The sequence below is a fragment of the Xiphophorus couchianus genome, chromosome 23 (assembly GCF_001444195.1).
Source record: "Xiphophorus couchianus chromosome 23, X_couchianus-1.0, whole genome shotgun sequence".
Classification (NCBI taxonomy): Eukaryota; Metazoa; Chordata; class Actinopteri; order Cyprinodontiformes; family Poeciliidae; genus Xiphophorus; species Xiphophorus couchianus.
This window is the reverse complement of record NC_040250.1, coordinates 20,218,885-20,333,572: the sequence shown is the minus strand read 5'-3', so window position 1 is coordinate 20,333,572 and position 114,688 is coordinate 20,218,885. Positions and strand designations below refer to the sequence as shown.

General features: G+C 38.8%; 4 protein-coding genes and 1 long non-coding RNA gene across 7 annotated transcripts; 4 read left to right on the top strand and 1 right to left on the bottom strand.

Annotated features, from left to right (window-relative positions):
• The first annotated feature begins 4,632 nt into the window (after window positions 1-4,632).
• On the top strand, window positions 4,633-10,337 carry trim105 (tripartite motif containing 105). Its single transcript, XM_028009459.1, has 7 exons — window positions 4,633-4,753; window positions 5,183-5,497; window positions 6,392-6,487; window positions 8,000-8,218; window positions 8,393-8,406; window positions 8,543-8,658; window positions 9,306-10,337. The coding sequence occupies exons 2-7, from the start codon at window positions 5,207-5,209 to the stop codon at window positions 9,854-9,856; spliced, it is 1,287 nt and encodes a 428-aa protein (XP_027865260.1). The 5' UTR covers window positions 4,633-4,753; window positions 5,183-5,206; the 3' UTR covers window positions 9,857-10,337.
• A 1,921-nt stretch (window positions 10,338-12,258) lies between these two features.
• LOC114139524 (uncharacterized) lies at window positions 12,259-13,685 on the top strand. Of its 2 annotated transcripts, none has more exons than XR_003594468.1 (2): window positions 12,259-12,684; window positions 13,077-13,685. It is a non-coding gene; the product is annotated as an uncharacterized LOC114139524 (long non-coding RNA). The 2 variants fall into 2 exon arrangements; XR_003594467.1 differs by having other exon boundaries at window positions 13,074-13,685.
• Window positions 13,686-15,563: 1,878 nt separating this feature from the next.
• On the top strand, window positions 15,564-69,101 carry flt4 (fms related receptor tyrosine kinase 4). The gene is made up of 30 exons (XM_028008776.1): window positions 15,564-15,987; window positions 37,605-37,701; window positions 39,351-39,625; window positions 45,074-45,207; window positions 45,303-45,465; window positions 46,907-47,046; window positions 47,129-47,300; window positions 48,873-48,990; window positions 49,163-49,347; window positions 50,338-50,503; window positions 52,790-52,925; window positions 53,474-53,582; window positions 54,151-54,510; window positions 55,035-55,181; window positions 56,048-56,179; window positions 56,631-56,737; window positions 58,806-58,935; window positions 59,363-59,467; window positions 60,124-60,237; window positions 61,659-61,747; window positions 62,071-62,230; window positions 62,336-62,430; window positions 63,864-63,986; window positions 64,140-64,251; window positions 64,387-64,486; window positions 64,704-64,809; window positions 64,910-65,034; window positions 66,558-66,678; window positions 66,837-66,922; window positions 68,603-69,101. Exons 1-30 carry the CDS (start codon window positions 15,930-15,932, stop codon window positions 68,814-68,816), a joined length of 4,179 nt encoding a protein of 1,392 aa, XP_027864577.1. The 5' UTR covers window positions 15,564-15,929; the 3' UTR covers window positions 68,817-69,101.
• Window positions 69,102-70,727: 1,626 nt separating this feature from the next.
• On the bottom strand, window positions 70,728-94,788 carry ergic1 (endoplasmic reticulum-golgi intermediate compartment 1). Of its 2 annotated transcripts, XM_028008778.1 has the most exons (11): window positions 94,630-94,788; window positions 86,917-86,978; window positions 81,015-81,087; window positions 80,588-80,682; window positions 77,426-77,550; window positions 75,182-75,286; window positions 75,020-75,080; window positions 74,680-74,780; window positions 73,710-73,832; window positions 71,642-71,774; window positions 70,728-71,573 (listed from the first exon to the last, which is right to left on the bottom strand). In XM_028008778.1, exons 1-10 carry the CDS (start codon window positions 94,647-94,649, stop codon window positions 71,667-71,669), a joined length of 873 nt encoding a protein of 290 aa, XP_027864579.1. In that variant the 5' UTR covers window positions 94,650-94,788; the 3' UTR covers window positions 70,728-71,573; window positions 71,642-71,666. The 2 variants fall into 2 exon arrangements, with proteins under 2 accessions (XP_027864579.1, XP_027864578.1); XM_028008777.1 differs by having other exon boundaries at window positions 70,728-71,774; window positions 94,630-94,787.
• A 5,907-nt stretch (window positions 94,789-100,695) lies between these two features.
• Window positions 100,696-103,939, top strand: dusp1 (dual specificity phosphatase 1). Its single transcript, XM_028009267.1, has 4 exons — window positions 100,696-101,390; window positions 101,580-101,725; window positions 101,829-102,048; window positions 102,700-103,939. The coding sequence occupies exons 1-4, from the start codon at window positions 100,982-100,984 to the stop codon at window positions 103,053-103,055; spliced, it is 1,131 nt and encodes a 376-aa protein (XP_027865068.1). The 5' UTR covers window positions 100,696-100,981; the 3' UTR covers window positions 103,056-103,939.
• The last annotated feature ends 10,749 nt before the right edge of the window (window positions 103,940-114,688 follow it).

Here is a 114,688-nt window from a genome sequence, read left to right as displayed (position 1 = left end):
AAAGGAACGGCTTGGAACCAAGGCCAGAGAAGATTGATTTCCCCTGGAAATAATCACGTACTGTGAGCTCCATGACAACCTGGAAAAGATGAAAGCTGTTGGACATCGCACCGTTGTTTTTAGTTTAAACTGCAGACATAAACATGTAGAGACTTCATCAAGGCGGCAGGTCAATAAAAGAACATTTGAGGCCCAGAGCTGCAGATATACTTTTCGAATGCAGTTTTATTAATCTGAAGGATTGTAAATGCATTTTGAATGGGTGTCTCAGTCTCCAGAGGACAATTTCTTTGTCATTTCAGTGTGACATACAATGTCTTCCAAAAGCCTTCATACACTTGAAATGATTTCGCAGTTGGTTACATTACAACCACAAATTTCAATGTATTTCATTGGGAGATTTTGTGATGGAACTTCATCAAATGGACCAAAAGTGCAAAGTGCAAAGAAAAACTTTGACTTATTTCTTGTCCAACTAAAAAGGTGAAAAGTTTGGCATTCATTTATACTCAGCCCGCTTTACTCTGATATCCTAAATATGATTAATTGAAAATCCTGTGTGTTGTGTATTCTCAGTATAAATACAGTTGTTCTGAATGCTTGTGACATCATCATGGTGTTGGTATGCTTTTCTTCAGGTTGGACAGGGAAGCTGTTCAGAGTTCATGTGAAGATAAAATGTACCTAAATACAGGGCAAACAAAGAAAACCTGTTTGAAACTACAGAAGCTTTGAGACAGGGCAGAAGGCATCTTGCTGTAACTGAAGTCGAAGATGATTCAAGCCAATATTGACTCAACTACTCCAGCTTCCCCACACAGTCCAAAAACATGACTGTCAGGTTAATTGGTTTCTCTAAATTCTGCTTAGGTGTGAGTGTGTGTGTGTGTGGTTGTTTGTCCTGTCTGTCTGTTGTTTGTCCTGGTGACCTGTCCAGAGTGTACTCTGCCTCTCACCCAAAATGTCTCGCTGGAGATAGGCACCAGCACCCCTCCCAACACCACCAGGGACAAGGGTGTAAGAAAATGGATGGACAAATGGAAAACCAGCTATGATTTTCCTTTCACTTCACTATTTTGATCTACTTTGTGTATATTCATCTCATCCAATTCATTACACCTTGTAGGATGAATACCCATCCTGAGGTCTAACTTGTGGTCACATGACTATGGTTCAGAGTTATTATTTTTTCAGAACTACAGAGAAAACAAGAGCCTACAAGCTGAAGAACATTTTTACTAAACTATAAGAGGATGTTTTGTATATTTGGTCTCTAGAGACTAATTTATCCACCTTCCTGGAGCTGTTTAGGAGCCACATTAAGTAACTGTTTGGGTTCAGGGGATTTGAAGATGCGCCCAGTCCTCTCCTTTTCTTTGTTCTTAGAGTGCTGATCAGCCTTATTGATTTGGTAAGGCAGCCATTTGGTCTTAGCTTGTTGTCTTAACAATGAGATTCACCCACAACCTCCACATGTAAATGAAGTCGTTTGATTCTGGAGACCGTCAAACAGGAGGGCTTGAGTTGTGGCACTGAGGAAAGTTTTGGGTTGTCATTGGACCTTCTGCGTGTGACTGCAGCAATCTTTTGAATACAATCATGCATCAAGCTAGTAAATATTAAGGCTTTTTTGCAGAAAATATGTTAAAACAGGATTAATTTTTTTGAAAATAAAATCTAAATATTAAAACAAAGCCGACTTGAACACTTACTTTCTTTTTAATTTAATCTTTTTTTTCATTTCTTATGTGTGATGTTGGTGTGTTTTCCTCTGATGAACAGTTCTCTCATAGATCCATCTACAACATTTATATCTGAGAAAGGTCAGTACTTTTACTTGGTCATCTCAAATCGATAACTTTATTCTTAGCAACCTTTTAAAAATGGTTGCTAAAGACTTTTTGAAAGTAGTTTTATTGCTGAAAAATTACACTTTCTTGGATTTAGTTCACAGACAGATGTTCTGACATTTTCTTTTGTCACACAGTAATGCTTTAAATCTGAACCTATTATTTCCATCGGCCATCTTGCTTATGTAATCTTTAGCATTCTGGACAAAGGCAGCTATCCATGGTCACTACTGCCTCTAGTTGCTGTTTTTACTTCTAATACTTCTAAAACTTCTTTTTTTACAAGCTATGCTGCTAGGATGACCGTTGTTTGACGACCTCTCCTGGGGAAGGTGACAATGGTCTTAAATGTTTGGAACTTTCAATCACTTTTTGTAACCTTTCCAAACCTGATGATTACCAACATATTTTTACTGAGGTCCTCTGAAAGCTTTACGGCAGCCACAATAAACTTCCACAAAGCATTATGAAGGTCAGACATTTATAAGTCCCCGTTCTTTAATGTGACCATCCAGAGTGTATTATCACATTCACCTGGAAACCTTTTACTTTAGTTTCACCTTCAAATGATCCACCAATCCCAACTGTTGCCTTTTTATATTATGCACAATATAGCTAATAATTTTTCCCCATAAAAAAAAACACCAAATGCACTGCTTTTTTTCCCTGTTGTTTTTAATGACTTGTAAAAGCATTTACATCCACTCAGCTTTTCCACTGTTGTTTTAGTGAAAGGCTTGTTATGGATTTCTTTCAACAATGTAAAGAAATCTGCCACAGACTCAAAAGACTTACAGTCCTTTTAACATATTCTTTAAGTTTCTGCTTCTCAAATAAAGCTATGTTTAGGTGGACTTCCTTGTATAAGTAAAAACGTTATGCTACTATATATATTTTTACAAGCAAATGGGAATGGGTCATCGTGTAACTTCTGCACATGAAATCTGATCATGTTTACAGAGAATGGGTGGGTTCTCCATGTTTCTTTAAGCTAAAAGACAGATTTATAGTTCTCTTTCTGTGCCAAAGCTATTCCTCCTTTTGCTGTTGGTGTTATTCATGAAGGTTACTCTGACGGCTAAACACTTTCTAATGCAGACAGATGAAAGTCTTTAAGTCACAGGTGATTGAACATATTGATTCAGAGGGATGGATAGTCTGTGAAGTTTGCAAATTGGATTCCTGAGGTAAATGTTTGTGTGGGAAGTCTCTGTTATGCCTCGGGACTCAATCCAAGAAGTAAAACTGATCTTGTATTTTTTCCTCTCTTCCGTCTTTGTCCAATTGAATTCACTTTTAATGGCAATAACCTTGTAGCTTCATGAAGAACCCCAGGGTCATCTCACTTTCAGTTAATTTGCAGGCGTTGGGAGGGAGAGAGGTTAAATTATACAATTAGTGGATATAAGACAGTATCTTCATTAAATGTGCTTTACAGGTGTCGAGCCCACTTTTAAAATCCATTCAACCATTCATAAAACTGGAAAATCACTCCAAGTAGGGCTTTTTTTTAACACAGAAAGGAATTACGAAAAGGCTGTGTTCTAATTTGGAGATTTTTCTAAGACAGGTAGCTCACTCAGGTCTTCATAATGAGCAAACCAACAGACTTACAGTACTGACAATGCCTGAAAGCTATGGGGGTTTCTGTTTTATGCTCAACTTGGAGTTTGGGAAACAATGAAAAAAAAATCTGCAATAAAAAAGAGGAGATATTTAGATTAAGCATTAGAGGAATAAACAGTGATTAGTTACTTTTCCAGGAGACTTCATGCTTGTTAACAATTGTGAGTTTTCTTTTTGGTCAAGCTCAAATTATTCTGACCAAATTTGCTTTTACAATAAAGCTTTATTAAAACAGTTATGTTATTTGTGGTAAATTGGCAAGATCAGTTCCAATTGAACAATTCCAACAGTGTGTTTTGGGTATTATTTAAACCTTGACATCCTTCCTGCTACATATGGTGGCAACAAAATGGACATGCATCCTTGTTCAGACCTGTTTCTAACGCCATGCAGTTGTTTTAGACCTTTTAATTCTGTGTGTATTAGGAAGGCACGTTTTAGCAAGTACCTATTTCCTTGGGCATTACTCAGCTTACCTTTAAAAAGGCTTGTTCCCATGGTCCCAATAGCTAACGTATCCTGTAAAGCAAGATGTCATGGGTTCCTGATAAAAGATTATACATACCATGTAAAAAATAAAAAGATAAAGAAAAGGCACAATAAAAATTACTTTGGCTATATTTATAGGTAAAAACAAAACAAGCAAGAAAAACGTATTTTAATAGATTTTTTTCTAATCTATTACAAGCTATTCTTTTTAGCCTTCCTGTCATTATATGGTAGGATGGGTAGATAAAATATATTGTGACATTATATATTTTAATGGCATATAAATAGTGTTATTTTTCTTCTTTTTGTTTTTTTTATACAAAAGAAACACATTTAAAAAAAAATCATTTCAGCATTACTAATATTTTACCGTTTTCCTTTTTGCTTATTCGTTTGGATATAAAACATTTATGGTCAAGGCAACACTTCACATTTTGTTATATCGACTTTCTATCAGCTTCGGCTTTCATAAAAACCCTAAATAAAAAAATAAAATATAACTCTAAGCATACAGCGTGTTTTTGCTCTTTGCAACTTATCATTTCGTGTGAGCGAAGCAAAACAATAAACAGACAAGAAAGACAATAAACTGTGGCTGACCACTCTCTGACTGCCATGCTTCCGGGGTTCAATGAACCAATCAAACGTCGGCCCTTCATCCTGCGCATGCTCATTTATGACAGCGGTGGTCCCCCGAACACAACAGGAAGGAACAGCGCAGGATCAAGGAGCAAAGAAGGAGGGACTTTGAAGTGTTTGGACACGCATTTCACTTAACAGCAGACGCAGTAAGTTCATTAAAGTGTTTAATATCCGCTTATATCGTAGTGACATCATAGTTTTGATAAGGTTTTTAGTCCGTTGAACTTCTCGTGGACGGCTATGTGGTTGTAAATGCTAACAGTCTCTCGGCAAATTCAACAGTGTAAGCAAATGATTTTTACAGTACGAATCATGTGATCGGTCGCTTGCTATCCAGTCCTAATCACTTTGATTTGAGTTTACACTGGAAATTGTTTTTTTTTTACACATACTCTGGGAGTCTATTTTACAATAAATAACTGATAGCTGTAGTCGAACCTTTTTGCCACGAGTGCATGACAGGACAATGTAATGTCTTTAGTTTACCATCAGAGTTTTTCTGCTGACGGAACAAAAGCCAGATATCCACCCCGAGTTTCTTCTAGTTTTCTAATCTTTTGCTTTCACTTCCTCAGTTTGGAGAGAAAAGACATCTCGGCATGGCTGCTGCTCCTGCTGCTCCTCCTCCCTCATCCAAACTCAGCCTGAGGGAGGACCTGACCTGCGCCATTTGCTGCGACCTGTTCCAGGAGCCTGTCATGCTATCCTGCATGCACCACTTTTGCAAGGCGTGCATCTCAAGGTACTGGAGGGGAACACTGGGTCCTGTAACCTGCCCGCAATGCCGCAAAGAGTTCAGGTCCAAGCAGTTTCAGACCAACTACCTGGTGGCAGCGATGGTGGACAAGGTTCGGTCCTCCTCTTCAGACACCTACATCAGGAATCTGGAGGTGACTTCATCGCTTTTGCTTTCTCCTCCCCTTGTGTGTTTTATCATCTGGCTGCCTCACGTTTATTTTTAGATTGGTGTGTGTTATATCTTATGCAGATAATAAAATGTCCCAAAGTAAACCTAGCAATGATCAAACATTTCCATTTGAGTTGTAAAAGTTTAATATAACTGTGTTCCATTTTTCAGTCCACATCTGTGTCTTAATGACATGTTGTGCTTGACTCGATCAGGCCAAAGTCCACTTCCACTCCCTTTAATATCACTTGGTATGGCAGTGATATTAAATAAGGATCATTGAGTAAAACAACACCAAAAAACTACCACTGATGATTTACAAATGTCTCGCCTGGCTTACAGTGACCTTGTAAATAGATTTAACTGCCTGGGTTGAAAAATTTACATTTTTCTTTTCTTCATTTTTATGCATTATGTTGATTCATGTTGAAATCCCAGTAAAATATATTAAAGTCTATGACTATAACCTAAAAACATGTAAAAAGTTAATTTACAATTGTTTAAACCAAAATTCCTGATTTTTGTTTTCAAACTGCAGCTGTGCGATATTTGTTTATGTTTTTATGTGCACAGCTGGTGCACTCTTATCATCTTGGGAGCTGATAGCAACATTGATTTCTCTTCCAAATCCACAGCACTTGGACTTTGTAGTAGTGCTGTGGTAGACTTTGTTGCATTGGGTTAAGATAAAATACAAGCATATAGCTTCCTCTAAAATTCATAGTCATGCAGCGCCAGCAGAAAGTATAGCTTTAAAGGAGTTTAATAGGTAGTGGTGAGGGTTCTGATTACTCTGGCTTTCCTATCCCACTACATTGTACCGATTTACATTTTATAAATTAGCTTCTCCAGACATTATTTGCATATTGCTTTGCAGAAAAAGCTGAGTGTGGCGTTGCAGAGCCATAACTCAAGGAAGGAGGATCTCCTCTGCACCATTCGCAAAGACAAAGACAAGATGGATACCATAAAGGTAGGCTCGACCGAACAGAACCTAATATTTCATTATGCACATTCAGTTGTGTTTTCAGCTGCGTTCATAGTCTCTTGTTGTGTTCCTCGAATGTCTAAGCACAATTCTGCTTCTCACATTTAACGGAATATCAATTGCGAATAAGATTCAAGTGTTGATAAGCAGATGGGAGCTTGCTGTGTGCTCTGAGTAGATGAAAAGAAAACCATCAGTGCAAACTTCCTGTGGCTGTTTCAGGCATTTCTTAGAATTTCAACCCCTTTCCAACTGCTTTACAACATTTGAACACCTCTTCATCCAAAATATGTTGGAGTGCAACTGCTGGACTGGTGTTAAAACCTTGAGGCTTTCTGATAAATCATTCTGCAGCAGTCTAACAAGGTCGGACCTCATCAAACACACTTAGTTCAGTGGCACCCAGCTAATTCAGACAGTTGTTCAGACAGCTCATCTGATAAATTACCACGTGTGCTGGTCAAATCTTCATCCATGATTCTGCTGCAAGATCTAGTTGCTGCATTGAGTCTTGTGAATTTGGCATTCCTCTTTGCTCGTAGATTAAGGTTTGTTATAATGTGTGAAATAGGTTTAAATATTGCTTCACTACTTTTTTGCTTGTACCTCTTCAGATGCAAGCAAAGAAAGTGTTCATTCCCCATTAAGCTTAGACACAGATTTCAATGTATTTTATTGGATAAATATGTGGTAGAGCAGCATGAAGTGGTTATGTTCCACTTCATAACCGTGAAGTGGAACAAAAAGGATATGTGGTTTTCTGATGAGCATAATGTGCATTTGTGTTTAGCTCCCTGTAATGCAAACCCTCCAAATAAAATTCAGCGCAACAAATGGCCTCCAGAAATCAATAAATTAGTAATTATAATCCACATTAAGGCTGCATGTTTAAAATGCTATGGGGCAGAAAACACCGAACACATGAACGGTGCTTTAGCAGCAACAAGTTAGCTAATCAGAACTTTAACTGCAAGAAGGATGGAGCTAAGTACGTATAGTTCTACCTCTAAACTTGTTTGGTGCTTTAAAAGACTTGGTTTAGAATGGCCTAGTCAAGGTCCCACAATAATTCCAATTGAAAAATGTTTTACATGACTTGGAAAACAAATGTTCATTGAAGTTCTCCAGCCAATCGGACTAAGCCTGACTTATTTTACAAAGAAGAAAAGGAAAAAACATTATCTAGATGTATAAACGTCATTCCCCTAAAGTCGTGCAGCAGAAACTGCAGTGGAAGGAGATTCATTCTGCATTTGCACGGTTCTACAAAGCATTGACCTCGTGGAATTGAATAGAAATCCTGCCACACTTTTCTTTTTAAAGCAGTTATAAAGCCATGGATCACTTTCCTTCAACTTGTCAATCATTTGTGCTTTGTATTGGTATTTTAATGTGGAATTTAAAATGAAATACTGTAAGGGCACTGGATTTTGACGTATCCATGTCACTAGGCAATGTCAATGTTCCTGACGTACCAGTACTTTCTCACTTCTCCAGAGGGTTGGAGCAGATCTGCAGGGGTGTGTCAAAAGTGAGTTCAGAGCTCTGCATCAGATCCTGCAGGAGGAGGAGAATCATATGTTGGATCAGCTGAAGAGAGAGGAAGCAGAGGAACTGGAGAAGGTCCAACGTCACCTGGAGGCCGCAGAGCTGGCTATTAGGGAGCTGGAAAATAACGTAAAGCTGCTGCAGGAGTCGAACATCACACTGACTGAGGTGGAGCTTTCTCAGTCCAAGTCTATTAATTTTGTAAAGTTTTTCTTTTTTTGTATCTAACCATAATTTAAAATATTATGGTGGAATAAAAACTTGAGCTTCATCTAATTTATAACTTTTCTGCCAGTGTGTAACATGCAGTTAATGAGATTTCTTTGGTTTCCTTCCTGACAGTTTCCACAGTTGAGGTAAGCATTTACTGCTGTAGAGCGACACAGTAATTGCTCCAGGCCTTTTAACACCAGTCATGTACATATTAGCATTTGACATGTAGTTAATGTTATTTGATCTTAGACACCCTAATAAAATGTGTTTAATCCACAGGCCCTGTGTGGAGGTGAACGTGGCGCCCGATTTTGATATCAGTGCCTTCAGCAGCAAATACTTAGCTCCGTTACAATACATCACATGGAGAAGGATGTTCAAGGCCCTGAAGCCAGGTAACTTTCCATCTGATGAGCATCATTAAACACAGACTGATACTGCAACTTTCAGAGGCATTTTAGAGAAATGACAGTGCAGAAATATTCATGCCTTGTCAACCTTTTCCCATGGTCACATCATGACCATAATTATGTTGTAGAAAGAAATGGCAGATGGGGTTTTTAATGTTTTGAATAACTAAAGGTCAGAAATGTTTGGGGTTCATGTGTCTTTAGGCCCATTTACTTTGTTAGTCCTGAATAAAATCCATTTAAACCAACTCTGTGTAGCTCTAATTAGTAAATAAATTCCAGCTTTGCGTAAATGAATTAATCTTACATTGCTTTCACACCAGCATCGACTAAAGATGTAACAAATATTGGAATTTTGGTCCCCAGTCGAACAGAGTCGGACTACCATTCACACTGTCAACATTAAACACTGCAGAGTGCATCTCAGGCTTTAAATGCAGTATTTTTCTTTCCTCACAATGATGTATGTTGTTGTTTTGGTCTATCACATAAAATCTCCTCATAAATACACTGAATATTGTAGCTGTAATGTGACAAAAACTGAAAAACACAAAGAGGTGTGAATTCATGTCAAATTGTTATTGCACAAACAATATTTGTGCCAACGCCTGATAAATCTTTTCAACCCAAAGGTCCTGCTGCCTTAACGTTTGACGTAGAGACGGCACATCCCAGCATCCACGTATCCCGGGACAAAACCGAGGCTGTCGAGTGCGATGTCATGGCACCGCACATGAGCAACAGCAAGCGCTTCGTCCAGTGCGTCAACATCCTGGCTGCGCAGGCCTTCCAGTCAGGGCGACATTACTGGGAAGTTGAAGTGGGCTCCAGCCAAAAATGGGACCTGGGCGTTGCCTCCGAGACCGTGGACAAACACGCCCGGATCAAACTCAGCCCCGAGAACGGCTACTGGACCCTACGGCTGCGGAACAGGAGCGAATACTGGGCCGGGACGCAGCCATGGACGAGGCTGCAGCTCGGGTCGCCTCCGCAGAGGATCGGGGTGTACTTGGACTGCGATGAGAGGAAGGTGGCCTTCTACAACGCCGACGATATGAACCTGCTGTGGTTGTTCAGCAAGGGGCCGAGAGGAAAAGTGTTCCCCTTCTTCAGCCCATGCATCAGTGATAACGGACAGAAACCCCACGCTATGAAACTCCTCCATGGGGCTCTGTACAACTAACTGAAGTCGGTCGATACTGCTCAGCATTAAAAACCTGTTCTGTTATTCACCAAAGACTTTGAAAGGCACCCCTGCCATTACTTCACTTTTGGATAATTTCTAAGCTGTAATTGTTGCATTATATAGAAATAGATATAGCATTTTCTCATAAAAAATGATCAGGGTTGTTTTCTTTAGTGTCTTGAGGAAGAGGTTTTCTTTTCATTTTGTTTTTAATCAGCATGAATGATCTGTGCACTTTACTTTGAGATGTTATATTTGATTAAATGGCTTCCTCATGTTTTATGCATGAGTTTGAAATAAGTCGGTGCAGTCTGTAAGCTTTCCAGTTTCACAGAATTGAACTGTAAACATTAATTCGTAGTGATTGTATGTACCTAAATTCAAACACAAATGCATGCATTGTGTTTCATTGTATACATGGATGTAAGATGTAAACCTGCTGATATGGACAATAAACCAAGTCGAAATTTCTTTTTAAGCTGACTGCCTTTGATTCTTTTCAGCAGCTGCAACTTTGCACGGATTCGTCACCTCTGAAGGGTTAAAGTCCTCACTACTTGAACCTATGAAGGATGTTATAAGGCATCATCAAAGCAGGCTGCACAATTGCATACTCCGCGGTTGATGGCAGTCCAAAACCATTTAAACCCCGAGACAGTGGAAGCTTGTTGACTCTGCTGCACCTGGACTGGAATTTGTGAACGTGTGAGCCATCTCTGACACTAGAGCAGCAACAACAGGCGGGCTTTTGGTTATCTCCACAAACACACTAGAGCACCGACGTCCTGTTTCCTCCCGTCAGGTGAAAGGTCAGGCAAACAGAGTGACAGTGTGGTTGTTTCTGAGGTTCTGTTTTTTGACAGCCCTCAAGGGCACGAGAAGCAGGATGCTGCTGCCTGCTCCTCTGAACGGAGGAGTGGCACATTGAACCACACCAAACGGGGATTTGTGCTTTTCCTGTGAACTGTTTTGTTAATTGGCAAAAGCGCAAACAAAATTTGAACTTTTATTCTGTGGATCCTGTGAGGCTGAGATGTTGTGCATGTATGCTTCTTTTGAACAAAACTAGCACTCCAGTGTTATCTTTAGAGTCTTCTACCAGAATTACTGATCAAATGCAGATTTCTAAATGTGCATTTCAAGTTAGACTTGGTTACAATACAGTATTAAAAATGAAATGACATCATTTGAAAGCAGTTGGGTGATCTGCTTGTACTCATTTAAAAACTCAAAAACGATACTTGAGTTTTTATATTCACTAGGTTTGTTGGGGTGGGTTATTTTCCAACTTTTTATGATATGAGCAAAACATTTTACATCCTGTTTAGCTTTACCTGTCACTGACATGCATATTTGCTGCATATTAATCAGATTGCCACTGTTATTAATAAATAGTACAAAACATTGTCACTTCAGCAACTCTGACTACTTGGAAAAAAAGGATTTTCAAGAAAAACTACAGACCAAAGGACGCCTGGAGTTTACATAGAGACAATGGAAATGCTGCATCAAGAACAGCCAAGGCTCTTTTAATATTGTTCATTCCTTACAAAAATAATGTACCCACTGTAAACAAGACAAACCTTTTGTTCCTCTAAAAAAGTTTAAAAATGTAATGATTTGTTATTCTGTGGGATTAATTTGCTGTTTCTTGTACTGCATGGATTTTTAGTTCAGAATTAAAGTAATCAGTAATCATCTGCATAGTTAAAGCCAAAGTATAACTGAGACTTTTAGCACTACTCTGACAAACTAAAAATGTGACCCATTGTTGATTTTTTTAATATTGTCTATTTTAGAGTAACACCCGATTATTACCAATTTATAGCACCTTACAGAAATTAGGAAAAATATGTACTTCCAGCTCAAATATTTAGCCTAATTTCCCTTTATCATCTTTTAATATGTGTGTTTTGCTTATTTATGACCCAGATTTTCACATAAATTTATTAGTGTAAAATTTAGCAGTAGTCTGAAATTAAAATAATGAAAGCCATCTGTTCAAATGTGACAACAGACAGTAGCTCTACAAAATCTCCCATTAAATAGGAGATTTAATGTTATAGTTTGATGTTAATTTGCTGCCTTTTGTACTACTATATAGACTTCAGTTAACATTTGTTGAAAGAGTTTAAATATTATATTTGATTGGTAATATTTTGAATTGGGACACTTTGTATGAAAAGGTTTCGGACCTACTTCTCAAGCCATGGGTATGTTTTTAAATCTTGTCAGTAGTTGGGAGGGGATTTAAAACATGCAATGAGGGGTTCAAAACATGCATTTCTAAAAGTTTTTAAAAAAAATAATAGGCAACATAAGTCTGTTATGTTGACTTATGTTGATATTTACAGAGTAAATATGTACGATTTACTCTGTATGATTGATTTTATGGCTGCTGATTTTGTGAATGAAAAACTGAGCTCCTGCATTACAAACATGAACGACTATATGGCTGACGTGAAATTTTGGCTGATGTTCTCAAACCAAACCAAAACAAAACATTTACTGAGCACCGTATACCACTTCAAAGAAGTTCAGCGAAGTGGCGTTTGGCCCAAAGGTATGTGGATGTGAACTTCGCTGAGCTAGAGAGAGCTTTACTTGCTCCACATCCTTCCTATGGTAGTTGCTGTGCGGAGCTGTGGTCTGTTTCCTGACCTGAGGATGGGCCGGATGGAGTGCTGGCACTTCAAGGACGGGTCCTTGAGTTCTTGGATGTCTCTATGGAGCCAGCGAGATTATTTAACTCCAACCTTTTCATCTGACACAGCAGAGACATCCGAGCCATCCTTCATGAGGGGCATTGTTGCCGTTGTCTGGATGTAAGCAGTGTCTTATTAATGAGACAATTCGAGTCTTCTTACGTCAGCATTATCTGTTTTAAATCCATAATGAGATTTGGCAAGTCCCTGGCCTAAGCTTTGCGCCACTATCAGCACAATTTGGGGTGTTTATTTTCCTCTGAATCCAACGTCGCTCCAGGGCTGAAGCCAGGGAAAACATTTTAATTGCAACCAGTCAATCACAACATTGTGTTTTATGAACAGAGGTGGATTGCCTTAAAGGGTCTAGAGGGAAACACATGCCCACAATAACATGCCATGATCCTCTGGCTCAGTGTTATTCCACATGCTTCATGTTCGTCATAGCTGAGAATGACAACATATTCACATCTCTGAAAATATTTTGTTCTCTTTTGTCTCATTGTCAGCAGCAGTATGATGGATGTACAAGGGCTCCCCCGGCTCTGAGGGCAGAGCTAGCAAAGAATCTGGGGTCACTGGTGGTTTTATTTTTGTTGTAACAGTCTCCAGTCTTTAAGTGGAGATAGAGCACCTTGTTGATTTGCACCATACCCCTGGCTCTGGATAGTAAAGATGTGTGGGATCGATTACACTGGCCTGAACCTGCATTCTGTTTCTTCTCCACCAGAAGTTGATCGTCCCTCAGAGCTTATGCAAGATCTGGCTGTTAATGAACAAGCTGCACCTGACACTCCATCTCCAAAGTGCACAACCCTACTACCCTTTTTTGTACTCTTGAGTTTACACTGGTTTTCAATTTGCAAAGATCCCTGCCCGTGAAATAAAACAGAGCTGACAGCAGCTCACCGCGGGGCCCGTCTGTTACACTCTCGGTTGAAGATATCCCTTTACACTCTGAAGACTCCCCTGAGGTGATGGATGTATGGGTGGAGTGGGGTTATCGGGATCTGGACGAGCCTGGAAGATCTCCATGCAATTCATTGGAGACACCTTTATATCTCACTCTCTGAATGAATAACTGCAGGCTCTTAATAAAATAAGACACTCCCAAAACTCAGGAAGAATTTGTGTTCATCTTGTCTGAACATTAAGTAATTGCTAAAATTTGATCTGAACTGATAAGTGATTTTTTTTTAGATGTAATTCACAAAATACCATGTAACTATGGAAGAACAGCTTCTCATTTTGTACAAGGAAAGCTGTGTTATGCATGTAATTAGTCTTCTCTATAGTGATACACCTAAATACAGTAAAACCCAGTGCAGAAACTGTTTAGTATACAGAGTCTACATGTGAGTAGTTTGATGTCTGAATAAAAACATCTGATTTGTGAAGGTCTCAGGTTGGACAGAAAATCAGCATCATTAGGATCAAGGAACTCAAAAGACAGGTCAAAGGGGAAGTTATTTAAAGCAGTTTTTAATAATAAAAAAACATCAAAATGTTTGGGCATCTGGCAAAGCACTGCTCAAACCACGGCTCTAAACTGGAAAAGTATGACATATCTACAAACCAAGACATGTCTACTAAAGTCTCAGGTTAGGCAATGACAGCATTAATCCAAGAAGCCAATGGTAGCTCTGAAAGAGTCTTGAAAGGAGACTTGAAACAATTGTCGTTTTACTCAAACAAATCTGATCTTTATGTATGGGAGACTGGCAAGGAGAAAGTTATTGCTTGAATAAAAGCCATAAAAAGTCCAAGCACAACAAACATGTGGAAGAAGGCAATTTGGTCAGATGAGACCAAAACTGGACTCTCTAGCTTACAAGCAAAACATTGTGTGTGAAGGAAACCTAACACTGCACATCACATTGAACACAACGTCCCAAACTTTGAAAAGTGGTAGTGGCAGCATCATGTAGTGAGGATGATGTTGTTATGAAAGACAAGGAGGCTGGCCAAAGGTAATTGGAAGATAGATGAAACTAAAGACAAAAACATGCTCTTTAGCAAAATTATGCTTTAATTTAGGTCAAACCTGTATAAAAAAGAAGTTTATACTATACCTGCCTACGTGCCGAGTAACACTTTGAGTGTTACTTGCCTGACACTTGGAGTGGTGTGTTTTGCTTCCATCTATATTGGGGCATTTGTTGGCACTTCCTGTGGTGACTTTGACTGCAATTCCCACAGCATCAGGATAACCTGCTGAGCTATTCAGGTGCCAGGACTCCTCCACATAACTTAAACCTGAAAATAAAATCTACACCAGCGGTTCTATACAGCTCTCAATGTGCTCTCAATTTCAGAGTGCATTTTAAGATTCTTTTATTTGTATTTAAATCTTTAAATGGCCTTGCTCCCTCCTATCTCTCTGAGCTGCTACATATACACTGTCCTCCTCGAGCTCTTAGATCAGCGAGCCAAATGAACCTGGAGGTGCCGAGGACTTCCAGGAGGCAGAGAGGAGACAGGGCGTTTGCTGTTGCAGCTCCCAAACTTTGGAATTCTTTACCTATGTTGGTAAAACAGGCCCCCTCTTTAGCAATTTTTAAATCTGCTCTTAAGACTTACCTTTTTCGGTTGGCCTTTGATTTGGTTTGAGATGCTGCTTTTCTGTATTTATCTGGGTATGTTTATGTATTATATAGAGTGTTTTACGTCACTGCATTGTTGGTTTTGATGTGTTTTAATTTTGTTTTTATTTGTTTAATTTTGTGATTGTACAGCACTTTGGTCAGTGGTACTGTTTTAAAGTGCTATATAAATAAACTTGCCTTGCCTTGCCTTGCCTTGCCTTGCCTTAATGAGACCTTTACTTTCTTCACAGTGCTGCAACCGCTGCAGGTCTTTCACACACAGAGGATGAGACGGATGGGATTTAGCAGGAAGGAAATTTGTCATGGATGTTAGTGTGAACTCCCCTCCGTCCCCTACCCCCAGTCTCTCTTTACACACCTCCTCTCTCCCACACTCCTCCAAATCAGCTTGTTTTATGAACTGAGTGGGTGGGTGCGCTCCAGTCACGAGCAAAGGAAAGGGAAATCATTGTAAATCTCATTCAGTACCTTGTGCATCCTTTTGACAAAAGAGGAAAAGGTTGTTTTTTTTTAAATAAGTTTTTTCCATGTCCTTTCTTTCTCTCAGCACTTCGATTTTCCGACACAGAAGCAGTCCGCTTACACGCACAGACTGACCGAGGTTCACCTGAGCGCACCCCGCCTCCCTCCTCTCGCTATTACGGATTTGTAATTTGTCATCCATTAAAATCACTTTCAAACACTTTCTAGCTGCATTAACAGCAAAAAAAGAGAGAAAATCCTACCAAGCTTGGGACATTCTGGACCGGAGATCTGGAGATGAAGACAGATTTCACGCTTTTCTGCCGGACTTGGATTGGAATAGCATACGCCTCAGGTGAGCAACACCACCAGAAACACTGAAAGTTTGGAATATTTGAGCTAATAATGTAACTTTGTGGAGCAATACGCAGTAAATCATTATGTTTTGTTTTAATAACCATGGGATGTAAACGTTTCCTTATTTAGTCAGACTGCACTTAAAATAAGGATTTCTTTGGGTTGAATATTAGTCATTAAAATTATATATTTGATTAAAGGGTACTGTTTTGTAAATTTAATGTTCATGAATTATAAAATTAAATTAGACTATTAAGTAAATCTTTCCGAAACATTCTGAACAGGAAAAGCTAACAGACAACCCTCACGTCTAGAAAAGTACAGCAAGGCTCACATTTATTACTTTTTTTCTTTGTATTTTTTTTTCCTAATTGAGAAAAAACTGTCAAAAACTGAAATTATGAAGCTTTTGCGTTAGAACAAAAATTCAAGTTTTCACTCAACTTTATCTAGTTTAGCAACAGAGCTAATGCTAAAGTTGAGCTTGCTAGCAAGCTTTAGCTAAACCCCGAGTTTAGCTAAAGTTCTTTTAAAGTTCTTTTAAAGTTCTGTTCAGGGAAACAGTTTACACACCACATTCTTAAAGTAGGTTTAAAAAGTTTAATGCTGTCTCAGTAAAAATAAGTGAAAGTGTTCAAAGTCAAATGGAGTTTGTTCACCCTAAAAAGCAGGACATTTACAATTTACATGTCACCTTACAACTATTTCATTATCACACCAGCATAAGATTAAAAAAATGTTTCTTTGTAATATGGATGGACAAACCAGCTAAGAAAAAAGGATTTGATAATTACTAACATATGAATTAACTTAGTAGACAGGTTTTAAAGTGTGGTTGAAATTTATCTGATTTAAAGTGCCTTTTAGCTGTCTAACTTATGGAATTCCTGCTCAGAAATATTTATTATAATCCATCATGTTTGATGGTATATAGATTGTTACAAGGATTTGTCATTAATTAAGCTTGTTTTATCAGTGTAATTTTCAAGCTAGTGCAATTATTTAAATAAAATTATTTGCAATAACAATGAACAATAATCTTTTTCGGGAACCACTAAGACAGGCTTTATAAATTATGTATGGAGTTCCTCTCAGAAACTCAATAAACAAATGTCACAAGTCTGCATGAAGATAGGCACTAGGGGGAGGTATGCTGTTGTTGTGTTTATTAGAAATGAAGCTGATACTGATGTTACAAAGAAGTCAGAGGGGTAAATTATAGCGGGGTTTGTTGTGGGACTTTTAAGAGATTGTGTGTTTCGCAGGGGCCCCGTTTTTAGAGGCACATTTAGTGGGAGGGGAGACCACTGATCTGGACCAGACCCATTTAGGGGAGAGGGAGGTGGGCTGAGGGTTCAGATCTGTTCATATCCTCCAGAAGTAGGAGTTTGATTTGCATTCATGTGGGCATTGTTGTGCTCGAGTGGAAAAGGCATGTAAGGCTGTGTAATGTAAAACACATTCCTTCTCCTTACCCCTTTGACTTGTTTCCCTGCTTTACGTTATGGGTGTCTGCAGTTTTGCTGAATGTCTTTGTTGACTTGTACATTTGTGATTGCTGTTTAGCAGCTGTTCATAACGAACAGGAGAAGGCTCTGTGAGGGGGGAAGTCAATATATGGCTGTTCAGATCATAACTCCAGCTCCTTTATAATATCTCGAAGCTGCCATGCTGACCGGGATTTATGCAGTCAGAACATAAATAAATGAGCCGAGGCCTTATGTACAGTAGATGCTATGACTCTGATCGTTTTATAATGCAGATTTGTTTTTCAGTATGAGAAACAAAATAAAGATTCATAACATATTCTATTAATAATCACAGCTGACCAGACTATAACTTAGGAATAAAAACATCTAGAAGGAAAGAACATAATGTATGTCACAGTTACAGTGTGCCACAAAAGTACTACTATTATATTATATATTCCTTGTCCCTGCTGAAGAAAAGCATCTCCACAGCATCACACTGCCACCACCATGTTTCACTGTGGGAATGTGCTCACGGTGAGGTGACGTGTTCATTTTTCACCACACATAGAATTTTGCATAAAAGTCAAAAGGTTCAGTTCTGGTCTCTTCTGACTAGAAGACATCATACCACATGTTGACTTTGCGACCTACATAGCACAAATAGGACTTCTTGTGAATTGTGTCTTATTTCTATTCTCTTTGTCACAGTTTCATTATTCCCAGATTTTTGCAGGACATGATAAATAGTTGTCCAGTTTATCATGTTGTCCAGTCAACAATTTCTCCCTCTTGATCTGTGAATCTCTGCAGCCCCTCCAGAGGTACAATGGGCATCTTTGCTGCTTCTCTGATGAATCCCTGATCCCTGATCTTCCCTGCCCATCCTGTCATTTTAGGCAGGCCGTCATGTCTTGATAGTTTAGTTGTTGCGAAATACTCCTTCCATTTTTGGATGAAACAAAGCTCTGAGAGCTGCTTAAAGCATGTTGTTGTTCACTCTTCATGAGCCTGTTTGTTTTTTAATCTTCTCTGAAGGCTTCCCAGAACAGCTGTATTTATACTGAGTTTAAATTACACACAGGTGGGCTCTTTTTACTAATTAGAAGACATGTGAAAACAATTATTTGCTCTGGTTTTTACTCAGCGATAATGCAAAGAGGACTGACAGCAGGTACAAAACACACTTTTCAGATTATTAAATCCTTCCAGTTCACAATACTATTGCGCTTTGTGTTGGTTTATCAAATAAAATCCCAATGAATTTCATTGAAGTTTGTGGTTTAATGCAACAAAATGTGGAAGTGTATCCTGGAGGCAAAGCACTCCATGTAACAGAGGAACATTTTTCTAATAAAGCCTCACAGGAAGTCACTGAGGGGAATAAATGGCCCACCAGAGGTTAGAGAAATAGGACATGTTGTTATCTAAATCAGAGGGGAAGACTGAGAGAAAGTATACTGCAGACCTGCCAGATCAGACGTCATTATCATGTAAGGTGTAGAGGGGATATCATTTACACATCAGCTACAAAGTTTTGGGCTTCAAGATGCATCTAGAAACATTTTCTACCATCTTCATATCAAACTTAGTCTTTGCTTTAAATTATGTGGGTTTTCGAACTGTTATAGAAATTACGTTTTGATTAAATGATGACGAGATGGAGCAAGCTGTTGCTGGAAATTGGTTCATTAATCTTCTTATAGTTGTTTTACAGCTAAATTGGCCATTTAGAGAGCAAACGGAGCAAACCCCCCCCCCCAAAAAAAAACGTACCAAGATGATGAAAATTTCTGACTAAGATGAAGGACCAGATGATGTTTAGCTCAGGCTTTGCTTCCTACTGTTGATTTTTTCTCTTAAAGCAGAGTGTTTTCTGTACGCATACCACCGCTTGATCAGATCATCCCAGAAATCTGACTCTCAACTCTTGGTGTTATTAAAGCTGTCAAGTCATGGAGGTTGAGTTTTTACTGGCCAACATTACCCCCTCCCGATATTCTCAGTGCTGATCTCAGAATTCAACCTCAGGACTCAGAGGAGCAAACTCATGATGTCTGACCTTCAATATTTTCTTCTATCAGCTGGAGAGCAGCTCAGACAAGGCTAGGAATGCTGCTGCTGCACCCTGTGGGAAGGTTTCGGCAGGAAAGCCCAAATAAACAAGGTCTCTGGTGCCTCCATTATCACTGCCAGAGTATTTCGAGGGTCCTTGGGCCTTTGGATGCTTGGTCATCATGTTAAAGCACCAAAAACACCAACTATGACTGGAGAAGAGTGATAAGCCCTCTCAGCATTAGGAATTTGCAGGGGAAAGCCAAAAATGTGTCAAAGTAGGTGTTGGACAGTAGATGAAAACCGCCTGTGGTGTTTTTAGCTTCATATTTCTGATTCCTCCTCGATTTCAGTTTAAATTTTTTAAGTCACGTAAATCAGGGCACAGCACAATGAGTAAGTCCAGGTGCTTGTGGATGAAAATATGCAATCAGCTGTGTTTCAGCAAATGGAGCAAGCCCCTTTTTACTTATAAATATTAACACCATTAAAAAAGGTTGAGGGAGTTTGAATATTATAAATGGTTGTTTTCAGTGTTAAACATGGCTGAGAAAATTGTGGTGACCAAAAGTATGAAAATGAAGATATTGGGAACTGGGTTTCTCTGAGCAGAACAATCTAAAAGTAAAAGGGAAATAATAACAAAACCATTTAAAGGACATTAACTTGAGACTGATTGGCTTGACAACTCAAGCAAAAATATTATTGTATGTGAGGAGAAGGATTCAAGATGTAATTTTTTTTGACATTGAGGGAAAGCAGAAATTAAGAACAAAGTAGATCTGAAAGCCAAAATTCATGACGGAAGAATAGTTACAGAATAAAACATGACAGATCTTTTATACTGAACTCACTATGAATATTAATAAAGAAGTGTTTCTGACATTAATTTTGCTAAAGTGAAACATCTGATACTGGATGAGTTAACAGTTTTGCAGGAGACTCATTTTACTGTTTTCATACATATTACCGACTTTATCGCACATTTTTATTAACATTTTTGTATTTTTCTTATTTTATGTCATTTATTTTTGATTCTATCTTTGCTTTTTTCTTTGTATTGTATTTGTACCATTACATCAGAACAATTGCCTAGAGAACTTGTTTACTGGCTGTGGCAGTAAAATTATCATAACGTATAATAATCATAATGTTTTATACAAATCTAATTGTATAAAACAATTAGATTTGATTCTCTAAACCAACAATCAACATAAACAACTCCACTGACAGGTGCTTAAAGGATATTTAACTATCGCTTTCTCAAACACTTCTCGACCTAAATAATGATAAAACCAAATGGATTTAGTTTGATGCTTCCAGCATGTTACGTAACGTTTCATCCAGTCTAGGTCTTTTTGGGGGGTAAAACTTGACAAACCAGTTGTTTTGAAAAAGGACTTTTTTCAGTTTTGTCTGTTGTCCAAAGTAAAGCCATTCTTTACATGCACCCAGAAAAGGCAATCCATGATTTTGTTATCTCTAGGCCTGATGTCAGTATCAGCCAGTTTACCAACTCCTGTTAGCAGCTTGTACAAAACTCTGCTGCTCACTTATTGACTTAACTCACAAAAACATGAACACATCACTCCTTTTATCTCTGCTGTGGCTCTGGGTTCAGGCTAGGTAAGGATACAGTTTACACTGTTGCTGTTTGTTTTAAAGCACTGGGCGTCCTTGCACCACCCTAAGTTTCTGAAATCTTGAAAACCCACCAGCCCAGCAGAAATTGCTGGTCTGCTGGTCAATATCTGCCATCTCCGACCTGGTTCTGTTCAAAGCCAAACTTAAGATCCATTTATTTATGCTGTTTGACTTTTAGTATTTTTATATTTTCTTTATTTATTATATGGTTGTATTTTTTAGCTTTTTAATTAGCACTCTTTCTGTTTTATTGTATTTTGTATTTACTTGTTTCATTTTGTGAAGCACTTTGGTAAGTTCAAGATGCAATTAGACACAATATAAATTGATATGAGTGAATATGTCAAATTAAGGTCCAACATTTAGCATTGTTATTACCAACAGGGTCTATGTCTTAAATAAATAACTATTTTGTGCTCAGTGGTGGTGCTTTCAAGATCACCACCCTTTGACAAACAGCAATCCTTTTATGAAGTAACTTCATAAAAGTATCAAATTTGGTAGGTAAATTATTTAAAAAAAAATATTAACATGTTATATTTAGCACATTAACAAGGTTTGTTTTTAATTAATCACTTACTAGTGCAGAGTAATCCATATTTCTCTGCTTATGCAAACAAAACAACCCAAAGAAATAGCCCTTTAGTTTAAGATAACTCTGTAAACCAATTTCTGGAGTGCTGCAAGTTCAAAAGGTATGAATACTTTTGAAATGCAATTAATATAAATTATTTTTACTCTCAAATCTCAGAGAGGTAGAGTTCCTGATACCCTTCTTATCTGCTTGCGATACTGATCTGCATATGAATCTTCTCTCAGAATGTGTTTTTCAGTTCCCAGAAAAGCAAAATAATTGGCCAGCTAGTCTCAGTCATTTTAGTTATGTTCTACACAAAATGTTTTTGGTTTCATGCAGTGTAACTGCAGTCGAGCTGTAGATGGTTTTAAGTTGATTATGACCAGTACATTCCGGTGGTTTTTCTATGTATACGGACTGTTTACCTGTATTCAATCAAGCCGCTTTCAACATGATTTGCCATTACAACTTGGATTAGCAACAGACCTCCTGTGCCAGAGAGAAAGCTTCCAGCAGCAGAATAAGCCGAGTTACAGTGTTGCAAACTCGTTAAAGATATGCGTTTGCTCTTAGCAACATGAGAAATGACCTCATGTCGCTTCCTGCTGAATGAATTCACACAAACACATCTCCTGGATACAAAGTTGTTGATGCTGACATTTTGTGTCTTGACTCTAAAACCTGCAGGGGAACTTTTGCACCAAACTTGATAGAGTATTTTGGTGTACAGCAGATAACAGAATTGTTATAAAACTTGAATTTGGGATCCAAAACAAGAGGCTAACTTCTTGCAGTTTCATGATGCAAGGTGTGAAACACAATTCCAAAAAAATCTGCCCCAAAACATCACTCTTTTGTTGTAGAAGTTGTCTATTCTCCAATGTGCAGTAAATAAATTACATGGCCAGACTTTTAAGTGTTGATGCATTTTTCACCCCTGCTGCTTGACTTTATACTGCTTCAGGTCTGTCTTCCAATCTGAAGACAAGCCTATTCCCAGGAGCAGGGTTCTGGATCAATGTAGAAAAACTTAGAAAAAAACGTAGAAAAAAATAAGTTGTAGAAGTTTGTTTCTGTACGAAAGGTGAAATAACAGTCAGACTTCCCAGAAGTGGTCTGTACATTCTGCTTAGCCTTATCATGCGGGTAATTGAAATTCAGAAAGCAATCTAACACGGCAGAGGGAGGGTGACAGAAACAGTTGACGTCTTACACCTGTACTTCTTGTTGTCCATAAAATAATACAAATCAATTGTACAGCTAATAGCTTTGCTGTTCTCTCAGAATCAAACACAGTTCCTTCTCTCTAATTATATCTGTCAGCGTCTGTAACTTATGACGGAGAGAGATTATTTCAAGTTCATTCAGAAACATTTCTGTATTGACAACCTGTGTCCCTCTGTTGCAAACTAAATGTCCTTTATTAGGTCTCAGTTTTGCTTTCTCTTCTTTACCTTCTATAAAGGCACCGCCATTCTCAGAGCAATTACCATGCAGGAAAGGTTTAACCTATTGATTTCTTCCCCTCTTGTGACTCCTGCTCTTTTGGTCCTTTTAAATCCTTCTGGAGTTTCATATTGTAGTGTGCATAAGCATAATGTTTTCAAAGTGTTTTTTATTGCAGGGTTCTTAAAACCTCCCATCAAGGGAAATGATGATGCATTTTATACATAAATCTTTTGTACTCTGGGTCTTAATGAGAAGTACACAAGCTGATTGACTGCATAGACGGCAACTTGAAACTACAAATGTGTTGCGTGAATTGATTTTTCTTTTTTGCATTCTGTTTTTCACCAATATGAGTCAATAATGGGACATTTATCGCAATTAGTGTAGTTAGACTGTTGAGGAACGTTTTACGGAGGACTGATCTCTCTACTCATAATATGAAACTGAATACAGTCAAGCTGACACTCTAAAGTGACTTTGTTGCTTGGAAACTGGAATCATTTAGAGTATTTATTAATAGACCCAACCTCAAAAACCCTTTAAAATCCAGCTCAGTCTCAGCTGGGTACTTGGTGTATATATTCACTCTCTATGTGTAGCTGGGCTGTTGAGCTTGGTTCAAATGTATGGGAAAAAGTTTATTGGCAAAGCCTGAGGAAATTGCCAGCTTTCCTCCCTTTAGGCATTCAGTACTATAATAGTTGACCCTGCACTCCCTAGTTTGCCTTGTTTTCTTCAGCATCTTAAGCTTCCGCAGTGATTTACCTCACCATGAGATCTGGCATGGCAGCAGAGGCTTATTTTATAGCTTCTGAATCGCTGGGAGTTGAGCAACAAACACAATGATTTATCCTCCAAGACAGTAGAGTTAGAAGGGAGGGAGAACCAAGGCTATCTTTCATAGGCTGAGATATAAACAGTATGGTTTATCTTAAAAAAATCACTGAATTAAAAAAACAGAATCTCCTCTCTTTTCCTGTTAATTAGCTTACACAATGGGCTAGCATTAGCTAACTAATGCTGTTCTGCAGCACAGCTTCCTGATTCAGGAATCAAGGAGTAAGTTCAAAAGCTACCCAGCAACAAGGCATGATGTTGAAAACTCTGAAAATTTTGAAGCTGATATGGTTGATATATGCATCTTTGATAGATGCATCTGGAATAACGATGGAGAACTGGAATAACACCTGTGGAGTAGCGGACAGGGAGGCTAGTCTCATCCTTTAAGACATAGGACCAGACAGCGTTTCCAACAATCAAGTCATCCAACAACTTGAGAGAGTCCCTAGCTGATATGGAGAGCTGTTGTACTTTTAGGAGGAGCATTGTGGCTTTCACCCTGACATAAGGACTATGTCAAAACCCTTGCTGAATTGCCAAGGGAGTAACAGGAGCTTGGTTTTCTGATCCTATTTGTGGTGCTCATGAACGGGATCTTAGGGCTTAGTCGTTGAGAGAGGATGTCTGGTTTGAGAAGCTCAAAGTGTCAGTTTTTGTTTTGGCGGATGATGCGGCTCTGTTGGCATCATGACAATTAGTGTGCACTGGAGTGATTCATTGCCTATTGTAAAGAGACAGGGAAGAGAGTGAGCTGCATCAAGTCTGAGGCCATATTTCTCAACGAAAACAAAGTAGACAGCTTTTTCAGGGTTAGAAGCAGGCATCTTGGTGTTTTGTTTATGAGTGATGGCATATAGACAGACTGGGGATTCGTCTGCTGTAATGTGAGACCTGCTCAAGTCTATCTTGGTAGAAAGAGTTTAGTCAAAAAGCAAAGTTTTGATTTATTAGTCTGTTTATACTGACCAATGGTCAACATATTTTATAATGATTCATATTTCCTGACCATAGGTGAGGGCTTTGTCTAAAGTAGACTTCCTCTGTTGGGTGGCTGGACTTTGCAGTAGAGATAGAGTGAGGAGTTTACACAAATGAGTTTGTATTTCTTAAAGAAAGTCGGAAACCTTTCAATATGGGTTTTGTAGAGATTATTGCTCTTACATTGGATATTTATAGTCCCCAATTTAGGAGCTTCTGATGTAATTCAAGTCAAATGGGTTGTGAGTTTTTGGAAAGCTACAGCGCTTTCAGATTGTCAAAATATGCCACAACTTTTGGTGTTGAAGAGGACGAGTTGCCTCCATATACTCTGAAGAATTGAAGTATGAACTTTGGAAGGGGATAGTCAGTCCCCTTCCAAAGTGAAAGCCTGGAAAGGCACTGTTTTTACACATTAGTTGTAAAAAACTATCTCATGTTTAGTTTTCCAAGTGAAATGTCATTACCAGTTCAGACAGGTTGAATTGTTTACCAGAATGTTCAAGGGAAGCAATTTCTCAGTTATGAAAATGATGACAAGCTAAAATGTTCCGGCACAGAGGAAGTGACTGAGCTGTCCTGTGTGCCTGCGAGGAAGATACAGGAAGTTTTGGTCAGGGACAGAGGTTCTAAAACATAGGAAGCTAGCCCAGATGGCTTGTTGCCGCATCCTTAATTTTACACCCCTCCTCTGACAGGATGTTGGAGAAGCCTGTCCCCGTCACTACTGGTGGAGAGGACAGGGACGTGGTGGGTGTCATTCCCCTCTGTTGTAACAATGAAATCAAAGCTGGGCTGCCAGTCAGGCCGTCGCCCGGCTTAGCCTTGGCCTTGTATCTAGATGACAGAGGAAGTGGACTATTTTATTTATTCTTTTTTGAGAAAGCGGGTGTGTTTCAGAGCCTGAGGCAAGATGGCTCCATGTGCAGAGCACTGCATCCCATTTCACTGCAGATGCTCAGAGATTTTTCAAAAAGTTGCAGCCTTCACCTTTTTCAGATATTGTGTTGCTGAAGTAAACATGTAGGCATGGCTGTGCCCTCCAAATCTGAATAAGTATTATTCAGCCTGTTTTATTTTTAAATTTGATGCAGAGACTTTCATATGTTGAAGATTTATAGCAACAAAACATGCTGTTTTGTCACTATTTTATTCCCTTGTCACATCTACATGCGTTTCTGTATGTAGCCTGATATGTTTATTCAAGGTTTCTCTTTTCCTGTCACACGATCTGTCAGAAGCACAAACTACTGATGAGTGATACAAACTGATGCCAAATCTTTTTCGCTGTACATGAAAACGGGAAGTGTGGGAGAATCATCACTGTGATAAAGAACACAGGAAATTTGCTCGCTGATTTTCTTTCATACAGGATCTAATGTGCCCCCGTGTCGCATCCACGAAGAAAGGAGCTTTCCGCTTGCCGCCTTACCTTCTGCACTTGCAGCACTCACCCGCTTTCAAAATGCTGTTAGAGAAGCTTTACATTTTGAAATGACTCAAAGGGCTTCATTGGCGCTGACATTTAATTCTTTCCCACTTTCTATGTTCCTGATTTATCATATCAGCAGGTGTTCTCCGTAGGTTAGAAAGGCTCCTTTCAAAGCTGTCTGAATGTGAAAGAATGATGAGTGTGAGCCCACATAGGAGAATAATCCGAATGCAAATGCATCAAAATTCAAAAAGGTTTAGATTTCTGATGAAGGTTTTATATTAATCTGGTTCCAACAGATGTTATTTAATTTAAGGGTGCATTCAGACCGGATAGTCCGGTAGACTCGGTTCGATTGGGGATTAAAATTGCAACATTTGTTGCATTTTCAGAACTCCAGTTTACATTCACACTGCACTGTGTCAAACGACTTAAACTAACTGAAAAACCTGTTCCCCCCGTCGCCTGTGGGGGCGCTGCACCAAGAACTACTGAAGGAATCGACACAAAACCTCTGGAGAAGGCCAGCACGACTTTCTTCGTCACAAAAAGCAAACAAAAACGGAGCAGTGTCAGATTTTAGCCGTTGTTTGATTTCTTCATTCACATACATTACTGGTTTGGACATGGCCTGTTAGCCGCTAACGCCGTTCCTACACGGAGAGTCTGTCCACTAAACCAGGCTGTTCCAATGCGGGATGAGCAGGAATCACAAAAATTATCGCAGCGCCTTTATTTCTTACCCGATTTCTATAAACATGGTTTAAATTAAAGCTGAGAAAATTGCTAATGTTTGTAAGTATTCTCTCTTGATATAAATCTATAAACAGTTTGGTTTCTATCAAAATGCAAGAAAGGACTAAGCAAATTCCTCCATCCTATTTGATGATTAAATGTTCAAACAAAGGAGGCAATTAGTTCAGTTTTTGTTATGTACTAAAGGTTTAAAAATTACAGCAGCTGCAGAGAGTCACAGCAATGGGACAATAAGCCGATAAAAAGTTGTAGAACAACTTCAGACCATTTATATTCTGCTTTTCCTTGCTTAGTGTTGGCATGCAAACCCGTTGATATGACAGCCGACACAACATCTTTGTTAACCCACAGAGCAGAGAGTAATATTTTGGCCAGAATGTTCTGCACTGTAGCTAACTTCCTGCTTTTGAAACGGTCTCTAGTCAGGTTGCATTCAGACAGGTTTTCTACCGTTTTAGAGTCCACTTCAACTTGACCGAGACCTAGGTTTTTAGGCGGATCAGAGTTCAGTTTTTAAGTCTGTTTTGGAATTCAAATTTGCATTCAGACCTCCCCAAAAACGTTCTAAACAAACGGATTAGAGTCTGATTCAGAAATCTAATCCTGGGTTGGTCTGAATACACCCAAAGTTTATTTGATAGGGACAAACACACTTCGACATAGACAGATTGAACAGAACAGCAGTCCCATGATTGCATCATAGTGCTTTTTAAATTGTACAACTAAACACTTCAAGAAACCTTTTCCTTTTGGATTTCTTGGTAAAGAGTTGAATTTATGTTTATGTGGACGATGGCCAAGTATTCCAGCATGAAGCTCTTTTTCTGAAATACTCTGTTTGCTTTATACCAGATATAACTGGATCCACACCTTCCAAAGAATTTCTGTTTGTTGTGTTCACACAATATTTTCCAAAAAGTCACAAAGTTCATAAAGTCTTTTTTTTTTCCACTAAAGTGAGACAGACCTTTGTGTTCAGTTTGGTCAGCAGACGTTGTCACCCCAGAACTCTTATTTTAGAGATGACTTTCTCAGTTTTGTTCTTATTGTTAATTCAATAAAAAAAGCTCTTGGCCTGTAGATGGGCCAAGAGCTCTGTATATACTTAGATATTCTGTTTTTTGTGTCCTCCTGGAGGAGTTGTCAATGTGCTCTTGGAATAATTTTGGTAGACTCACACCTCCTGTGAAAGTTCACTGCTGCTCCATGTTTTCTCTGTTTGTGTTTTATGGTTTCACTGCAGATCACTGAAGTGCCAAAGCTTCAGTAAGAACTTTGTAACCCTTTTTAGTCAAATAGATGTCTCTGACTTTGCTTCACATTTGTTCTTAAATTTGTTTAGATAATTTTATATTTTTATTATTTTTCATCCTACTTCATGCTTCTTCTGTTTAACTGATTTATTTATCAATAATCAAGCCTGGATGTGAATGGTTAAATTTAATTAAGCTTTCCAAAAAACAACAACAATGTCGTCAACCACAGATAATTTAACATTTAACCACAAGAAGAATACAGTTCTCCCTAAAAATCTGACTGATTTGCAGAGTTTTTCCTCTAACTTTAATTTATTCATAAAATTCATTTGATCTGGAAGATTAAAGTGTGACCAAAATAATTGCTGAACTCAAAGAAACCTGTAAAAAGCAAAAAACTTTTTTAGCATCATTGTAAACTAGGAACACATCTACATTATTGTATCTCACAAAATAACATCTTTTAGTTGTTTTGTGGGTATTCCTGTGCTACACATCGGTGTAGATGATTTTAAGTATGAATGCTTGGATGAAATTTGAAAAGTCTAAACATTCGTGGAGCATTCTTATCCATTCCACTTTCATCTTTTTAAGTTTTGAAACTTAAAAAAAACCATCTGGAATTTAAGGACTCTGTTGAACATCTTATCAAATAGTTCTGAGTAGGAAAAAGGTTGGACCAAACATTTACATGTCAGTAGATAAACTCCTTGCAACTCTGCAAGCCCCGTGACGTGGTGCACGCTTTGCAGCAGCTGTGGATGCACCAGTGGGAACGAGGAATTGAAACATGGATTTAGGGATTCCTGCTGCTATTTAGTAGCCACGGAGAACGTAGATTGGACAGTCTTCCCTTCCATGACTTTTGAGGAATTTATGTATATGAGGAGACGGCACGAAGCAGGCAGGACAGGGGAAGACAGAGACGGATAAAATGTCATCCAGCAAAGATTGGGTTTTACAAGGGAAACTGGTATTCACCCAGGAATGTTAATTATTCTGTGGTTGTTATTTGAACCAGGAGGATGATAGGAAACCGACACCATCCTGCATCTGCACAGCTGATATATGACATGTTTACACTTTACATAATCATTCTTGCAAAACACTTGGATATGACTTTGCTTTTCATACTTCTTGGTAATCTGACTTATTGAGCAGAAATCATGGAGCAGACTGAATATGTTCCTCTGGAGAACATTTTATACCGGTCGTGCATTTTTTCTCCTCTCCCTGTCAGCCAGGTAAGGGAGGGTTGACACATCAAAGTGCCGCCTGACACACATGCTGAGCGAACAGGCACAATTGTCCTTATAATACAGGCTTCTGGCTCACAGCTCACATTTGGCCCTTCCATCAGCACAGAGGCATGCAGCCCAGCAAAGTGTGTCTAATTCAACCATCTCTGCGTGATCCCGGCCATGTCCTCTGCATGTTTGAGAACACCAAGCAAACTCTTTGCACCGTCTTGTCCTTATCTTTGCAACATTTTTTTTCCTATCAAAGAGCATTTCATTTCCTCTTTCCTTACTAATGCTTCAGGCTAATGTTTTTCATTTCTTCATGTTTGCTTGGCACAGCCAGCTGGACGTAGCGCACTGTCCACACATTCCTCACCACAGTGAAAGAAGCTTTTCACAACGACAAAGAGAAATCACTTTTCCTGAGAGCTGTGTCAGTTTTTTGTTAGATAACAAAGATGTGTTCCGTGACCTGTCGGTCTGATGTGAGAAAGGTTGTCATTGAAGAAGTTTTTGATAATTGTTGATGTCAGAATTTAATCATCTGTGACACTCCCTGCTGTTCAGAGTGTCACATCGTGGGAGAGAAGCTTTAATGAAGTCATTGGAGTCATTTAGAGCTCTTAAAAATGCTAATAAATGACATTTTGATACCAGTTACTGTTAATGTAGCATTTCTTCCTCTCAAACCTTAAAAATCAAACTTCTGTAAATAATAATAAAAAAAAGACATGGGAGAAATCAGTGTGAAAGTGCATTGTGTTATCTTTGCTGGTTAAAGTGTGCTGATTGTAGTTGGGGGCTAATCTCTCAAAGCTGGGGCTTATCTCTGCACCAACAGCTGGAATGCATGGGAAATGAGGAAAACCAAGCTCAAATATGTTTTTGGCTCACAGCCATGTATTACATTTGTAAGGTGGTTGCCAGCAATTCAATCATTTGGGAACCAGAGATATATCAGAAGACTTCATAATTTACATTTAACCATACTACAACCACAAACTGCAAAGTTGATTGGGATTTCATGTGAGACAACAAAAAGAGACAGATACATTGCCTTTTTTAAAAAAAAATTAAAACCTAAAAAGCATGGAGCACACATGTAAACATCCCCCTCTTATACAGGAAGACAAATCAGGTCAGTTTCACTAGAAATATTCATACTCTTGTCTGACCAAAACAGACCCAGACGTTTTTAGCAATGGCCAAACATTTTCATTTATGATGTGGAACAGAAACGTGCTTAGCAACCAGCTGCACAGTGTCCATCTGTGTCTCATTACATTTATAACCAGTGGAAACAGGAGCTATTGTACTACAAAGTAAAAGTTTGTGGGCACTCTCATCAAATTAAAAAGTAAAGCTTCAGGTTCAGTTTATAGAAATTGATAGGGGTGCTTGTAATAATGGTGCCTAAGATTAAAAACCATTCCATAATTTGTTTCAGGAAATTTAGCCCTTTATTCATCTTTTTATATGTTAAATATACAATTTAATGTGTATGAAACTTTATATTTTAGATTTCACTTCTGTAATTTATCTTAAAGCTCCTTAAATGTTATTACCAAGGGTAATTAGTAATGACAAAAGGGAACACTGTAATTAGAATGGGGACAAAAATCTGAGATGGATAGAAAATTAAGATTTGCTCACTATAGACTGAACTTTAAAAACCTTTAGTAGAGACTCATTAAATTAAGGAGTTTCAAAGCATAAAAATAACAGACATAAAGTACAACACCTGCTCAACTAAAACTGCTGAAAATGTCACTGAACTTGAAGGTCTTGGATAAAACGGCCCAGCAAACAGAAACTGAACATCTTCAGCCTGTTAGATAAAAGTAACTTTTTCCAAGCTCTGACATGGCTGTGCAGGGGGCCATGACTGAAACACCTTTTCTCTTTGTTCTGGTTTTTAGGCTGATGCTATAAAAAAATTTTCTCCCTCAAAATCCTTCAATTTGCTGTGTATAAATGTAATGTCTTTTAGGGGTCAGGTCAGTTTTGCCTCTTCTTTGAACTACTTAGTTCAGAGTGTCTGGCTGAAACTAATTTTCAGAAACAAAACCTCCACAATACCTTGGGCCTGTGAACCTTTCTGAGGTCTTTAGTATAAATTAACTCAGAGATAGCAGTCCTAACCATCCGCCCTGCTGGAGAAATGTGTTTATTATCCTAATAAGACATGTTATCAGCAGTGAAACTCTGGACATGGATGTGTTTGGTTTTCTTTGGCATTCCTTTCACATTTCTGTATGTTAAACTGTATATTTTAGTGAGTCTGACAGAATGCCAACAATTACTAATGGGATCGTCATTATTTTTGTTTTCTCAGACCATTTACAGAGCTGACAGATGGGCAGGCGGCAGTGTCTGGTGTTTCACAGTTTGGAAATATAATGTATACATAGTGCGGCACTCAGACATCTGTCCCTCAAGCAGCAAAGGGAGAATGTTCTCCGAGCTCTTTAGTAACTATGCTGAAGAGCCGCCTATAAGAAGAAGAAGAATGTTCTTCTCTTCTTTCATCAATCTCAAGTGTCCAAACAATAAAAAGGTGGCTGGACTTTTTCACACCACTCAAGAAGCTATGACTTTATGCAGCTTTCTTCCAGCATTTAAGAGTGGAGGCACTTAATATGACAAGTAATACAAGCGACACAAAGCCTTGACAAGTGCAGTGGCACATATCATCCTCAAACTAACCCTGGTAGCAGGCCACTTCAGAGGTGCTAAGAGTTCAGAACCCCACATACAAGGAGGTTACCAGTTTGAATGATCCGTGGAAATTTTTCTTCACTTTCTTCCACTCTGTAAAGCCTCCTGTGATAGCCACAGATACTCAACGTCGTAGCACTTCCAGGGGCCAAAGCCGAGATCTCCCGCTTGTCTATTCCCACTTCCTCTTCTCTCTAAATGCACCTCCAGCATCTTGACTGTTGATCTCTCAGGGCTCACTACTCAGCGCTGACATTTGAAAAGATTTACAATTCGCATCCCGTCTGTCAGAGCGTGATCTCTCAACAGATTGTGAGGGAGACATCCATCACCGGGAGCCAGCTACAATAGGTATTTGGCTTGCAGTTCGCCGCTCACTCTGCACACCCCAAAGGCAGAAATAATGTCGCTGCACATAATTAGGTCCGTCCTTGGGTTATAAACCTGATTTCATGATGTGCAAATTATATTATTAGATGTAATTACAATAATTCAAAAGTCATCTGAGAGTGTTTGTTGCAAAACCGAATAAAAATGTCACAGCACATTATGCTGGATCTGGGCAGATGGGGGTGCTTTAGTGTTTTTGGCATCATCAAGGCGGCCTTTAGAGAGGATTTGAAGGAAATGGTTCTTGCTGCCAACAGTCATGACTGATAATGTGGAGTTTGACAAAAATGTTATCTAACAAACTTTACAGCATGATGTTAGTTTTATATTTTGTTGGTTTTTATGGTATACGGAAGTTCAAAGATCAACCTTAAGCTTTAAAGGCTTTAGTGGAGAAATATTTCAAATATATGTAAAGTGTCAATAGGTTATTGATGGAATTAAGATCTGTGTGTTTTGGACCATGGATCCCAAATTTCAATGGTTTGATGCTCTAGTCCCTTGGCTCTTAAAGGATGCTTTGATCTCATTCTTCATCTGAGGGACTCAACCAGCGACCTGGTCTAAAGACGCTTCACTATCAGCTTGTGAAAAAAAAAACATCTGCAGAGGGGAGAAAGGGCGTTGTGAGAAAAATAACTACATCTCACTTTTCAGCAGATCAATCCTTATACTTCATGCAAAACAACATCTTGTCTTCTCCTGAGAAAAGTTCCTTCTTTGCTGCATTTCCTGACAGTACACCACTGTTCAAAAGTCTCAGTCTCACTGAGCTCTGCACTGGTGGTGTCTCTGCAAAAAACAATCCTCTTAACGAAAGCACTTTATGCTTGCTGGACCTTTTTTTTGGCACTCTGGAGCTTTCTTCAAACCAGAAAGCTCTGGAGTCTTTCTATAAAGTTTTTGATGATTTGATAAGCATTTTGGGCCAACATAGGTAATCTAATGCAAATGCAGTTTCCTTGATGGTAACTGTGGGTAAACAAATAATTATAAGATTTTCTCCCTTTTTAAATGTTATTTTATGTTCATCAGAGTGATAACATCCCTGTCCTCCATCACACTTGCCCCTGAGCTAACCATTACAACAATGTAACTATGCTAACAGGTCACCACAGTGGAATTTGGGCTACTGTGATTCTTTCAATTTCCCTTAGTTTTGTAGTCTATTGCATGTCTTCTGATCAGTCTTCATAGGAATAAACCCCTTGATGCCAATTCCCTCCTCAAAAAGATTTTGTGAACTACTTACTGTGTGTTTGCATCAGTTTAATATTTAGTACATGTTTAATAGTTAGTACATTTAGTATATGTTTAGTAATGGATCTTCAACTTTTGAAGATCCATTCTGACCTCTTTTCTGACAATGCAGGCTTTGGTTCTGCAGGAACTACATGCACAGGTTAGATGCGTGTTCCATCTATAAAAGCTTTTATCATTAAAACAGTGTGTTTGCTATGACTTTAAAATTGCAGATTGTTTATACACAGCACACCTTAACTTTCAGCTTCTCAGTCCCTGATGCTGAGTCTGGATACACATACTGCAGCAAATTCCGGCTATGCAGATTTGTCTCTGTCTAGTCTAGCAAATTGGCAGACTTGCAATGTAAAGCGTTACATTTTTATTACGTTGTAGTTTGGCATTTTCATGAAATAATGAATTGATTCTTCATTAAGGAAAAACATCTCAGGTTCAGGCAAACATTTGCTTTCATATGCGTTTTTACAAATATGAACTCAGGCTGAAAGCAGCAGTTTTCCTTCTGCAACAGATTTCTTCTTAAATTCGCCATAATCACGATGTTGCATCTCAAACCAGTAAACTGCAGTCACCTCCGGAGAGCTTTCAGCTGAGTTTAATGGCCTATTTCAAACACTAATGATCTCTTGTTTAGATCTGACTATTCTTTGATTGTGGAAAATTATCGGCACAAGAATCAGAGCAATCCTCCAAATCCTCTGAGTTAGGAGGGAGAACTGGCTTTAAGGAGGTACATATATAGCTCAGAATAAAATCAGCATGTTAGCTATAGGAAACCACACAATGAGTTAGCAAAGTTGAAAATCTCCAGGAAGCTTAAAGGCCCTGCAAAGTTATATAATTAGTCTCTACTTGAAGCAGGACTAAACATTTATTTTGTGTGCTCTTTTATAATATTTGTTTTTTATCAGCCTTTTTGGCCCACTGCGTCTCTCTGTGGGCAACCAAACTAATTTATCCTCCAACTGTGCTTCTGAAGTTCTTTTTATTGATCAGATCATTGAAAGTCACACAAACACAGACTGAGATATTCGCTTTGATGTTTGTTGTACCTTGTACGAAAAGAAAGAAAGCTGTGCGATCTTTAGAAGTGAAGGTGCAGGAGGTCTAGAGCTCACTGGTTTGCTGAAGGACATTTGTTTTTCTGAAAATAGTGACAAAAAATGTTTTGATCCTTTGTGCTTTTGAGATGACTCTGTGTAGGTTGACAGCTTTCTGAGGTGTGAAGGAAGAGGGAACAGAGCTGTGTTGAGTTGGATGCGGGTGGAGATGGGACTGAGGGTGGCTGCAGGTTCACATCAGATGTGAGACAATGTGTTGGGGAAACTAATTCTTATTTAAACCCAAGTTAAGAATGTCTGAGGCTGCGGGGGAAGGAATGTCCTGCTGGGCACCAAGCAGGGAGCATTCCATGCACTGGCAGCATTTCTTACTTTTACTTTCAAAATGTTTATTTTAGTGAGCAATATGTTTTACCTTATTGTCTGTTTTTGGTGTGCATAAACACTCAGACTGTGAAATAGCTTTTACTTCAGTTGAAAATATACTTCCTGATGTTTTTACTCTTAAAACTCAACTCCAAATATATGTATTTGTTATGAAAAGCGAATCAAGGATGATCATGACCACAAAGACATAAATAAATACAAGCTGAAAGGATTCCAGTTTGCTTTCTGGACAAGAAAATAACTATTTTATTTTCTCGTATCCCAATCTAAGGATATTGTTATTGATTAACATGTACAAGTTAATCAATTATCTATCAAAGCATCAGACAGGAAAATTAAACTCATTATAGAGTGCTGTGAAAAAGTACTTGATCACTCCTATTTTGGCTTTTTTGTCATGCTTAAATGTTTCAGGTTGTTACAGCAAATTTTAGTATAACAGATGTGGGATTTTCTGTCAGTTTTTAATGGAAAGAAAAAAATCTAAACCAACCTTCCACAAAGTGTGATTTTAGACAGTTTCTTTCTTACTGTTGAATCATGAACATCAACCTTAATGAGGTAAGTGAGGCCTGCAGAGCTTTAGATTCAATTATTTTTAGCTTGATTTGTTTCTTCAGATATTCTGAAACATTTAAGTGTGACAGAAAGCTAAAAGAGTAGAAATTTGTGATTGGAGGAAAATGCTTTCTCATTGCACTGCAATTAAGAAGACACACCAAAACTAAAACAATTGTCACCTTAGTTCTCTATATAATAAAGACTATATAGTCCAGATAAAAATGTGTTATTTAGAATAGTTTGACAGTGGCCAAGGATATTGTTATTGTAGTTTAGTCACTGATTTAGCTTGGAATAATTCATCTCTATTTTTAAATGGTGTTGAGAATCGACAGCCAATGCTTTTACATTCTATTTCATTCACAAGTGAGACACATTTCTCAAAGTGTATGCCTAAATTTGTATTGTTGCTGTAGATTTTGTACTCCATTCGGCGGTGACCTCTCCAAGCCGAGGGGTATTTTTGCGATTTTGTTGACTTGGAAGGACCTCAGGCTGATCAGTCTTCTTCCAGTGGGATCAGTCGTCACTGTAAACATGTTAGGGAAAATATTTGCACAAGAATAACTTTGCTCCATTGTGCTCCCCGACCAGCAGGATGTGTTGGAGGATTTGGGTTTGTGTACAAGATAAGCAGCTATCCAGGTTTTGATTGGCAGCGTGTGATTGCAGAGTGTTGAGAAACCGTCCGTACCCCTTCCTGCTGCCGGTGCCTCGTCCGTCATCTATGTTGCAGATTTTTCAAGATGAATAACTAAATTGTGCAAAAATGTGCTGATTCTACTATTTGACCTACACGTATAACCTAAGTATTGAGAATACATTAGATGTTGGCTTTGAGGTAATGAGGATTCTGCTTCTAGTGTCCTTTTGAAAGTTAAATAAAGCTGGGAAAAGCGCCAATGTGCAGTACATCAGTGTCTGCAACCATTTTCAAATAAAAATAGATTCCTTTGTGGGGAGAAATGCCATCATTTACTGTAAAGAAAATCTCCCTCCGCACAACCACAGGACCTCTCAATCTCTGTTATTGCTCTGTGTTTGTTTTCATCTCTAATGATATCCAGGTGGGGCATAAGTCATGGTGACACATTTATACATGATATACTCTAGGTGCAGAGTCTTGCTAAATGCTAATACGACCCTGTAGGGGCTCTGGGATGGTAATGACATTCTTGAAAGCCCACATTAACCAAGCACAAGCCTGAGTAGACGTAACAATAATGAATCAAGGCCAAATAGACTTTTGCGGCTGTTTTAGAGGCTATCCACAGAGCTGAAAGCAGCATTGTTTCATCATGAGTGAGTGGGTCAGGATTTCTCTGTCTGAGTGTTATTCAGCACGAGGGACTGAATGACTTGCTGCAAAATCCCTCGCAGCTTGTAAATGTTGAGAACAGCGTGTCTGATTTCAGATTCCCGATGCGTCTCGGAGACTTGGTGGCCCACCAGCAGCAGCAGCTCTCCATCAAAACCCCTCAGTTCAGACTGACCCGTGTAACGTGAATCTAACGCAGCTGCTTTGTTTGTTCCCACAGGTCTGGTGATTGGTTTATCTATGACTCCGCCCACGATTGACAGCTCCAAAGGCGATCGTGTAATTTCTGTCAATGAAACACTTTCTCTTACATGCAGGTACTTTTTGTGAAGGTACACTCAAAACGAATTTTAGAATATAATATGTATAGCTTATAAATCTACATTACTTAGTAGCAATAAAAGTCTAAAAACTCATGAATAATTATGATTTTTTTCAAATCAAGAAGCTGAAAATGATACCATACTCTCACATATGGTAAATGAACTGAACTTACATAGTGCTTTTTCCAATAATTTTGACCACTCAAAACACTTCACACTACAATCACATTCACACACTGATATGCAGGCTTGTCCACATCAACATGTGGCAGGAGGAAGCTGGTATTGAACCTACAACCTTTTGATCACAGGAAGGCTACTCTACCCACAGAGCCATGCTGAGATAATATTTGGTAAAATGCCCTATAGCAGGGTAATTCTGGCTGCATACTAAACCTGCCTGAAAGAAATTATTGAACTTATTTAAACTGTTTGGTTTCCTGGACAGAAAATTGGCTCTTGAGCATAAACCATACATTTTCTTTTGGATTTAGGCTTGAGCCTTTCCAGAAACTCAGTGCTAGTCTGATTGGTTTATTGCATGTTCTTGCAATAGCCTCACTTAACTCCAAGTATTCATCTTTAAAGTTCCCAGAAGAAAATTTGCATTATGCAAATGACATGTGACACTGCCAGATTAGGGATTTAGTCGTCATTTAATATTGGTATTAATGTAAGCTGAAGTATTTCTACAATTTTTTCTAAAATACAATTTTGAATAACCAAATAAAAAGTAATGACTTTAAAGCTCATTTAGTTACTAAATGTTCCTTGAAAGCATCTTAACTTGGCAGTGATTACTGAAGGTGCTCACTGTTTTTCCAAACCTGCAGTTCTTGTTTTATGAATACGTATATTGTTGTTTTTGTGAAGCTGGTTATATCCTTCTGATGCATGGATTTAAATTCCCTCATGTAAATTTGCTTGTAGCAACAATCATTTATCCTCATAAAATCTCAGATTTGCTTTCTGCAGCCAAGCTGTCACTCCATTAACCATTTTATTCGAATGAAGAAAAGAAATTACTGTCTTTGGAAAGCTGGTGATACTTTTGGACCTTTCCCAAAGCATGCCTTAAATACTTGTTTATATGTAAACCTCTAATGGCACTACCACTGAGAGTCCTCTAAGGCAGGGTATAGATTTCAATTTTGACCATTTATACTCTGCGGTGTGCAGTTTTCTTGTATTTAGATAGATGGGCGTTATTCGCACAGGTCTAGAAAATTACCCTCAGGGTATTTTCACAGAGCTCCATCATTTTCAATGTTTCATCCAGTCATCACATTTTGGCCCTACCCATAGATTTTGGCCATTTGCGTTTGATGTGGGCAGGTGATGAAAGCAGAGCTATCAGTTTTCAGGGAGCCATTATGATCCCATGCAGCCCGGCTCACAATGCCTGCAGGTTAAGATAACAAAATCTATGTGACAGAGAGCAAAGTGAACAGTGGTGTGCAGATGTATGTGAGGATTTCTTTTGGAAAAACAAACAACATGCACTTCACTTACTGGACACTAACTGTGACTATTACAAAAGTTTAATTCTAATCAGTTTGTTCTCATATTAAAGCAATGATAATTTGCCCTGTTTGAAAATAGTTATATCCTAAAAGTTATGTTTTGGATGCTCTTTTTCTCAGGGGACAGCGCACTCTGGCCTGGACTTGGCCGGACGAAACGCTGATTGGACAGGAGCTCACAGATCGCCAGCAACAGTTTCAGACCACCAGGTCACTCGGTCAGAGGACGATCTTCATCAGCGAATGTCCCGGGCAGAATGGGCAGCAGTACTGCAAGAGGCTGGTCCTGCATGGCGCGCAGGGCAAAGACACGGGCTACTATCGCTGTCATTACAAAGACATTAATGCCATCATTGATGGCACCACTGCTGTCAGGATTTACACTTTTGTCAGAGGTGAGCCACACTAACCCAGCACAGGTACACAACCTGTGCCTGTGTGTACCTGTGCTGAGGTACACACAGGCACAGAAAGAAAGTTTAAAAACTTCAGAAAGTTTTTAAATGCCTCTCCACAAGGGGTGTAACGAGTCCTGACATGAGGTCTTGCAATATCAAAATGTCCAAATATTTCTCATGAAAGTGAAATCTAGCGGTATCTAGTGGTAATTTAAGTATGACAGGAAGTAATCAAAGAATCAGAGAGTAAATGTGGTGCTGGCTGTTAACTGGCTGTATTATTAAAGGAATTCCCAACACCTTGCCATCAGACTGCTGAACTCTTAACTGGACTGCACTTAAAATCTGGTCTCCACTTTATACCTTGCACATGTACAGAGCTAAATAACTTATATTTTACTGTCATTCCTGCACTTTATATTCTATATTTATATTTATATTCATATTTTATACTGTATTTTATTTTATTCTGGAGTAACCTCACAACATTGGAAGCTCAAAACATTGTCCTGAGCCGTATGCAACGAAATTTCGTTCTGTATACACCCTGTGCATGCAAAATGACAATAAAGTCAGTCTAAGTCTAAGTCAAAGTTTACATCTCTTTGTCAGTCAGGATTGTATAACTGGTAGAAAAATTGTTGACAGATGCAAAATACATTTTCTGTAAAAAAAAATATATATATATATATACAGTATATATATATGTCTTGGTTTCACTGTATCTAGATATATATCTAGGCTATATATCTTTGCACAGTTTGTTATGGTTTGGTTGTAACTTTTTACAATCCAGTATTCCTTCTCTTAAATTTATCTTCCTAAAACCAATCCGTGAATTTATAGCAATGGGTATACAACACAGATGCTCCAAGGTTTCTCTGTGGTTAAACCACTATTAAACCTAATGCTGATTCCTACTAGATGGTAATAAAAATAAGAATGTGATTTTTGGGTTCAATGTGTAATACTCATGTTTCTCTCTCATGTAATTCAAAGGTAATTTTATGAGCAAAATGCAAGATAATTATGACAATTACATCTTCTGTTTTGACATCTTATTTCAAGTAATTTTTCTTTTCTATTCAGAAACAATAATCCTTTTTTTTTTAAAGGATGTAATTTTCCCTCCATGATTGAGCAGAACGTCCAACTATTTGCTCCTGTTATCTTTGGGTGGTCCATAGGAAAACTGGGGCTTCATTGAAGCATAATCTCTGTTTGAATATTACTTATATATTACAATATCAAAGTCCCTTCTGTATTATTAAAACTGGAAGTTGTTGAGTTAGGCTCTGTAACATCCTGGATGCTGGCAGTATTAAAGTTTAGGAAATTAGAGATTTGAAGCCTTTGATAAAAACAATAATAATCCGTCTATTCAGGTTTTTTCCCCCCACAATGAATCATTGTGTCTTATGAATTTCAAAGTAATCAAACCGATAACTGCTCCACATTTTTCTGCCAACAGCTTTTTATTTTTTTTCTGCTGCTTTCACATCGTATCACACAGATGATTCACAGCCAAGATTTTAGACTAGAAGTCCGGCTTTTGGGGCTTATCTCTTTATTTTGCTTTGCTCTGCGTGCTGTGGCAGAGATGTGCGAGGTCCATCAGAAAAAAAAAAAAAAAAAAAACAGATGATTGTTATGCAGGGATGCCCCGCTGTCCAGACAGCTCATGTGAAGCGCCTGTTTATCCCCACCGACAAGGTGCCAAAACAGCTGCCACAGATCTAACGAGCATGCTGATCAGAAACAGATGTAATGGCAGCAATAAATTAAACCCAGCGGGTGATGGGATGAGAGGCAGCACACATTGACTCAATTACACTGGCAGATGTCCACCATACAAGCTGTCTGCACTGTCTACTGTCCACCAAACTCTCACACAATAGCAAACTCAGAAGGAAGCTGATTCCTACCTAACGCAATCATTTTTATGCTTTATAACATTAAACTAACGTTAGAAATTATTTACACTAATCTATGATATTTAATAAGTAAGCTCGTAAATCCTATTGTTCAGATTGTCATACATAAACTAAATTCAAACGTTTGTTTTGAATTGACATGTTTGAGTTGATTCAGCAGTTCTACAAACACCCACAGACGACCTATCGGATTTCACCAAGGTGACATTCTTGGTCAGACCAAAGTTTTAAATGATTCTCCTTTTGAAACTTGTATGTGATTTCAGCTGTGTGCCTTCAAACATTTATGTGCTGAAATATTCATCATCTGCCAAGCTCTAGGCCTGGGAGTGATTTTGTTTAGTGGGTGTTTTTGTATTATATGCAGGCAATTATGGTGCCATCAATAAAATGTAATCTCCCAGTGTGCTTTAACTCATGCGGCTTGTGGAGATGATGGAGTCAGCTTTAGTTTGGCCCTCCAAAGCAAGTGCCAAACAAGAGTTTGTTCATAAACAGTGTCTTGTTAGAGTTCTCAAACTCCCTGGACATTTTTTTCTCACAAACTTTGATGCATTTTATTGAGATTTGATGTGATAGACCAAAACATCAGAAAACTATTCCATCCATTTGTAGTCCATAGTCACCAGTCCATCACAGAGATCTGTATTCACCACTCTTTAATTTAATGCAACTTTACCTAATGAGTAAGCAGAGTTCACCGGTGTGCGATTCATTTATTAAGAATTTTTGGTGCATATCATATATTTAAAATGTGAAGAGCAAGAAGTGGGATGACAAGCAGCTAAGATCCTGAGGTCAGAAGTTGAAACCCAAAGCTGCACCAAGGACCTACTGGCCTCTGTTCATGGGGCTGGTACTCCACTAATATGCCACACTTCCCCAGCTGGGGTATAAGAAGATCATCTGTGAGGATGAATGAAAGATGCTCTCCATTCAGTTTGACTGAGCTGATCCACCAGCCAAAAGGTGGTTCATTGAGGTGTTAACACTTAGGAGTTAAATGAAAATCCTCACCACACTTTCCAGATTATTTGTAAAAATTTCACCCACCATGTATAATTTTACTTTCTAATGTGTTTGGAATCCCGATTTTTAAAAAAAATAATACAAGTACATTTCTGTGTATATAACAAGAATCTTATCTTAGTTGCTCCCTTCTGTTAGAGAAAACATACAATGTTTATACATGCCTTCAGGCCTATTACTGAGAGCCAGTGATATTGGCTCTCAGTAATACTCTGAGAGCCAATACTTTGATGCTTTAATTTTATCATTTTAAAGTATTTTATACATAAAAACAAGGAATAATCTCACCTAATTTGGACACTGTCAAACAGCCCTGAGTTGTACTGTTTATCTTCAATTTGATGTCTCCAAATATTTAAGTGATCACCGATCAAAGTCATTCAGGTTCTTTTTTTTTTCGGACCACATTTCTTCCTCTAAAGATGATGGTTCCCACTGCCCAGCTTTAAATAATGCGTTGGGCAGCTCTCAACACAATTTTAGTAGTTTCTGCAACCTCCTTAGATGTTTTCATTGCTTTATATCAATGATTTGAGCCTTAAACAGACTAACATCCTTTCCATGACCACAGAATGTGTCTCTTCTCATGGTTGTTTAATAGGTTAGAGCCACTCATTGCATCAGACAAGGTTAAAAAACTTGTTGCCAAATGGAAGAAAGTTGTCCATGCAGCAAGTATTCATACATTTTTCCTCAGTTAAATTCTGGTGACAACATTTTTTGCCTAGGCAGTGTATAAAGTGCTTCTATTGAGAAATAGGTCATTGTAAGGCCCTGATTAATTTTAGGATCACTTGTGGCATACATCCTGATTACATCACCAACTGTGCTGATTGGAGTCTAATTCTGGCTGTTCACTTATCGTCAAGCAGCTTTCGTCTGCTACTGAGAAATCTCACATTTTTCCACTTACTCTGGTAATTTTTTTCCAGCCATTACACAGATGTGAAAAGATTATTCGAAGAGATTAAAAAAATTAGCCTCTTCTGGTGTTTCCACTGTTCTCAGATCGTTTCATAAAAGAGGGTGAACAAGGAAACCACAGGTGTGCTCAGAAATCACTGGCTCTCCAACTCATTTGTTCCCAATTTTTCAGGGTTCGATGTCACAGAAGAAGACACTTGATGTGCTGACTTCGGTAATCCAAAGAATTACTCAGAGGATGTGCAAAATCTGATGCCCAATTTTGTAAAGCTCTGACCTGCACATACAGATGATCATTCCAACCTTTGTTTAAAAGCAACAAATAATATTTTTGAACTACCACAATGGCATAGCATTTACAGCATAATGCAGTGATGATGTCTTATATCTAGTCCAAATCAATCAGATTCCCTCAGGGATATCTGCAAAACTAAACCCTTCTTTTATTTACCAAACAGATTGCAAAACATTACTCTTAACAGCTGAAAAAGTAGATGTGCAGCATATAACCAAATTTTCTTTCATCAAGATCCTTTCAAATTAAATAACAGCTGTGTCTCACTTCCTATTTGTGATGAAAAAGCTCTGATTTGCTTTTGCGACAGGTTGTTAAATGACATACTCATTTATTATACTAAAAAGGTTGAAATGGCATCATTATGTGTGAAAGATTTCTCCAACATCTCAAAACAAAGACAACCTGATTACAAAGTTTATGTTTTAAATTGACTAAATTTGTGAAGCACTTGCATACTGACCTTTCAAAGCACTTTGAACTTTAAGCATCTTGTATTTATCAAGATGCACCAATTCATACAGCAGTACTTATGTCAGTAGGCAGTTTAGTGTTAGGTTCCTTTCCTAGGGTCACATCATTACATCAACATATGTACGGCAGAAAGCTGAAATTGAACCCAAAGTTTATAGATTATAAGAGAATCACTGTAATGTTACAGCCATTATGTTTTTGCACTGCCTGTATTTTAGAATTAATGTTAAAATCTCAAGCCTATTTTTTTAAACCCCCATGTATTCTGTTTCTGCTTGTACCTCTGACTTCTTAGAGCTTCATGTCATTTCAAGTAATTTTTGATTATGTGGTTGGATTTATTTATTTATTTATTTATTGTTATTTTTGGCCAATCTCTCAGCAGTATGAGATTTTGTGTGATGTAAACTGGTGATACGAGGCCTGAGATGTCCTCGAACACTTTCAGCTACATTGAGTGAGGCGGTAAAAAAAGAGCAAAATGGCAGAGCGATTTTCCTGCAATAGACAGCTTGGGGTGAAACTGTAGCAGGAGGATTAAACCCTTCGGCTGCCTGTCTCTCAGCTGGCTTATAATAGTGGTTTTTAATGCTACGTGCTGGATGGAGACAGACTGAACCTCTGGTAATCATAATGACCTCCATATTCTGCCCGTCCACAGGGTGGGACATTATCAGGCCCGGGGAGATCTGAGTGTTAGTTCGCAAAGTTACCCCAGTAATAGCTGCCATTACCCCTGCTGGTGTCAAGATTACCTTTCAGCAGCTCCATGTTTCTGTTTTCCACCAGACCCTGTGCAGCCCTTCCTCATCAGAGGCGGATCCAGCAGCGAACTGGAGACCATTTACGTCACTCGCTCCGCCACGCACGTCATAGTGCCATGTCTGGTCACAATTCCTGATCTGAACGTCATCCTTAAGTCGGTATGCTTCCACCTTTTGTGTCACCCATTAAACCTGTCAAGTGTTTAGAACATCAGAAATGTCAAGTCTCTTTTTTTGTATGTTTTCATTCACAGTATTCTGCAGCTCTGGAAACCAGGGGTATGAAGTGGGACAACAAGCAAGGCTGGTCCATTCCCAGATACGTCATTGACAGCGCGCCACTGATCATTGTAACATGCATAGCCACACTGGAAGGCCAAGAGTACTCTTCTGACAACTACTTCATTCATACTACTGGTAAAAATACACTACAATTACGCATGGGATAATATGAAATTGTCCTAATGGCAATGTAGTATAAAACATTACCATGGTTTCACTGTATCATCGAATATTTGTAATTTTATCTATATCACAAATATTTGATAAAGCAAAATAGTTTATTCTGTTCAGATCATTTAGATGAAGCATTAAATAAAAATGTAGAAGAAACACCTGCTACATTTTTAGTGGTAATTATATGTTTTTCTTCTGAATCAAATCCTTATTTTCCATTGATTGGTCAGGCTATTTGCTCCAGCCGAACGTGCAATCAGCTGCTAAGCACAGTATTAGTTTTAAAACCTTAAAACATACATTACATTCAACTCAATAAATCAATTTTAAAATAACTTTCTTTTCTGTAGCATTGTCTCTCTTGAAAACAGAAAGTGATTGATTGCCATTTACGGATAATCACTTATCTGAAAACAACGAGGAGAAAAAAATAGTTGCTTCAAAGCTACAACCTTTTAAAAAATGAGTATGAATTAAGACTGGTAACCTATCCATATGTGACTACTATATACATATATATACGTATATACAATGACTCATGTTCATTCTTAATTTTAAACTGAGATTTCACTGTCTGTTTTTGCTGAAAGGGAAATTAGATGAGAAATCAGAGGTGGTGCTAAACTTACTGCTTAGTTGCAGAATAACTGTGTGTGGCAATGAGTCACTCAATTATGTCATAATTCAGAAAATGTCAAGACTTTTATTGAATCATGCCATTTCCTCAAAAGCTACTCCCTTCTCTAAGTGGGACATAAGCCATTACGCCAGCAGAATGTGACAGGAAAAAAAAAAGAAGAGAAGTCATGATCACATTTTAGACATCTGACTTGATGAACTTTTTGCTGAAGTTCCCTCTCAATGTGAGTGAGATTTGAGGACCTTGGCCTGAGGCACTTTTCTCTGCAGTGGGAGATCATTCACCTCTTTCTTCAGAGGAGGAGAGGAAAGTCATACCCCGCTGCTGCCAGCCAAACATAATAGCTGCATCAGTCAGAGGAGAAACCAAGTCTTCACTTTGAGCACTAATGGGGTGTTTCAAACAATCAAGCAATCACAGTGTATTGCACAGACATCAGCGTCATTTCCACCCACTGCCAAAAGAGATGGGTTCTATATCAGCTTTCCTGGCCAGTGTCCAAAGCTTTCTCAGTTTCCCCCCACTAGACTTTACTATATTCTACTTTGATTTCTCCCAGAAGCAGCTTGTCACATGAATGGAAATAGTGCAAAGTTGTAACAGGCCGTCCTTTTATAGTAACATGACTTCTTTGGTCCAGAAGAAAGTCATTTCCTCCAGGCCTGTGAGGAGGACAGAAAAAAGCTGCTGACGATGTCACAGTGACCTCTCCTGCTGCCTCACTCCCAATTTTTTCTTTTTTTTCCCCTTTTTCCCGGACAGGAAGTAAGATTTACGAAGTTAAGCTGTTTCCTGAGGAACCGGTAGAGTTGATGGTGGGGGAGGCTCTCACCCTGAACTGCACGGCGACAGTGGAGTTCGACACCGGGGTGGACATCCAGTGGTCTTATCCCGGTAAACAGGTACCCAGCAGATGCTACGGTCAGAAGTTGAATATTTTTAGCTGGTGCCTAATAATACCCACAATGTATTTCTTCTCGACAGACAAACAGCTGGGTGGAGACCAAGCCCCAGCGAGAAGCTCTGTCTCACGCCACAGAGGCGGTTCAGGTCCTGACCATCCACTATGTCAACGTCACAGATACGGGACCATACGTCTGCAATGTTACTAGCATGGAAAGAACAGAAATTCTCCAGACTCAAGTCATTGTTCATGGTGAGCAATGCAGAACACAATTCTACACCAATTTGGTTTATTTTAAAGGCTTCAAAATTCCAAGAAGTTTGGTAATCGTAAAAAATACCTAAAATTAAAACTTGACAAGCATGCTAGCAACTCAGCGAAAGAGTTTAGGACTGTAGAAAGCTGCCTTACCTACCAATGCAAAATGTTGCCTAAACTATAATACTCTGCCTTTCTTTGCAATGATGTGTGAAAATATGTGAAATTAAGCTTTGGCACTGACTTTAGCATGCGAAATTTGATCTCTAGTTCCGTGAAGGTGCCATATATGTTTTTGTACATACCCAAAAAATTACTTAATTGTTACTGAAATGCTATACCAATGATCCAATCATTTTGCTACACTATACAGATGCTCCATGTGCATTGATTCACTCACCTTGCCATGCTGAGTGCTTGAGGTGACAGCAGCACAACCTGACATGTCTTGAGATTAAGTTGGTTAATAATTATCTGTTTACATAAAACTTTGAACATTCATCCCAAGGTGGCCATGGGATACATAAATATAAATGTTACAGTAAGTATTACTTGCATCTTCTATGCAAAGCAGCAAATTGTACATTTCTACAGGCTTTTTTAGAATATACATAAAATATACAAAGAGAATGCATCTTAAGCAACACACATACCCCGGAGACATGGCAGGTCTCAATTCTTGCAAGAATAAACTTCATTTCATCACATTTGAATCCATGTGAAAGATCTTTTCAGATAAAGCATTATATGCTGTAAGAATATGATCTGTAAAATTACATACTTGGCCTGCACGAAATGAGGGAAGCATGCAATTCCAATGTTATTTTTGAATGGCATCAGTAGCAATTAGTCCATATTATTCTCATTCATCAACTTTCCACATGTGTATATCTTACAGCTGGCCTCTGGAGCAGCATACAGCATGGTGTTTAGTTTTGATATGCCACTTGGAGTACAATAAGCTACCATATGTTGCGGTCCAAGTCAGTGCAGTATTGAAAGTGTGAATATTGGTAACACAACAATAATTTTGATTAAATATACTGTGGATCCCTCTTCCTTTCATTGTCTGAGCTTTCTACACATCTGCGGATCACTGTTTTGCTTTTCCTTCAATCTCATCCTGTTACTTGGCACTGGATAAAAAACAGAGAATCATAAATAATAAAGCAAATATCAATTCTTAAGTTTATTCTTTTATTTAAATGCATGTTTCTTTTTTATATTATTGAGTTGAAGCTTCATGTTTAACTCTTCATTTCATTTCATCATAGTATGATGAAGTATCACATATTAAAAGTAAATATTTTAAAATAAACAGCAAATCTAAATGTTTTGCAACATTTCACAATGTCTTGTCCACATTACAAACTTGTAATGAAAGATGAGTTCAGGTGAAAAAAAGACGTGTTGGTGTAGAAAAGTGTGAAACCACAGCATGATGTGAGAAGACATCAATAAAAACATTTGAAAAACCAATCCACCGAGGTGAATGCCAGCCATTCACACATAAAGTTTTTAAGGCCAGAAGTGCTTTATGTAAAAACTGAATGTCCTCAATTCCAGAAGGGCCATTTATCAACCTGGACTATACAGATGGGCCTGTGGTGGAGGTAACTGCTGGCCAGAAGTCCTTCAAATTACAACTAAACGTCTCTGCCTTTCCCACACCTGAAACGCAATGGTAAGATAAGCCACTTTGGTGTGTTCACAGTAAAGCAATGGGACATTTTCAGAAGCATAATTAGCCCTGACATGGCTGCAATTTAGAGATTAACTGAGGGTGCAGAGCACCTGAGGAGCAGTGTGTTTTGTGCTGAGGCAGGTGTGTGTGTGTGTGTGTGTGGCTTTTCTAGGTACAAAGATGGCATGCTGATAAACCAACGGGCGGAGTTCAAGAAGAAAAGGATAAGAATGCACTCTAACCATGCTTTGGAGATTAAAGATGTTTGTCAGGAGGATTCTGGTCTGTACACTGTGGTGCTGAAAAACAGTGTCGCTTTGCTAGAGAAGAGGCTAAACATCACTGTTGTTGTCAATGGTATGTACCTGGTATTTCACTTTCTTCAAAAGGATTTGTAGCAGAGGCCGGTCTTCCTGGGATTAAACTTGGATTTCAGTTTGGTTTGAAGTTTATTAGATACTGCAAGGTCACAGAATGACGAAGAGACTGAAAACGTTACAAAAATAGAAGTTAGGAATTTATAAGATCAAAATCATTGAACATCAATTCATCCCAATAAAATATTAATAAAAAAACCCCAAAAATACTGTTTAATGACTTTAATGTGTTTTACCAAGAATATCTTTCAACTTCAGAATGTCATATAATTTGTATTTTGTCATTTCCTAAAACTCTCATCAGCTTAGAACCAATAAGAAAACATTTTTCAGCTTTAAATGTTTAAAGGGAAAGCACATAATTTCCAAAGTCAGATTTTGTGGAGACATTTATCAGCACCTTTCTAGAAAAACCTGCTTTAGAAAATGTGAAACTATAAATATTTTGTTTTACAGTTTTGAGCTCTTTGTCTGTCACACTTTAACATGCCACTTTAATGATGCTTCAGATGGCATGTTTTGTTTTATTATTAGATAAACTATTCAAAGTAATCTTACTATAAATAAGCATCAAATGCAAAAGTGATGGTAGTGTGCATAGACAAATCTAGTCCATCAAAATTCAGACAGTCTGTATTTATACAATTGATTCCTGATATTTATGACCACCGACTAAAAATACAACACGTTTTTCCTTAATGTCTGACTGTTACATTTTCTTGGGTTACATGAAGTTATTTTGTATTTTTATACACTCCTTTTATGTGTGTTAGTCCTATAAGAAAGAAATTATAATAAAAATCAGTCAAAACTGAAATCAATAGGAACAACCTCAAAGAAAACTGAAAATTGGTACCAGACAGGAAAAGCCTTGGAGAAATTCAGGCTGACGTTTTCTTGTTTCCTTCCACTGTGATTTTTCCCTGTTGCTGGCCTGTTGGGTTTATAGATCTGCTCTCCTGTTCTTCAGTTCCCCCAGAGATTTATGAGAAAAAAGCAGCTGCTCCTTCCAGTCCTTATCGCATTGGCAGCAGCCAGACGCTGAAATGTACTGCCTACGGACTCCCTGCACCCAACATCAGCTGGCAGTGGAGAGCCTGGGGGCCCTGTGTCGTCAACAACACTGAAAAATGGCTGTAAGAAACACTTTTGTCCTCATTAGATCAATACATATCACAGATATATACACTCTTTAAGCAGTTTGGGAGAAGGGGACGTTGGAATTGTATAAAATAAAATTTTATGGAGTACAGATGCAGATAAACCATGCATGTTAGAATAGCACATGAATTACTCTGGTGTGCTTTAGTTTGTCATGGTGATATATAAAACACATGCATTCTTAGAGAAAAAAAACATAAACACACAAAGACTTATCACTAAGCATTGCTCCGTGGTTTGTTTTCTTCCTGCCTCTATCTCCACTGAAGGGCACAGCGCGATATAATGGATTTTCCAGACAGACCATATTTACTTTGGTTCCTATTTCTGTAAGCCTCCGTGTTATGCCTACTTCCATTTGACAGTACTTCAGATAGCTATACACCTCCACCATCTTCCCCTCAAGGCTTAATTTACGAAGCTTTCGCAGCTCTAACCTTTCTATGCAGGTCTGAGCAACCGAGCAATGATGGCAGTACAGATACAGACATATGGAAACATACAAGAGTAATATGTTTTGTTAAAATTAGGCTCAAAATGCCCAGTTCATGTTCTTTGTCATGCATGGTGCATTTAATGTAACATTTCATGGACAGTGACTGATGTATTTACATTTTGACCTTTTGCAGTACATCCGAATTGAATTTTCTTTTAAGTTCTAATGTAAAAGAGAAAAACTGTCTTGTGTCTCTACAGCTATTGACTACCACACTACAAACACTATGATGATTGTGAAATTAGCGGCTTCTTCTTTATGTACGAACATAAATCAAAAAGTTTAGACTTTTTAATTAATGTTTTGGATACATTAATAGTTTGACCTTTAGTTTCTGAGTAAGACAGAAGATCTTCATCTCTGCGAATGATGAAATTCAAGCTGTACATTATGCAGATGAATTGCTGAGCGTAGCATCAATATTGGATTTGCCCAGTAGGAATTGATTTGCAACCACAAGCTATGAATAAAAGGTGCCAAGCTATTTCCATGTCATTAAATGTTGCTATTTCAGCTTATTCTACTGCTAAGATATTGAACTTTCCGGTATAAAAAAATCAATCAATCAATTAATCTTTTCTATTGACACTGCTAATTATTGCATTAAAAAGCATAAAAAGGGTTAACTGTCATACAAATATTTCACATCTAATCAAAATAAATTCATCTTTCTACGATAAGATTTTATTTCATGATTGGTCTGATGGCATTTGCTGTAGGAAGCATTATTATTATTATTATTTGGATTTAATGGTACACTAGAGTGAAAGCTCTGATCTGGCATTAATGCCACATTTGCCAAAATTGCAGGTCAGAAAACCATTGAGATTTTCAAATTGTTTTCAGAACAATACACCTGTTACCATTTCATGGAGATGGTGAAACTTGTAAGAAGAGAGGATAGAGATTTATCAGTAATCACAATGGTCACAGCAACCTCTGGAGTTTATCGTCTCAGTCAGAAGTATTTTTCTTTTAAGGAACATGATCATGATTAAGGGTTAGGGTTACATCGCTCACGCTCATCTATGCTATATCAACGTGTGCCTAATCATGAGCACAAATGACTTCTTTGGTGTAAACTTGGTAGGTTATTTTGCATTCTCACTCTTCATATCTGGTCAGCGGGATGGATGTTGACTGCATGTTATATTACTATTATTGCGAAATTTAACACAGTACCTTATGCCTTGAAGTACCTGGAACTGAGTACTGTTCCAGGTACTTCAAGGTACTTTTATACATCCATCGGGGTCTGTATGTAGAAAAGTATGATGGTCTAATTACAGTACGGGATGCTGAGGGTGCCAATATATTGACGATAAGGGCAGTTAATATTATAACTTCCTAATGATAGTACTGATTTCTTAAGTCATTAGAAATGTTTAGGTAGCCTGTGAATTTTTGATGATTATTTATGCAGTAAAGTGAAACTTAATCCCATTACCTTCTTCTAATACATTATCGTTGCCTTTGGGCAAGAAAGCTAAAATATTCCATTTCATGTTTCATTAGCTCTGCTACGACGTTCACACTGTGGATCGCCACAATACAAATGGTTTTTTCCATTAGTTGCTAGGAGACCTGTGATAATTGACTTGTAGGATAATTTCAAAGTCCAACTTGGGCAAGAAGGGGGACAAAAAGTCCTATTTTAAAGCCCAGGATGTAGATTGATGTTTCTGAATTCTTGCCAACTGGTTACTTTCTGCTGCACATGTCAATAAGAGGAGATGTCATGAGGTGTGTCTGTGCTTCCTTCCAGAGTGCAGCGAGACAGGAAGAGCGGGAGCGACAGGACCGCAGACTGTCAGAACTGGCAGGACATTTACTCAGAAAACACCATGAATGAAATTGAACCTGTTGACACATCTGTTGAAGTGGTGGATAATCAAGAGAAGGTTCATCACAACTTTTTATATTTGCTTTTTATTGAAATTCCTTAGGGATATAAGACTACTATGTTTCTATACTTAAGAAAAATACATTGGATGTTGAGATTTGATTAAAAACCTGTAAATCCAATCGTTAAATAAGACTAATCGTTTTGCTATTTTACAAAAGTGTCCAGATTTCTGAGCTCCAAAACAGAACAGCTTACCAGTCAAGAGCCATTTCCACTGTAGAAATATTTAGAACAGGCTTCCTTTGCAGACTTCCTTTAGGAGTTGGTTATAAACACATCCAGACTTGTGTGTGAATCGCACACACACATGCCTGCACATTAACGGAAATGGCCACAATAATGCATACTCATGCTCACACATATAAACATCCTATTTCTTTCAATCATACCAGTTTAGGTTTGCCAGTTTTTTGGCCAGTCAGCGATAAACCTGATATAAATACAGATCACATCATATCACAGCATCACATCACTTCCTTTTTAAATTTGCACTCTTCCTCAGCATAAATCCGACTCTTAACTCAGTTTTTCCTCTCCTAATAGATTGTGAGCAGGCTTCAGATACGCAACGCCAGCGTTTCCGTCATCTATAAGTGCTCTGCTGAAAACAAAGTGGGCAAAGATGAGTTCCCTATCTACTTTTATGTGACCAGTGAGTATGCTGGGTTTGGTGTCTCTCACACACAACCACACAATCAGTTGGTTTGATGAAAACCCAAACTATTATTATTATTTTATAACCTGTCATAACCGTATAACCTGCTTTAAACCAATTTTCTCCAATCCATTTTCCAAATTGTGTATTTTCCTTCTTTGAATCTTTTAGATTCACAAATTATGCAGTACCTTGTGGTGGGAAAAAGATGTTTTTCATTGCAAAATATTAAAAGTTAAAAAAGAATGAGCACTTTTGGAGGGCTCTGTGTACGTTATAACCTGTAATACTTTAATGTCAAATAAATCGTCTTAATAAAACTTCCCAGAACAAGGTGAGCCTCCAGGTAATCCACTGTGAGCACCCCAAATTACATTCCACTGCACCATTTTATTGCGATACTTCAAACAAAGACCATTTCATTTGTGGCTATGGGCCACTGGAAAACCTTTTGTAAGCCCTTTTTATATATTGTTGCAATTCAGATGGCTTAGCTTTAAAAGCAATTCTTTCCATAAATGCATATTGCATACCTCTCACTGCCCCCTATGTCTCTACCTTGCAGCCATTCCTGAAGGTTTCAGCGTGGATGTTCGTCCTTCTGAGAATCCCCTGGAGCAGGACAAAGTGTCTCTGTCCTGCAGCGCCGACAACTACACCTACGATCAGCTGCAGTGGTTTCGCCTTAATCCCCAGGCTCTGCAGGACCAGCAGGGCAAGCCCCAGGGGCTGGACTGTGGCAGCGTGCACCACTACGCTGAGCCCCTGCTGGCCGCGCCGTCCTTCCAGCCGCACTCCAACAGCTGGGTCCTGGACTTCACCATGGAGTCCGTACGGCTGCAGGACGAGGGACACTACGTGTGCAAAGCTCAGGGAAGACGCAACGAGGAGAAACAGTGCCTGTTTCGATACATCTCCGTCAAAGGTGAGCAAGAAAAGCAACAAACACAGAGATGCGCACAACACAGGAATGATTCAGCCTAACTGAAGCTATTTCAAGTTCAGCTCCCAGCATTGGGGATACACAAGGGTCATAGCAGTGAGAAGCTGGTATTTAAATGCTAGAGGCACGCAATTACACCTACTCACTTATGCACACGCACCTAGGTACCCACATCCACACTTGACACAGGGAGCACCTGGTGTTTTCATGGAACAAATATGTGCTGACAGAAAACACAGTAGAAAAACTGAAGGCTAGCTACTTATTTATGCAATTATAAGGAGATTAACAGAACTTGACATTGTGCATTCTTGTTTGGTTTTCTCTGCCCTGTATGTTTTGCACACTTATCTAACGTGCCTCAGAAGCTTGACCCTGACCGGAACTGACAGTAAAGCAAATAATTTTAGCCCGTTTCTGCCCAAATTTCAGGTTGGGCACGCCTTGGGCTCGGACCATAAATCTAAACTCTAGTTGCCGTCGTGTATCTCTGTTTACCTTCACAGCCCTGGAGGCTCCTCGGTACAAGCGCAGCCTCAGCAACCAGACGGTGAACGTAACCGAGTCTCTGCGGATGGAGTGCGACGTGGAGGGCAGACCACTGCCCCGTCTGTCCTGGTTCAAAGACAACCAACCCCTCCACCAAATGTCAGGTGAGCAAATATACCCACACAGGTGATCCAGCAGAGCCACAGCTCACCTGGCAAGTCATACCCTAACAGAAAAACAAGAAGACGCTCTGGTCAGATGAGATTAAACTTACTCTACATTCAAAATACTGTGTGGTGGAAAGGTAAACAATCAAACCATCTCTATGACAACACAAGGTGGTTGCAGGAAACTTAATCAATGTTAACAGGGAAAAAGGATGGAGTTAAATACAGGGTAAGGAAAAGAGTTGAAGCAACAACACTAAACAATGAACCAGAGGTACAACTAAAGAATTTGTATCCAAAGGTTTTGTTTTTGATAAAATGGTTCAATCAAAGTATTGACCCTGGGAGAGCTGAGTTAGCATTCAAGCAACACATTTCACATTTTTATAAAAAAAAAAAAAAAAAAAAAAAAAAAACTTGGAAAAATGTTCTTCCAGTTGAAGATTGCAATTCTTCATTTTGATTTCTCACACAACATCCCAATAAGATGCATTTACATTTGCAGTAGTAATATGTCAAAACAGCCACACTGCATGTAAGAATACAATTTCAAGAAACAGAATTAGACAGAATTTTAATTTCATATTTACTTTCATTCTAAGAATCTCTCATAAAAGGGTGAAAATGAGTGGGTCAGCACTGGTTTGAGTGACAGCTAATTTTCTGAGTTTGCTCTGACAGGCTCCTAAGATGTGTAGGTTGATGGAATAATAAATGAGAGCTTCTGCTTGGAAGTCCAGACCTCTGTCAAGAATCTTTATAAATCAAGAAAAATCTTGTGAGGGGTGAAAGAGTTGCAGTGAAGCAGTTTTCCACAGAATGTGCAAGCAAGGGCCACGAACCATTCTCCATTTCCCCCACAGGGATCCAGCTGCATGACTCGAACCGTACGCTGAGTATCCAGCGGGTCACAGAGGAGGATGCTGGACTTTACACCTGCACCGCCTGCAACCAGCGAGGCTGCGTCCACTCCTCAGCCGCCGTGAGGGTCATCGGTGAGACAGCTACACACATACAGAAACGCACTCACACACAGATAACTCTCGGGTGCACTCAGGCCTGAAATCACCGCTGCGCCTGACCTCCTGCCTCACACACGGAGCGTGCCTGGTTTTCCAACTCTCAGACCTTTCACTGCTGAAGTTTTGTGCTTACTCCGATGTACGGCTCTCCACAAGCAAATTAAAGTCATTGACTTCTGGGACATTTTGTATGCAGAGTGAGTAATCTAATGGGATTGCTGGAAATGCCTCCAACATAAATACCTGAAAGGAGTCTGCTCAGCACACTGATTTCAGCACAAGATTTAATGTCGGAGAGACGGGGCAGATGCTTTGTACTACAGCACCCCCTGTAGGTGGCACAGAGGAAGGACTGAGGCAGGATGGTGAGGATGGGGGGAGGTAATTTCTTATTATAAATTAATTTTTTCCTCCTTTTGAAAAGGTTCAAGCGACAAGGCCAATGTGGAGATAGTTATCCTGATCGGGACAGGAGTCATCGCTGTGTTCTTCTGGGCTTTGCTCATCCTCATCTTCTGTAACGTGAAACGGGTCAGACGCCGCCATTTTTCACCCTCTATGTTTGTGTCTACAACCTGCCTTCTTATCATTAATATCAGCTGCTGACAACCTTGAACATGATAACATTCCTTCTGCTGTTATTTTTACTCATTTTGTGATTAATCTAGAGACTTCCGACTCTCCTTTTATCTGTTATTCAGATATTCTTCTTTTTTGTTGTGTCTTTTTTTTTGTCCTTTTTTTAATTGTTGCTGTTCATAAACAGTTTTTCATGAAACACGATTCAAGAAGAAAATGCCTGGGTAAAAAAGTAGCCTCAAATAAGTTTTATCAGTTTTATGGGGCACTGGGTTTTATTGTTTCTGGATTAAACAAATGTCCTGGCCTTTAGCAAGTGCCATCAGGCAGGGGCTGTAATGTGATTTACAAACAGTTTAAAGTCCATCATTCAAACAGTAAAGATTATTCACAAAGAACCTCCATCTTACATTATACAAATTTAGTATTTTAAATGCCCATGGCTGTACTATTAGAAAGTATGGCTTACATATTTATTCTGTTTTTTGCCCTCTTTTGTCCAGTTTTTTGTCTAATTTCAATAGCAGACAAAAATAACATGAGTAAATAAAAAGAAAAGGTTTAAACTTATAATTTATCACCCTAAGGTAAAAAAGCTACTCAAGCAAGAAAAAAGCTTTATTGGAGCGATCATGAGCATGAAAGAAAATCTATTTCTTCTAATAGAGTTCCAAAACCAAACCTGATTAAAATGCCAAGCTGGAACATTGGGAGAGTATCTGCAGCACTGGAAATTTGGATGGTGGACGAGTTGATGTGGGAGCGTGCATCACGAGGAATGACCGGCATGCTTACTGGCATACTGGTTTTTGATGGATGAGGAAGTGGGCTGAGCCCATGGATTTCATCATTTCCGTTGACCATGTCTTGTCTTCCCATTCGGAGCACTTTGTGAAATGTTTGGACTTGGTCAGTCTGTTTGCAGTGGATGTTCAGTTCTCTTGCACTTCTGGACTGATATAACCAGAAGTGGACTGGAGTTTGTTTGGAGCACATATTAGACTCGTAGTATCTCAGAGTTCGGCCCAAAGTGGCTCTCAAATTCACCGCTAGTTTTGGTTAATTTTCACGTTTCTTTTTTTAATTTTATTTAGTGTCATATTTTGTTAATATGTAATGGCAATGAGGAGTCTCTTGTTTCAATTCGTTTCATGTCAGATGTATTAATTGTAGAATATGGTAAATACTAGATCATTATTATTTTGTCACAAAATCCAACAATTGAAAAAGGGTTTAGCTTTTAGACTTTGAAATATTTTTGGCAAGATGTAAACTATTCTAGTTCTCACCAGCACTAAATTAAGCTCTAAATTAAGCTGCTGTTCAAACTGTTACATTCGTAAATCACAAATGATTCAATCATCATCTGACATTTTCTTGTCACCTCAAAAAAGGCTAGAAAAGAATGAAATTATGTAAACAAAATAGCACTGCGCTGGTTATACAAACAGGTATTCCCTCTTTGAGTCGGTGGACTTAAACCATAATTACATAAATCATCAACATAATCACTCAGTGATGCTCTATAAACAGTCACAGTGACTAACAGCTTGACGTCATGTATGAGCTTTTTATGAGCAACAGCCCACATTGTCTCTCTGAGGTTTTCTTGTATAACAAAAAACAATGTTTTCTTTCATGTTATAACATTAAGCTTAGGAAAAGTTTTTACGTTTCCTCTGCATTACACTTTACCACTGTACTGGACTCATACCTGCTGTAAGATATTGCACGCATTGTTACAAATATTTCTAGGTATTGTCATGAAGATTTTTAAGTAATTTTAAACACTGAAACAATCTCGTTTTTAAACCACAGCGTTCTGGCTGTTAGTCGACACTTTCTGTCTTTTTTTTGCTCTGCTAAATGTTGGTCTACTTGACGCCGTCAAACAAACAGACAAAAAAAAAAAACCTAAATGCAAAGTGACATCTTTTAGCTTGTATTCTTCCCGTCTAATGTTTATCCTGACCTCTTACCTGCTTGCCTTACAAGAATAGTGTCCCTCTGTGAACTGCAGGTTAACCCAGCAGACATAAAGACAGGCTATCTGTCGATCATAATGGACCCTGGGGAGGTGCCGCTGGAGTCGGAGTACCTGCCCTACGACTCGTCACAGTGGGAGATCTCCAGAGACAGACTCCGACTGGGTGAGCAGCTTGGGAAAAGTCGGACAGAGGGATGGACAGATGGTCAACAAGGCATGTGGGAGGGAAGGGTGTGTGTGATGACGTATGCAGGGATGGTTGAGCGTTAATAGATGGGAGAAGCTGAATTATCTTTCCATTTCCAGAATCCATAACAGCATGCATTTAAATCACAGCCAGCTGTGCTGAGAGCTGCCAAGTGGAGTGCTAATGTTCAAAATGCGCTCATTTCCACAAGAGCTTTTTAAAAACGCCCCAAGGAGAAGCATCTGTTTCACAACAGAATCTTATGGCAACACGTTGTACCTTTTTTTTTTACACCCCGAATGCTGCAATCGGTATCATAATTTCTCCTCGTTTGTTCTGCAAAATGCCCTGCCACAACTATTTGCATAACTAGCATCATTTTCTCTATGCTTCAATGACACAGGAAAAGTTTTGGGCCACGGTGCCTTTGGAAAAGTGATGGAGGCATCGATCTACGGCATCAGCAAGAGCAACAGCTTAAACACGGTGGCCGTCAAGATGCTAAAAGGTGAAACTCTGGGTTTAGTATGTACATGTTTTTTTTGTGAATCAGGCACTGTAGTAAGTCGTTGATACACAAATAATGGAAGCACATTTAAGCTGTTGAACCTAAGTACAATTGTGAGTCAATTAGGTTTGGTGAAACTGTTAGACCCCTGGGCCTTTTTCAAATTCAATAAAGTTTGTCTTTTGTGGAAAGCCTTTGGTTACAACTCAGATTTATTGTTGTGGTTCACTAGATAAACCCTCACCTAATCCATTTTTGTCTTCACCTACAGCTGCAAGGACTCAGGGGTTTCAGACAAAAACAGGAAACATGGCTTGAGAGAGGAGCCACTCTGTGTGAATTATGGCTGATTACTCATAAACTTTACTCGTCCCCAGAAAGATTGGCTGGTTTGAACCGTGCCTGTTTCGCACCTTTTACAGGGACCCCAGGAGAAGCATTAGAAAGACGTGTGAAGCCGTAAACAGCTTCAAAAGGAGGTTCAGAGCTGAGTGTTAATCAGCTGCACCTGCAGAAAATCTCTGCGAGCTTGTTAAAATAATTGTTCAGGCTTCCACTGTGAGCACGGGAAACATCAGGGGAAGGTGTAAATGGAGGTGCAGCACAAAGAGAAAAAGCACAGCCGTCTGAAATAAGTAATTGTGCGCGTGTTGCAGATGGAGCCACGGCCAGTGAGCACAAGGCTTTGATGTCGGAGCTAAAGATCCTGATTCACATCGGTAACCATCTGAACGTGGTTAACCTGTTAGGAGCCTGCACCAAACCCAGTGGTGAGTCCTGAGATCACCCGATTTAGTTTTATCTTTGTATAAAAACCTCATCCCATCAGTAATTTTAAGTGCCTTGCAAAGGTATTTGCATTTTATCATACTACAGCCACAGGCTGCTGCATATTTTACTGGGATTCGTGAGATGGGCTGAAAAAAAGTGGTTCACAACTTGACTATAAAGTTACAAATTAAAAACCTGAAACTGAATTTGTTTACAACCAAACATATATGTCGTAAAATGATGTAAGTGAATTGATTTCGCTGCCTTAAATTCAGGAACATCGTTTTGATATTTTTAGCATTCATTCCAGTTTTTATGCCAATAAACCAAATAAGAAACAAAAAGACCCTTTCCTAAGCCTGTACATCAGTAAGACATGTGGAGCACATTATTATTGGTGTACATCTGAAAATGTTTATCCTACACAAAAGCAACCTAGTAAATAATTTCAAGATGGGGGAGGAACTCAAGCTGCAGAATGTCTGAATATGCAAAGGAAAAAAAATCATCTTTTTTCTCCACTGTACATAATTATTTGACAAGTTGCATTTCTGAAGTTTAATATTATGATTGAACACAAGCACTGTGCTCTGTCAATCTAAAATGTTAAACCTTTCACTGGGGAATATGCAAGTGTGTGTGCACACAGTTATTATGCAACAGTTAGTGTGAATAATTATCATCCAGCTAAATGAATATAAAATGCTCCCATCCTGCCTTTTTATACGGTTAAGGTAGAGTAATAAACAATTCAAATTTTTACAAATTTCTGACATAACAAGCAATGTAGCTACTCTTCTTTCCAATAACAATCAGAAGATTTCATGGAGTCCATCGGTTCCTGGATCTGTTGATCAATTATTTTGTGCGGCAGCAACCAGTTTCTCCCAGACACTGTTCAGAGAGGTGGACTGTGTTTCTTCATCGTACGGTCTAAGAAGAGTCCACAAGTCCTCAACATGGTTGAGTTCGGGGGGTTTTTAATTTACTGTTTCCTCTTTAAGTAAGATCTTAAATCTTTACTGCACCACAGTGTTGGCCTGTGGACTTTCTCAAAAGGTGCAGACTTGTTTCTGCGCCTCTGTTTAGAGAAAGTGTCTTTTAAAACCTGCCAGTGGGTTTGGGGTTTGTTTTTTAAATTAATCTTCATTGATTTAAATTTTCTTTTTCCTGTCACGCCTAATAATTATACACACTGCGATCTACAGTAAGTTGTTGGTCTACTGAGGTATCCATTTACATAAATGTACATTTCTCGTATGCTGCAATTCCACTAAACATTCTGGCGAATAAAATTTGCATCAAATTTATACATGGCCAAAACGCTCACTCGTCTCATTATTATGCACATAGAAGTTGTAGATCAAATTCCTTTCTGAGTCAATTCTATATGTAATGTTTCAAACTTCTCCATCAACAGGTCCATTGATGGTGATAGTGGAGTACTGCAAATATGGGAATCTTTCCAACTTCCTACGAGCCAAGAGGGAGTTCTTCCTTCCCTACAGGGTATCGGAGCTCAGCAGCCACTGAAGCATTCTCAGCATTTCTAGAATCGTTTCTGCTCTGATTGTGGCTCAACCGCTTTTCATGCTATATAAAATGATATAGCATTTCATCCAGTTCTCTTATTCAAAGACAGAATTTATCATTCTGCTTATTTCTTCTGCTCAATAATCAATAATCCGTGTAATATTTCCATCTATGTTTAGTTTTCCCTTATGTAATTTTTTTTCTTTAACAGTTTCAATCTGCTCCAACATACGTAACTCTTTTAGAATTGATTTTCTTTTTATTTTTGGAGATGAATCAACAATCTGTGTCCTATTTAGGACCGCTCACCAAAAACCCAGAGCCAGATGAGGCGGATGATCGAAGCCGGTCAGACGGATCAAAGAGCTCGGCGGACTCCTCCGGCTTCCTCCTCGCCGCTCGGCAGTCCTCGGGTTACATCATCCAAGGCATCCAATCAGAACCAGGCGGTGGAGAAAAGTGAGTCAGCTTCACATCGTCAGAGTTATGAATTACACCACTCATAGTTTCCAAATAAAGGCAGCTCGATGATCTTTTCTTTCCTCCTCTGTGTTCTCGCTTTAGCGGAGGACCTGTGGAAAACCCCGCTGACCATAGAGGACTTGATATGCTACAGCTTCCAGGTGGCTCGTGGGATGGAGTTCCTGGCCTCCAGAAAGGTTAATGTCACCGTTACGTTGTGAAAAAGGAGCAAATCAGGCTGTGTGGAGGAGATGGATCAGGTTGAAACCTGGATCTTTCATGTAGAGCCATCTGTGGCTCATCCAGTTCTCGTATTCAAAGACAGAATTTATCATTCTGCTTATTTCTTCTGCTCAATAATCAATTATGTGGTTTTGATTTAACTTTTAAAATGAACTCCAAATAAAGATTGTATATCAAAGATTATTCACATACAGGTACTAAAATCAAAGATGGCAGTCATGGTTCCAATAAAAAAGTACATACGAAATGGAGCTTAGCTTGTATACCTTATGATAAATAATACACTAATTTATTAACCGATGACTGAGAGATCACATACTGAAAAATATATATTTTTTTCTTTTCTCATTAAATGCATCAGAATTCAAAGTTTCCTCCACTTTTGTTCCCAAGACAAATTCTTTACAAAACCTCAGGAGTTTAGTGAGGAATATAGAACAATAATCCTAATTAAAACTAATTTACACAAATTAGATCATGTATGTTATAGCCCAAATAGGAAGCTGAATAAACAAGAACAGGGAAAAAACGCCATCTATTTACAAGTTATAGCTCAAAGTGTCAACTTATTCCATATAATTATCTAACAAATGCAGTTGCTAGTTAAATTACAGATTTTGCATGTGAAACCTTTGAAGAAATAAATTTAGGGTATCATTAGAGTGCCAGTTATTGATTCAATTTATTTGTATAGCATCAACAAACGGATCAGCCGCAGAAATTCAAAATCGAATCATAAAATCTTATACATAGTCAGCAAGCATCATGGAATCTAATTCGATCCAACTTTACCAATGCAGGAAAGTTCAGGTTATCATCTGTAAAATGTTTTCTAAGAAAATCCAACCAATAAATTTTAAGTAGTAATTTGAGGTTCAGTTTCCACAAATTCAGTCGCTTAATCGCATAGTTACAGGATCTTTTTCTTTTTGTTAGCTTTTTTCTAAAAGTTTAGAATTTTTCTAAGTTTGAAGTTGAGATTAAACGGTGCATCTACAATTAATCAATAACACAATATTATTATTTCTACTATAATTAGTAATTATAGCAAATAATTACTAACAGCAAATTAAATTGAAAACATGGGGTGACATTTAAGAGCTAATTTTAAATCAAATATTTGTCACAATAATAATCACAGGGTTTGAATTAAATTGGGATGTAATTTATATAATTATATAGCTGGAGCCAAACACTGCACACTCTGTCACATCCGCATTTTTAACAAACAAAGCAAGAACATTTCTCTTTGCCTGCTTCAGATAAAAAATTTAAAAGAAAATTCCTACACTTCAGTGGAGAAATAAGGTAGGAGACAATGCACTGAAACGTTTCCATGCACAGACACCTGTCTGCAGAATACTGATGTGTGTGTGTGTGTCTGCAGTGCATCCACAGAGATCTGGCGGCCCGGAACATTCTCCTGTCAGAGAACAACGTGGTGAAGATCTGCGACTTCGGCTTGGCCAGAGACATTTACAAAGACCCAGATTACGTCAGGAAAGGCAACGTATGTCTGTCTCCCTCAGTCCCACCGAGCACCGTTATCTCCTGCAGCTGGACAAGAAAATACTTTGTGTTATTGTATTAAACCACCCACATGATGATTACATTTGAGTGTTTTTGCTCCTGTCACGCTTTATCTGCTTCGGCGGCCTCTCAGGCTCGCCTGCCTCTGAAGTGGATGGCCCCAGAGAGCATCTTTGACAAAGTGTACACCAGCCAGAGTGACGTGTGGTCTTTTGGAGTCCTCCTCTGGGAAATCTTTTCACTCGGTAATCTCAGAATCGGACCACACTTGAGGACCGTCGTTTGTTATTCATTCATATCAAAAAAGCGCAAACTCTTGCAGAAGTGTTTGCGCTTGACATGTTAATTAATGCGCCAGTCTCCCCTTTGTGTGCACGCAGGTGCTTCTCCGTATCCGGGGGTGCAGATTGATGAAGACTTCTGCAAACGGTTGAAAGATGGCGTCAGAATGAGAGCACCGGAGACGGCCTCTCCTGAAATGTAAATATTTCTTCCTCGTATAAAGGAGAAATGGGCTTTCTTTGCCTGTCAAGTAGGATTTATGACTTGAAATCCCTCTAATTTATCAAGCCAATTTCTGCAGCCAAGTGTCATTCAGCTGACAGGCACGCTGAGGAAATCAATCAGGATTTAATTTGTGTTGCCAAGTTAGAAGGTGATGTGCTGTTGTTGTGACTGTACTGCCCTCTACTGGCAGATACGGCATCATGCTGGCCTGCTGGCAGGGCGAGCCCAAAGAGAGGCCGACGTTCCCTGCTCTGGTTCAGATCCTGGGAGACCTGCTGCAGGACAACAGTCTACCTGTAAGTTCTCCTGGATCTGCAGCAACAACCAGAACCTTTATCCGCGGTTATTACGAAACACAGTGTAGCTCTGGGTTGAAGTTCCTCTCCTTCCCCTCAGGATGGGAAGGATTACATCCCCCTGAACCACTCGCAGAACTCAGAAGATGACGGTTTCTCACAGACTTCATCTCGTCCTGCGTCAGAGGAGGAACTGAGAATGGCCTGCAACGCTCTGCCCACAAGGTACCGATACATCCTGCACACACAACAAGCTGGGTCACGCAATGAAAGACCAAATGACGGCATATTTCAGTTTTCTTGCAGCTTCATAGATCATCCACCTTACTCAACGGTGGGGAAGAGCAACTTTTCTAAATGTTGCCTGTATTTAACACCAAACCATCTAAAGTGTTAGCCTCTCCAGATGAAAACACACAATTCCAGTTATATTATCAGTAGAAAATGGCAGATTCCAAACATTTTTATCTGATTCGACAAAAAAAAATCCAAGTTTATTCTGATAGGCCTCCTGAACAACCTGTTGGCAGGTAGATTAATCAGGTCAGTATTATTTCTCTCTTTTGTGTTTTATTTTCATGTGGACATTTTTTATTGGAAAGCATGTTTTTTTTTGTTTTTTTTTTTACTGTAAAGGCTGCTATATGCATACAATTCACTTACTTTACTCATACCAGTCAGTCACTCAATGCAATCAAGTGTCTCCTTATAACAAAACTTTTTCCCATTTGACCTAATAACTGAGCTTGCATTGTTTTATAATTAGGTTGGAACTGAAGCAAATGTAGCTGGCTTTGACTTTGTCTACATGTCTGGATTGATTTATATTCTCCTGTAAATAAAATAGATGTTTGTCTTATAAAGTCCCTTGAGACAACATTTTTCTGAGAATTAGAGCTGTATAACTAATATGGAGGGAATTAAATTAAATGTGCTCTATACAAAAAAATTCTTTTGGGTTTTATTTAAGCTTTTTTTCTTTTTCTGGTCATTATTTTGCTGTCAAGACACAAAAAACCTAAATCGGTGGCAATGGTCATGTGGTTTTGTTTTGGCTCAAATGATGTAACAAAAGTGAAAGAGAAAATCAGATTTTCTCAGGTGAAAGCCATTTTGTACAGTGATATATTAAAGCAGCCAACATTTGGCAGAAATCTGATAACCTATTTTTGCTAAATAAATGAAATTATGGAGAGTTGGAAGAAGTAGATACGCGTACCAACTTCCAACTCGTACTGGACTCACCACTTTGTTTTAAAGAAATCTTGAATCTTCAAATATGTTACAGCAGAACTACATTATATATTTTACTTAATGAACACCATTACTGTCTAAAAATAACATCGATCATAAAGATTCCACAAAATGTTCCCTAATATTGCACATTCATTGTCATTTTAATTAATATTTAAAAAATATGAAGACAAATAAGCAACAGGGCTGACTTGGATTGGCGTCGATAACTTGACGTGAGATTCTGAGAAGAAAAAGTTGGAAGGTGTGAAAACCTGAATGAATATAACGTTGGTTTGATCCTTAACTGGTACGATGAAAAATAAAAACTAAATGTGTAAAAATAAACTGTAGAAAATGTTTTGTATTATCTTATTAGGATAATTAAATGTTTAAATTCATCTGTTTAATCCCGGAACCTTCTGTTAAGGATCAAGTACAAGCTGTTTTTGTCTTGTTTGAGCTGCATACATTGCGGTTTTAACCTGAGAAGCTTTTCTTCACTTCCTATCCAGGTATTATAACTGTGTTCCCTTTGCCGGCTGTGTGTTTGTGGGGCCCTCTAAAACGTGCCAGCCCAGAGTCGAGACATTTGAAGATATGCCCCTGGAGATGAATTCACAGAAACCTCCACAGGTAAGCTCTTTGATTCCCTTCTTACTGACTGAAACCAACTGATGACTTTGTTTTATTTCTGAATGATTTTGGTCTTTGGGGATTTTTCTCCTCGGATAATTACCGGCAAGGCGCTGCTTTCCAAACCTCTACCTAATTTACATGTTGCCCTCCTCCAGGACAACCAGACCGACAGCGGGATGGTTCTGGCCTCTGAGGAATTTGAGAGAATCGAGCACAGCCACCGGGGAGCCGTGTTGAAAAGGTTTGTCACTCAAAAAAGCTACGCTCGGCGTCACCGAAAGCGGAAAGTGACACACAAGGCGGGTTTTCAGCACGGATGTTTAGCGGCAGCGTTTCACATTTTGCCGTGATGCGCGCTCATTGCTCACCCAAATGACACCATTTCAGAGCAATGAGCAAACAGATGATGCTCCACATGTTTCAGTCTACATGAGAAAACATTCTTCCTTGGCAGGAAGAGGTGGAGGAGTCGCTCGCTGTTTCATGTGCAGCGAAACCAGCTCTGCAGAGAAAATATGCATGAGCAGGCTCTCAATCTACATGTGGAAGCAAACAGTATGACTCATTTAGACCTTGGGCCCCCATTTTTAGTCATGTTTTGAGAAGCGCTTTTCAGAAAATATTTGAGAAATGACATCAGCTGCGAGTAGAAATGAAGACAAATACCGGACCCAGCAACTTTGCAGAGTGTAAAAGAGGATCTTAAAGACAGTTCCTAGCCGTCAGAGCTAAAACAAGTTACTGTAAGTCGCACAGATGATGTATTCAGTCTTAACGAAACTCAAAAAGCCGCAATCACACCTAAATCTATCAAGTTTTCTGGCAGCTCTTTAAAGTGTTCCTAAATTTAAATGATCAAGCAATATTTAAAGTAATACTATTTCATTTGAAGTCTGTAGGTATGGATCTGTGAGCAATAAAGAAGTGCATGAAGTAGACTTTGAAAAACCATGAAACACTTTGAATTCTGGGTGTACAGTTCTTTGCAAAGTTTTCATACTTTTTGAAATTTTCAGTCTCAAACTTTAACGTATTGGGATGTTATGATGGACCAGCACAAAGTATTGTGTGGATGACGGTTGTATAATTTAAAAACTGTATTTCAGTTTTTGTTTTTTTACAAACAAACTAAAACATGTGGCTTATATTCATATTCTGCCTCCCAGACTCATTTTAGCACACAAGTATGCTTAGGAGCTTCTGCAACCTGCAGCTCCACACCCACATGTGGGTCTTTGGCCACTGTGGCTCTTGCAAAACCAAAAAGGAAATGATTATGACTATGGATGCAATAAGAAATTTTTTTTTTTTTTTTTTGGAGTTTCTGCAAGTTCTTGTGCAAAATCTTAATATTTTCAGCAAGTTTCTAAAAGCAACTAGTTTATATGCTACCTATTTTTTTTTTTTTTTGGTCAATGTTAATATGGATAGAAAGTGCTCACCTCATTCTACAAAGTGTTTTTTTTTTTTCTAAAACACATTTCCAAATACATTTTAGTTGAAATTTTGTTGGCTTTCATAATAAAACATTTGATGTAGTACAAAACAGTTTTCTGTAGCTCTAGGTGAGTTTTCATTTGTAGCAGAAGAGGCTTTTTGAAAGAAAAAGGTTGCCGACCCCTGACCTAAATCATCCTGCAGTAGCTTTAATCTCATTGTTATGCTAGAAGATAAAACGCCACCACAGTCATCAGACTTTTGTTGCCTCTAAAACATTTTGTTCCAAGACTGGTCTGAATTTATCTCCCCACAGCATCTTTATAGTACTTGCGTGACCTTTTTACCAAATATGTTGCAGTAGTGCTCTTTCTCAAAGCAAATTTTGGTTACTCCAATACTAATCTAACTGGAGGCTGCGTTGCTCAGTTATAAACAGAGGTGGGTAAAGTCTGAGCTCTGACTTTTGTTGCCGTCTCCCCAGTCGGATGAGCAGCACCAGCAGCACGGAGCCGCTGACGGCCTCCCATTGTTCCCTGGGTCAGAACGGCGGCAGCTCCGGACTCCGTCCCAACTTCTTCAGCCAGCTGACAGGACAGACCTTCTACAACAACGAGTACGGTCACCTGTCTGAGGAGGGCTTCTGTGACTTCTACTCGTCTCCAGGGACCGCTTCCTTGGCCTCATCAAATGTCTAATATTATACCACAGAAGAAGACCTTTGCGCAGATAACGTCTTGCTAGTATCGACATGAGTGAAGACCTCCTGAGCAGAACTGGCTTTTCATTCTTCCTCAACAAATGGACTTATAGATATGTGCCTGAAGTTCCTCTAACCAGCCACTGGGTGGCAATATTATGACAAAAATGATAAATCATTTTTTATACATACATTTATATTTTTATGTTTTATATGTAGTTTTCCTCTCCTTTTTTTACATGGTATGACTCACTTAGTCAGAAATAAAGACAATTTATCCCTTCTTGTCTCATTAATGTGACATTTAAAGTTGGATCAGCTCGTTGTGTTTGGTGCAAGGTTTTTTTTTTCTTAAGCATATTCATAGTGTGGGCCTCATGCAGTGCATGAAACATATAGTTATGCTCTTTGTGTCATTTGACGGAGGTGGCCACATTTGGATCGACGCCACCAGTAAGAGGCGAAGTGACGAAGGTAAACAGAGGGCTGTAGAGCGACTGAAGGAGTGAGTCACACTGAGCACCTCTTATCAGAGGTGGACATAAGCGTGATGATGGCTCTGAGAGCTTAAAGCCGCCTCACAGCGTTGCATCACCCAGCGACGGCCTTCAGGGAGTCGGCTCGGCCTGCCAGCTGAGGGAAAATGAGCGCCGTCTGCGTGCAAAGTCCACCTCGGTCATTTTTACACTCTTATGGAAGAAAATATACTAAAAGGTTCCGCCGTCTTGAGTAATTGTTAAACTCTCTGTAAAATCCAGCCAGTACATTTTTTTTTTTTTTTTACCTGTACAGCAATCCTCTCAGTGTACAGGAGGTGTAGCTCAGTAAGTTAAAAGGACCATCCAAAAGTTAATTCATCTCAGTGATTCAAATAAAAAGGATGATTTTGTACTGAATCATAACATGGTAGTTTCGATTACAGAAAAAGAAAGACTTTTTAAAATTTAGAATGTTACATAAGAGCAGTAAAATAGGTTGGCCTTCTGTATCAACGTGGTAGCAGAAAGGTTGCTTTAATAGAGGCCTTCAGCCTGTTCACGTTGCTGGTTCTGGTGTCTCCATTAAACTTTAGATGTTTCTCCTTTTCCCAGGTAACATGCTACTGAACTCGCCTCTGGTTCAGGAAAAACAATTCAAGCTCCTCTGCCTTCTCCTGTAGTCTGTCATCTACAGAGATACACACCTCTGTCAGAAACAACTAATCAGAACCAGGAGGAGGGTTGTAGTGCCGTCAACCATCCTCATGCATGCGTTGCTCACACCCTCCCTCTTGCTCTCTGCTACACTGCAGCTGGTTCACCACAATGAAGCTTGCTATGAATGCTAGCTGTAGTTAGCGTGGCCTCTGATGACTGTGGATAAGCAGTTTTCCTGTAGCAGTAAGTTGTTCCTCCACCATTAGCACATTTAGCAGCCCGAACAAGAGCATGACTGACAGCGCAGAGATCCTAGTTTTGGTTCAGATTAGTTGTAGATCAGGAGCAGTGTATTTTTACTGACAATAGTTACATCTTTTCACATTTCATGAGTTTGAATAAATATGTAAAAAACAAATTGTGAGAGTTATACTGCTGCTTTAGCAAGATTTTTTAGCTGTTTTAGAACAGTTAGCTTCTTTAGCAAAGACTTTGTATTCTACCCTCATGAACAGTGACTGAGCTGGACCATTTTAAATTGTCCAGCTCAAATAGTCCAATTATTTTTATCTGAACATTGATTTTCAGATTAAAAGAAAATTCTGAAATTCGATGTTCACTTCTTGTGTCGATTCACTTATTGAATCTACACAACATTTACTTCTTGAACTGAATAACTTTTTAATGATCTAATGTGTTGAGTTGCGCCTGTTCGTTCAGGCTTTTCGGGTATGATTCATTGCTAAGAAGATAAATGAAAGAGAAACAGAATCTAGAGTTAAACCCTTTGGTCCCTTTACTTGGGCAAACAAACACCTTGACAGAGTCACTTGAGATGAAAAGGAAAAAAAAATGGCTGTGAAAGTAGAAGAGCAGGCTCTGCTGGTCTTATTGTGGTGCTAGATCAGAGATTAGTAACAATTATACAACAGAAGGAAATACAAAAAAACAGACACTTTTAACAATTACTCTGTTAATGCATGACTTACAATCATTTAAATCATCCAGAAACTACAAACTACTGTTGTTTAGCATGACTGCTGATGAAATAATTGGTATAAAACAACCTCCCCAAAAAAGTAGTGTAAGAAAGAAATCTGTCTACAGAGATACAGAAACAATAACACTAAAACATTTAACAGCAGATGGTTAACCATAAGGCACAAACTGAAAATGTCTGAGACACAAAAATACATTTTTGATAAAGCAAAATAACACTTCCTTCAATTATTCATTGGTTTTTGTAGTGATTGGTTTAAAATGGAAATAAAAGTAAGTATTGAGTGATTCAATGTATGGCGAGGAGGGTGTTGGCACCAGGTGTTCAAACTAATGTCAGAGCAAATATGAGCCATTTTAACACCATTTTAAAAAAAAACACAAAAACAAAACAAAAGGTGAGTTTCTGGCACATCATTCCCCAACATCAATCCCAATGGTAACAAGAGATTCCCTCTTCTCTCCTGACACCGATGACGGTGTAAGAAGACATGTGATAGTCAGAAAGCACACGTCAGCAGCAGAGTAGATGGAGAGGATCTTCAGTAACGGAGACAGTCGGTTAGCCTGGTAGTTACATCGTCCGGTTGGAGACTCCTGCTCATTGGTTGGTCTCTGGGCTGTTTTCAACCAGAAGCGGATTTAGCTAACAGGCTAGCAACTTTGCGCTCATAAATAAAATACGAACTGGGGTCGGAGGCGAGAGGCCGTCCTCATGACATCTTTCCGATCTGGATCTTCTTCCACGCCTCGGAGGCAGTGAATATACACGAGTCGATGATCCCGGCAACAGTGAACGTCCCTCCGATTATGGCACAAATCTGTAGAAAACATCGCTCTGTCAAGATCGATATGAGTTTTGAAGGCTTTTTTTTTTTTTTTCCTGCATAATTTGGCCCAGAGTCAGCTGGTCCTGATCACATTCGGTCAAATTACACTCACACCAAAGAATGAGCGGGGATCTGGCAAAATCCCCAAGGCTCACAATCTTTAGCCATGAGTCATGATAACACTGAGCACACTCATGTCTTAAACCTGCCCAGTGAGAAACAGAAACAACACAAAAGGCAAATAAAGATGCAGGTCATCGCATCAAACCGATGAGTAAGAAATCAACCAGCAGGAAATGAGTCTGATGAGTTAAATGTGGGGAGGGACAGACAAAGCAGAGGAAGGACAGACGCAGTCAGTTCGTCAAGTTGGTCGCATTAAACAGACAGAGCAGCTAGAGACAATCACCAATGGAGCGACTCAAACATTAAATTTTATCTCCTCTAAAGTGTTCTGTTCAGGCTAAAATAGGCCTTTAGAAACTTGATCCAAGAGGAAATAAAATACCAAACAACATAGGTTAAAGGTCATAATTCCAAAACAAATAGCTCAAATACAGAAAACTGCAGCACTGAGCGTAGATAGAGACCTGGTAAGAAAAACTTGTGTATTTCCATTTGACTTCTAGTTGAACCCAGGAATGAGTAGAGGGTGTACTTTCTTTTTTAGCTTCACTATATGCAACAATAGGGTTATTACAACAGTTCCATCCTGGTTCTAGTTGTTGGATTAAGGAGAGTTTACAATTTTCTACAGATATCTCCTCTGACGTTCATTTTAGTGGCTATAGTGGATTGAAGTTTTGGGAATCCCCAGTGAGAAACTTTCGGCAAAACACCCAGAGTTACACTTGTCATGTTTTACTAGTCTTTAGTGAGATAGCTGCAGAAAAAACTTTTAATTTATGGTCTTCCAAAAGCGTGCCTCGTGTTCCTGTAGGATGAGGATTTTTAAACAATCGAACAATTTTCTGCCTCATTCCCACTGAGTGTTACGGCACGGCTAGTTGCAGGTCGTTACACTGTTATGCCTTTTTCCGTTGTAAAAGTTTAAAAAAAAGAAAAATGTCTTGTGCCTGCTTTGGACAGGCACAAGACATACTAGGGCATCCAATTGTCCCAGAAATAGTAGGATTCACTGGGCAGGCGTGGTAAAACCCAAATACCTAACTTTGTGAGTCAAACTGGTGGTGGAAATGTTGTCAGGAACACAGCAGACCATAAATCGCCCACCAAACCGCAGCAACCCGTGCCATATCGCTCAGTGGAGACAAGGCATTAGTTTACGTCTTAACTGATTGGAAGCAAACACTTTGGAGTCAATGATTCTTCAAAAACAGACACATTCTGAAAAAATGTTTAGCATTAGCATAAACAAAAGAAATCACCTGATAGATATCCAGACAAATTAAAACGTTTGAACATTCATTTTCTTTGGAAGCTTCTCTGCTTTGCTGGGTTATTGGTACCAATGATTACCAAGCTACATAGATTTAAAACCAATAAAATTATCCATCATTCTGTTCCTACTGAACAAAATCTTTCACTGAGACCAAAGAAGGTGAAAGTGACCCGAGTTTAGAATAATGCAGCGCTGCCCCTCCTCAACCTGTTGCTTCTTGCAAGGTTTGAGACACATATATTCCCAGCTCACTAAATCTGTGCATAATTTATTTACTTTTTCAAATTAACTTCCTATATACTGACATGTTAAAACACAGCTGTAGAAACTGTTTGGTGGTTGTAGATGCAAACGGTTACATTAAACGACACCAGAGAAAGAAAGTATTGATCACTGTTTCAAATCTGAAATACAAATAAATACACATCAGGTCAAGGTCTTCAACCGTTTAAAATACGGGTAGAAAAATGAAAAAAAAAAAACGTTCTGCGTAAAGCCCAGTAGACGTAGGCAAATTCACTGACCGTTGTGATGAAGCGATAAAAAGGCTGCCTCCTCTCCGTGTACTTGACCGTGATTGGACTGAGGTCATATCTGAACCAGATCGCAGGGATTATTCTGCCTGTGTGGCTGTAAGCAACATACTCCTGTGGGAAAAAAAATAATCGTGCAATTAGATCAGAAATTGTTTTTAATTTTAAAAAAATATATATATATAGTGCGTCAGTGTAGAACTTTTAATGAGTCGGGATTGAGTCATTACATCAGAACCTGGACAAATCCAACTCAGAGGAGGTAAACTAGAGGAGGCCGCAATGTGTTCAGAGTTACTGATGACAGAGTGTTAACGAGCTTAGATAAAAGCTAATCTGTTAACTCGCCCCCTCATTAAATCTGATCATATCAGCGCGTTTGGCAAAACAAATATCTGTCTATGTTGACATTTCTGCTTCTGTTGGTTGTTTATTTACGCTTGAAGATGAGGTAAGGGAATATTTTCCTAAGGCCCTCATTTCCCTGTTTCACAGTTGACTGACACTGTTGTTACTCTACACTCTGAAGCCAGTTTTCAGTCAACACAGTTCTAGGAAGCGTGTTTATGGGTTTGTTGACATGTTAGGGAGAGTTTCCATTCACTACAAGTTAACCTTTTTTTCCAGGTGAGTGTAAGGCAGCAATACATCCTCAAACGAGGTGAGGGGTAGGATGAGTGAATCATGCTGTGGGGATCCTTTGCGTTAGCAAACGGTAGTGTATTTTAATATGACTTTTATGCAGCACATTAAGTGTAAAGTGGACAGATACATAGTCAGTTTTTCTGAAGATGATCTTTACTCAGTTCTTACCATTCCGGTACACCAAAATAAAATCTGAATACCTAAGAACAGTCGACCCGTGTCTGATTTAATCGAGTAAAACTGAAGCTGTTCTCTGAAGGCCTAAAACAAATTATTCAAATTGAATTTATTGGAAACAAAAGCATAGATACAAAACCTTGTTTGCTACGGTGTACTGGTAGGAAAACCTCTGTCTGCCTGACAAGTCTTCATACACAGTCGGCACAATCTTCAGTATGTAGTCGTGCGACGCCAGCGCTGCAACAGAAAAACGTTTCGTCAGCAGAAAAAAAATGAAACATCCTTTTTTTTTTTTAGAGTTTAAATGCTGATGTACTTGGAAGGAACATGAGAGGGTTTCCATGTTCTACATTTTGTGTTTGCTGCATGATTCAAGTTTTCTACTGTTAGGTACTTATTTCATTGCCTCAATGGATGCAACATGATTAATTTCACACAGCAGCTGTAAGGAGCACACAGGCTGCTGCAGTACATACGGTTAGATGACAGCCGGTTTGCCCCTCCTAAAGCATTAAAGGCTCCTTGGACTTTTTGCACCTAAGGAGAAGAGAGACTGTTTTTAGTCCTGATTCTATTAATCTCCTTCAACTTGTTGAGCTTCTTCATGTGTGTGTGTGTGTGTGTGTGTGTGTCCTAACTTGTAGCTTTTCTCCAAAGGCCAGCTTGTGGATGGTGTGAGTCATGTCAGGGCTTTGAGGCTGTGCTGTCGCACCGTGTGTCGACACATGGAAGTTCCCTGGTACCTGAACACACACACACACACACACACACACACACACACACACACACACAGGCCTGGTAAACTGACGTGTGTTCCTACACATGCGCCATTTCTTTAACGGATGATCATGTCTACATGCATGCAGACTCTATAGGAAACTGAATGTTCTTTGTCACTTCGCTTTTTTCCCCCCATATAGTTCCAACTATTTTTAGCTGGGGAGCATTAATCATGCAACTGTTGGGTTAATAATTTTAAAGGTAGTGGAAAGACTGACGCAAGGCGATGTGGCGAGGTGGAGCAAACTGGGCTGCACAGGTCTCAGACTACACTCTACACATGGATGTAACTAAATCCCAGGGATCATTTCTCAATTTAGACCGAGGAAGGAAGGAAGAAGGGGGGTAGGAATTCAGTGTTTCACTCAACTCCAACAAAGATATACAAACAAATAAACCAAGACATTTCTATCCTCCTATTTTTTCCTTCTTTTCTCCATCATAGATTATGTTTCCGAATTTGGACATGATCCTTGGCCCTCGTGGGTTTTTCTTGTATATTCTTTCCTAGAGAAAAAATATACCCGGAGGTTTTTCTTCCGAGTGGGAAGAAAAATCTAAACAGCATTATTACAGACAAGACAAAGAAATTGCACCATTGGTCAATGAATGCTACTGAGGTACAAATGCTAAAACAAAAAAGTAGATCTGGTGACAGTTTTGTATTACTCTGGCAGCTAAGTTGCGCGCTTTTCGACAGTGAAGTGCTAAACGGTGCTGTTTATGTGAACTTAAAATGTTAAATCATCCACCCATTGTCTTCTGCTTATCTGAGATTGGGTCTCAGGCCAACAGGTCCAGGAAGGAAACCCAAACATCCTAGAGCTCAGCGACTCCTCCTATCTTATTTTGGGGAAATTAAAGGGTTCTCAGCCCATTCGCTCAGTTTCTAGTATGTGGGATCTCATGACCACTGGTGAGGATCAGCGACCAATAAATAACAGCTTTTCCTTTTTTGCTCTGATCTTTTTTGGTGACCTGTTATGCGTGTTTGAACAGGTTACGATAGGTCTATGGGCTATCACATTTTTTTCACAAAATTATTCTTATAAAGTGAGATTTCGGTTCAGTTTTGTCTATCTTCCAATTCTTTTTATTTTAAATCCAAAGAAGCTGCTGCTGGCCACGCCTCCCAACTCACCGTTTCCACTCGCACGTGAAAATGGCCACAAACAGAGTGCAATTATATAACTGTACATCTTTGAAAAGCAGAAGTGGAGCCTCTTGCACAACCACCAAGGATGAAGCAAGTGGTTTCTGAATGGTAAGTCAACAACAACAAAAAAAAACATGTATTTTCCATTGTACGTATAGCACAGACAGCAGTAAAACCAGCTGACCAAAATGCTGCAGTTGCTAGGTAACGGTTCAGTCTCCATCGATTGTGACTCAACATTTGGGAGGCTTTTGAAACGGCTCATTTCCACGTTTTTCAGACACAAAAAAAAACTTCACTTATTGCCAAAAGGCGGCTGGTTGGTTTTTTTAAGCACTACCGCTTTTAGAAGCGGTTGAACCCCGAATAGAAGTTTAAAAATGTGGAAAAAGTCAATTTTGCAAAACACGTCCACTTTAACACAACAATCCGGAGCATTGCCTACATTACAAAAGACACCTCAGGCTCTATCACACCATAACTAACAAACAAAACACCAATATACTTCAACTCCACTGCTTACGGCAGAGAACAACCCATAACCCAACGGGTGCAGTCCACCACGTTTTGTTGAGAGCAACACCCTTTGACTCACAGAAGCAGATTCATATTCAGTTATAAACCATCCCAGCACACACGCAATATGCAAAAATCAAAGATGAGACTCCCAAAGCTCCCAGACCATCCCGCCTCATCTTCATCGCTACCCCTCAAAATCCTATCCATGAACACTGCAAACAGGATTTGCTTTCCATACATGCTGGGGCATATTTCTGTCCTGTTGTGACTTGGCTCTGGCTCCTACTGGAAACAACACTGGTCAAAGACTTGTTCCAGATTCTTGTTTGGTTCCTGAAAAGATTCCTGCAACAAAACTGCATCTTAAGAGTATAATTGTGTTCAGATCATGCACCAGGCTGCTCTCCATAGTGTGATGAAGCATTACTTTGTTGACGGTGAACTCGCCCTCGAAGCGGCAGCCCTCTCCCTGGTTCAGAGGAATCTTCATGGAGTTGTCTATGTGGCCCACCTCATGGCGCCCCATTTCATCCTGGATGTCCAAACCCACCACTGACAAAAATAAATAAATAAAAATCACAAACAACAGACATCAGGAGGCAATTAAAATGTCATTAGGAATATAGTTACTTCAGTTTAAACTTGTGAATTTGTTCATTTTGCATTCGATTTTCTTGTTTCGGAAGAGATGAAAAATACATGCGAAAAATAATAAACTTTGTTTGCTTTGTGATGACAAGCAGTCACACTTGTTTTTGGTTAAGGTGAAGACTAAAACAACAAATCATCCTTTTATCCATGTGCTTACACACTCAGTTGTCAAAAACACTTTGATGTTGTCAACAACTTTATACTTTGGACCCAAAGTGGAAACAGAACATGTCATTTATTTTTTGGAGGTGGTTTGGGGGGGGTCTACCCTGGAGCCGAGACTGCTTCAACTGATCCTAGAATAGACTTTATCTGAAGCTGTCATGATCAACAGGGAGTAAAAAGGGGAAAAAAACGCAGGTATCACTGCAGACAGTGACCCACAAAGTCAATACGAAAGTCCAAACATCATCGCACACACTCTGCTTTCTGTGATTTTCCATCCAGACTTTCAGTCCCCCCCCCTCACACTCCCCTCACTCCGGCTCCTGTGTGTTGGCACTGGCCAAATTTTCGAGTCTTCCCGACGGCCAGCAGTGAAGCCGGAGAGATGTGCTTAATCTGGGCTCCATACGCCGCCTGTCTGACCTTTGACATTCAAGACAAGTTACCCCTGCACTCTCCCCTTCCCCACCACCACTACCACCCTTCAACTTCACTCTGTTTATTCAGATCTCAAAATATAAGCAAGGGACAAATATAAGCGAGGGAGAAGTTGAGGTTCTCCTTTTAAGACCTTCAGGACTGGAAGGAGGCTGATTCAAAGCGGATCAGTCTTTAAATAGGGAACACAATTAATTTTTCCATGAAGTCACAAACGAAGACGAAGCAGCCCGGAAAGGTCAGTGTCGACCGAAGATGTTTAGCCAAGAAAGATATTTTCTTTAAATAAAAAAAAAAGTGTTCCATGACGAAATGGGTTCTCCGTCGTAGTAAATTAGCAACGGATGACAACCTGTTTGGAGGCCTGGAAAGTGAGCTGATAAAGTATTAACTCTCAGCGAGCCAAGCTCAACAAAGCTCTGCAGCTCTCTTCACAGCATGGTGAAAGGACAACTTAACACGGTCGAGCTGGTGTTTAAGCCGGACTCTGGCTTTAGGAAAACTGTTTTAAATTCTAAAATACACAAACTCAACACACAAGCAATCGCGGAGAACGTTAATTAGAAACAGCGGGCTTTGTTTGGGCATGTGGGGAGCAAGACCATCTAAAGTTATGGCTGACAGCTGTGGCTCCGTAATCCAGAGCCTCGATAACGGAAACCAGGATTCAAGCACTTATTAGCGCTGCCATTTTTGGGAAAAATCTTGAACTGTTTGGGAGTTTTCTGCCCTGCCTGAGCCTCGTTGATATGTCAGCGTTCGGTGATGGGCATAGTTTCTGAGGGGAGTCACGATGAGCGAATATGAAGTGACTCCTCTTTGTCCTGGCACACTTCAGCCTGCTGCCTGCCCACTTCTCTGACATCAGAGAGCAGCAGGCTGAGCCGGCTGAGGCAACTTCAAGTCAAACGCAGATCAAAGCGGAGCAGCAGCAACAGATTTTAAACTGAAACCAGCCTCCGATCAAATGAGGCCATCACAACACATCAATTGGGCAGCTAAAAATATACACAGCACCGGTTAGAGGCCTACATACGCTCACCGAATACATGGATGCCTTCATTTCAGATGCAACACAACTTCAAAGATTTTTCATAAACAAGAATTTGGTTCACAAGTTTGATTTTATTGTGGATTTTCAAATCTACACAGGTCTCAATACTACATATCAGGGCTGAACTTCTTATGCCAGATCCGATTTAAATAGATTTTTTTTTCTTGCTTTATTTTCCCAAAGATAAATTATAATATTCCAGGAAATATTTTCAAAAAGTGGATGTTTTCTCAATCATCCCTTCTGTGAGTTGTACAACAGAGTATTAGGGTCTGGCCCTAAAATGATTTTGCTTAGTTATGAGAACATAATGATAATATTAGCAGAAATAAAGATGCAATTTTACCAGGACGTTTTAAAATAATGAGAAAAAATTGTTTCAATGACAAAAAAGGTTGGATAATTAATTACTTTATTTTTCATGTTGGAGTTCTCAAAAATTATTACTTCATTCTCCTAATATTATGACATTATTCTTTATTCTCGTATTGTTTTGACTACAATCTTATAACTTTAACTTTATTTTCATGAAAAAGACTTAATCCTGATATTTCATCACAGGAAATATCGCATGGAAAGCAGGCTTTTCTGAGCCATTAACAAGCCTCTATCTCAGGCCAGGCTGCACATTCAACAGTTGCTTCGATAGAAATTATATCCTCATAATTTATATCGTTTGATTTCTTGACATAAGCCCGACTTGAAAGCATAGGTTGCAAATTTCAATAGGTTTTCAGGTCAGTTCACTTCAAAAAGCGAAACATTACCCTAAGCACTCCAAAGCTTGTTTTTATGTTTGGGATCATTGTCCAGGGTCCAAGTTTTGATCTCTGCTTCATTGAAGTAAAGTTAAAGGATTTGGAGCTGGTAGTCTTTCAATATTCAATATTCCACCCACTTACTGCACTGGATCTCTAGCAGTGAAACAGACAGACAGCATGACGCCACAACTATCATCATTTTACAGCTAATAAATTGTTTGGTTTTGAAGGTGTGCCGATATAGCTCCATCTTTAGAGGAGATTATGTTTACATCTGTGTCTGTGTGTTTAATATTCGCCGTCAGAGACAGAAAGCATCAGCTCAAATGCATCAGAAACTAAGACATCCATGCCTCTGGTGAGTATAGGAAGCTTTTATGCCAACACAATATTGTACTCATTGTTCCATAAAATGAAAAAAAGACACAAAAAAAATGTTTTTAACAATGTGAGAGAAAAAGCATACCAGCAAAGAGGATAATGCAGAGAAATAGAGAGGTGTGAATTTGTAAATACTCACAATCACAGTGTAAGTTTGGCAAACTGATGTTTAAACTCACATCTATCTTCCCACCACTGTCTTTATCAGGGTCATCCACATACAATTCATTTACACTACAAGGGAGGGAGGAAAAAAAAAGACAAAGTTAGATACACAACAGTGAAAATAGGTTGATTTTCATTTAAAAATTGATTTTCACAATGATTTCAACACACATCTCCTGCTGGAGCACCACATAATTAATCTATGTCTAATTTCCTTTCGTGACGCCTTCTCAATGTCAGCTCATCATTGCACATTGCTGACGCATGCGAGCCAATTTCCTGTGAGGGATATTGTCTCTGTGCCCTGGCCGCAGCACCGGTCGGTCAAAGGACAGAATAACGACAGCCCTTGGCATTCATTATTAACTCCCTGCGTGTCTCGAACACAGGACGTTACGTACATTTCAGTGGCTATAAATCCCGTCAGCTCGGACAGGAAGAGGAAGAGTATGAAGACGCAGCAGAGGATGGATACTGTGGGAAAAGAGACAAGGAAACACTTCTTAACACATGTCGCTTTTTTCAGGTTAATCTCAAGTTACACCAGCTTGTGGAGGAATGATGCAAACCCCAATGAGCCAGAGTAATAAGGTTGTTTTTAGAAATGGCTGACCTCAGCTATTGACATAAATGAATTCACAGCAGTCATAAATTTTTTTCCCCCCTTAAACAGCGGATTTACTGCCAGTTTTAGAGCTGCCATTACGCATGTTTTTAAAGACCATCCTACACTCATTACCCGTTGAATACCAGCACACCAGGCAGCCATTACAGCATCCTCTTTCTCAGTGAGGTGAGCTCACGCTATTCTTTATTGAGAGCTACAAAGCAGCTCATTTTCCATAAACAAACGTAACCCAAATGTGGCTCCTCCAAAGACCTAAATAAGGGATCTCAACCCTAAATCAACAGCTTGCACACTGAGTTAATAAAAAAAAATGTAAAGGGGAAAAGCAGCAACTTCATGTGTCAAACTAATGAGCCTAATAAAAACGGTTGTCATGTGTTTCCTGAGATGAATATGGAAGTAATGGATCTGTGTCGGCGCAGCTGTGGTCCATCCTGTCTGGCGAGATTCTCAGTCAGCAGGTGAGGCGCGTTTACGTGGCAACTGTTTCCAAGGATTCCACAAGCACATGACCCTGCGGTTAGCAGGGCGTTGCGGCCAAACCCGTCACCGACAGAAGAGGCTTTACATAAGGTAATGTTTAACCAACAAACACAAGGGAGTGTCACCATGACACATAGGTTACCAATTCAAGTTCATCAAAACACTTGAAGTAATTCTTGTCCTGGCTTCAAAGCAAATCTGCTGCATGTTTCTGGGATTGTTGAAGGCTACAGTAATGAGTTACTACTGAGGTTTAGCAGTGGAAACACTGAAAAGTCGAAAGATTTACAAAAACCTACCATGGCTGGCTTTTGTTCAAAGGTCAGATCGCACATATTTTCCGAGCTTCGACAGTAAGTCAGATAAATAACCAGGCACTTCTCTAAACACATGCCCCTGTATGAGACATAGACTGAACCATAACACTGATCAAATAGCTTGTACTGTATCACAATATTTACATAAAAATGTTTCACATGATTAAACTACTTGTGGGCTTGTTCAGATAGAGACACGATTCAGCACTTTCAAAGCTGATCTAACACAAATATCAAGCTGTAGTTTTCTGGGGAAATTCTGTCATTAACATCCTTTATTTCTCTAACCACAGCCACCTCTTTTTTTCCCTCATCTTCATATTTTCAGAATATGGCCTGAATTGATATCTTCATCTTTCTGACGTAACTCTGATGCCTCTCATATAATATGCCAGTGGTTACTATACTTTCTCTAAGCTCCATATGGCTGGACAAAACTCATTCTGGCGTTTTCTCTGGTTTACAAGCACTGTTACTGTATTTGTCATGACAAGAAATATTTCCAAATAGCCATTTTTTTCCTTGTGAGCAAAGTAAGGGTGTACCAGTCTTCTTTAAGCCAGCTGTCAAAGGGTTTCCAGCAACAGGTGGACAAGGGGCAATACAGCATTACGTTATCACCAAAACAACAGGAGAAAATAGTAGTCACTCCAGGACTTTATCTGGTGTCTCATTGTAAGGACTTAAACTGAAATAATACGGTAACAGAAGATTTTAGCAGTTTTGAAACATGAACTTTTAAAAAAAACTTTGCTATCCATCAGTACTGGTAGCCAACATATGCTTGATCTTATTTATTCTCAAACCACTGGGTTAGACTAGCTTATTTTTTCATTACAGCATGGACAAGCTGAGGCAGAACAAACAATGCACGAAAAAACAAAAAGCCGCAGTAAACACTTGTGACAATACTTCCAAAAATAACACTACTCAGACAAACACAGATCCATTGTTGTAACGTAGCTATACCTTAAAACATAAACCTAACAAAACGTGAGCCTCAGTTTTAGACAAACAGAGGCTTCAAATATTTGGCCTTAGCTTAAAAGTCAAAGTATGTGCTGCCTTGTCTTGAATGAAACAATAACAGCTCTCTAACATTTGAATGAGTCCGTGGCCCACACCCTCAGACAGTGGATGGAGACAGGAAGGGAGTCCACAGTCTGCAGGAAAGACTTCCATGAACTTCCTCTCTCTGGTGGAAATTGATGCATAACCAGTTAATTTCATCTCTCTTACATTATTTGCTACAACCACTCTCAGTTTACAAAGATAGCTTTGTGGTAGTTTATCCATGGTCATATTTTTTTATTGGGGGATGATACATTGTTCAGACTCCTGCTCTCATCAGCTGACCAGCAAAACAAGGAAAGGAGAGAGGCGCCAAAAATGTGTCATCGGCTCTAACCCTAACCCTACAGAGCGGTGAATAATCAATGTAATCCGTGATGGCATGATGAGTTATTGATGACAAGGAGGGGAAAAAAACATGACCCAACAAGAAAAAGCACTTAATCTTCCACTGATTACTTCTCATGTGCTTGAGGCAATGAAAGTCCACAATCATTATCATTCCCAGCATACTTAGTTGTCCTAAAACATGCATTATTCCACATTTACGCAGTTCACAGGGTGGGTAAACCTCTGCGCTGAACAGACAAGTACCAGCTGGCAGGCGCCACCATTAAACTGTTCCTCAAAAGCTCGGCAGTGTGCCTTGTTTCCACTGAGCTTTTATTGTTTCAAGTCCAAAGGTGTCCCGAATACTTCCTGTAAAGTGCAGCTAGTATTATAGAGCTACTATCAAATAAAGTCTCTTTCTGAAGGCAGGAACTGAAGCTAAAGAAATTTAGAAACTACATTAAAACTTTAAATAAACAGAGGTTGTATTTAGAGCTGGAGCACTAACAATATTTTAATAATGTGATGATGCTACAGTGCAAGGCGGTCCTCTGGGCTTTTGTCTGCGTGTGGGTGTGTGTGTGTGTGTGGGTGTGTGTGTGTGTGGGTGCATGTGTTTGTTTGTAATACCTTGTGGGAACCATTTTCATGACACTTACTACATTGTGGGGACCCACTGCTCCACAAGCTCCACAATGCTGTTTTTGGGTCAGAGATTAGCTTTAGGACCAAGGTGTGAATTGAGTTTTGGATAGGGTTAGGGTTAGGCATGTAATTGTTAGGGTTGGGATTAGGGTAAGGTTGAGGCTGTAGAAATGACTAGAAGTCAATGGAAAGCCCCCACAAAGACAGCCCCGCAAACATGTGTGTAGGTGTGTGAGTTTCAGAGCTTTTGGTAAACTGGTGTTACTTAGAAAGTGAGGAAGCTACCTTGTACCTCCACAGAAGATCATCCACTTCATGGCAGCATTTGGTTTTTAGTTGGGAATAATCTTGTTGTTAAAACAAAACTTAATTTCTGTGTCAACCTGTATTGCCTTTGATATTTCTCATACATTAAACTAAGTAAACCAGTTGGGGTTTTAGAACATTGTTGCTGTTGGTCGTGCACTGTGAAAAAAAATAAACAAAATAAATAAAACCTTTGAAAGGTCTTCACCAAGTCTGATAATGGAAAACAATTCTCAAGATCATTTGTATAAAGGTGTGGCTCTTGTTATCGAAATAATATAAAGATGATCAAACGAGTTTATTGGTGATGTGTGTTATGAAAGTTATTGAAAAGGAATGCTGAAATTTAAACGCATCTGTTTCTTCATATAGAAACCTATTTACCCTAAAAACACCAGAGACGCTCAAGAACAGCAGCAAAAAGTTTGTCTAAAAAGCTGTGAGTAAAGTCATTTGGGTTTGAATCTATAGATTTGTGTAAATAATACATTTTAATTTATTTATTTCCATTTTAAGTAAATTAAGGCAAAGCTGCATCTACAATTCTATTTTTCTTTTCTCAACATTTTATTAAGAACACACAAGAAGTGTTCAATTGAAAAATTTCCCCCCTAATGTTGTTCACAGAACATTTTAAGCTTGACCACACCGAAGTACTCTGTATTACAGGTGACCAAGTGTTTGTCTTGGGCTATATGTGAATGTGAAAATGAAACAAGATAGTGATGAATTCGTATCAAAATAGTACGTCTACTCTAAGCAAGACGGGATTCACCACAGGGGAGTTTGTTATATGACAGTAATCACTCATATTTGACTAACAACTTTCCTGATAAGGATATTAACTGGACACCCTAATTGACTATACATAGAAAAATATATACTGAACATTTTTTAAAAGGTAATAATATTTGTAAATAACTACCGTGTTTTTGTTACACATACATTTTAAAACTCGCTTTACTTACGCAAGACTATTGGCTAATATCACATGAAAAACACAATTCAGAGTCATTTCATTGCAAAACATAAGAAATTCTGGTCAGACATTTCAAACATCTAAATTGTAGAGGATAGTAATAAGAGTTGTTTTGCTTTCTTATGTGTAACAATTTAAACACATAAGAGTGATAGTTATGTTTAACAGAAAGATTACTCCCTAGTCCACCAAATGACTCATTCAGCCGCCATGTGATATTCCCATAGCGTCATCAGTCGCCCTGAACGCGACACACTACAGAAAGGAGCGTCAGTCCGGCCGATACAGTCTTATCTGTTGAATTAACTGAGTTGAGCAGCAAAACAAAGAGGTCAAAGTTTTGACCTCTTAAAAACCTGTGATCCACTGAGTTCACTCCAAGCGATCACAGACATCACATTAAACCACTCTTTGCAAATGCACACGATATCTTGCAAAAGCAATATTACAGTTTGAACCCTCACACACTTTACAGACATAAACTTCAAGGAGTTTTATTGTGATTTTATCTGATTGGCTAACACAACTGTTACTTTATTGTGAAGATATATTTTTTATGTATTCAATTTCTGAAAAGTTTGGTAGTCATTTTTCTATTTGGACATTTACTCTGAAACAACAATGAACTTGAATGTATTTTTTTTTTTACTTTTTAAATGAACTTGAAAAAATTGATCAATCAATGTTGATTTTTGCGTTTTTATGATGTAAAGCACTTTGAACTGGCTTGTTGCTAAAATGTGCTAGAGAAATCACATTTGACTTGCTGTTTGATGAAGATCTGAGAGGTGTGTTAGAGAACATAAGTGAACAAACAACATGATGAAGACCGAGGAACACAACAGACAATTGCAAGAGGTTAGTTTAAAACAGAGTTTGGTAATAAAATAATATCCCCAAGAGCTATTGGTCATGCACTCCACATTGCTGGTATTTATAAAATAGTGATAAGAAGAAAGACATATAGTGGATACAACAAACATATGGAAGAAAGAGCACAGTTTGAGGAGAGATTATTTTAACTTTTTGGCACTATGCAAAATTGTGAGTGTCAGGAAACACCATCGGAATAATAAAACATGGTGTTGCTTTGAGAATGCTGGTCAAAACTGATGTGAAGAATAGATAATTAGAGGACTATTCTGAAAAAAAAGATATATATGGTTCATACGCTCTATGCAATCTAACTGAGCTTGAGCTATTTTGCAAAGAATAGGATAGGCATATTTTAAATTTAAACTGTTTAGAACAATACTGTCCTATAAAGTATAAGCTAAATACAAATGCATGCCACCTTTTTTAGATTTTTATGTCTAAAAAAGTTCATGACTTTGCTTTTACGTCACAATTATGCACTTTGTGTTGGACTCATGTAAAATCCCAATAGAAAACAATAGATATGACAAAAAAAAAATCAAAGGATGTGAATACTTTCATACCAGGGAGGTTCAGTACAAATGTGGGCAGATGGTTTCATATAAAAATCAACATATTCTACATAAAAAATAAGCACTTTAGATATACTTGCACAGAGGCCTACTCACTGAAAGCTCCTGTGTAGGTTGGCTGGGTGAGATCTTTTGGCACTTTCCTGTAGATATCAAATCTAGGAGAAAAAAAAAAGGAAACAAAACAGGGAAAGGGGAGTGAGAAAAAAATAACTTTGCCAAAGTAAACAGTACGTGCTGAGAAAAGCAGCACTTTCTGTACCCATCTTGGAGTGCGATATTACAGAGGAGAGGTGGAATGTTAGCTCTGGACCACCGCCATGACACGTAACGGACTCCGACCGCCTGCTAAGACTGGAAAAACGTCAACCTTTTAAATGGGCCTCCTCTGTAAGGGTGCCCTTATATTATGATCTGTGCCACAGAGAGCCAAGCACAAACATGTAAGAAAGTATTTGGTAAATTAGACAATAGGGTTTTATCTTCCATACTGACAGTTAGCTTTAGGTTTATTGTGCATCTTTTCATTAAAATTCAAAGCACAATATTTTGGTTAGAATCATTTCCACCTGATCCTCTTGTAACATTACTGCTTCCCATTTGGAGGATTAAAAACAAAAATAAAAGTTTGCAACACAAGCCAGAAACTATTCCCATCCAGGAGTTTCAGCACATGTCCATTTTGGGCAGTGAAACACATTCAGACTCGAACTCCATCCCCGGCTGCATACACCCCACTCACGTACCCACCCTCCCTTCTCACGCTCCCTCCTTCCTCTTCTCCCTCTAAAACAGACACATCTGTCCACATTTCTTCCACTGTCAGCAGCCAGAGAAGTGATCCCAGCTGATGCAATGCAGGGCGGAGAGGAAGTGTGAGAGGGAGGGCTTCCTGTCCACCAAGGACTTGGCTGTTGCTCTTATTTTGCCTGTGCTTTCACTTCTTTTTCGATTTTTTTCCCCCCCAAGCCACAAGATATGAAATCATAGTTCTGACACCTTATTCTGCCCACTTGCGTGCCAGTAAGCAACTGAACAGGATACAGGGGGCAGACAGAGTAGACAGGAGGTTGCAGGGAGCTCAGTGGCTCATCGTTATCCAAACTAAAACAACTTTGTGAATGTCGAGCCGTAAAGTGCAGAGGAAATTCTCTTTCATTTCATGAGTTCCTGAGACAACTGGAAGGTGGAAAGTAACAGTATTACAGCCAGAGGGATATAAATTTGAATTTAGTTGATTTTTACTGATCTGGTTTTAGGTCCAGAGTTGCACACCTTCCTCTGGCTTTGTTCTCAGGTGGAAAAAAATTAACCCAAGGTTCCACTTTAGCAAACTACTTCACATGAAAACATCACAACAACAACAAGGTACAACAAGACAATGGCATGTGTTGAGTCAAACCTTTAGAGTCAAAAGATAAACCAACAGTCACTTTAGTTGTTAGAATATCATGGACTTTCTTAGAATAGTTGAGTTTTAGCAACATCGTAACATCCTGTCCTGCTGCTGCAACTTCAGTTGCAACAATCATGAATGAGTCATGTCAGTATCGAGACTAAAAAGTTGGGAAATCCTACTAGTTTCAAAGTCAAATGAGCAAAGGGATTTGACTTTCTCCGAATAATGGGGGTAGATGATAATACAAGTTTCTGGATTTTCCGAACCTCAACAAAATCTTGTCGTTTTACTGCTCAGTGCCGATTCCTAATTACATTATGATGAAAGGGTGAGAAGAAAAAATGGTTGGCTTTTTTTCTTCTTCTCTCATTTTGTCTCAGTCGGGCAGCTGTTTAGATGACCTGTTATGACGATTACTCAGAATGTTGTAGGGTTTCAAATTTATATCACTTATTTAAACAATATTTGCATATTGTTTGGCGAATATTGCATTCCCTCAAATAATTTGTAAATATGCATTTGAGAGATCACTGAAGCAGATCAGATAAGTCTGCATTTCTGTTGGAAGGTTTTACTTCATTTCTGACTTGGCATCAATCAAAATGACAATTTTCCGAGCCATGAAAAATTAAATGGGCTCTTTTTAATGAGATGCCAGTGAAAGTGCCATAACTTAAGTTATTTACCAATCATACGTAGCAAACAGTAACAAAACACCAGCCCTCCCACACATGAAAAGAGAGCTCCTACACTGTTGCTCTGCAACTGAAATTGGCGAGCAAAGTGCAATCCTAGCAACTTTTGTACACTTTTGTTTAAAACTTTTGCCTCATCACGTTGATACTCGAGGTTTTGAGAAATGTCTTTTTTGTTTTTAAACATGGCTGCAAGTAGGACAGTTTAAGGGTCTGACCCTGAGCAACAACAGCGCATCAACAAACCAGACAAATGACTGCTGCCGAGTTGCCGCTGCAAACGTAAAGGCCGTCTTCTTTCGCTGTAACAGCATCTGCATGCAGACATGGGTATCTTTAGCAAGCATCTTCCCAGAGCTAAATTAAAACCGGAGCGAGGAAACAAAATCACACTCATCCGGTCACTGGACACCTGGGTTAGAGTCTCGACACTCCATGTGATCTGTAAATAGCCTCGGACCGATGCGCCGTGGACGCGCCGAATATATTTACAAACAAGATACACTTAAAAGGTAACAGATTTTAGCAGGTACAGCATCATGCATCTAAAATTAAACAAAAACAAAGTTTTAAAATGTTAAAGAAAGTAACTACCGTAAGTTACTTGTCTGAGGGATAAAAATAAAAACAGAACCACATAATTTTCTATTATTCAGTAGTCTACATGAGCTTTACCATTACTATACAAAAGAATGTAAACATCACATCAATATTGTTGTAAAATATGCCATTTCACCGTTGCTATGCAAAATTTCGAAATGGAAAATGTCTACATGCAAATATTGCCAACACAGAGGTCAGACTACACAGCTGTTTATCTCTGAAAGAGGGAACTGTGGTGAGTTCACATGTGACACTCAACGTGCAAACCTTGAAAATCCACTGTTGAAGGCCAGGAAGCTGCATGTGTTCTCCAAAAGATAAAGAGAGTTTTGATAGCGTGCTAATATATCTGTTGAATAAAGGACAGATTTGGACTTGAGGCCAAGAGACAAGTGCGACCAAGTCAGAAACCCATCATCTTATTATTTATTTAAATCAGCCTTTTAACTTTGGTGCTCAGGTGTATTATATAAACCGTTTCAAGAAGAATTCGGTCACATCTGTTCAGTTCTGTTGCTGAACTAAGGGTGTTTAGACTACACATGGGTTGGTATGAAAGTGGCAGCAGAGTTTTAACAAGTTACAGTTTTGCTGAAGCACAAACTTTTCCACTATGCAGTTTTTTAAATTAAAACTCTTTTAATAAAAGGCCACATAACACAGTGGTGCCCAAAGTGGGGCCTGGACGGCCGGCATCCTGCATGTTTTAGTTCTCTCCCTGGTTTAACGCACCTGGATCCAACGATGGCTCGTTGGAAGGCCTAAGAAAAACACTGGCATGCTGAAAAGGTTGTTACTACCACCAGGGAGAGAACTAAAACGTGCAACATGCCGGCCCTCCAGGACAGACTTTGGGCACCCCTGACATACCATATTGTCCAAGTGTTTTTCTGTTGTTTGAAGAGTTAAATTACTTTTTGACTTTTTTTTTTTATTACTATTATTTTGCATTAAGTGATAAGAATCAAAGCCGTCATGCCTTGAGAATTTCCCAGCTTCCCGTAGCGCGTTTACACTTGTTTCAGTTCACACGTGTGTGTTTTAATTTTCACATGGTTAATGTGAGCAAACCTTCACTGATAGTACGTCAGCCACAAGGTAACATGAATCCGCTTTGTATTCAGCAACACGTCGGTGTGGAACTGTCTCAGCTGTTCAACCACATCAAGAGGATAAACTAAAAATCCAACTAATGTTATTCACTGGGAAATATGTTAAATCTAAAGTTATGTTTGCATTTTGCATTTTTGCCATTGTTCCAGATTTTCTATCCTGCATCTCTACGTTCGACATGTATTGAGCCCGTTTTTGGTCATGGGAGCAGTTGGACAGTTAGGTGCCTTACAAAAAGACACTTAAACATTGAACAAGGTTCCTCTAAAATGTTACACTAACATCAATAATCAGTCATTTATTAGCGCAGACCTTTCCCATCATACACTGCAATAAAAGTGACTGCTTCACAGACTTCTGCCATTACCAGTTAACCACAGACTTTATTTATCTAAACTCATTCTTCTTCTCCATTCTAATTAAAACTACCTGTAGACTCAAGTACGTTTACAGTAAGCTTCAGCTCCACACTGCCAGTACGTCTAAACCATGATGTAAAAGTTGCGGTGACAGATCCTCAGTGGTTTACATGTGGGTGAAAACTTTGGCTTCATACTAACCTTTGTATTTTCCTGAATTACAGTCAACAGCGTTTCCTTTGTGACATGTCACGGCTGAATCCTCTGTGAGGAGACTGACATGTTTTGTCATTGGTAAGGACACGGCGTACCAGCATCACTCGGTTAAAGTGCAAAAAAGAAAGCACGAGGCCGCTTTTCAAGGAAAGGTCTTACTAAATAAACCTCATCTTAAGAATGAGTCACTCTTAGTCACTAGTTCATCCTCTCCTTTAGTTACACATAATGGACACTTAAGGTTGTCACATAGTATGATGGCCTCATTGCACGGTGTGACTTCAGCTCTCTGTGTGCCGAAGGTATACGTCAAAGAATGAGACAGCTGTCACAGTCAATATAAGAGGATTATTTAAACTTAAAGAACAAGGAAAAAAACACTTAGTATTCTCACTGAAGCTCTAAAGGCACAGTGATCTAATCATCACTCTGACAAACACATAACAACATCATCAGCTGAGCTGAAGCCAAACATCCCTTCTGTCAACAGATGACACAAGTTAACAGTCTATTAAACTTTAAAGGAAAAGCCCTTAGATAAACAGGTTGAGTCCCTCCATTATTTGGGATTTAAACATCCCAACTAGGCATGAGCTGCTAGGACGTGTTACTGTGAAATCATTTTAAAAATAAATGCCCAACTAAAAATATTCGTTTTATATTATATTTAAAAGAAACAGAAATGTATAAAACAGGCTATATATAATTTAATTGCAAAACATTTCTACTGCTGCAAAAAGAGCATATTAATTATTATAGCTAATAATAGTGTTAAATAAACACAATATGTTACGAAAAGGTTTAGAATTAGCAGCAACTAAATTTAATGGTAGTTCTCTAGAAAGTCTTCTGGTCATAGAAAAATTACGATTTTATTTTGTCCTGTTTTTTTTTTTTTAACAGATTAACACCTGGGGGAAAAAAGCTTATAATCTAATAAACCTATTCAAATTTAAGAAATGTACAATGTACGTATATTTTATGCTGTGACTGTTAACTGAAAAATCCAAACAGAAATTGTAGGAATATTTAAAGTTAGACAATGCAGTTTCTTTAGTGCTACCCGAGATGTTTTTAAATGGGTTTCAAAGTAGAACAAATAAAATCTAGTCACAAGGTTTCCACCAGAAAACTTGCAAAGCCCGGTGGTGGGATGCTAGCGCAGTCATTCATCTAGCGGCCCGTCGTGCTTTTGAGTTAAAAAATGTTCAAAGTTGACAGGAAATTTGAATATATCACTTGATAATTGTGTGTTATTGAAAGATTGGAATATTAACACCTGAATACCAACTATAAAGTCTTAAAAAATGCAAACATTTTAAAAAGACTTAAATAAATAAGCTATGCCTAACTTGGTGGGGGCCACAAGTAAAGCCTGTGTTGAACGTGTCCGCTGACGCTACACACTAATTCATCACCAACTTCCCTTAATTAGTCTCAACATAAAAGTCTTTCTTGTGATCAAGCTTCAAGTGCCTTGATGATGATTATGAGCTCTTGACACTTTGTGCTTCTCAACAATCCTGTAATGATAAAATTAAACTAGAGGACAGCTGCTTCCTGGTAGCCTTATTTTCAGTTTTTGTAAACACTGATGAATGTAATTTGCATCTCTTCTCGGATTCATATTTTTGACATTCTTGACTACTTGAAAAAATATATTAGTCGTGCCTTATACCTAATTACTTTGAATATTTTTATGTGTACTTTTATTCCGACACAGATATCAGTTTGTTTATGGTTATCTCTCTATTAAAGGTCAAAGATTGCCTTTAACTTTTAAGTTCTTAAACTTCATCGAGTTTGGCTTAGAAAACCACATATAAAACATATAGCATTGTTTAAAGGATAAGCAGAGATGTAGATTTTATTTTGTAGCTTGGGATACCAGTGGTCAGTCAGAGACAAATCTCGAATAGCATCAGTCATATGTCTCATTGTATGGTTAAACAGACCACAATATGAACTTTTGGGAATAAAAGTTACCCGCCTGCATGGTGTAAAATACAGTAATGAAACATACATACTCTCTCACACTGATGACTAACACCGCATTGGTATGGAGCAAGTAACACCTCGACACAGTTAGTCTATTAGTCAATCAAGACATTTCCAGTTGTTGTAATACAAGCTCTTGGTCTAAATTCCACTCAGACTGAACACAGTATCACATGAACTCCTCCCACATCAGCCTAATGCGTTCCTTTTCTGAGGTGATGTCCAGTAAATTAATTCATCACTACGAAACTGTGATGTGGCTGAAAATGAGAAAAAGGTCGTCAATTCTATAAACTGTAGACGATTACCAATTTTCCAAATAGTCATAGCGCTAAAATGAGCTAGACTGTCAACATATACACTTAATTTACACATTTGTACTAAATCTGTATCAGTGTGAAAATATACAAAGGTTTTAAAAGTTACAGTTTCAATTGTTTTTATTTATTTTCATTTTAGAGTTCATTTAATGAGTTACCAGAGTAACAATGATTTTGACTCCCTAAAAACATTTATGGTCACCAAAACACACTTGTCAGAGCCTGGAAACTAAAGGAGCACCTCCTATTACTCTTATTTTAAAAAAAAAAGATAGTTTTGAGAAAATTTGTAAGCTGCAAGATGTGTACTTATCTCCCAACTACAACAACCTGACTATGGCCTGACTAACCAATTACCCATTTGTTTAACATATATGTGGCTCAAAAAGGGAACACTTTACACAGTAATTGTGCTTTTGGATAAATACTACTGAATGGGTGTTTATATATACCATTATATCATAAATATACGGTAGAGGGGTGTAAATAAATTGTGATAATGAGTCTTTGATATTTTTAACATAGCTGCAAAAATAAGATCAGCTGAGAAAGGTATCTTTTACTGAGTTTGTGAAGGGTGGCAAAAAGCAAATATCCTGTGTTGTGTTTTAAACAGGGCGTGGCATTGACAGCTTCCACAGAGTCCACTTTACAATGGGTGTGACTATTAGCTGTTTCCCAAGTGTCACAAGATTAGCTGGATGCAGAGGTAATTTGTAAGTGATGGTTCTCATTGGTGTTATGGGGCAAGTATGACAGAGACATGTCACAACTTTGTTGTTTACTTCGTGTTTACAATTACGCAAGGCTATTGAAACCGGTTTCATATCTTTCAGCTGGATGAAGAAATCTGCACATGCGCAGGCAACAATCAACAGAAAACCTCTTGCAGCATACCTGAGCATCACTCCGTGGAGTCGAGGATAAAATATAGGGTCACAATTATTTTCCTAGCAAACGCAAAAAGGACAACTGAAACGGCCTTTTCTGTATGTGCGGTGCTGCGTTCAACAGTTAATTCATTTTCAAGGATCCTCAGATTGCAAAGTAACATCAACACAGTCCTCTCAAAACTAAACCCACGCAAGCAAAAGCTCCCTACTCACCTCCTAACATCGAAAGGCATGATGCTTGGGCGTTTGAAGGGGAAATTAGTGAACAATTATTTAAAAAACACGCAGATTTCTACAGCTTTCTTCAGCGAAACCGGCTGTTCATCTGAACCGGTGTAACGACAGCTTAGGACGCTTTGCAAAACCTGATTGGCTGAGAGCTACTTCCGGTTTGCTCTGATTCTGCTTCCTCCGCGCGTGCGTCATCAACGTGTGATCGTTGCTATGGTTGCTTCGACGCAAACTTCACAAAACGCTGACAAAGTTAATACAGCTCTATTTCAAAGAAGGTTTTCGGCGGATCCTGTCGATTTTAGCGTTTGGAACAGGTATATTTTAAGTGAAAATGACTTTAGCGTCTTCTCAATTAATATTTTAAAGAAATAAACTAAATAAATTTCATTCAAAAATAATATATAGGTTATTATTCAACCAGCGAAACACGATTACAGCACTTTCGAAATTTGTGGGGATTGGAGGGGGATAGTGACAAACCTCAAACAGGCGACGTTTTGTACTTTAAATGTCTAGTATTCTATAAATGAAATAAAGTAGTTTAAAGAAAACCTTGACATCTCTAAATAAAAATAAAAAGATTATACTGAAACTTAAACAAAAGGAAAACCTAACGTCAGGATGCCCACCGAACACTGTGGAGCAAAGAGTGTTTGCAGGGAAAATGTCAATAGTACCCAAAGGCACAGTGGGAAATGACCATATATCTTTAATAAAGGAAACAAATAAAAACTTTTTTCAACTAACAACACATGCTAGAAAATAAGTCTTTAAGCTTTGTGAAAACATTTAACCATTTTTAAACTAAAGGAGAATTTCTGTACAACGTGTAACTGAATTATTATTGTTGTTGTTGTTGAGTAATGACTTGTTAGTCCACAATGTGCTGCCCAGTATGGTAAAGCTGGTTATTTCAGTTCCTCTTAACGCAAGCTGTTTTGGGTTTCAGCAGGAAATCACTTGTTGTGGCTGGATGCAATGGTTTTTTTTCTCACAGTTTCTATGGCATTCCACTAAAATTTGCACCCTTTCAGTACTGAGTTTTGTGATTGCAGTAAATTTTCCTCATTGGTCTTAGCAAAGACATTTAAACCCACTGTTTACACACAGGTGTAGAAACTGTAATTAACTCTAAAGTAGACCATTTGATGACAGAATTCTTAGTTTCTTCCCTCTGATTGCCAAATTTCAAATTTCTTTAATGTGTTGCTGCAACATTTGCAAGCATTAGCCAGTCAAAATGTGAGGCATCAAACTAAAATTGTAAAATTAGACAAGAGATGCAAATCCTCTTAAATCACTCACAAAGAAAAGGGACAGGGGACTAATTCAAGGCCGTAACATAATGTGAATGAGGGACAATTCCAAATACCAACAGTGACCAAATCCAATTAATATTAATTTTATATATCAGACCTTCTAGGATCCCCTGTAAATGTTTGAAATTTAACACAGACCATGGATCCAGAATTGTAATATTTGTTTATTGAAAATGAAAATATTAAATTTGATTGAACATTTTCAGCTAGAAAATGGATAAATAGATAAATTAAAGGGTTTTAAATTGTTTAACATTTAAGATTGAGAGAAAATGGCAAATTTAGTTTGTAGAAGTGCAAATAATAATCTTGATATTTTGATTGTTTTGTTACCATAGCTACAATCTGCTGATATGTGTCAAATCTTTGTGTTTAACCACGGTTTGTTTACAAATATATCTCAGCAATAAGCAACTATCAGTGATTTATCTTAAGCTTGGTACCATTTCTAAGATTCCACCAAATCTATATTGAAATGCCGTTATTTGTGATGTTCTAAGCAGGAAGAGGGCCCCCTAAAGTATATTCTGTTTAAGGCGCCATACAATCTTGAGCAAGCTCTAACATCTTTCACACACCATTGCAACACAATCAGTACAACTGAAATTCATAGGTTATTTTCTAACCCAACTCTATTTTCACACTAACCTAAACTTCTGCACAAATAAACATTTACTGTCACCTTGACTTGTTTTCTGAATATCTTGGCTGGAACTCATCTGACCACCTGGGGTACAAATGGAGCATTTGAATTTCATGCCCAGATGGCTAATTAATTCTAAAATATCCTGTATATATAAAACAAGATAGCAAGATCGTTACAAAAGCACGATACTCCATCGTCACATGCTAGACACTGAATTCCACACCCTTGATGCCAATATTCATCTAATATTCAAATGTTTAGCACATACTTCAAAAACGTGACAAGACCTGGTGCTTTACAATTTAAGTTTCTCAAGTTGTGATGTGAATAACATGTTTTTATTATGCCAGTATCGATGATAAGATAGTAAAAAACATGACAACCATTTAAATATTGGGACTCACAAGGCTTGTTTTTGAGCAATTAGTATCTATTGCAGGAGCGTTAGAAGTATTTTAATGTGGAAGGGAAGAAAACCTGTTCATATCAACTTCTGCTTCCTGTTTACTTTATTCCAGCAAAAACATTTTACACATCTGTAGTTCAATCATCAATTTCTGCAAATGAACCACTTGTACTAGCACAATTGAACCAGAAAATTCTACCACTTCATGACACAAGCTAGACATTGTGAGATGTTAATGGGAATGTTGTTACCTGTCCAGTTTTCACTAACCTGCGCTAGTGCTTTACTTTGTTTCTTATTCTTGTACCAGGCAGAGTGGTGAGTTGTTGTAATCCCGAACATTTTTAGCAGTATGCGTATTCCAATACCAACCAAGTGGAAAGGATTCTTTCATGAAGCAATAGAAACAGTGCAGACGGAAGTAATATTTTATTGTAAATGTGTTTGGATCCAAACGAATGTTTTTCAAATGTTTTTTGGATCATTGTACGACAGCAAGTGACGCATCCCCTTCACACATATGCATTTTGACGCCCATGATCAGCTGTGATAAGTATCTTTTTTTCATTTCCTCAAGTTGCGATCTGCATAATACATTTTGTACGCAAGTATGGATGGCAAGATATGAAACACCCAAAGTTTGTTTTGAACAGTTATGAGTATCAATTGTAAATAAAAAAAAATAATAATTAAATGCATTCCGTAAACCTGGTCTGTATGACAGTTTTGGTGGCTCCCTGTTTGTTTTGGGGATATACTGTAAGCAACTGCTTAGTTTGCTTTTGGGCCAGTTTTACCCAAATCCGGGTTCACAGTGTAGCAGAAACAAACACAATCAAAGCTACTAAGAAACTAAGGCTAGAGTTTTAGTAATATTGTATTGTGAACAATGTATATTTCGGTTTCTGGGTTTGGTGACCAATGTTGCTGTCCAGGAAATGACAAGCAGTGTTTGAAAATTGCATATGTCATAGCAAAAAAATCCATAAACTCAGCAGAAAGTGTTATTTTTTGCCACAACAAGGAAACAAATAATATATGTGTCCCAAATTTACAAGTCTGTTATTAAAACTTAGCAGGCAGTACATGCCCTGTACTTCCCAGAGATGTCCCAACTGTTGCCCGTAGCTACAATGACAGTAAACAGGCAGGGGATGACAGCAAGTGACAGCTAGGCTGGACCACAGGAAATGCCTCTCCGTCATCCGCTTTTTCACTTCCCTTTCTGGTCTCTGGTTGGTTACAAGCCACAGCTAAGAGAACCAAAAGCACAGTGACAACACAGGTTCAGTTTTCAGAGCTTAGTTTCAGTATTCATACACACAATAAAAGCTTATGCACTGTTTTGCATGCCAACATTTACAAAAATAAAAGAATAAGATCAAGACAGGGCCGATAATCTGACAGATGTGTATGGTTCAGTAAACTTATTGTCAGTAAACTTGTCTGTAATAACTCTCTTAGCTGTACTCTTCCTGATTCTGGGGGTTTTTGCGTTGGCCGTTAGAACAAAATGTTTGGGTACAAACTGTTTTCAGTAGATCTCGGGCCCTCCTCCCTGTATAGTGTGTAACATTCTTGCTTTGTAGCATGTGCCTCACAGTTGACTCATCTCACGAGAGTGTGAGGTTTAACTTGCCAGAGAGTTTTTACACTTGGCTGTGGTTGGTTGACTTTCTGTTCAGTGGGCCTAAGCTCCCCCTCTTTCTGCGTACCATAACAAATCTATTTTTCTTTTGCTTGAAAAAACAGAGGGCCAAACCAGCACACATGTGTGTATTCCACACTTTCATGTTGGAGTAAAGTATGAATGACATTATGGCCTGCTTGGTAAATTTAGCTTCAGCTAAAAGACATAGAATTTCGAAGTTGGAAACAGCTGTACTATTTAGGTGTTTGCTCGGCAGCATAATCTCTCTTTCCCTTTTCTTTTGCAAACTTTTGTTTGAAGACACGAAGGCAACACACCCGCCTTGTCAACAGGTCAACAATCATCCTGCTTCTGCATTTTAAGACATGAGTGTTGCCTCGTCTGAGTCAGCAAACCACACCAGCAAATGAAAAGGGTTTCCCACATTGGTTGAAATCATGTTTTTTTTTTTCGTTCACAATATGTTTTCTCTCATTTCTCTGGGAAAACAAGTAAACACCCCATATGCCCGTACAAAACAAAACTAAGAGGTCAAGACATCTCCATCTGTCATCGGCTTCCTGGTATACCAGTGTTTTGTTTCTCAGCACCTGGAAATTTACTGGACTTCAGATTTCTATACCGTGATTAACTTTTATGGTTAGCCTTCGTTCTCGCCGCATTGAACACTATGTACCACAGACTAATAAAAACAAAGAATAAACTTTTATGGCACCCATGCCAGATATTTACTTATTATCTTGTTATTTGTCAACTCTCTACTGAAGAGGCAAAATAGGACTCCAATTAAATACTAAACATCATGGAAAGTTTGGCAAATTCTTTATTTGCTGACAGATCATCAATTTAAATGAACACATAAATTGAGACAGATATTGTAAATGAGAATATGTTGTAAACAAATAATAATCTAGATTATCAATGCACTGAAACAAACATGAGTGTTCATTTTCTGTTTTACATGGTTTAAATGTAATTAATTATAAATATTGGTGCCTCTATAATATAATATAATATAATATAATATAATATAATATAATATAATATAATATAATATAACTGATATTGTAGTTCAGATTTGTGTTTAATCATTAATTTAGAAAAACAAATTACATCATAATCAGACCTACATATGGAGTATGTAAATGGTTTTGCTATACTGTCAACAGCTCATATACACATGGGAACTTAATTGTATCAAAATAATAAATAAATAAATCTTTTTAAAAAATAAAACTATATTCTTAAACACATAAAAACCAGGAGTAGTTGAAATTAAGAAAAAAATTATCCACAATCTAATTGTAAAAATAATAAGAAATTAGCCAAAGTTTAATGCAAATTTTATGTAGAAAAATTAACTAAAAATAACACACTCTAAGTCTTAAATGATTTACATTTAAACCCTAATCAGTTTATTTGGCAGTTCTTTGCATACTGCCATACAACAAATTGAGACATAATTCCTCTGGGATTAGAGTGAAATACTAGTCACTAGACAGACGATTGAAAACCCAAAGAGATAAATAAAAACATGAACATGTGAGATACATAATCTCCACAGTGGTTAAGATTCACCACTGTAAACCACTGTAAAGGTGGGGAAAAAAACAAAAAACAAAAGCAACGACCACAAATTAAGCGAAAATGACACCATGTACATAATTCAATTGGAATCCAATGTTTCTTAATTATATTGCTATTCATTTAATACATGTGTCATTTGTCACAGAGAAGATGCACAAAAATAAAAATAAAAACAAACGAGACAGAGAGAGAAAGAGAGAGAGAGAGAGAGAGAGAGAGAGAGAGAGAGAGAGAAATCTTCGCGTGCCCGCGTACGTGCAGAACGTTCATGTAGAATTGTCCCGCAGGTGCGCGCGAGCTCCAGTTCTTGTGCCCTCCTCCATGTTGGCTCGATCGTGATGACGTCAGCGTGGTTGGCGGGACGCCCGGAGAGGCGGCGCTCTGACGTCAGTGGCCTCTCATTCATGGACTCGGCGCATCTATATAAACAGCTTCGTACGGCTCTGAGGCAGAAGTCAGACTCTGAGACGTTAAATATTTAAACTCGGTCAATAAGGAACTAAACTACCCGGAACTACACAAGGAAGAATCGGAACACCAAAGTCAACTTTAAAACTTTTTTTTTCTCCTTTCTTTCTTTCTTTCGAGCTTCACCGTCATTTTTTTTTAGTTTTTTTTTTTAACTTTTTACATAGAAACTAACCGGAACAAAGGACTCACTCCAAAGAACAAAATATTATTTCTGTAACTCTGAGCTTGAATATTGCTGCCGTTGAACTCGTATGTATTTGGATTTGACACTCATAACCCGCTGTACTACTATGGTGATAATGGAAGTCCCCACCATCAACTGCGCGACCCTCCGTTCTCTAGTGGAGGGCGACGTCCCGGGGTGCCTGGTGCTGGACTGCCGCTCCTTTCTCTCCTTCAACGCCTCTCACATCTCCGGCTCCACCAATGTGCGTTTTAGCACCATAGTCCGGAGGAGGGCGAGGGGCGGGCTGGGGCTGGAGCACATCGTGCCCAACGAGGACACCAGGAACCGGCTCCTGTCCGGGGAGTACCAGTCCGTGGTGCTGCTGGACGAACGGAGCACAGACCTGGGCCAGGCTAAGAAGGACGGGACGCTGATGCTGGCTGTCAATGCGCTCTGCCGCAGCCCCTGTGGAATCAGCGTGTTTATTCTCCAAGGTAAGAAGATGTTGCGGGTTAGGAACACAATCAGGCGCTTTAGTGTTAGGAAGTGCAGCTGTCACCATACCAGCTGCTCTTGTTGTAAACAGAGCTCGGAAATAGCCTGCATGAACAGTTGTCACTCATAAATAAAAGCATGTGCCTTTGTGTTAAGCTTCAGATTTTAATGATGGTTTTTTTTTCCAGGTGGATTTGACAGTTTTTCCTGTGAGTATCCAGAGATGTGCACCAAAGCTTCCCCTCCTCAAGGGCTCAGCTTATCACTGAGTGCCAGAAATCCAGAGAGTGCAGACCCAAACTGCAGTCCCTGCAACACACCTCTATATGATCAGGTTTGCACTTTTTTAAAGAAAATCTCATTCCCTTTCCTCCTACTTCCCGTTTTACTGTTATGGAGGTGACTTACGGTTTGCTTATTTCTCTGCTCTAATTCAGGGTGGTCCTGTGGAGATTCTGCCGTTCCTGTATCTTGGCAGTGCTTACCACGCTTCTAGAAAAGACATGCTGGACATGCTCGGGATCACTGCCCTGATCAACGTCTCCTCCAACTGTCCCAACCACTTCGAGGACTCCTTTCTGTACAAAAGCATCCCGGTGGAGGACAACCACAAAGCCGACATCAGCTCCTGGTTCAACGAGGCGATAGAGTTTATTGGTGAGTGCAGATTTTGCTAACTAGTTCCTCAGTTGTCAGCGCAACAAACACCCAGCCTGCCCCATCCTCTGTTCTCTCCCTTTTCTTTACCCTTGAGTCGCTTGATTTGAAATCGTCAAAAGTTCCCTCCAAAACCCAACCAGCTGGCTCCCTACTCCAGCACAATGGCGGTTACATCATTGCCACCCCTGAGGCGTAGAAAGAGGGATGTCCTTTTTTTTTTAATATAATGACTTGCAAAGCAGCAGCCCCAAACTAGTTTTGCAGTTTCGGGCTAGCTGTGCTTGAATAGATTCCCCCCTTCATAGCTCTTTTTGTTCTGACTGAACAAAGGGCAATTTCTCTTCACTCACTGTCAGCCTTCCTGCCACTTCAATACCCCCAGCAGGGGTCTGTTCCCCTCTTTTGTCCATTCATTACGCCTCCTTTGGGAGTAACCCCCACTGGTTCACACCCTGCAAAGCTATTAACTGTGTTCCTCTTTGCTAATGAGCGCATTTAAAAAGAAACTGAAAGTGCTGCAAAGGCGTTTTTGTCCTCGTTTCCTGTTAATAATGTAGTCTTGTCCATTTGTGTGTAATCACCTTTGGCTGTTTTGCGGTGATTCTAATTTTCCTCTCTCTATTTTTTTTTGTTTTTCTCTCCAACCAGATTCGGTGAGAAACAACGGGGGTCGCGTGTTCGTGCATTGTCAGGCCGGCATCTCCCGCTCTGCCACCATCTGCCTCGCCTACCTCATGCGCACCAACCGCGTGAAGCTGGACGAGGCCTTTGAGTTCGTCAAGCAGCGCCGCAGCATCATCTCCCCCAACTTCAGCTTCATGGGTCAGCTCCTCCAGTTCGAGTCCCAGGTCCTGGCCTCCTCTACTTGCTCCTCGGAGGCAGGAAGCCCGGCAATCAGCAAAAGCAGTACCGTGTTCAACTTCCCCGTCTCCATCCCGGTTCACGCTTCGTCCGGTCAGCTCGCCTTCCGCCACAGTCCCATCACGACCTCCCCCAGCTGCTGACAGAGGTCCCATCAAAAAAACAGACTTTGTTTGGACTCAAAATACCAAGTGACTCCTCATGGAGCGCTTCACATTAAGTGGCTCTGATCCATTTGTCTGCTTATGGTGATGCTGGTGTCACCAGACAGAATGGGTGCTGTAGCTTTGGGCCAGTTAACTTGACTCTGCTGGCCAATCCTTTATAGCTTGACCTCATCATTTCAGAGCGAGCTTTGACGACTACCATCAGGCAGTATTCACGCTTCACGTCCTTAATGTGAAAACCATCCCCAGTTGGGAGACGCTAAAGAAGAAGAAGTTCTGAGTATTCTTTCTTTAAAAGACTGATTTCTTATTTTGATGAAGGCAACTGCTTTTGATAATCACAATCATTTTAAACAAAACTGAGAGGGCTATCAGTTATCTCAGGAACGCTTTTTTAAACCTCTCGAATCTTTTCACTTGTTAAAGAGGCAATGCAAACCCATTGCACTGTAAGGCATATGATTAGAAATGAATGTAACTCATTTTATTAGTAGGTGTGTCATAGAATCTACCTGTTTGGTTTTGGAACAGGTTTATAATTAGATTACAAAACTTTTTCCTTTTGTGTTTTTCTTCTTTTTTTTTGTATGTTGCCTTCCTCAATATCACTGACGATCACGACATGTTGGGTAAACCGACTTTGAAATACCTCATGTTTTTGTACTGTGTACTGCAGCGCTGCGACGGAACCCCAAAAACCACTAAAACTGGGGGGACCAATTGGTCTGTTTGACCGTGTTCTGACATATTTATTAAATAAATTAATATATTTCTTTATAACAGCTATTTTTACAAATGTTTGTCAAAGAGTTTTTTATATATGTTCAATAAATCTCATTGAGTTTTTGTACTCAGTTGAAGATGTTTTCTTGTGTCTCTATTATTACAGAATATGTACTGCATAGATGTTTTTCTTAAGATCTCCATTTAAAAAATATCTTAAATTTATTGTGAAACAAAACTTGTCTTGTCGATTGACCCTCTCACTAAAGCATAACTTTCGTGCCTCATCATTTAACAGTAAAACTACAGATACAAAGAAAGCTAAAAAATAAGCAAAGACTTCACGTTGTCTTCCCCATTTTAACGAGCAGCTAAGATAATTCTCTTTTGTGTCACATCAAAACTCCAGGAAGCCATGGATTACTATTCAGAAGTTTATCACTTAAATGGGATGTTAACTTGAGTTTATTACTTGAATGGGATGTTATTTTGTCCTTTTCATTTTAAGGGACGGCTAAAAGAGATGGACCTGTATGTCACGTTACATTTAAAGCTTAAGGAAACAGGACACTAGTGACTGCCAAATAAAGGTTTTTTGCCCTTTGTGTTAAAACCACATTTGTACCCAAAGGAAATAAAAACTACAAAGATACAAATCCCAAAAAAGCTTTAAAAATGTTTTAGTTGTGGAACGCCTAATAATTTTTTCTCAAGTCTGATTTTTCATTCTTATTTACTAAAATGAAAGGTTAGATTTGTTTTTTTCACTTCGTAATTATATTATAATATAACATTGCTACTTGAAATTCAACCTCCTTATTTCATATGGTGTTTGTTGACAGCATTACAAAAATAAGGCTCCAACTAACAACAATTTATGTAGAGGTTTATTTATACGTAAAACTTGTTGCACAACAAAGAGTTTTCTTCAATGCCTACAAAGACAGAGAGGAGGCCAAAACTTCCTTTTTGTACCTCTGCTCCCTGTTGATGCGATGGAATCCCATCAAATATCTGCATGAGGATTTCACCAAAATAAGAGGCATGATGTCATGGTGTCAGCCATTGTTTGGGCCACACTCCGTCTCTGTGAACCCATCTGAGTCCGGGGCAACAGCAGGAGGCTCAGAAAATCAGCTAAGCAACCCCCCCCCCCCCCCACGTCCCCCACACCTCCCTGCCTCTCTCCTTCTGTAGGCCACAATGGAGGCAGCTGCAAGGCGTTTGGGAAAAGTGTGACAACCAAAGAGCATTCAGGGCTCAGTCAAGCACCGGCTTGTGTCCTCTGCCTCCACACGTTACGGAGGAGGTTGGGGCTCAGTGAATGTGAAAGGGAGAGCAGTGTGCTTGGGTTACAAATTAGCTAAAAAGATTTGGCTGTGACATGCCGTGTGGTATGACATTTAAAATAAATGAATTTCACACTCCTCAGAACGATACGACTTTTAAGCGAAACGACTCTTTGCTGAGAGTCTAATTTGAGAGAGAAAAAAAATCAATTTCAACATGAATACATAATCAGATTACCAGAAACATTTGTTGTCGACTGTAACGAGATGCTCCCTGACAAAGGACTTTTTCAGCTCCCCAGACAATCTGTAGCTTCGGTGACATATGTGTCCCCCTCGGCCCCTTGATTCTCTGTCCTCCAACCCCCCTTCCACTCCTCCTGCTGCCTTTGTGTCTTTAGATTTCCTGCTTTCAGAAGTTGGCAGAAGTTTGTGTGAAAGTCATTAGGGATGCTTTATGATCTGATGTTAGTGTTTCTCGTGTATGTGACAGACTCTGTTGTCAGCGAGACAATTTCAAAGAGCGTAACAACCAATCCTTTCTATGTTTGCTTCTACCAGGTTGTTTGTTTGGTTGTTGTCCCATCTGTATCTGTCTCACAGAACAGGAACAGCAGGTTCCTGTTCAATGAGGATTCAGCTGAAATAATCCTTCGTGCACAATAGTTACCTTATCTGTCCGACACGACATACACGACTGAAAGAGAAACCCAACCACACATTTAATGTGCAGCAATGACTGCAAAAATTCACATTTACAAATTCACACTTTGTCCCTCATAGTCATGTGAAAACCTTATTCCAAATTGTAAGAAATTAAGCTCTTCTGTCAACATTCTACACACAAATACCCTGTAATGACAATATGGATTGTTTTTTTTGGGGGGGGGGGGGGTGAATTTATTAAAAATAGTAAAAAAGAAATCACATTTGTGTTAAGTATTTGCAACCTTTCAGCCATATCATTCAAAATTGACATGTTTCCACTGCTTGTCCTTCAGATGTTTCTACAGACTAAATGGAGTCTACCTGTGGTGTGAATTCAGTCAATTAGACTTGACTTGGGAAGGTTTCCTATTTTTAATTTTACAAAACATTCAAAAGCTTTTTTCCCCCCAATGTTGTTGTAATGGCACCAAGTTCATTGGTAGAATCCTGTGGGAAGATAATAATTAAAAACAATTTGGAATAAGATTGTAACTTAACAAAATGTGGAAAAAGTGAAGCGGCGTGAATATTTTCCCTATGCACAGCAACTGAATGTCTTACTGCTCCTGTAAACAGAGATGCTAATGCTGCATGTTGGGAAAATGTTGTAGTTGCAGTATCTTGCTAATTATGTATTAGAATTAAACTTTTCATATATTGTTACATTACAGTCACACACTTTATTTGGATTTTTTGTAATAGACGAACATGAGTGAAAGGAAAGACATGTTAACAAAATATGACAAATAAATACCTGAAAAATGTGCATTCAACTACTTGAATCGATAGTTTGTAGAATGCATTAAGTGACAGTGGTTGCACCAGTTTTGCACATCAAGAGACTCAAATTTGTGGTCATCCTTGTTCACAAAACATCCAACTCTTCACCGGATAGACTCTGAAGTTAGATCTGGACTTTTGTTTGGTTATAAGCTTTTATTTAAAACAGTGGTGTACAAACGTTTTTGTCAAGTCAAGTCAAAAGCCCTCAAGCCAAAAAATATAGTAAAAGAATCACCAAAAATGTACAGATTATGAACTGTACATTCAATATTTTAATTAAAAAAAATAAAATAGTCAGATTCTTTTGTAGTTGTACCAGATTGCCTGTTTGCATTTTTAAAAAAAAGAAAGAAATCAATTTTTTTGGGCTCAACTGAAAAAAAAAGTTATAGAAAAAAAATGTCTGTTCTATGCAATAATACAAGCGTTAGGTCACTCTTTCCAAAAAAGGTTACCATATTTACCAACATTAATAAAATAAGTCAAAGCAGGTTTGGCTGCACCAACATGGATGTGGGCATCTTCAATAAGAAATTTCAAAAGAATAGAAAAAACATGCTTATTAAAAGGCTAATTTCTTGACATATGTAACATTTTCTATTGTAAAAAGATTTTAATTTCAGTGCCCAAATTAAAAATTCTCCACCTGCATCAACCACCTGCGCTGCAGGGCCAAATTGCTTTTAATTGCAGTTGGAGCCACACAAAATCAGCCTGTGCTGCACTTTGGGAAGCCCCAATCTAAACCATTGCATCCTAAAACAGACACTTTAAAATGAGATTAGGATAAAGTGTGTTCATGGACCACAATGGTTCAGTCAAAGCCTAGACCTAGGTCCCTGTTAATTATCTGTGGCATGACTCACTTCTCATTATATCTGATTCAGTTTGAGCTAATTTGCAGAAGAAAACGTAGCGAAGACACACCCGGTTGTATTTGAAGCAAAATGTGGTTGTTCAAAATGTTGACTCCAGTAGAGCTGCAGGCAAATGAATGTCAGATTGTTCACATCTTTATTTATAGAAAAATGTGAAGATAATGTATCCATTTCTACAAATAAAGCTATAATGTGACAAAATGTGTAAAAGCTGAAGTTGTGTAGATACTTTTGGAAGCAACTGCATATTAGCAGCCAAAAGATATTATTATCGTAAGCCTTATGGTGGGGTGGATCTAACTTTTGCCATGCTGACCACAACATACACCCACACCTTAGAGTAAACAGCCAAAGCAGCATGTAGAGGCAAGATAATAATGCAGCTCAAGCAAATCAGCTCTGGTTCTCAAACGACTGTGACACTGTGGTTTCTGCACCTAAAAGTCACCTCATGCCGAAGAGTGTCATTTACAGTCAGTGTTTATTTCCTTGTTGTGTTTGGTTAATCGGCCATCTCTAGTCTTCCTGCTATTTTCATCTGTCAACACATCTCAGTCAGATGAAAAAAAAATATGGCTATTTTCCAATTTCCTTTTCTTGTGGGCGTGGGAACAGAAACTGTGTGAGAATAGTAATGCTCGGAATAAAAAAGAGCCATTTGGCATTTTATGACAAAAATGTTTGTGTTTAAATTAAAATGAATACCAAGTGATTTCAAAAATATTTGCATATAAAAATCTGAAGAGATTTTTAGGCAGAGGTAGACCCACCTTTCCCAGTCTCCACTCTTTCTTAAAAGTTGTATTTGTGGAGGGCATGATTAACAGCTGTCCTTTTCACAGATCATCCTAATGGGCTGAACTGTGCAGCTCCTCTAAACTTACAAATGGCCTTTTGGCTGCTTCTCTGATTAATGCTCTCCATGTCCGTCCAGTGAGTTTAGGTGTCTCAGAAGGGTTGATGTGTCATAAGATTTTCCCGTTTTGGATGATATATTGAGATGTTCAAAGCTTAAGATGTAGCTTCATAACCCAACTCTGCTGTAAACTTCTAGAGTATTTTGCTACCATATATCATATTGCTTCTACTCCACAGTCATCTGCTACGTTTTATAAGTCGGTTGCATAAAATCCCCCCAAAATACAGTGCACTTATATTTCTACTGTAATAAAAAGTGAAAAAAAAGAAAAGGGTGTTGACAATTTTGTCTCGGCTTGCACATGACTTTCTAAACATTCGTATTGAGATCTTTTTGGTTGCAATACTAGAATAACATTCTGACTTTTTCAATGTCAGAATGAATTGAATTACCCAGTGAGAGACACTGGGTAATTACACCTCTGCTCTACATTATTACCCTCAAACTGGATTAAGCTTAACACACATCCTGAGTGGGAAGATTTAATCCCCGAATTGATGTCATACAGGAGTACGCACGGGGAGTAAATCTGTAAGAGGATTGTGCCAGTGACGGGGGAAGGCCTCTGTGACATCCAGAGCCAAAGAAGCCTCTAAAACTCTGCGATGGCCTGTTATCATCTTCAGATCAACACCTAAGGCCTGTTGCCCCACATTTCCAAACCATCCTTTGGAACTGCTTCAAAACCACAAGCTGTCAATTAAAACTTTGGCAGAAGAGAACTACAGACGTTGTGACTTCAATAAAGAGCTGCTTGGATTGATAATATTCTGGGCCCTGCTTCAAGAAGTTGGACAAGCTGCAGTTGCGTGACAGGAGCAGCAATAAGGGCAGATCTATGGGGACGATAACCAAAGATTAGTTTCAGGAATGTTGAGAGATTACATGTGGCAGCAGTGAAGTGACCCGTTCCTTTCTAGCTGGGCTCACCTTCCTTTAGCACTCTGGCTAGGAATGTGAGACAATGCTGCCAGAAAAAATACATCCGCTCTAAGAGTGAGCACGGTTCCTATCAGATCAGCCATTGTTTGTGATGGTGAGGCCTGATAAGTCGCATTTGTCATGCCTCGTTGTAAAAAGGTATTTTAGCCGTGCACAAAAAAAACCAAAAAAAACTATTTGAACCTTTGTTAAACTTAACTGCAACAAATCTGCAAATTTTGTGATCAAATAAAGATAACAAATTCAGTTTTTTGAGGAAAATTAAATGTTTTAAAAGCTTTCCAGGCCAACCTGGCTCTACGTGAAAGTTTAAAGGCAAAAACCAGTGGAGGCAGCAGAAAACACAAAGGCCCGTCTCAAAACTGCCAAAAGCAAGCCATCATGATGATCCTGAAGGTTTTGGCAGGTTGCACTAGGGTAAAGCAAACACAACTTTAAAGAAAAATATAATATTAACACAGAAAAGTATGGTGGTGGTAGTTTGATGGTCTTTGCTACTCTAAGAGGACATGCCACAACTCATTGAACCATCATATCTGCTATCCACCAAAAGTTCAGAAAGAGGGTATCTCGACATCAGCTTAGGAACTTAAGCTCCAGCACACTTGGCGTTGAGCAGCAGAATGATCCAAGCACATTGGCAATTCATCCATGAATGGCACAAAAGAAGGGTTCGCAGTGACCCAGTAAATGTTCAAGATTAAATGTGACTGAGATGCTACTGTTCCTGGCCATCAAAGGTAGCTACATTAAAACAATCCTGCAGACAAGTGGACTAAAACTCCCCAACAGTGGAATAAATGACTCACTGCATTTAATCAGGTTGCTTTGGGTAGCTTGTTTTTGTTCTGTAATTAATTAAACCATCCATCTAAAACTGCTTTTGTATTTACTAAGTTCATTTTGTTCTGAGGTTAATATTTTCTCTCTGATCTGAAATATTTAAATGTGACAAAATAAGAAAAAAACCCAAAGGAAGGAAATACAAATAATGACATCACTGTAAATCTAAAAAGGAATCGTAATAATAGGAATCTCAAACACATTTCAATCGTAAAACCTCATATTTTTAAGCAACAGCTGGGAGGACAATAAAAAAACAACAACATCTGAACCCTTTTAGAGCTTCCTTCACTCCTCACAGTCTGAACAGAGCCTGTAATTTTCCACTCACTGCAGCCGCGCTGTTGTGTTCACAAGCAGAGGTCAGATCCTGTATGGAGTATTCTAAGAATGTGTGGCATCCTGTCTTCTTATAGCAACTGAACTTTGACTACATGATGTCATCCCAGTGGGGTAAACATATGTGGAGACATAAATAACAAAGCTGTTGACAGATGTATTTGATTCCTTCAACAACTCAGATGCATATGAGTTTTTCTCTGGCTCACAGACAACTTTTCATGAGCGCCAAGACCGGTTATACCAACTTACTCACTGGTCTTCACCTAGATACTGAAAAGAAAGAAAGAAAGGAAGAAAGAAAGGAAGAAAGAAAGGAAGAAAGAAAGAAAGTAACTAAACCACTGCCCTACTTCATACAAAGACATTCTATAGATGACTAAAATTCAGAGTGATTAATGACAGGAATAAAAATAGGGAAGACTGCTATGTCTTGTGTTCGGGTGAATATGGAGGCACTACAGCATAAATCATGCCTGATAAAAGCCTTGAGGAAAAGCACGGGACCTCCATCTCTGAAACGCTAACAAAGAAGGGTTCAGCTGCGGAAATCCTCATGACTTAAATAAGATGATGCTTACAGCTAATGGAAACCCAAAATGGAGTTTAACACACACAAACGTCTTTTTTTTACGAGACCAGGAATATGTTTGTATTTTGTATTATGTAAAATTCTTATTTTGTGAAGATATAAAACGTAGATTGTCATTAGCCGTACGCCATAGTTATTCAAAGTATGTGCATACTTGCTCTGTCCTACTTTTGAATTTCTGAATTCAACTTTTAACTTATATTCTTCTTTGTTGTGTCTGACAGACATCTGATTCCCAGTCAGTAGATGACTTAACGCTGAACGTCACAGGGCATACAAAAAGAGTTTACTGTTGCACATTTCTGAGACATAGTTGCGCTTAGTTTGTCTCCTAAAAAGGTGATCGGAGTTACAAGCCAAAAAGCAGAAAACAGTTTAAAAGGAAACATGTGTCATGTTCATGACAGCGTTTCGTCTAGTTTTACAATCTGCTGTCTATCTTTTTCAAAAATGTCCAGGTTATACTCGTGTGGTCGGCAGTTTTCTCCAGTTTTCTCAGTACGCGTGGTGTTTGCGTGTTTTAAAAATGACCGTTTGTATCAACGCAACTATTATGAAGTCTGATGTGGTGATGACAGTTTTCACTTCATTTTCGCTGTTATTCACTGGATGAGCCAGTCGTGAATCACTGAAGATCACATGTCCAGTATAACGTGAATCATCAAGGCCGTCCATTAATCAGGGTGTATCATCCTGAAGCAATTTTAGTGATAAAATGATTAAAATATTAGCAGAGATCTTCTAATCCCTTTTTAGGATGTGTTTAGTATTTTGCAGTGCACTCCTTCATCTTTCATGCACCTGTTCTCAATTGATTTATTAAAATCTAACAACAAAAATAAAAGTAAATCTTTTGGTAAATCTTACTCAAACAATGTGCCTCTCAATAGAGATGTTAAACCTTTTTCTAGTATGTTCCAGAGGGGCCCCTTTCTTCCCAATTTCTCTCTGCCTGAAAGGATTTACAGCATTTAAGTCAGTTCACCTTCTTTCCCCCGCCCCCCAAGTACATTATATGTGAGCGCCATCTCCTGGAGAGCACTCTATATGTTGTGTGGTCTACATTAAGAAGAAAGAAAGCCTAAAAATAATGTTAAAAACCCTTTTGCTTGCTTAAAAAAATGTCGACACAAGTGAAAATGCGTAAGCTGCATTTATTTATTTGATTCTTGGCTTCAAGTGATCTCAAACAAAGACTTGATCCAAGTTTCAAAGCCAGATTAGGACACCAAAGAGATTTTGAAACGATCGGCGCGCGGCTGCCAAAAACAAATCAACAGACACCAATCACAAACAGACATGAATTGAAGCAGGAGATTTACAAATTAACCTATATTCAATGGTACAAGTCATTTTTTCTATGTTAATTTTATTTTTACATTTAGGCTAATATTCAATAATGAAAACCCAGCAATTTCAGCTAAAACAAACTGCTGAAGTAAGCTCAAACATTGCCCTTTTTGTTAATAAGTAACAGCGCTGGTAGAGGACCTCCAATGAACATGCTGCTTCAGGGAAATGTCATCACTTGATTCAATCCATATTTACTAAAGACAATGATTAGCTTGCCTAGCTTACAATAAGGCCAAATCTCTCTTCAAAGACTGTTTGTGATGTGAGATGCATAAAATTATATTTATTTGGGAACTGATATCAACAGTCTTGAGGAGAAATAAGGGCATTTCATTTCATATTCACTTCTTTGCTAAGAATATTCACATACTGATGTCAAATCTTGCTTTATTTACGTCCGAAAAACAAAGTTGTTTACAGTAAGTTTAACATTTTTAAAGGGTTTCTGTTTTGCATGCGTCGTCGTTGCATCGTGTCTTAGATCACGTCACATAATCTTAATCTCAGATTAAGATCTGGGATTTTACTTGAACCAGAACATTTTTCATTCTTAATTCTCAGTCAGTCCTACTGCTATGTTTTGGGTTGTTGTCATGTTGAAGGGTCCGGTTCTGAATCAGCTTTATCCAGGTTCTGCTGCAGAAAAGCATCCCTAATGATACTTCTGTCTCTCTGTCTGTCTGTCTCTCTGTCTCTCTGTCTGTCTGTCCCATGCAGGTAATTTTCCTCTCCAAACATCACAGTTTCTAAATCCCACTCAATTCTCAAGGACAGTGTTGTTATTATTCACGCCCACTAATGTTTCTTCTCAGAAGCTGTATTGTGGGCCTGTTACCCAGGTCAGCAGACTGTGACCACGTGAAAGCTTAACGGTCCTCTGTGTTTATCAACCACACAAATACACACACACACACACACACACACCTACACACACACACACACACACACACACACACGTGTCAACGTCTGTCCCCTCTCAGGTGGGATTTCATTGGACAAACGGCAAATAGCCATGGACACGTGCCTCTGTTTACACACCTTCAAATTTCAGGCGGGATTAGTTTTAGAAACAAAAAGAAAACCAAACAGTGTTTTAGAAGACCAGGCGTCAGAAGACAGAAAACGCTGACACTAGGAGCTAAACATTTGTCCAGAGGACACACGATGGGAAGCTGTGAGTCTTCGAGTTATAAGTTTCCGGCTGGCTCCTACAAACTCCCTTTTTGCAACAAACAAAAGAAACCTGCTGGCATCGCAGATGGTAATGTGCATTATTTACCTTTCTTCCTCTGTTTTAAAAATAGCAATGTCATTTCACTGCAAGCATTTAAATAGTCAAATTTACAAGCTGAAATCGAATTATGTAATTAAATAAATGAAATTTAATTTAATCTTTATTGATGCACTATATAAGAATATGAATTGACTTAAGAATTTCAATTCATATTGAAGTAAAATTTTTTATTTTAAATTGATAAACTTTTGTCAATTTTGTTGGGATGTTTTTTGATCGACATCTGCAGACTGAGATCGCTGCTGTTTCTTCTCTGTAAGATAACCTAAGCTCAGGAATACCACTGAACGCAATGTTGTCACATATTGAACTTCACTCTGTGCTTTACTGAGGCATTGTTATACATAAAGATGCTTTCATTTTACAAGGGGTATCATGTATTTTCGTTTTGTTTTTTTTTTATTTGTATGTTGTAATGTTTTTCCCTCATCTAAAACATGCTGCTTTGATTCTTCCGTTCATGTTTGAGAAATCCTTTAACCTCCATGGCAACCATTCGGGGATGCCTACACTGTTGTTCTCACTAAACGCCTTTTTCTTCAAAGCTCCTCCTTGGAGCTGCAGTTTCCAATCCAAGCTCACAGAGCAACCCTCCCCCACAACTTCCCCAATCAGCTCCTCCAGGCTAGTGGCAGCAACACTTAGCATGATTCTGCTGAGCTCATCATACATCATACAGTCTACAACATTGGTTGTAAATGGGATCATGGGCAGGCCTTAATGTGATGACACTCTGAAGGTGGAGTAACAGCTTCTTAAAGAGACAGAGTCTAATTTCAAGGTGTCAAATTATGAAGTCACATTTCTTTTAAATCATGTTTGGTTTATACAGCATTTTTATAGCGACTTATGTTCCTTAATTTTGCTATAAAATGGCACTATGTGCCTCATGCTGCATATTTAGCCAGTTCACTGTAGATCTGCTTGTATGTTTTGGGTCCTGAAT

Bases quoted from the DNA above. Each gene is read 5' to 3' on its own strand.
- trim105 (XM_028009459.1), top strand. From the start codon at position 5,207: ATGGCTGCTGCTCCTGCTGCTCCTCCTCCCTCATCCAAACTCAGCCTG. The intron at 5,498-6,391 runs GTGACTTCATCG...ATTGCTTTGCAG, and splicing joins CCTACATCAGGAATCTGGAG to AAAAAGCTGAGTGTGGCGTT. The intron at 8,659-9,305 runs GTAACTTTCCAT...TTCAACCCAAAG, and splicing joins GTTCAAGGCCCTGAAGCCAG to GTCCTGCTGCCTTAACGTTT.
- flt4 (XM_028008776.1), top strand. From the start codon at position 15,930: ATGAAGACAGATTTCACGCTTTTCTGCCGGACTTGGATTGGAATAGCA. The intron at 56,180-56,630 runs GTGAGACAGCTA...CCTTTTGAAAAG, and splicing joins AGCCGCCGTGAGGGTCATCG to GTTCAAGCGACAAGGCCAAT. The intron at 64,487-64,703 runs GTAAATATTTCT...CTCTACTGGCAG, and splicing joins GAGACGGCCTCTCCTGAAAT to ATACGGCATCATGCTGGCCT.
- ergic1 (XM_028008778.1), bottom strand. From the start codon at position 94,649: ATGCCTTTCGATGTTAGGAG. The intron at 73,833-74,679 runs GTTTTGTATCTA...TTTTTCCCACAG, and splicing joins AGTACACCGTAGCAAACAAG to GAGTATGTTGCTTACAGCCA. The intron at 71,775-73,709 runs GTCAGTGAATTT...TGTTTTCTACAG, and splicing joins TTTATCGCTTCATCACAACG to ATTTGTGCCATAATCGGAGG.
- dusp1 (XM_028009267.1), top strand. From the start codon at position 100,982: ATGTATTTGGATTTGACACTCATAACCCGCTGTACTACTATGGTGATA. The intron at 101,726-101,828 runs GTTTGCACTTTT...GCTCTAATTCAG, and splicing joins ACACACCTCTATATGATCAG to GGTGGTCCTGTGGAGATTCT. The intron at 102,049-102,699 runs GTGAGTGCAGAT...CTCTCCAACCAG, and splicing joins CGAGGCGATAGAGTTTATTG to ATTCGGTGAGAAACAACGGG.